Genomic DNA, 128,322 nt, shown 5'->3' with positions numbered 1-128,322 from the left:
ATACAGAAAAATTAAACTTAAATAAATAACAATAAAAAGGTATTCTAATTCATAATATTAATGCTTAAATTAAATTAAAAACTGGTGATATAATATAAATTAAAATATTAGCCATATAAGGAAAAATTATTTCTTTTCTAAATAATTTAATTGCATCACTAAAAGGCTGTAAAATTCCTAAAAAACCTACTTTATTAGGGCCTTTTCGAATTTGAATATACCCTAATAACTTACGTTCTAATAAAGTTAAAAAAGCTACTCTAACTAAAATACAAATAATTATTAAAATAAAAATTATCAAAATTAAAATTATATCAATTATTATTTGTATAAAATACTTATAAAGATTCTAAATCTAACGCACTAATCTGCCAAAATAATAATTTTATTCATTTATAAAATTTTAAATCATAAACTTGGTCCTTTCGTACTAAAATTTATTAAATTATTAAAGATAGAAACCAACCTGGCTTACACCGGTTTAAACTCAGATCATGTAAAGTTTTAATGGTCGAACAGACCAAATATTTAAGCTTCTACACCTAAATTTAACTTTAATCCAACATCGAGGTCGCAATCTTTTCTTTCGATTTGAACTCTAAAAAAAAATAACGCTGTTATCCCTAAGGTAATTTATTCTTTTAATCATAAAAATGGATCAATTTTTCATAAATTAATGGTTAAAATTAAAAAAGTTAATCTAATTTTTTTATCACCCCAATCAAATTTAACAAAAATTTTAAATTTTATAATTCTTTAAATTAAAAATCTTTTATAAATTAAACTCTATAGGGTCTTCTCGTCTTTTAAAAAAATTTAAGCTTTTTAACTTAAAAATAAAATTTTTAAATAATAAAATTTAGAAAGTTATCTTCTCATCAAACCATTCATACAAGCTTTCAATTAAAAAACTAATGATTATGCTACCTTTGCACAGTCAAAATACTGCGGCCCTTCAAATTTTATTCAGTGGGCAGGTCCTACTTTAAATTATAATCAAAAAGAGATGTTTTTATTAAACAGGTGAAAGATATTTTTGCCTAATTACTTAATTATACCTTTCGTAATTACTTATATTTTTACAAAATAATTAATACTAATTTTATCATTATTTCAATATAATTTTTATTATTAAATTTACTTTAATAAAAAAATTAAATTAATATATAAATATTTTTAATTAAATAACAAATTTTAACAAACTTCAAATAGTAAAAATTTCTAATTCTATAAATTATTAATTTATAATATTTAATTATAATAATTTAATTTTAAGCTTATCCCTAAAACTATTAAAATAAAAATTCAAAAAATTAAAAATTAAATTTTTATAATTTTTATAATGAATTAAATTCTTTTCTTAAAAAACTAGATATATTTAAAAACGAATAACATTTCATTACTATATAATTATTATAAATATTTATTAAACAATAATATTTATAACTATATAGCTCTTTTAAATTCGAGATAAATATATAAATATTAAATTTTTAATAAACCCTGATACACAAGGTACACAATATTGTTTCTTTTATAAATTTATATAATTTTCCTTTTCAGTACTATTAATCTATCATAAAATAAAATTTTTCTTAATCTAATAAAAATACTAATTATTTAATAAAATTATATATATATATATATATATATATATATATATATATTAATTAAATAAATTTTAAAATTCAATTTAAATTATTAATTATCTTCTTAATGTAAATAAGATGCTTATTCAAGCTCTAAACTGACATTCTAGAATCACTTTCCAGTAAATCTACTATGTTACGACTTATTCCATATTAGATGAAAGCGACGGGCAATATGTGCATATTTTAGTACTAAATCATTAAAAATAAAAATATTTAATTACAATCAAATCCAATTTCATAAAACTTTTAAAATATATAAATCCATAAATATAATTTAATGTAACCCATTTCTACTTTAATATAAACTTCACCTTGATCTGATTTAAATTTTTAAAAAATATCTAAATATTAATTTCTAAAAAAATATTTAACAACGACGATATAAAAGTTTCTAACTAAAGTAATTTTAATCGTGGATTATCGTTTATAGAACAGGTTCCTCTGAAAAGTAAAAATACCGCCAAATCATTTAGCTTTAAAGAACTTAACTATTAATCACTTAACTTTATAATTTACTTAATTAATAATAGGGTATCTAATCCTAGTTTATTATAATAATTTCTTAACCTCATAAAAACATAATTAAAAATATTAATAAATTAAAATTTCACCTTAAAACTTAAAATTTCTTTTTTAATTTTTAATTCTATTAATTAAAGCTAATAAATATATATTATATTTTTTGTATAACCGCTGCTGCTGGCACAAAAATTGCAAATACTAAATCTTATCACTAATTCTAAATTTTTTTAATAATTAAAAATATACACTACTAATTTATTAAATTTAAAACAATATTCATATAAATCTTGAATGAATATATATATCTAATACCATAATCAAATATCTAATTAACTAAAACCCAAAAAAGACTACATTTAGTTAAAATTTATTTCAAACAAAAAAAAATTAACTTTATTTAGAAATAATAATAATTAAATTAAATTTAAAAAATTAAATTATTAAAACTAATAATTTTAAAAACTTTATGTTAACAAATCTTTGTAACTTCCTCCCGTCAAAAACGTCCCCTTAGATAATAACCAAACCTTAAACTTTTTAACTCTAAATTAAAAAATTTTCCCCCAAGGATTTACAAGTAATACCCTTAAATTTAGTGCTACCCTACTCACTAAATCCAATACTAAACAATTTAAATTGTAACAATTCTTATTGCCGACTGTTATAGCTTTATTCAAATTTAATTTTAATAAAATAAATTTTGTAATAAACTGAAGCCTACCAAATATCAAAAATATTTTAAATTATCGGATTTAAAAAATTCTTAATAAATACAATAATTTTTAAAAAATAAATTATAATTATAAAAACTTTATGTTAACAAATCTTTGTAACTTCCTCCCGTCAAAAACGTCCCCTTAGATAATAACCAAACCTTAAACTTTTTAACTCTAAATTAAAAAATTTTCCCCCAAGGATTTACAAGTTATACCCTTAAATTTAGTGCTACCCTACTCACTAAATCCAATACTAAACAATTTAAATTGTAACAATTCTTATTGCCGACTGTTATAGCTTTATTCAAATTTAATTTTAATAAAATAAATTTTGTAATAAACTGAAGCCTACCAAATATCAAAAATATTTTAAATTATCGGATTCAAAAAATTCTTAATAAATACAATAATTTTTAAAAAATAAATTATAATTTTATTATAAAATAAAATAATCAAAAATTAAATTTTTTAAAATTCAAAATAAATTTAATTTTAAATTTATTAATTTAGTTCCCCCCGAAACTAAACATTTTCTATTTTTATTAAAATATTTAAATTAACCTATTCTAAAAATTTTCAAAATTATATAAAAATCAAATTTATGAAAAATGAAAAAAAAAATTCTTCCCCTAATCATCAAAATTTTCAAAAATCCATAAATTTTGATAAATTTTTAACAATTTTTCACAAAATTTTTAAACGAAATAACTTTATTACACTAACAAATAATTTTTTCAAAAAAAATTATTAGATAATTTCCATATCACAATTTTTAAAAATTATTTAAATTTAAATTTCTAACAAAAAAATATAGATTTTTTTTTTATGAGCGATTTCCTTTTAAGCATTTATATAAAATTTTCAAAAATTACTCGAATTTTATGAAAATCCTAAATTTTTATACATAATTTTTTTAACTATGTAATAATTAAACTTAAAATAATTATAATTTAAATCAAAATATTGACATAATAACTTTATTTTACTAACAAATCATTTTTTTACCCTTTAAGATCACTTTTTATCCAATAAATTAAAAATTATTCGAGACAACCAAAAAATAGACAAATTTAACCAAATATTTAAAAATTACATTTTTTTGTTAGATATTTTAATTTAAATTTTTTATGAAATCTTTATTAATTTTATTTTTCTAAATCTATTTTTCACGTAATTTTTAATAGATTTAGTTAAAATAAGAATAACTTCATTTTCATGATAAATACCATAATACTTTAGAAATAATATTTCTTAATGATAATTTAATTCATTAATACTCAGGTTTTTTTTTTTTTTTTCATTAATTTTGAATTTTTCATTAAAAATTAACTTTATTAATAACTAATAATTTTTAATATATTATTAATAATTATAGATTAATTATAATTTAATTCTTATATAAATAAAATGTTAATATTTTAATGTTAAATTAATTATTAATAATTTATACTCTTTATATATATATTATAAATATTATTAATATATAAAATATTTATTAATATAGAAATTCTCGAAATTCACCGTCGTTTTTATATACTGATTTACTTTATATATTCTTTCTCTTTTTTTCGGGAGTACTATTATATATCCCTTAAGATACCAATATTAAATCGGTTTTTATATATTTAAAAATGTTTATTTTAACTATTTAATTAAAATTAGCACCTAGAATATTACTAATGGTACTATCCAATGTAAGATATATTTCGCCCTTATATATAAATGATTATATATTAATAAGTAATTATTAATTATTAAATATTATAGATATATATAAATAAATTCTTTAATTAAAAAGGCATAGGGTCCAAGAGAAAAACCCTATTGAAAGACAAAATTTAAATTAATACTGCTAATAAAGTATCGATTTTAGGCCATTTTTTTTTGGCCAAATTTTGACCCAAAAAATGCAAAAAATTGCAAAATTTTGCATTTTTTTCGTTTTTTTTTGAAATTTTTCAAAAAATTTGATCTTTAAAATTGACATTATTGTCTAAAAAACAATTATAACACTTGGATATAAAAACCAATGTATGAGGAAATTCCTATTAGGGCGCCTGAAGAAAGGATCATTTTGATGAGATGAAACATGTGCAACCCACCCCTAGTTCCATCCCCGAAATTTTTGAAAAAAATGCCAAATTTCGTGAAATTTGATGAAATTTGGAAAAAATCTTCGGATTACAAAATTTTACAGGGATCGATTATTTTTTATGTGAAAAAAGGATTTATCATAAAATTTCTTTTTCCAAACTATTTTGTTAGAAAAATCAACTTTTAGAAAAAATTCTTCTTCTAGTCTAACAGAAAATTTATTTTATAGAAAATTTAAACCTTTTCTGTGAAAATAAAATTGAAAGAATAATTTTTAATTACAAAATTTTTTGATTTTTAAATATAACTCCATTTATTCAAATTTTTGTAAATTGAATTCTATTGATCCCCCCCCATAGAATTCTTAAACAAATTTATTAATAAGGTGATATTTAAAAATTTTAAAAATTTAAAAGTCAGTTTCTTAGTTATTTAAAATCAAAAACTAATAATTTTAAAAACTTAAACGTTGATTGTTGGGCTTAGCCTCAGGATTGGTTTAGAATATTGAAATTGATACTGAAGTAGGACGACCAAAATCAACTCAAATTTATCGGATTTGGTGTTGATTGTTGGACTTAGCCTCAGGATTGGTTTAGAATATTGGAATTGATACTGAAGTAGAACGACCAAAATCAACTCAAATTTATCGGATTTGGTGTTGATTGTTGGACTTAGCCTCAGGATTGGTTTAGAATGTTGAAATCGATCCTGAAGTAGGACGACCAAAATCAACTCAAATTTATCGGATTTGGTGTTGATTGTTGGACTTAGCCTCAGGATTGGTTTAGAATGTTGAAATCGATCCTGAAGTAGGACGACCAAAATCAACTCAAATTTATCGGATTTGGTGTTGATTGTTGGACTTAGCCTCAGGATTAGTTTAGAATATTGAAATTGATACTGAAGTAGGACACCAAAATCAACTCAAATTTATCGGATTTGGTGTTGATTGTTGGACTTAGCCTCAGTATTGGTTTAGAATGTTGAAATTGATACTGAAGTAGGACGACCAAAATCAACTCAAATTTATCGGATTTGGTGTTGATTGTTGGACTTAGCCTCAGGATTGGTTTAGAATATTGGAATTGATACTGAAGTAGGGCACCAAAATCAACTCAAATTTATCGGATTTGGTGTTGATTGTTGGACTTAGCCTCAGGATTGGTTTAGAATATTGGAATTGATACTGAAGTAGGACGACCAAAATCAACTCAAATTTATCGGATTTGGTGCTGATTGTTGGACTTAGCCTCAGGATTGGTTTAGAATGTTGAAATCGATCCTGAAGTAAGGCATCAAAATCAACTCAAATTTATCGGATTTGGTGTAGATTGTTGGACTTAGCCTCAGGATTGGTTTAGAATATTGAAATTGATACTGAAGTAGGGTATCAAAATCAACTCAAATTTATCGGATTTGGTATTGATTGTTGGACTTAGCCTCAGGATTGGTTTAGAATGTTGAAATTGATCCTGAAGTAGGACGACCAAAATCAACTCAAATTTATCGGATTTGGTGTTGATTGTTGGACTTAGCCTCAGGATTGGTTTAGAATGTTGAAATTGATACTGAAGTAGGACGACCAAAATCAACTCAAATTTATCGGATTTGGTGTTGATTGTTGGACTTAGCCTCAGGATTGGTTTAGAATGTTGAAATTGATCCTGAAGTAGGACGACCAAAATCAACTCAAATTTATCGGATTTGGTGTTGATTGTTGGACTTAGCCTCAGGATTAGTTTAGAATATTGAAATTGATACTGAAGTAGGACGACCAAAATCAACTCAAATTTATCGGATTTGGTGTTGATTGGACTTAACCTCAGGATTGGTTTAGAATGTTGAAATTGATCCTGAAGTAGGGCACCAAAATCAACTCAAATTTATCGGATTTGGTGTTGATTGTTGGACTTAGCCTCAGGATTAGTTTAGAATATTGAAATTGATCCTGAAGTAGGACACCAAAATCAACTCAAATTTATCGGGTTTGGTGTTGATTGTTGGACTTAGCCTCAGGATTGGTTTAGAATGTTGAAATTGATCCTGAAGTAGGACGACCAAAATCAACTCAAATTTATCGGATTTGATGTAGATTGTTGGACTTAGCCTCAGGATTAGTTTAGAATATTGAAATTGATACTGAAGTAGGGCACCAAAATCAACTCAAATTTATCGGATTTGGTGTTGATTGGACTTAGCCTCAGGATTAGTTTAGAATGTTGAAATCGATCCTGAAGTAGGACACCAAAATCAACTCAAATTTATCGGATTTGGTGTAGATTGTTGGACTTAGCCTCAGGATTGGTTTAGAATATTGAAATTGATACTGAAGTAGGACGACCAAAATCAACTCAAATTTATCGGATTTGGTGTTGATTGTTGGACTTAACCTCAGGATTGGTTTAGAATGTTGAAATCGATCCTGAAGTAGGACGACCAAAATCAACTCAAATTTATCGAATATATTTATATAAATAATCCTATTTTATAGGATTTTTTACTTTGTGAATTAATTTTTGTACAATTAAATAAATGAAAATTTTAGTTTTTATTTAAGGTTAAAATATTAAATTTTAAATTTAACTTAATAAGTTAAATTTTTAATTGTTAATTTTTTTTTGTAATTATATTCAATAAAATTAAATTATTTCTTAGAGTTTCAAAAACTCTTGTACATCTTATACTAGAATATAAAGATAAGCTAAAGAAGCTGATGGGTTCATACCCCATTTATAAAGGTATACCCCTTTTCTTTATAATTAAAACTATAAAATTAATATTTTTAATTTTAATAATAAGAGGAACTCTTATTTCTATTTCTGCTTATTCATGAATTAATATCTGGATTGGTTTAGAATTAAACCTCTTAGCTTTTATTCCTATTATAAATTTAGATAATTTTAAGTATTCTTCTGAATCCTCCTTGAAATATTTTTTAGTTCAAGTTTCTGCATCAATTCTAGTTTTATTTTCTTTTTTAAATTCATTTATTTTAATCAATTCTATCGAGCAATTAATACCTACTTCTATATTTTTGTTTAACAGAGCTATCCTTATAAAAATAGGAGCAGCCCCTTTTCACTTTTGATACCCAGAAGTCCTAGAAGGACTAAGGTGAGCTAATGCATTATTATTAATAACTTGACAAAAAATTGCCCCAATAATTTTAATTATATATAATTTTAAATTAAACCTATTCTTTATTTTGATTATTTTGATATGTATAACCTTAGGGAGTGTAAAAACATGGAACCAAACCAGATTAAAAAAAATTCTTGCCTTATCTTCCATCAACCATATTGGTTGAATATTAAGAATAATAATATTAAATCAATCCTTATGAATATTATACTTTTTAATTTATACTTTTATTTCTTTAAATATAATCTTAATTTTTAATAAATATAAAATCTTTAACATTAAAGATCTTATAAATAATATGAATTACAATAAAACTTTAAAATTCTATTTTTTTTTAAATTTCTTTTCTCTAGGAGGAATCCCCCCCTTTTTAGGATTTTTTCCTAAGTGACTAATTCTAAAAACTTTAATTGAAAATCACTTTTATTTTCTATCTTTTATAATAATTTTTATTACTTTAATTTGTATATATATTTATATACGCTTAATACTTCAATCTTTAATAATAAAATTAAATGAAAATAAAAAATTTAATTATATTAACTCTTACTATGTAATTTTTTTAAATTGAGTGAATATTTACGGATTAATCATTTTTACTGTAATTTTTAGAATTTATTAAGGATTTAAGTTAAATAAACTAGTAACCTTCAAAGTTAAAAATAGAATTATTCTAAGCCTTAGAATAATATTCACCTATAAATTTGCAATTTATAATCATAATTGAATATAAGGCTTAATAAAGGAGAAAACTCATAATTAAATTTACAATTTAACGCTTTAATTCAGCCACTTTATCGAATAAATGATTATTTTCTACTAATCATAAAGATATTGGAACATTATACTTTTTATTTGGAATATGGGCAGGAATAGTAGGAACATCGTTAAGTATTTTAATTCGGTTAGAATTAGGAACTAGAGGAAGATTAATTGGAAACGACCAAATTTATAATATAATTGTTACAGCTCATGCTTTCATTATAATTTTCTTTATAGTAATACCTATTATAATTGGGGGTTTTGGAAATTGATTAGTTCCTTTAATAATTGGAGCTCCTGATATAGCATTTCCACGATTAAATAACATAAGATTTTGACTTTTACCCCCTGCTTTAACTCTTTTAATTTTAAGAACAATCGTAGAAATAGGGGCAGGAACAGGATGAACTGTTTACCCTCCTCTTTCTTCTAATTTAACACATAATGGGCCTTCAGTAGATTTAGTGATTTTTAGTTTACATTTAGCAGGAATTTCCTCAATTTTAGGTGCAGTAAATTTCATTTCAACTATTATAAATATACGTCCATTTGGTATAATACTTGATAAAACTCCTTTATTTGTATGATCTGTTCTTATTACAGCAATTCTTTTATTACTATCACTACCAGTTCTTGCAGGAGCAATTACTATACTATTAACTGACCGAAACTTAAATTCTTCTTTTTTTGACCCAACCGGTGGGGGAGACCCAATTTTATACCAACATTTATTTTGATTTTTTGGCCATCCTGAAGTTTATATTTTAATTCTCCCAGGATTTGGTATAATTTCCCATATTATTACACAAGAAAGAGGGAAAAAAATTGCCTTTGGTTCTTTAGGAATAATTTATGCTATATTAGCTATTGGACTTCTAGGATTTGTAGTATGAGCTCATCACATATTTACAGTGGGAATAGATGTTGATACTCGAGCTTATTTTACTTCAGCTACTATAATTATTGCAGTACCCACTGGAATTAAAATTTTTTCTTGATTAGCAACTTTACATGGAATACAATTTTACTATACACCTTCAATTTTATGAACCCTGGGATTTTTATTTTTATTTACAATTGGTGGATTAACAGGAGTAATTTTAGCTAACTCTTCCATAGATATTATTCTACATGATACCTATTATGTTGTAGCTCATTTCCATTACGTTTTATCTATAGGAGCTGTATTTGCCATTATAGCAGGATTTATCCATTGATTCCCTTTAATTACAGGATTCAATCTTAACAATAAATTATTACAAATCCAATTTTTAATTATATTTATTGGGGTAAACTTAACATTTTTTCCTCAACACTTCTTAGGACTAAGAGGAATACCTCGACGATACTCTGATTATCCTGATGCTTATTACAAATGAAATAAAATTTCTTCTATTGGATCTATAATTTCCTCTCTTAGAATAATCTTTATAATCTTAATTATTTGAGAAAGATTTTATTCAATACGTTTAAGAAAATTTAATTCTAATGTACCCTCTTTAATTGAATGACTTCAACTTTCTCCCCCTAATGAACATTCTTATTCAGAAGTACCAATCTTAGCTCAAAAATTCTAATATGGCAGATTAGTGCATTGGATTTAAACCCCAATTATAAAGATTTACCTTTTTTTAGAAATAGCGACTTGAAAATCATATATATTTTTAGACAGAGCTTCATATTTACTGGAACAATTAAGATTTTTTCATGATCACGCCCTTTTGATCTTAATAATAATCACTTGTATTGTAACATACACCATAATGAGACTAACATTAAATAATTATAACCATCGTTTTATATTAGAAGGACACAATATTGAAACAATTTGAACTATCATACCAGCATTAACTTTAATTTTTATTGCTTTTCCTTCTTTAAAATTAATTTACTTAATTGATGAAATCCGTAACCCTTTAGTTACTATTAAAACTATTGGTCATCAATGATATTGAACCTATGAATATACAGATTTTAAAAATCTTGAATTTGATTCATATTTAATTAATAATAATCAACTTTTTAATTTTCGATTACTAGAAGTTGATAATCGAACTATTTTACCATATCTTTCTCATATTCGAATTCTAACTTCATCTTCTGACGTAATTCATTCTTGAACAGTTCCTTCAACAGGAGTAAAAGTCGATGCCTCCCCAGGACGATTAAATCAACTTAGATTTAATTTAAATCGAACTGGAATTTTTTTTGGTCAATGTTCAGAAATTTGTGGAGCAAACCATAGATTTATACCTATTTCTATTGAAAGAATTTCTCCCCAAAATTTCATTAAATGGGTAGAAAATTTTTCATTAGATGACTGAAAGATAAGTATTGGTCTCTTAAACCACTTTATAGTAATTAACGACTACTTCTAATGAAAAATTTAGTTAACCTATAACATTAGTTTGTCAAACTAAAATCATTCTCAGAATAATTTTTAATTCCTCAAACTATACCTATAGATTGATTTTCCTTATATATTTTTATAACACTTTTATTTATTATTTTAAACATTAAAATATTTTATTCTCATAAAAAATCTCCTTTAAAAAAATTTAAATTATTAAATAAAAAACTTTCTTGAAAATGATAATAAATCTTTTTTCTTCTTTTGATCCTTCATCTTATTTTATATTACCTTTAAATTGACTAAGAATAATTATTAGTTTTTTATTTATTCCTTCTATATTCTGACTAATTCCTAATCGATTTAACTTTTTAATTCAAAATATATTAATTACTCTACATAAAGAATTCAAAATCATTACAAAAAAAAATAATACTTTAATATTTATTGTGTTATTTTACTTCATTATAATTAATAACTTAATAGGGTTATTTCCTTACATTTTTACAGCCTCAAGTCATATAATTTTTACTCTATCCCTAGCTTTACCTTTATGGTTAAGATTTATATTAAATAGTTGAATTAGCCACACTTATCACTCATTTGCCCATCTAATGCCTCAAGGAACTCCTTCTATTTTAATACCTTTTATAGTTTGTATTGAAACAATTAGAAATATTATTCGTCCTGGAACTCTCGCTATTCGTTTATCAGCTAATATAATTGCAGGACACCTTTTATTAACTCTTTTAGGAAACACTGGTCCTATAGTAAATTTGCTTATTTTTTTAATTATTATAATTCAATTTATACTAATTTTATTAGAATCAGCAGTAGCTTTAATTCAATCTTATGTTTTTGCTATCCTTAGAACTCTTTATTCTAGAGAAAATAATTATGATAAAAAATCACCCATTTCATTTAGTAGATTATAGTCCTTGACCAATTTTAGGAGCTTTTAGAGCTATAACTGCAATAATAGGAATAATTAAATGATTCCATCTTTTTAACTCTAATTTATTTATTTTAAGAAATATAATTCTTTTACTAATTATATTTCAATGATGACGAGATGTAATTCGAGAAAGAACCTTTCAAGGAAACCACACTCTTTTAGTATCTTTTGGTTTGCGATGAGGAATAATTTTATTTATTACCTCAGAGATTTTTTTCTTTGTTAGTTTTTTTTGAAGATTTTATCATATAAGATTATCTCCTTCTATCGAACTAGGAATAGCTTGACCTCCAAAAGGAATTAATACCTTTAATCCTAATGAAATCCCATTATTAAACACTATTATTCTATTAAGATCAGGCCTAAGAGTAACTTGAGCCCACCATAGATTAATAGAAAATAATTTTAATCAAACATTTCAAAGATTAATTATTACTGTTTTTCTAGGAATATATTTTTCTTTACTACAAGGAATTGAGTATTTAGAAGCCCCATTTTCTATAGCCGATTCAGTTTATGGAAGAACATTCTTTATAGCTACAGGATTCCATGGTTTACATGTTATTATTGGTTCTATTTTTCTTTTAGTATGTTTAACTCGATTAAACTTTAATCATTTTAGAAACAATCACCATTTTGGATTTGAAGCAGCAGCATGATATTGACATTTTGTAGACGTAGTATGACTATTCCTATATATATCTATTTATTGATGAGGTAGATATCTATATAGTATAAATATTACATTTGATTTCCAATCAAAAAATCTTTTAAAAGTATAGATAATATTCTTAATTTCATCTTTAATTTTAATAATTATTAGAATTATAATAATTTTAATAATTATTGCAAATTATATCTCAATAAAAACATTTAAAGATCGAGAAAAAAGTTCTCCCTTTGAATGCGGATTTGACCCTAAAAATTCTGCACGCCTACCATTCTCAATTCACTTTTTTTTAATCGCTTTAATTTTTTTAATTTTTGATGTAGAAATTACCCTTATTATCCCTTTTATTTATAGAATAAAATATTCTAATATTATAATTATTAGCATTATATTTTTTATATTCATAGCAATCTTAATTTTAGGTTTATACCATGAATGAAAACAAGGAGCCTTAAACTGATCTTTATAGGATAATAGTTAAATTAACATTTAATTTGCATTTAAAAAATACTGTTTTTCAGTTTATCTTAAATAAGAAGCAAAATATTGCTTTTAGTTTCGACCTAAAAATTTGAATTTAAATTCCTTATTTAATTGAAACCAAAACTAGAGGTAAGTCACTGTTAATGATTCCAATGAGAAACTCTCCAATTAAAGAAATATAAAAATTTAAGCTTCTAACTTAATATATAGCAATTTGTTAATATTTCTATTTATATAGTTTATCTAAAACATTATATTTTCATTATAAAAAAAGATTAATTCTTATAAATACTTAAAAAATATTTTAATTTACCTCAATATCTTCAATATTGCGCTCTATTAAGCTATTTAAGTAGAATATATAAATCAATAACAAAATAATTCAAATTAAAAATATGATTATATAAATCTTTAAACTATTTTTAAAAATATACTGAAATAAAACAGAAATTTTTTTAAAAAATTTAAATAAACCCTGACTTCCTAAGAACTCTGATCAACCTTGATCTAAAAATTTATAATTTAGTATTCCTAAATTAATAAAAAAATAATTTATTCCAAAAGTTGAAATATAAGGCAAATTCCATATTAATACTAAAAAAATTAAAATTTTTATTAAATTAGAAAAAATTAAATTATAATTTAATTTTAATAAAGAAATCTCAAAACCTATAATTACCCCAATTATTACTATAATTAAAATTAAAATTTTCATAAAAAAAGGTAATACAACTAAATTGATATCCTTAAATATAAATCATATAAGAACCGTTCCTGAAAATAATACAATAATAAATATAAATCCTATTCTATAAACTATTTCATCTCTTAATTCTTCAGTTCTATTTATTCTAAAACCACAATAATCTGTAAATATTAAATAATTTAATAAACGCACTGTATAAGAAACTGTTAATGTTAAAGAAATTAATATAATTAAATAAATTACAATATTTAATCTTGTCATAGAATAAACCTCTATAATTAAATCTTTTGAGTAAAATCCAGAAAAAAAAGGAATACCACATAATGATAAATTTCTTACATTAAAATATATTACAGTTATAGGAGTTTTATAAACTAAACCTCCTATAAAACGAATATCTTGACATTCTCCTATTAAATGAATAAAATTACCTGCACATATAAATAATAAGGCTTTAAATAAAGCATGAATTAATAAATGAAAAAAAGCTAATTCATATAAACCTAATCTTAAAATAGTAACTATTAAACCTAACTGACTTAAAGTTGATAAAGCAATAATTTTTTTTAAATCATATTCAAAATTAGCCGCTAAACCTGAGATTAATATTGTTATCAATCCAATGAATATTAACACAAAAGAATAGTTTTCCAATAATAAATGAAATCGAATTAATAAATAAACCCCTGCTGTTACTAAAGTTGAAGAATGTACTAATGCTGAAACAGGAGTAGGAGCAGCTATAGCTGCTGGTAATCAAGCTGAAAAAGGAATTTGTGCACTTTTAGTTAAAGCAGCAATAATAATTAACAAACCTACAATTATTATTCTTTTATCCCTATAATAATAATCAATATATAATATAAAATTTCATCTTCCAAAATTTATTATCCAAGCAATAGAAATTATTAATATTGCATCTCCTACTCGATTAGATAAAGCTGTTAATATACCAGCTGAATAAGATTTTACATTTTGATAATAAATTACTAAACAATAAGAAACTAATCCTAACCCATCTCAACCCAATAAAATTGAAATTAAATTTGGACTTAAAATTATTAATAATATAGATAGAACAAATATAAAAACTAATATAATAAAACGATTAATAGATAAATCCTTAGATATATAAGATTTTCTATAAAAAATTACTATAGTAGAAATAAATAATACAAAAGAAACAAATAATAAAGATATTCAATCTAAAAGAATTAATATCTCTACTTCTATTGAATTTAAATTAAAAATTCTTCACTCAATAAAATAAACCTTTCCTGTATTAAGTAAAAATAATCTAAAACAAAAAAAAAAAAAAAAAAACCTAAGTATTAATCTAGAAAAAATTACACAAAAAGATATTACTTAAAGTTAAAGTAACTTCATTGACTCCACAAATCAATATTTTATATAAACTATTTAAGTAAAAGAAAAATAAATCTCTTTTCAATAAAATTAAATTTAAAGGAACCCAATGTATGAGTAATAAAATTAATTCTCGATAAGAAATTAATTCAAAAAAATATAATCTTCTGTAAAATTTTCCATGTTGACTAAAAGAATATAAATACAAACTATAAGAAGCTCTCAAAAAAGTTATAATTATTAATATAAATATACAAATATGAGAATAATTAATTAAACTATTAATTAACAAAATTTCTCTTAACAAATTTAAAGAAGGTGGTGCAGCTATATTTCTAATTACTAACAAAAATCACCATAAAGATAAAAAAGGTACAATATTAATTAAACCTTTATTAATAAAAATACTTCGACTAACAATACGTTCATAATTTATATTTACTAAAACAAATAATCCTGAAGAACAACAGCCATGAGCTAATATTATTATTAAAGATCCAGTAATTCCTCAAGAATTAAATGTTAATAAACCTGACAATAAAAGTCCTATATGAACAACTGAAGAATAAGCAATTAAAGATTTTATATCTCTTTGACGTAAACAACTTAAAGAAACTAAAATCCCTCCTATTAAAGATAAATTAATTAAAAAAAAATTAACCTTAACTCCTAAATATAAAAATATAGTTAAAAATCGAATAAGTCCATATCTTCCTAACTTTAATATCACTCCTGCTAATATTATAGACCCAGCAACTGAAGCTTCTACATGTGCTTTAGGCAATCATAAATGAAATAAAAATATCGGCATTTTAACTAAAAATACTATTATTATTATAAAATATAAAATAAAACTAAATAAATTTACATTAATATAAGTCAAATCTAATGTTTTAAACTTTGAATAATAAATAAAAATAAACAATATTATTGGTAAAGAAGCTATAATTGTATAAAAAAATATATATATTCCAGCTTGAATACGTTCAGGCTGATATCCTCAACCTAAAATCAAAATCAAAATTGGAATTAACCTAGCCTCAAAAAATATATAAAATAAAAATATATTTATAGAAGAAAAAGTTAATAATAAAAAAAGCAATAATAATAATAATAAAATACTAAATAACTCACTGAAATCTTTTAAATTAAAAAGTTTTTCTCTAGCTATAAATATTAAAAAAGAAATTCAAAACCTTAATAATAACAAAAAATATGATAAAAAATCTATACCTATAAAAAAATTTAATGAACTAAAAAATAAAAAAGAAATTTTTGAAAAAAATCAAATTCTTATTAAAATTAAATAATTTTTAATTAATCAAAATTTATTTATAAAACATAAAGGAATCATAAATACTAATATTATTAATATTATCATAAAATATTTAATGAATTAAAATAATCATTTCCGTAAGAACGAATTATTGACACTAATAAAGATAATCCCAAAACTCTTTCACAAACACTTATAGTTAAAAAAACTACTACAAAATAAAATTCATAACTAAAATAAGATAAGTAAAAATATATTATTATAAATAAAGTTAAAATTACTAATTCTAATCTAAGTAATGTTATTAATAAATGTTTTCGATTAATAAAAAAATTTAAAATTCTAAAAATAAACATACTTAAAAAAATTATTTCCATATTTTAATAATTTAAAAAAAATACTGGTCTTGTAAACCAGCTTTAAGATTTAATCTTTTAAAATATCAGAGGAAAACAAATATATCTTTAATCTCCAAAATTAATATTTTCTATTAAACTACCCTCTGAAATCTTAATTTTAACATTTTTAAATTTTTTGGCAATTTTTCTTACCCACCCCCTATCCTTAGGACTACTTATTTTAACTTATACAATTATAACTTGTATCATTATAGGATTAATAAGATCAAACTTTTGATTTTCATATATTTTAATATTAATTATAATTGGAGGTTTACTAATTTTATTTATTTATATAACAAGAACTGCCTCTAATGAAAAATTTAAATTTAATAAATATATTATATTTATTATAATTAGTTTATTTATAATTACTATATTTATAAATAATATAAATCTATATTTAATAAATCAAAATATTAATAATGAAATTTTACATAAAATAGATTTAATTAGAAATTTTTATTTAAATTTAAATAAATTTTTAAATTACCCAAATTCTAACATATTTTTAATTTTGGTTTTTTATTTATTAATTTCAATAATTGCAGTTGTAAAAATTACTAAAGTAAAATTTGGACCGTTACGTCAATTTAAATATGAAAATACCAATACGAAAAATTAATTCTTTAACGAAAATTATTAATAACTCTTTAATCGATCTACCTACACCTAGAAATATTTCATATTTATGGAATTTTGGATCTTTATTAGGCTTGTGTTTAATAATACAAATTATTACAGGATTATTTTTATCTATACATTATTGTGCAAACGTAGATTTAGCTTTTAATAGAGTAACTCATATTTGTCGAGACGTAAATATAGGATGGTTAATACGAACTATTCATGCAAATGGAGCCTCTTTATTTTTTATATGCTTATATTTACATATTAGGCGAGGCTTATATTTTGGTTCTTACAAACTTACAGAAACTTGAATGACAGGAACTACTATTTTATTTATATCTATAGCTACAGCCTTTTTAGGTTATGTTCTTCCCTGAGGGCAAATATCTTTTTGAGGAGCAACTGTAATTACAAATTTAGTTTCTGCAATCCCTTACCTAGGAAATTCTATCGTTATTTGACTATGAGGAGGTTTTGCTGTTGACAATGCTACATTAAACCGATTTTATTCATTTCATTTTATTTTACCTTTCATTATTTCAGCTTTAATTATAATTCATTTACTATTTTTACATAACTCTGGCTCTAGTAATCCTTTAGGATCTAATTCTAATCTAGATAAAATTAGTTTTCATCCATATTTCTCCTTTAAAGATATTTTAGGTTTTCTCATTATAATATTTTTTATTTTAAATATTATTATTCTATATCCTTATATATTAAGAGATCCTGATAATTTTATCCCAGCTAATCCTCTTTCCACCCCTCCTCATATTCAACCAGAATGATATTTTTTATTTGCTTATGCAATTCTTCGCTCTATTCCCAATAAACTTGGAGGTGTAATTGCTTTAGTAATATCAATTGCTATTCTTTATTTTATACCTTTTATTAATTTCAAAATAATAAAAAGAAACAGCTTTTATTATATTAATAAAATTATATTTTGAAATTTTATCGTTACAGTTATAATTTTAACATGAATCGGAGCTAAACCAGTTGAAGATCCTTTTATTTTCATAGGACAAATTTTTACCTTAATCTATTTCATATACTTTATATTAAACTCAATTATTTATAAAATTTGAGACTGATGAATATTTAATTAATCAATGAGCTTGAAAAGCATATATTTTGAAAATATAAGAAAGAATTTAAATTTCTATTGATTTATACAAAATTTAATTAACTATATAATTAATACTATAAATAATAATCTTAATCTAAAATTTAATATAAGTATATTCAAAGAAACAGGCAAAAAAACCTTTCAAGATAAATATATTAATTTATCATATCGATAACGAGGTAAAGTCCCTCGAACCCAAATTCATATAAAAGAAAAAAATAATAATTTTAAAAAAAATATAATAGAATAAAAATCTCCTCCTATAAAAATCAACCTTCTTATTATTCTTATAAAAATAATATTAGAATATTCAGCCATAAAAATAAAAGCAAATCCAAAACTTCTATATTCAACGTTAAATCCTGAAACTAACTCTGATTCACCCTCAGAAAAATCAAAAGGAGTTCGATTAGTTTCAGCTAATCTTGAAATAAATCATATTATTCTTAGAGGAAAATTAAATATAACAAATCAAACATATTTTTGATAAAAAATAAAATCTATTAAATTTAAAGATATAATTAACACTAAAAATGATAATAAAATTAAAAATATTCTTACTTCATAAGAAATTACTTGAGCAACTGAACGAAGCCTTCCTAATAAAGAATAAATCGAATTTGAAGATCAACCCGATAATATAATTGTATACACACTAAAACTAGAAATTACAAAAAAAAACAATACAGAAAAATTAAACTTAAATAAATAACAATAAAAAGGTATTCTAATTCATAATATTAATGCTAAAATTAGATTAAAAACTGGTGATATAATATAAATTAAAATATTAGCCATATAAGGAAAAATTATTTCTTTTCTAAATAATTTAATTGCATCACTAAAAGGCTGTAAAATTCCTAAAAAACCTACTTTATTAGGACCTTTTCGAATTTGAATATACCCTAATAACTTACGTTCTAATAAAGTTAAAAAAGCTACTCTAACTAAAATACAAATAATTATTAAAATAAAAATTATCAAAATTAAAATTATATCAATTATTATTTGTATAAAATACTTATAAAGATTCTAAATCTAACGCACTAATCTGCCAAAATAATAATTTTATTCATTTATAAAATTTTAAATCATAAACTTGGTCCTTTCGTACTAAAATTTATTAAATTATTAAAGATAGAAACCAACCTGGCTTACACCGGTTTAAACTCAGATCATGTAAAGTTTTAATGGTCGAACAGACCAAATATTTAAGCTTCTACACCTAAATTTAACTTTAATCCAACATCGAGGTCGCAATCTTTTCTTTCGATTTGAACTCTAAAAAAAAATAACGCTGTTATCCCTAAGGTAATTTATTCTTTTAATCATAAAAATGGATCAATTTTTCATAAATTAATGGTTAAAGTTAAAAAAGTTAATCTAATTTTTTTATCACCCCAATCAAATTTAATAAAAATTTTAAATTTTATAATTCTTTAAATTAAAAATCTTTTATAAATTAAACTCTATAGGGTCTTCTCGTCTTTTAAAAAAATTTAAGCTTTTTAACTTAAAAATAAAATTTTTAAATAATAAAATTTAGAAAGTTATCTTCTCATCAAACCATTCATACAAGCTTTCAATTAAAAAACTAATGATTATGCTACCTTTGCACAGTCAAAATACTGCGGCCCTTCAAATTTTATTCAGTGGGCAGGTCCTACTTTAAATTATAATCAAAAAGAGATGTTTTTATTAAACAGGTGAAAGATATTTTTGCCTAATTACTTAATTATACCTTTCGTAATTACTTATATTTTTACAAAATAATTAATACTAATTTTATCATTATTTCAATATAATTTTTATTATTAAATTTACTTTAATAAAAAAATTAAATTAATATATAAATATTTTTAATTAAATAACAAATTTTAACAAACTTCAAATAGTAAAAATTTCTAATTCTATAAATTATTAATTTATAATATTTAATTATAATAATTTAATTTTAAGCTTATCCCTAAAACTATTAAAATAAAAATTCAAAAAATTAAAAATTAAATTTTTATAATTTTTATAATGAATTAAATTCTTTTCTTAAAAAACTAGATATATTTAAAAACGAATAACATTTCATTACTATATAATTATTATAAATATTTATTAAACAATAATATTTATAACTATATAGCTCTTTTAAATTCGAGATAAATATATAAATATTAAATTTTTAATAAACCCTGATACACAAGGTACACAATATTGTTTCTTTTATAAATTTATATAATTTTCCTTTTCAGTACTATTAATCTATCATAAAATAAAATTTTTCTTAATCTAATAAAAATACTAATTATTTAATAAAATTATATATATATATATATATATATATATATATATATTAATTAAATAAATTTTAAAATTCAATTTAAATTATTAATTATCTTCTTAATGTAAATAAGATGCTTATTCAAGCTCTAAACTGACATTCTAGAATCACTTTCCAGTAAATCTACTATGTTACGACTTATTCCATATTAGATGAAAGCGACGGGCAATATGTGCATATTTTAGTACTAAATCATTAAAAATAAAAATATTTAATTACAATCAAATCCAATTTCATAAAACTTTTAAAATATATAAATCCATAAATATAATTTAATGTAACCCATTTCTACTTTAATATAAACTTCACCTTGATCTGATTTAAATTTTTAAAAAATATCTAAATATTAATTTCTAAAAAAATATTTAACAACGACGATATAAAAGTTTCTAACTAAAGTAATTTTAATCGTGGATTATCGTTTATAGAACAGGTTCCTCTGAAAAGTAAAAATACCGCCAAATCATTTAGCTTTAAAGAACTTAACTATTAATCACTTAACTTTATAATTTACTTAATTAATAATAGGGTATCTAATCCTAGTTTATTATAATAATTTCTTAACCTCATAAAAACATAATTAAAAATATTAATAAATTAAAATTTCACCTTAAAACTTAAAATTTCTTTTTTAATTTTTAATTCTATTAATTAAAGCTAATAAATATATATTATATTTTTTGTATAACCGCTGCTGCTGGCACAAAAATTGCAAATACTAAATCTTATCACTAATTCTAAATTTTTTTAATAATTAAAAATATACACTACTAATTTATTAAATTTAAAACAATATTCATATAAATCTTGAATGAATATATATATCTAATACCATAATCAAATATCTAATTAACTAAAACCCAAAAAAGACTACATTTAGTTAAAATTTATTTCAAACAAAAAAAAATTAACTTTATTTAGAAATAATAATAATTAAATTAAATTTAAAAAATTAAATTATTAAAACTAATAATTTTAAAAACTTTATGTTAACAAATCTTTGTAACTTCCTCCCGTCAAAAGCGTCCCCTTAGATAATAACCAAACCTTAAACTTTTTAACTCTAAATTAAAAAATTTTCCCCCAAGGATTTACAAGTTATACCCTTAAATTTAGTGCTACCCTACTCACTAAATCCAATACTAAACAATTTAAATTGTAACAATTCTTATTGCCGACTGTTATAGCTTTATTCAAATTTAATTTTAATAAAATAAATTTTGTAATAAACTGAAGCCTACCAAATATCAAAAATATTTTAAATTATCGGATTTAAAAAATTCTTAATAAATACAATAATTTTTAAAAAATAAATTATAATTATAAAAACTTTATGTTAACAAATCTTTGTAACTTCCTCCCGTCAAAAACGTCCCCTTAGATAATAACCAAACCTTAAACTTTTTAACTCTAAATTAAAAAATTTTCCCCCAAGGATTTACAAGTTATACCCTTAAATTTAGTGCTACCCTACTCACTAAATCCAATACTAAACAATATAAATTGTAACAATTCTTATTGCCGACTGTTATAGCTTTATTCAAATTTAATTTTAATAAAATAAATTTTGTAATAAACTGAAGCCTACCAAATATCAAAAATATTTTAAATTATCGGATTTAAAAAATTCTTAATAAATACAATAATTTTTAAAAAATAAATTATAATTATAAAAACTTTATGTTAACAAATCTTTGTAACTTCCTCCCGTCAAAAACGTCCCCTTAGATAATAACCAAACCTTAAACTTTTTAACTCTAAATTAAAAAATTTTCCCCCAAGGATTTACAAGTTATACCCTTAAATTTAGTGCTACCCTACTCACTAAATCCAATACTAAACAATATAAATTGTAACAATTCTTATTGCCGACTGTTATAGCTTTATTCAAATTTAATTTTAATAAAATAAATTTTGTAATAAACTGAAGCCTACCAAATATCAAAAATATTTTAAATTATCGGATTTAAAAAATTCTTGATAAATACAATAATTTTAAAAAAATAAATTATAATTTTATTATAAAATAAAATAATCAAAAATTAAATTTTTTAAAATTCAAAATAAATTTAAATTTAAATTTATTAATTTAGTTCCCCCCGAAACTAAACATTTTCTATTTTTATTAAAATATTTAAATTAACCTATTCTAAAAATTTTCAAAATTATATAAAAATCAAATTTATGAAAAATGAAAAAAAAAATTCCTCCCCTAATCATCAAAATTTTCAAAAATCCATAAATTTTGATAAATTTTTAACAATTTTTCACAAAATTTTTAAACGAAATAACTTTATTACACTAACAAATAATTTTTTCAAAAAAAATTATTAGATAATTTCCATATCACAATTTTTAAAAATTATTTAAATTTAAATTTCTAACAAAAAAATATAGATTTTTTTTTTATGAGCGATTTCCTTTTAAGCATTTATATAAAATTTTCAAAAATTACTCGAATTTTATGAAAATCCTAAATTTTTATACATAATTTTTTTAACTATGTAATAATTAAACTTAAAATAATTATAATTTAAATCAAAATATTGACATAATAACTTTACTTTACTAACAAATCATTTTTTTACCCTTTAAGATCACTTTTTATCCAATAAATTAAAAATTATTCGAGACAACCAAAAAATAGACAAATTTAACCAAATATTTAAAAATTACATTTTTTTGTTAGATATTTTAATTTAAATTTTTTATGAAATCTTTATTAATTTTATTTTTCTAAATCTATTTTTCACGTAATTTTTAATAGATTTAGTTAAAATAAGAATAACTTCATTTTCATGATAAATACCATAATACTTTAGAAATAATATTTCTTAATGATAATTTAATTCATTAATACTTAGGTTTTTTTTTTTTTTTTTCATTAATTTTGAATTTTTCATTAAAAATTAACTTTATTAATAACTAATAATTTTTAATATATTATTAATAATTATAGATTAATTATAATTTAATTCTTATATAAATAAAATGTTAATATTTTAATGTTAAATTAATTATTAATAATTTATACTCTTTATATATATATTATAAATATTATTAATATATAAAATATTTATTAATATAGAAATTCTCGAAATTCACCGTCGTTTTTATATACTGATTTACTTTATATATTCTTTCTCTTTTTTTCGGGAGTACTATTATATATCCCTTAAGATACCAATATTAAATCGGTTTTTATATATTTAAAAATGTTTATTTTAACTATTTAATTAAAATTAGCACCTAGAATATTACTAATGGTACTATCCAATGTAAGATATATTTCGCCCTTATATATAAATAATTATATATTAATAAGTAATTATTAATTATTAAATATTATAGATATATATAAATAAATTCTTTAATTAAAAAGGCATAGGGTCCAAGAGAAAAACCCTATTAAAAGACAAAATTTAAATTAATACTGCTAATAAAGTATCGATTTTAGGCCATTTTTTTTTGCCCAAATTTTGACCCAAAAAATGCAAAAAATTGCAAAATTTTGCATTTTTTTCGTTTTTTTTGAAATTTTTCAAAAAATTTGATCTTTAAAATTGACATTATTGTCTAAAAAACAATTATAACACTTGGATATAAAAACCGATGTATGAGGAAATTCCTATTAGGGCGCCTGAAGAAAGGGTCATTTTGATGAGATGAAACATGTGCAACCCACCCCTAGTTCCATCCCCGAAATTTTTGAAAAAAATGCCAAATTTCGTGAAATTTGATGAAATTTGGAAAAAATCTTCGGATTACAAAATTTTACAGGGATCGATTATTTTTTATGTGAAAAAAGGATTTATCATAAAATCTCTTTTTCCAAACTATTTTGTTAGAAAAATCAACTTTTAGAAAAAATTCTTCTTCTAGTCTAACAGAAAATTTATTTTATAGAAAATTTAAACCTTTTCTGTGAAAATAAAATTGAAAGAATAATTTTTAATTACAAAATTTTTTGATTTTTAAATATAAATCCATTTATTCAAATTTTTGTAAATTGAATTCTATTGATCCCCCCCCATAGAATTCTTATACAAATTTATTAATAAGGTGATATTTAAAAATTTTAAAAATTTAAAAGTCAGTTTCTTAGTTATTCAAAATCAAAAACTAATAATTTTAAAAACTTAAACGTTGATTGTTGGACTTAGCCTCAGGATTGGTTTAGAATATTGAAATTGATCCTGAAGTAGGACGACCAAAATCAACTCAAATTTATCGGATTTGGTGTTGATTGTTGGACTTAGCCTCAGGATTGGTTTAGAATGTTGAAATTGATCCTGAAGTAGGGCACCAAAATCAACTCAAATTTATCGGGTTTGGTGTTGATTGTTGGACTTAACCTCAGGATTGGTTTAGAATATTGAAATTGATCCTGAAGTAGGACGACCAAAATCAACTCAAATTTATCGGATTTGGTGCTGATTGTTGGACTTAGCCTCAGGATTAGTTTAGAATGTTGAAATTGATCCTGAAGTAGGACACCAAAATCAACTCAAATTTATCGGATTTGGTGTTGATTGTTGGACTTAGCCTCAGGGTTAGTTTAGAATGTTGAAATTGATCCTGAAGAAGGACGACCAAAATCAACTCAAATTTATCGGATTTGGTGTTGATTGTTGGACTTAGCCTCAGGATTGGTTTAGAATGTTGAAATTGATCCTGAAGTAGGGCACCAAAATCAACTCAAATTTATCGGATTTGGTGTTGATTGTTGGACTTAGCCTCAGGATTGGTTTAGAATGTTGAAATTGATCCTGAAGTAGGACGACCAAAATCAACTCAAATTTATCGGGTTTGGTGTTGATTGTTGGACTTAGCTTCAGGATTGGTTTAGAATGTTGAAATTGATCCTGAAGTAGGGCACCAAAATCAACTCAAATTTATCGGATTTGGTGCTGATTGTTGGGCTTAGCCTCAGGATTGGTTTAGAATGTTGAAATTGATCCTGAAGTAGGGCACCAAAATCAACTCAAATTTATCGGATTTGGTGCTGATTGTTGGACTTAGCCTCAGGGTTAGTTTAGAATGTTGAAATTGATCCTGAAGTAGGGCACCAAAATCAACTCAAATTTATCGGGTTTGGTGTTGATTGTTGGGCTTAGCCTCAGGATTGGTTTAGAATGTTGAAATTGATCCTGAAGTAGGGCACCAAAATCAACTCAAATTTATCGGATTTGGTGTTGATTGTTGGACTTAGCCTCAGGATTGGTTTAGAATATTGAAATTGATCCTGAAGTAGGGCACCAAAATCAACTCAAATTTATCGGATTTGGTGTTGATTGTTGGACTTAGCCTCAGGATTGGTTTAGAATGTTGAAATTGATCCTGAAGTAGGACGACCAAAATCAACTCAAATTTATCGGATTTGGTGTTGATTGTTGGACTTAGCCTCAGGATTGGTTTAGAATATTGGAATTGATCCTGAAATAGGACGACCAAAATCAACTCAAATTTATCGGATTTGATGTTGATTGTTGGGCTTAGTCTCAGGATTGGTTTAGAATGTTGAAATTGATCCTGAAGTAGGGCACCAAAATCAACTCAAATTTATCGGATTTGGTGCTGATTGTTGGGCTTAGCCTCAGGATTGGTTTAGAATGTTGAAATTGATCCTGAAGTAGGGCACCAAAATCAACTCAAATTTATCGGATTTGGTGCTGATTGTTGGACTTAGCCTCAGGATTAGTTTAGAATGTTGAAATTGATCCTGAAGTAGGGCACCAAAATCAACTCAAATTTATCGGATTTGGTGTTGATTGTTGGGCTTAGCCTCAGGATTGGTTTAGAATATTGAAATTGATCCTGAAGTAGGGCACCAAAATCAACTCAAATTTATCGGGTTTGGTGTTGATTGTTGGACTTAACCTCAGGATTGGTTTAGAATGTTGAAATTGATCCTTAAGTAGGGCACCAAAATCAACTCAAATTTATCGGATTTGGTATTGATTGTTGGGCTTAGTCTCAGGATTGGTTTAGAATGTTGAAATTGATCCTGAAGTAGGGCACCAAAATCAACTCAAATTTATCGGATTTGGTGCTGATTGTTGGACTTAGCCTCAGGATTAGTTTAGAATGTTGAAATTGATCCTGAAGTAGGACACCAAAATCAACTCAAATTTATCGGATTTGGTATTGATTGTTGGGCTTAGTCTCAGGATTGGTTTAGAATATTGGAATTGATCCTGAAGTAGGACGACCAAAATCAACTCAAATTTATCGGATTTGGTGTTGATTGTTGGACTTAGCCTCAGGATTGGTTTAGAATGTTGAAATTGATCCTGAAGTAGGGCACCAAAATCAACTCAAATTTATCGAATATATTTATATAAATAATCCTATTTTATAGGATTTTTTACTTTGTGAATTAATTTTTGTACACTTAAATTAATGAAAATTTAATAGTTTTTATTTAAGGTTAAAATATTAAATTTTAAATTTAACTTAATAAGTTAAATTTTTAATTGTTAATTTTTTTTTGTAATTATATTCAATAAAATTAAATTATTTCTTAGAGTTTCAAAAACTCTTGTACATCTTATACTAGAATATAAAGATAAGCTAAAGAAGCTGATGGGTTCATACCCCATTTATAAAGGTATACCCCTTTTCTTTATAATTAAAACTATAAAATTAATATTTTTAATTTTAATAATAAGAGGAACTCTTATTTCTATTTCTGCTTATTCATGAATTAATATCTGGATTGGTTTAGAATTAAACCTCTTAGCTTTTATTCCTATTATAAATTTAGATAATTTTAAGTATTCTTCTGAATCCTCCTTGAAATATTTTTTAGTTCAAGTTTCTGCATCAATTCTAGTTTTATTTTCTTTTTTAAATTCATTTATTTTAATCAATTCTATCGAGCAATTAATACCTACTTCTATATTTTTGTTTAACAGAGCTATCCTTATAAAAATAGGAGCAGCCCCTTTTCACTTTTGATACCCAGAAGTCCTAGAAGGACTAAGATGAGCTAATGCATTATTATTAATAACTTGACAAAAAATTGCCCCAATAATTTTAATTATATATAATTTTAAATTAAACCTATTCTTTATTTTGATTATTTTGATATGTATAACCTTAGGGAGTGTAAAAACATGGAACCAAACCAGATTAAAAAAAATTCTTGCCTTATCTTCCATTAACCATATTGGTTGAATATTAAGAATAATAATATTAAATCAATCCTTATGAATATTATACTTTTTAATTTATACTTTTATTTCTTTAAATATAATCTTAATTTTTAATAAATATAAAATCTTTAACATTAAAGATCTTATAAATAATATGAATTACAATAAAACTTTAAAATTCTATTTTTTTTTAAATTTCTTTTCTCTAGGAGGAATCCCCCCCTTTTTAGGATTTTTTCCTAAGTGACTAATTCTAAAAACTTTAATTGAAAATCACTTTTATTTTCTATCTTTTATAATAATTTTTATTACTTTAATTTGTATATATATTTATATACGCTTAATACTTCAATCTTTAATAATAAAATTAAATGAAAATAAAAAATTTAATTATATTAACTCTTACTATGTAATTTTTTTAAATTGAGTGAATATTTACGGATTAATCATTTTTACTGTAATTTTTAGAATTTATTAAGGATTTAAGTTAAATAAACTAGTAACCTTCAAAGTTAAAAATAGAATTATTCTAAGCCTTAGAATAATATTCACCTATAAATTTGCAATTTATAATCATAATTGAATATAAGGCTTAATAAAGGAGAAAACTCATAATTAAATTTACAATTTAACGCTTTAATTCAGCCACTTTATCGAATAAATGATTATTTTCTACTAATCATAAAGATATTGGAACATTATACTTTTTATTTGGAATATGGGCAGGAATAGTAGGAACATCGTTAAGTATTTTAATTCGGTTAGAATTAGGAACTAGAGGAAGATTAATTGGAAACGACCAAATTTATAATATAATTGTTACAGCTCATGCTTTCATTATAATTTTCTTTATAGTAATACCTATTATAATTGGGGGTTTTGGAAATTGATTAGTTCCTTTAATAATTGGAGCTCCTGATATAGCATTTCCACGATTAAATAACATAAGATTTTGACTTTTACCCCCTGCTTTAACTCTTTTAATTTTAAGAACAATCGTAGAAATAGGGGCAGGAACAGGATGAACTGTTTACCCTCCTCTTTCTTCTAATTTAACACATAACGGGCCTTCAGTAGATTTAGTGATTTTTAGTTTACATTTAGCAGGAATTTCCTCAATTTTAGGTGCAGTAAATTTCATTTCAACTATTATAAATATACGTCCATTTGGTATAATACTTGATAAAACTCCTTTATTTGTATGATCTGTTCTTATTACAGCAATTCTTTTATTACTATCACTACCAGTTCTTGCAGGAGCAATTACTATACTATTAACTGACCGAAACTTAAATTCTTCTTTTTTTGATCCAACCGGTGGGGGAGACCCAATTTTATACCAACATTTATTTTGATTTTTTGGCCATCCTGAAGTTTATATTTTAATTCTCCCAGGATTTGGTATAATTTCCCATATTATTACACAAGAAAGAGGGAAAAAAATTGCCTTTGGTTCTTTAGGAATAATTTATGCTATATTAGCTATTGGACTTCTAGGATTTGTAGTATGAGCTCATCACATATTTACAGTGGGAATAGATGTTGATACTCGAGCTTATTTTACTTCAGCTACTATAATTATTGCAGTACCCACTGGAATTAAAATTTTTTCTTGATTAGCAACTTTACATGGAATACAATTTTACTATACACCTTCAATTTTATGAACCCTGGGATTTTTATTTTTATTTACAATTGGTGGATTAACAGGAGTAATTTTAGCTAACTCTTCCATAGATATTATAAGGTGTGTGAATAAGTCTTTCCCGTTTTTTTCAAATTTTGAGCCTTTATTGTGAAAAAATGGTTACAAATGAATTATTGAAAGTATTGGCCATCGCTAGCTACAACTTTTCCCCATCTTTCTGGCAACATACGAATCCCGTTGCGAAAAAATTCGACCGGTTTGGCCTCTATCCAGTCATCCACCCATTTTTTGGCTTCCTCGTAGGAATGGAAGTGCTGGTCAGCCAGGCCATGCGTCATCGATCTGAAGAGATGGTAATCAGACGGAGCAATGTCTGGACTATACGGCGGGTGGGGTAGGACTTCCCATTTGAGCGTTTCTAAGTATGTTTTCACCGGCTGTGCAACATGTGGGCGAGCATTGTCATGTTGCAAAATAACTTTGTCGTGCCTGTCGGAGTATTGTGGCCGTTTTTCTCGCAGTGCGCGGCTCAAACGCATCAATTGTCGTCGAAAGACCTCGCCTGTGATCCTTTCATTCGGTTTCAGAAGCTCATAGTAAACCACACCTAGCTGGTCCCACCATATACAGAGCATGAGCTTGGCGCCATGAATATTTGGCTTGGCCGTCGATGATGATGCATGGCCGGGTAGTCCCCATGATTTTCTTCGCTTCTGATTATCGTAACGGATCCACTTTTCATCGCCAGTCACGATACGATGCAGAAAACCCTTTCTTTTATGTCGCTGAAGCAGCTGTTCGCAAGTGAAAAAACGCCGTTCGACGTCTCTCAGCTTCAGTTCGTACGGCACCCAATTTCCTTGCTTTTGGATCATTCCCATGGCTTTCAAACGCTTGGAAATGGTTGTTCGATCAACTCCCAATGCTTCAGCAAGTTCTTCTTGCGTTTGACACGAATCTTCATCAAGCAAAGTCGCCAATTCTTGATCTTCAAAGATTTGCGGCCGCCCGGAACGCTCCTTGTCTTCCACGTCGAAATCGCCACTTTTGAAGCGTCGAAACCATCCGCGAACACTTGAATCATCGACACAACCTTCTCCATAAGCTTCCTGAAGCAACCGATGCGCCTCGGCAGCAGATTTCTTCAAATTGAACCAATAAAGTGAAACTTCCCGCAAATGACGTCGACTCGGCTCAAATTTCGACATTTTCACGATTTCAAAAATTTATGATGCGAAAAAATTTCAACTAATGTGTTAGTGTGGAATTGTTGACAGATGAATAAGCTTTGATTTTGACATATGTAACCATTAAATACTCGCACAGTATTGGTGGCGCCATCTCTTACAAAAAACGGGAAAGACTTATTCACACACCTGATATTTTACATGATACCTATTATGTTGTAGCTCATTTCCATTACGTTTTATCTATAGGAGCTGTATTTGCCATTATAGCAGGATTTATCCATTGATTCCCTTTAATTACAGGATTCAATCTTAACAATAAATTATTACAAATCCAATTTTTAATTATATTTATTGGGGTAAACTTAACATTTTTTCCTCAACACTTCTTAGGACTAAGAGGAATACCTCGACGATACTCTGATTATCCTGATGCTTATTACAAATGAAATAAAATTTCTTCTATTGGATCTATAATTTCCTCTCTTAGAATAATCTTTATAATCTTAATTATTTGAGAAAGATTTTATTCAATACGTTTAAGAAAGTTTAATTCTAATGTACCCTCTTTAATTGAATGACTCCAACTTTCTCCCCCTAATGAACATTCTTATTCAGAAGTACCAATCTTAGCTCAAAAATTCTAATATGGCAGATTAGTGCATTGGATTTAAACCCCAATTATAAAGATTTACCTTTTTTTAGAAATAGCGACTTGAAAATCATATATATTTTTAGACAGAGCTTCATATTTACTGGAACAATTAAGATTTTTTCATGATCACGCCCTTTTGATCTTAATAATAATCACTTGTATTGTAACATATACCATAATGAGACTAACATTAAATAATTATAACCATCGTTTTATATTAGAAGGACACAATATTGAAACAATTTGAACTATCATACCAGCATTAACTTTAATTTTTATTGCTTTTCCTTCTTTAAAATTAATTTACTTAATTGATGAAATCCGTAACCCTTTAGTTACTATTAAAACTATTGGTCATCAATGATATTGAACCTATGAATATACAGATTTTAAAAATCTTGAATTTGATTCATATTTAATTAATAATAATCAACTTTTTAATTTTCGATTACTAGAAGTTGATAATCGAACTATTTTACCATATCTTTCTCATATTCGAATTCTAACTTCATCTTCTGACGTAATTCATTCTTGAACAGTTCCTTCAACAGGAGTAAAAGTCGATGCCTCCCCAGGGCGATTAAATCAACTTAGATTTAATTTAAATCGAACTGGAATTTTTTTTGGTCAATGTTCAGAAATTTGTGGAGCAAACCATAGATTTATACCTATTTCTATTGAAAGAATTTCTCCCCAAAATTTCATTAAATGGGTAGAAAATTTTTCATTAGATGACTGAAAGATAAGTATTGGTCTCTTAAACCACTTTATAGTAATTAACGACTACTTCTAATGAAAAATTTAGTTAACCTATAACATTAGTTTGTCAAACTAAAATCATTCTCAGAATAATTTTTAATTCCTCAAACTATACCTATGGATTGGTTTTCCTTATATATTTTTATAACACTTTTATTTATTATTTTAAACATTAAAATATTTTATTCTCATAAAAAATCTCCTTTAAAAAATTTTAAATTATTAAATAAAAAACTTTATTGAAAATGATAATAAATCTTTTTTCTTCTTTTGATCCTTCATCTTATCTTATATTACCTTTAAATTGACTAAGAATAATTATTAGTTTTTTATTTATTCCTTCTATATTCTGACTAATTCCTAATCGATTTAACTTTTTAATTCAAAATATATTAATTACTCTACATAAAGAATTCAAAATCATTACAAAAAAAAATAATACTTTAATATTTATTGTATTATTTTACTTCATTATAATTAATAACTTAATAGGGTTATTTCCTTACATTTTTACAGCCTCAAGTCATATAATTTTTACTCTATCCCTAGCTTTACCTTTATGGTTAAGATTTATATTAAATAGTTTAATTAGTCACACTTATCACTCATTTGCCCATCTAATGCCTCAAGGAACTCCTTCTATTTTAATACCTTTTATAGTATGTATTGAAACAATTAGAAATATTATTCGTCCTGGAACTCTCGCTATTCGTTTATCAGCTAATATAATTGCAGGACACCTTTTATTAACTCTTTTAGAAAACACTGGTCCTATAGTAAATTTGCTTATTTTATTAATTATTATAATTCAATTTATACTAATTTTATTAGAATCAGCAGTAGCTTTAATTCAATCTTATGTTTTTGCTATCCTTAGAACTCTTTATTCTAGAGAAAATAATTATGATAAAAAATCACCCATTTCATTTAGTAGATTATAGTCCTTGACCAATTTTAGGAGCTTTTAGAGCTATAACTGCAATAATAGGAATAATTAAATGATTCCATCTTTTTAACTCTAATTTATTTATTTTAAGAAATATAATTCTTTTACTAATTATATTTCAATGATGACGAGATGTAATTCGAGAAAGAACCTTTCAAGGAAACCACACTCTTTTAGTATCTTTTGGTTTACGATGAGGAATAATTTTATTTATTACCTCAGAGATTTTTTTCTTTGTTAGTTTTTTTTGAAGATTTTATCATATAAGATTATCTCCTTCTATCGAACTAGGAATAGCTTGACCTCCAAAAGGAATTAATACCTTTAATCCTAATGAAATCCCATTATTAAACACTATTATTCTATTAAGATCAGGCCTAAGAGTAACTTGAGCCCACCATAGATTAATAGAAAATAATTTTAATCAAACATTTCAAAGATTAATTATTACTGTTTTTCTAGGAATATATTTTTCTTTACTACAAGGAATTGAATATTTAGAAGCCCCATTTTCTATAGCCGATTCAGTTTATGGAAGAACATTCTTTATAGCTACAGGATTCCATGGTTTACATGTTATTATTGGTTCTATTTTTCTTTTAGTTTGTTTAACTCGATTAAACTTTAATCATTTTAGAAACAATCACCATTTTGGATTTGAAGCAGCAGCATGATATTGACATTTTGTAGACGTAGTATGACTATTCCTATATATATCTATTTATTGATGAGGTAGATATCTATATAGTATAAATATTACATTTGATTTCCAATCAAAAAATCTTTTAAAAGTATAGATAATATTCTTAATTTCATCTTTAATTTTAATAATTCTTAGAATTATAATAATTTTAATAATTACTGCAAATTATATCTCAATAAAAACATTTAAAGATCGAGAAAAAAGTTCTCCCTTTGAATGCGGATTTGACCCTAAAAATTCTGCACGCCTACCATTCTCAATTCACTTTTTTTTAATCGCTTTAATTTTTTTAATTTTTGATGTAGAAATTACCCTTATTATCCCTTTTATTTATAGAATAAAATATTCTAATATTATAATTATTAGCATTATATTTTTTATATTCATAGCAATCTTAATTTTAGGTTTATACCATGAATGAAAACAAGGAGCCTTAAACTGATCTTTATAGGATAATAGTTAAATTAACATTTAATTTGCATTTAAAAAATACTGTTTTTCAGTTTATCTTAAATAAGAAGCAAAATATTGCTTTTAGTTTCGACCTAAAAATTTGAATTTAAATTCCTTATTTAATTGAAACCAAACTAGAGGTAAGTCACTGTTAATGATTCCAATGAGAAACTCTCCACTTAAAGAAATATAAAAATTTAAGCTTCTAACTTAATATATAGCAATTTGTTAATATTTCTATTTATATAGTTTATCTAAAACATTATATTTTCATTATAAAAAAAGATTAATTCTTATAAATACTTAAAAAATATTTTAATTTACCTCAATATCTTCAATATTGCGCTCTATTAAGCTATTTAAGTAGAATATATAAATCAATAACAAAATAATTCAAATTAAAAATATGATTATATAAATCTTTAAACTATTTTTAAAAATATACTGAAATAAAACAGAAATTTTTTTAAAAAATTTAAATAAACCCTGACTTCCTAAGAACTCTGATCAACCCTGATCTAAAAATTTATAATTTAGTATTCCTAAATTAATAAAAAAATAATTTATTCCAAAAGTTGAAATATAAGGCAAATTCCATATTAATACTAAAAAAATTAAAATTTTTATTAAATTAGAAAAAATTAAATTATAATTTAATTTTAATAAAGAAATCTCAAAACCTATAATTACCCCAATTATTACTATAATTAAAATTAAAATTTTCATAAAAAAAGGTAATACAACTAAATTGATATCCTTAAATATAAATCATATAAGAACCGTTCCTGAAAATAATACAATAATAAATATAAATCCTATTCTATAAACTATTTCATCTCTTAATTCTTCAGTTCTATTTATTCTAAACCCACAATAATCTGTAAATATCAAATAATTTAATAAACGCACTGTATAAGAAACTGTTAATGTTAAAGAAATTAATATAATTAAATAAATTACAATATTTAATCTTATCATAGAATAAACCTCTATAATTAAATCTTTTGAGTAAAATCCAGAAAAAAAGGGAATACCACATAATGATAAATTTCTTACATTAAAATATATTACAGTTATAGGAGTTTTATAAACTAAACCTCCTATAAAACGAATATCTTGACATTCTCCTATTAAATGAATAAAATTACCTGCACATATAAATAATAAGGCTTTAAATAAAGCATGAATTAATAAATGAAAAAAAGCTAATTCATATAAACCTAATCTTAAAATAGTAACTATTAAACCTAACTGACTTAAAGTTGATAAAGCAATAATTTTTTTTAAATCATATTCAAAATTAGCTGCTAAACCTGAGATTAATATTGTTATCAATCCAATGAATATTAACACAAAAGAATAATTTTCCAATAATAAATGAAATCGAATTAATAAATAAACCCCTGCTGTTACTAAAGTTGAAGAATGTACTAATGCTGAAACAGGAGTAGGAGCAGCTATAGCTGCTGGTAATCAAGCTGAAAAAGGAATTTGTGCACTTTTAGTTAAAGCAGCAATAATAATTAACAAACCTACAATTATTATTCTTTTATCTCTATAATAATAATCAATATATAATATAAAATTTCATCTTCCAAAATTTATTATCCAAGCAATAGAAATTATTAATATTGCATCTCCTACTCGATTAGATAAAGCTGTTAATATACCAGCTGAATAAGATTTTACATTTTGATAATAAATTACTAAACAATAAGAAACTAATCCTAACCCATCTCAACCCAATAAAATTGAAATTAAATTTGGACTTGAAATTATTAATAATATAGATAGAACAAATATAAAAACTAGTATAATAAAACGATTAATAGATAAATCCTTAGATATATAAGATTTTCTATAAAAAATTACTATGGTAGAAATAAATAAAACAAAAGAAACAAATAATAAAGATATTCAATCTAAAAGAATTAATATTTCTACTTCTATTGAATTTAAATTAAAAATTCTTCACTCAATAAAATAAACCTTTCCTGTATTAAGTAAAAATAATCTAAAACAAAAAAAAAAAAAAAAAAACCTAAGTATTAATCTAGAAAAAATTACACAAAAAGATATTACTTAAAGTTAAAGTAACTTCATTGACTCCACAAATCAATATTTTATATAAACTATTTAAGTAAAAGAAAAATAAATCTCTTTTTAATAAAATTAAATTTAAAGGAACCCAATGTATGAGTAATAAAATTAATTCTCGATAAGAAATTAATTCAAAAAAATATAATCTTCTGTAAAATTTTCCATGTTGACTAAAAGAATATAAATACAAACTATAAGAAGCTCTCAAAAAAGTTATAATTATTAATATAAATATACAAATATGAGAATAATTAATTAAACTATTAATTAACAAAATTTCTCTTAACAAATTTAAAGAAGGTGGTGCAGCTATATTTCTAATTACTAACAAAAATCACCATAAAGATAAAGAAGGTACAATATTAATTAAACCTTTATTAATAAAAATACTTCGACTAACAATACGTTCATAATTTATATTTACTAAAACAAATAATCCTGAAGAACAACAGCCATGAGCTAATATTATTATTAAAGATCCAGTAATTCCTCAAGAATTAAATGTTAATAAACCTGACAATAAAAGTCCTATATGAACAACTGAAGAATAAGCAATTAAAGATTTTATATCTCTTTGACGTAAACAACTTAAAGAAACTAAAATCCCTCCTATTAAAGATAAATTAATTAAAAAAAAATTAACCTTAACTCCTAGATATATAAATATAGTTAAAAATCGAATAAGTCCATATCTTCCTAACTTTAATATCACTCCTGCTAATATTATAGACCCAGCAACTGAAGCTTCTACATGTGCTTTAGGCAATCATAAATGAAATAAAAATATCGGCATTTTAACTAAAAATACTATTATTATTATAAAATATAAAATAAAACTAAATAAATTTACATTAATATAAGTCAAATCTAATGTTTTAAACTTTGAATAATAAATAAAAATAAACAATATTATTGGTAAAGAAGCTATAATTGTATAAAAAAATATATATATTCCAGCTTGAATACGTTCAGGCTGATATCCTCAACCTAAAATCAAAATCAAAATTGGAATTAACCTAGCCTCAAAAAATATATAAAATAAAAATATATTTATAGAAGAAAAAGTTAATAATAAAAAAAGCAATAATAATAATAATAAAATACTAAATAACTCACTGAAATCTTTTAAATTAAAAAGTTTTTCTCTAGCTATAAATATTAAAAAAGAAATTCAAAACCTTAATAATAACAAAAAATATGATAAAAAATCTATACCTATAAAAAAATTTAATGAACTAAAAAATAAAAAAGAAATTTTTGAAAAAAATCAAATTCTTATTAAAATTAAATAATTTTTAATTAATCAAAATTTATTTATAAAACATAAAGGAATCATAAATACTAATATTATTAATATTATCATAAAATATTTAATGAATTAAAATAATCATTTCCATAAGAACGAATTATTGACACTAATAAAGATAATCCCAAAACTCTTTCACAAACACTTATAGTTAAAAAAACTACTACAAAATAAAATTCATAACTAAAATAAGATAAATAAAAATATATTATTATAAATAAAGTTAAAATTACTAATTCTAATCTAAGTAATGTTATTAATAAATGTTTTCGATTAATAAAAAAATTTAAAATTCTAAAAATAAACATACTTAAAAAAATTATTTCCATATTTTAATAATTTAAAAAAAATACTGGTCTTGTAAACCAGCTTTAAGATTTAATCTTTTAAAATATCAGAGGAAAACAAATATATCTTTAATCTCCAAAATTAATATTTTTTATTAAACTACCCTCTGAAATCTTAATTTTAACATTTTTAAATTTTTTGGCAATTTTTCTTACCCACCCCCTATCCTTAGGACTACTTATTTTAACTTATACAATTATAACTTGTATCATTATAGGATTAATAAGATCAAACTTTTGATTTTCATATATTTTAATATTAATTATAATTGGAGGTTTACTAATTTTATTTATTTATATAACAAGAACTGCCTCTAATGAAAAATTTAAATTTAATAAATATATTATATTTATTATAATTAGTTTATTTATAATTACTATATTTATAAATAATATAAATCTATATTTAATAAATCAAAATATTAATAATGAAATTTTACATAAAATAGATTTAATTAGAAATTTTTATTTAAATTTAAATAAATTTTTAAATTACCCAAATTCTAACATATTTTTAATTTTGATTTTTTATTTATTAATTTCAATAATTGCAGTTGTAAAAATTACTAAAGTAAAATTTGGACCGTTACGTCAATTTAAATATGAAAATACCAATACGAAAAATTAATTCTTTAACGAAAATTATTAATAACTCTTTAATCGATCTACCTACACCTAGAAATATTTCATATTTATGGAATTTTGGATCTTTATTAGGCTTGTGTTTAATAATACAAATTATTACAGGATTATTTTTATCTATACATTATTGTGCAAACGTAGATTTAGCTTTTAATAGAGTGACTCATATTTGTCGAGACGTAAATATAGGATGGTTAATACGAACTATTCATGCAAATGGAGCCTCTTTATTTTTTATATGCTTATATTTACATATTAGGCGAGGCTTATATTTTGGTTCTTACAAACTTACAGAAACTTGAATGACAGGAACTACTATTTTATTTATATCTATAGCTACAGCCTTTTTAGGTTATGTTCTTCCCTGAGGGCAAATATCTTTTTGAGGAGCAACTGTAATTACAAATTTAGTTTCTGCAATCCCTTACCTAGGAAATTCTATCGTTATTTGACTATGAGGAGGTTTTGCTGTTGACAATGCTACATTAAACCGATTTTATTCATTTCATTTTATTTTACCTTTCATTATTTCAGCTTTAATTATAATTCATTTACTATTTTTACATAACTCTGGCTCTAGTAATCCTTTAGGATCTAATTCTAATCTAGATAAAATTAGTTTTCATCCATATTTCTCCTTTAAAGATATTTTAGGTTTTCTCATTATAATATTTTTTATTTTAAATATTATTATTCTATATCCTTATATATTAAGAGATCCTGATAATTTTATCCCAGCTAATCCTCTTTCCACCCCTCCTCATATTCAACCAGAATGATATTTTTTATTTGCTTATGCAATTCTTCGCTCTATTCCCAATAAACTTGGAGGTGTAATTGCTTTAGTAATATCAATTGCTATTCTTTATTTTATACCTTTTATTAATTTCAAAATAATAAAAAGAAACAGCTTTTATTATATTAATAAAATTATATTTTGAAATTTTATCGTTACAGTTATAATTTTAACATGAATCGGAGCTAAACCAGTTGAAGATCCTTTTATTTTCATAGGACAAATTTTTACCTTAATCTATTTCATATACTTTATATTAAACTCAATTATTTATAAAATTTGAGACTGATGAATATTTAATTAATCAATGAGCTTGAAAAGCATATATTTTGAAAATATAAGAAAGAATTTAAATTTCTATTGATTTATACAAAATTTAATTAACTATATAATTAATACTATAAATAATAATCTTAATCTAAAATTTAATATAAGTATATTCAAAGAAACAGGCAAAAAAACCTTTCAAGATAAATATATTAATTTATCATATCGATAACGAGGTAAAGTCCCTCGAACCCAAATTCATATAAAAGAAAAAAATAATAATTTTAAAAAAAATATAATAGAATAAAAATCTCCTCCTATAAAAATCAACCTTCTTATTATTCTTATAAAAATAATATTAGAATATTCAGCCATAAAAATAAAAGCAAATCCAAAACTTCTATATTCAACGTTAAATCCTGAAACTAACTCTGATTCACCCTCAGAAAAATCAAAAGGAGTTCGATTAGTTTCAGCTAATCTTGAAATAAATCATATTATTCTTAGAGGAAAATTAAATATAACAAATCAAACATATTTTTGATAAAAAATAAAATCTATTAAATTTAAAGATATAATTAACACTAAAAATGATAATAAAATTAAAAATATTCTTACTTCATAAGAAATTACTTGAGCAACTGAACGAAGCCTTCCTAATAAAGAATAAATCGAATTTGAAGATCAACCCGATAATATAATTGTATACACACTAAAACTAGAAATTACAAAAAAAAACAATACAGAAAAATTAAACTTAAATAAATAACAATAAAAAGGTATTCTAATTCATAATATTAATGCTAAAATTAAATTAAAAACTGGTGATATAATATAAATTAAAATATTAGCCATATAAGGAAAAATTATTTCTTTTCTAAATAATTTAATTGCATCACTAAAAGGCTGTAAAATTCCTAAAAAACCTACTTTATTAGGACCTTTTCGAATTTGAATATACCCTAATAACTTACGTTCTAATAAAGTTAAAAAAGCTACTCTAACTAAAATACAAATAATTATTAAAATAAAAATTATCAAAATTAAAATTATATCAATTATTATTTGTATAAAATACTTATAAAGATTCTAAATCTAACGCACTAATCTGCCAAAATAATAATTTTATTCATTTATAAAATTTTAAATCATAAACTTGGTCCTTTCGTACTAAAATTTATTAAATTATTAAAGATAGAAACCAACCTGGCTTACACCGGTTTAAACTCAGATCATGTAAAGTTTTAATGGTCGAACAGACCAAATTTTTAAGCTTCTACACCTAAATTTAACTTTAATCCAACATCGAGGTCGCAATCTTTTCTTTCGATTTGAACTCTAAAAAAAAATAACGCTGTTATCCCTAAGGTAATTTATTCTTTTAATCATAAAAATGGATCAATTTTTCATAAATTAATGGTTAAAGTTAAAAAAGTTAATCTAATTTTTTTATCACCCCAAACAAATTTAATAAAAATTTTAAATTTTATAATTCTTTAAATTAAAAATCTTTTATAAATTAAACTCTATAGGGTCTTCTCGTCTTTTAAAAAAATTTAAGCTTTTTAACTTAAAAATAAAATTTTTAAATAATAAAATTTAGAAAGTTATCTTCTCATCAAACCATTCATACAAGCTTTCAATTAAAAAACTAATGATTATGCTACCTTTGCACAGTCAAAATACTGCGGCCCTTCAAATTTTATTCAGTGGGCAGGTCCTACTTTAAATTATAATCAAAAAGAGATGTTTTTATTAAACAGGTGAAAGATATTTTTGCCTAATTACTTAATTATACCTTTCGTAATTACTTATATTTTTACAAAATAATTAATACTAATTTTATCATTATTTCAATATAATTTTTATTATTAAATTTACTTTAATAAAAAAATTAAATTAATATATAAATATTTTTAATTAAATAACAAATTTTAACAAACTTCAAATAGTAAAAATTTCTAATTCTATAAATTATTAATTTATAATATTTAATTATAATAATTTAATTTTAAGCTTATCCCTAAAACTATTAAAATAAAAATTCAAAAAATTAAAAATTAAATTTTTATAATTTTTATAATGAATTAAATTCTTTTCTTAAAAAACTAGATATATTTAAAAACGAATAACGTTTCATTACTATATAATTATTATAAATATTTATTAAACAATAATATTTATAACTATATAGCTCTTTTAAATTCGAGATAAATATATAAATATTAAATTTTTAATAAACCCTGATACACAAGGTACACAATATTGTTTCTTTTATAAATTTATATAATTTTCCTTTTCAGTACTATTAATCTATCATAAAATAAAATTTTTCTTAATCTAATAAAAATACTAATTATTTAATAAAATTATATATATATATATATATATATATATATATATATATATATATATATTAATTAAATAAATTTTAAAATTCAATTTAAATTATTAATTATCTTCTTAATGTAAATAAGATGCTTATTCAAGCTCTAAACTGACATTCTAGAATCACTTTCCAGTAAATCTACTATGTTACGACTTATTCCATATTAGATGAAAGCGACGGGCAATATGTGCATATTTTAGTACTAAATCATTAAAAATAAAAATATTTAATTACAATCAAATCCAATTTCATAAAACTTTTAAAATATATAAATCCATAAATATAATTTAATGTAACCCATTTCTACTTTAATATAAACTTCACCTTGATCTGATTTAAATTTTTAAAAAATATCTAAATATTAATTTCTAAAAAAATATTTAACAACGACGATATAAAAGTTTCTAACTAAAGTAATTTTAATCGTGGATTATCGTTTATAGAACAGGTTCCTCTGAAAAGTAAAAATACCGCCAAATCATTTAGCTTTAAAGAACTTAACTATTAATCACTTAACTTTATAATTTACTTAATTAATAATAGGGTATCTAATCCTAGTTTATTATAATAATTTCTTAACCTCATAAAAACATAATTAAAAATATTAATAAATTAAAATTTCACCTTAAAACTTAAAATTTCTTTTTTAATTTTTAATTCTATTAATTAAAGCTAATAAATATATATTATATTTTTTGTATAACCGCTGCTGCTGGCACAAAAATTGCAAATACTAAATCTTATCACTAATTCTAAATTTTTTTAATAATTAAAAATATACACTACTAATTTATTAAATTTAAAACAATATTCATATAAATCTTGAATGAATATATATATCTAATACCATAATCAAATATCTAATTAACTAAAACCCAAAAAAGACTACATTTAGTTAAAATTTATTTCAAACAAAAAAAAATTAACTTTATTTAGAAATAATAATAATTAAATTAAATTTAAAAAATTAAATTATTAAAACTAATAATTTTAAAAACTTTATGTTAACAAATCTTTGTAACTTCCTCCCGTCAAAAACGTCCCATTAGATAATAACCAAACCTTAAACTTTTTAACTCTAAATTAAAAAATTTTCCCCCAAGGATTTACAAGTTATACCCTTAAATTTAGTGCTACCCTACTCACTAAATCCAATACTAAACAATTTAAATTGTAACAATTCTTATTGCCGACTGTTATAGCTTTATTCAAATTTAATTTTAATAAAATAAATTTTGTAATAAACTGAAGCCTACCAAATATTTTAAATTATCGGATTTAAAAAATTCTTAATAAATACAATAATTTTTAAAAAATAAATTATAATTATAAAAACTTTATGTTAACAAATCTTTGTAACTTCCTCCCGTCAAAAACGTCCCCTTAGATAATAACCAAACCTTAAACTTTTTAACTCTAAATTAAAAATTTTCCCCCAAGGATTTACAAGTTATACCCTTAAATTTAGTGCTACCCTACTCACTAAATCCAATACTAAACAATTTAAATTGTAACAATTCTTATTGCCGACTGTTATAGCTTTATTCAAATTTAATTTTAATAAAATAAATTTTGTAATAAACTGAAGCCTACCAAATATCAAAAATATTTTAAATTATCGGATTTAAAAAATTCTTAATAAATACAATAAATTTTAAAAAATAAATTATAATTATAAAAACTTTATGTTAACAAATCTTTGTAACTTCCTCCCGTCAAAAACGTCCCCTTAGATAATAACCAAACCTTAAACTTTTTAACTCTAAATTAAAAAATTTTCCCCCAAGGATTTACAAGTTATACCCTTAAATTTAGTGCTACCCTACTCACTAAATCCAATACTAAACAATTTAAATTGTAACAATTCTTATTGCCGACTGTTATAGCTTTATTCAAATTTAATTTTAATAAAATAAATTTTGTAATAAACTGAAGCCTACCAAATATCAAAAATATTTTAAATTATCGGATTTAAAAAATTCTTGATAAATACAATAATTTTAAAAAAATAAATTATAATTTTATTATAAAATAAAATAATCAAAAATTAAATTTTTTAAAATTCAAAATAAATTAAATTTTAAATTTATTAATTTAGTTCCCCCCGAAACTAAACATTTTCTATTTTTATTAAAATATTTAAATTAACCTATTCTAAAAATTTTCAAAATTATATAAAAATCAAATTTATGAAAAATGAAAAAAAAAATTCCTCCCCTAATCATCAAAATTTTCAAAAATCCATAAATTTTGATAAATTTTTAACAATTTTTCACAAAATTTTTAAACGAAATAACTTTATTACACTAACAAATAATTTTTTCAAAAAAAATTATTAGATAATTTCCATATCACAATTTTTAAAAATTATTTAAATTTAAATTTCTAACAAAAAAATATAGATTTTTTTTTTATGAGCGATTTCCTTTTAAGCATTTATATAAAATTTTCAAAAATTACTCGAATTTTATGAAAATCCTAAATTTTTATACATAATTTTTTTAACTATGTAATAATTAAACTTAAAATAATTATAATTTAAATCAAAATATTGACATAATAACTTTATTTTACTAACAAATCATTTTTTTACCCTTTAAGATCACTTTTTATCCAATAAATTAAAAATTATTCGAGACAACCAAAAAATAGACAAATTTAACCAAATATTTTAAAATTACATTTTTTTGTTAGATATTTTAATTTAAATTTTTTATGAAATCTTTATTAATTTTATTTTTTTAAATCTATTTTTCACGTAATTTTTAATAGATTTAGTTAAAATAAGAATAACTTCATTTTCATGATAAATACCATAATACTTTAGAAATAATATTTCTTAATGATAATTTAATTCATTAATACTTAGGTTTTTTTTTTTTTTTCCATTAATTTTGAATTTTTCATTAAAAATTAACTTTATTAATAACTAATAATTTTTAATATATTATTAATAATTATAGATTAATTATAATTTAATTCTTATATAAATAAAATATTAATATTTTAATGTTAAATTAATTATTAATAATTTATACTCTTTATATATATATTATAAATATTATTAATATATAAAATATTTATTAATATAGAAATTCTCGAAATTCACCGTCGTTTTTATATACTGATTTACTTTATATATTCTTTCTCTTTTTTTCGGGAGTACTATTATATATCCCTTAAGATACCAATATTAAATCGGTTTTTATATATTTAGAAATGTTTATTTTAACTATTTAATTAAAATTAGCACCTAGAATATTACTAATGGTACTATCCAATGTAAGATATATTTCGCCCTTATATATAAATAATTATATATTAATAAGTAATTATTAATTATTAAATATTATAGATATATATAAATAAATTCTTTAATTAAAAAGGCATAGGGTCCAAGAGAAAAACCCTATTAAAAGACAAAATTTAAATTAATACTGCTAATAAAGTATCGATTTTAGGCCATTTTTTTTTGCCCAAATTTTGACCCAAAAAATGCAAAAAATTGCAAAATTTTGCATTTTTTTCGTTTTTTTTTGAAATTTTTCAAAAAATTTGATCTTTAAAATTGACATTATTGTCTAAAAAACAATTATAACACTTGGATATAAAAACCAATGTATGAGGAAATTCCTATTAGGGCGCCTGAAGAAAGGATCATTTTGATGAGATGAAACATGTGCAACCCACCCCTAGTTCCATCCCCGAAATTTTTGAAAAAAATGCCAAATTTCGTGAAATTTGATGAAATTTGGAAAAAATCTTCGGATTACAAAATTTTACAGGGATCGATTATTTTTTATGTGAAAAAAGGATTTATCATAAAATTTCTTTTTCCAAACTATTTTGTTAGAAAAATCAACTTTTAGAAAAAATTCTTCTTCTAGTCTAACAGAAAATTTATTTTATAGAAAATTTAAACCTTTTCTGTGAAAATAAAATTGAAAGAATAATTTTTAATTACAAAATTTTTTGATTTTTAAATATAAATCCATTTATTCAAATTTTTGTAAATTGAATTCTATTGATCCCCCCCCATAGAATTCTTATACAAATTTATTAATAAGGTGATATTTAAAAATTTTAAAAATTTAAAAGTCAGTTTCTTAGTTATTCAAAATCAAAAACTAATAATTTTAAAAACTTAAACGTTGATTGTTGGACTTAGCCTCAGGATTAGTTTAGAATATTGAAATTGATACTGAAGTAGGACGACCAAAATCAACTCAAATTTATCGGATTTGGTGTTGATTGTTGGACTTAGCCTCAGGATTAGTTTAGGATGTTGGAATTGATCCTGAAGTAGAACGACCAAAATCAACTCAAATTTATCGGATTTGGTGTTGATTGTTGGACTTAGCCTCAGGATTGGTTTAGAATGTTGAAATCGATCCTGAAGTAGGACGACCAAAATCAACTCAAATTTATCGGATTTGGTGTTCATTGTTGGACTTAACCTCAGGATTGGTTTAGAATGTTGAAATTGATCCTGAAGTAGGGCACCAAAATCAACTCAAATTTATCGGATTTAGTATTGATTGTTGGACTTAGCCTCAGGATTGGTTTAGAATGTTGAAATTGATTCTGAAGTAGGGCACCAAAATCAACTCAAATTTATCGGATTTGGTGTTGATTGTTGGACTTAGCCTCAGGATTGGTTTAGAATGTTGAAATCGATCCTGAAGTAGGACGACCAAAATCAATTCAAATTTATCGGATTTGGTGTTGATTGTTGGACTTAACCTCAGGATTGGTTTAGAATGTTGAAATTGATCCTGAAGTAGGACGACCAAAATCAACTCAAATTTATCGGATTTGGTGCTGATTGTTGGACTTAGCCTCAGGATTGGTTTAGAATGTTGAAATTGATCCTGAAGTAGGGCACCAAAATCAACTCAAATTTATCGGATTTGGTGTAGATTGTTGGACTTAGCCTCAGGATTGGTTTAGAATGTTGAAATTGATCCTGAAGTAGGGCACCAAAATCAACTCAAATTTATCGGATTTGGTGTTGATTGTTGGACTTAGCCTCAGGATTGGTTTAGAATGTTGAAATTGATCCTGAAGTAGGGCACCAAAATCAACTCAAATTTATCGGATTTGGTGTTGATTGTTGGACTTAGCCTCAGGATTGGTTTAGAATATTGGAATTGATCCTGAAGTAGGACGACCAAAATCAACTCAAATTTATCGGATTTGGTGTTGATTGTTGGACTTAGCCTCAGGATTGGTTTAGAATGTTGAAATTGATCCTGAAGTAGGACGACCAAAATCAACTCAAATTTATCGGGTTTGGTATTGATTGTTGGACTTAGCCTCAGGATTGGTTTAGAATGTTGAAATTGATCCTGAAGTAGGGCACCAAAATCAACTCAAATTTATCGGGTTTGGTATTGATTGTTGGACTTAGCCTCAGGATTGGTTTAGAATGTTGAAATTGATCCTGAAGTAGGGCACCAAAATCAACTCAAATTTATCGGATTTAGTATTGATTGTTGGACTTAGCCTCAGGATTGGTTTAGAATGTTGGAATTGATCCTGAAGTAGGACACCAAAATCAACTCAAATTTATCGGATTTGGTATTGATTGTTGGACTTAGCCTCAGGATTGGTTTAGAATGTTGAAATTGATCCTGAAGTAGGACACCAAAATCAACTCAAATTTATCGGATTTGGTGTTTGTTGGACTTAGCCTCAGGATTGGTTTAGAATGTTGAAATTGATCCTGAAGTAGAACGACCAAAATCAACTCAAATTTATCGGATTTGGTGTTTGTTGGACTTAGCCTCAGGATTGGTTTAGAATGTTGAAATTGATCCTGAAGTAGAACGACCAAAATCAACTCAAATTTATCGGATTTGGTGTTTGTTGGACTTAGTCTCAGGATTGGTTTAGAATGTTGAAATTGATCCTGAAGTAGGGCACCAAAATCAACTCAAATTTATCGGATTTGGTGTTTGTTGGACTTAGCCTCAGGATTGGTTTAGAATGTTGAAATTGATCCTGAAGTAGAACGACCAAAATCAACTCAAATTTATCAGATTTGGTGTTTGTTGGACTTAGTCTCAGGATTGGTTTAGAATGTTGAAATTGATCCTGAAGTAGAACGACCAAAATCAACTCAAATTTATCGGATTTGGTGTTTGTTGGACTTAGCCTCAGGATTGGTTTAGAATGTTGAAATTGATCCTGAAGTAGAACGACCAAAATCAACTCAAATTTATCGGATTTGGTGTTTGTTGGACTTAGCCTCAGGATTGGTTTAGAATGTTGAAATTGATCCTGAAGTAGAACGACCAAAATCAACTCAAATTTATCAGATTTGGTGTTTGTTGGACTTAGTCTCAGGATTGGTTTAGAATGTTGAAATTGATCCTGAAGTAGAACGACCAAAATCAACTCAAATTTATCGGATTTGGTGTTTGTTGGACTTAGTCTCAGGATTGGTTTAGAATGTTGAAATTGATCCTGAAGTAGGGCACCAAAATCAACTCAAATTTATCGGATTTGGTGTTGATTGTTGGACTTAGCCTCAGGATTGGTTTAGAATGTTGAAATTGATCCTGAAGTAGGACGACCAAAATCAACTCAAATTTATCGAATATATTTATATAAATAATCCTATTTTATAGGATTTTTTACTTTGTGAATTAATTTTTGTACACTTAAATAAATGAAAATTTAAGTTTTTATTTAAGGTTAAAATATTAAATTTTAAATTTAACTTAATAAGTTAAATTTTTAATTGTTAATTTTTTTTTGTAATTATATTCAATAAAATTAAATTATTTCTTAGAGTTTCAAAAACTCTTGTACATCTTATACTAGAATATAAAGATAAGCTAAAGAAGCTGATGGGTTCATACCCCATTTATAAAGGTATACCCCTTTTCTTTATAATTAAAACTATAAAATTAATATTTTTAATTTTAATAATAAGAGGAACTCTTATTTCTATTTCTGCTTATTCATGAATTAATATCTGGATTGGTTTAGAATTAAACCTCTTAGCTTTTATTCCTATTATAAATTTAGATAATTTTAAGTATTCTTCTGAATCCTCCTTGAAATATTTTTTAGTTCAAGTTTCTGCATCAATTCTAGTTTTATTTTCTTTTTTAAATTCATTTATTTTAATCAATTCTATCGAGCAATTAATACCTACTTCTATATTTTTGTTTAACAGAGCTATCCTTATAAAAATAGGAGCAGCCCCTTTTCACTTTTGATACCCAGAAGTCCTAGAAGGACTAAGGTGAGCTAATGCATTATTATTAATAACTTGACAAAAAATTGCCCCAATAATTTTAATTATATATAATTTTAAATTAAACCTATTCTTTATTTTGATTATTTTGATATGTTTAACCTTAGGGAGTGTAAAAACATGGAACCAAACCAGATTAAAAAAAATTCTTGCCTTATCTTCCATCAACCATATTGGTTGAATATTAAGAATAATAATATTAAATCAATCCTTATGAATATTATACTTTTTAATTTATACTTTTATTTCTTTAAATATAATCTTAATTTTTAATAAATATAAAATCTTTAACATTAAAGATCTTATAAATAATATGAATTACAATAAAACTTTAAAATTCTATTTTTTTTTAAATTTCTTTTCTCTAGGAGGAATCCCCCCCTTTTTAGGATTTTTTCCTAAGTGACTAATTCTAAAAACTTTAATTGAAAATCACTTTTATTTTCTATCTTTTATAATAATTTTTATTACTTTAATTTGTATATATATTTATATACGCTTAATACTTCAATCTTTAATAATAAAATTAAATGAAAATAAAAAATTTAATTATATTAACTCTTACTATGTAATTTTTTTAAATTGAGTGAATATTTACGGATTAATCATTTTTACTGTAATTTTTAGAATTTATTAAGGATTTAAGTTAAATAAACTAGTAACCTTCAAAGTTAAAAATAGAATTATTCTAAGCCTTAGAATAATATTCACCTATAAATTTGCAATTTATAATCATAATTGAATATAAGGCTTAATAAAGGAGAAAACTCATAATTAAATTTACAATTTAACGCTTTAATTCAGCCACTTTATCGAATAAATGATTATTTTCTACTAATCATAAAGATATTGGAACATTATACTTTTTATTTGGAATATGGGCAGGAATAGTAGGAACATCGTTAAGTATTTTAATTCGGTTAGAATTAGGAACTAGAGGAAGATTAATTGGAAACGACCAAATTTATAATATAATTGTTACAGCTCATGCTTTCATTATAATTTTCTTTATAGTAATACCTATTATAATTGGGGGTTTTGGAAATTGATTAGTTCCTTTAATAATTGGAGCTCCTGATATAGCATTTCCACGATTAAATAACATAAGATTTTGACTTTTACCCCCTGCTTTAACTCTTTTAATTTTAAGAACAATCGTAGAAATAGGGGCAGGAACAGGATGAACTGTTTACCCTCCTCTTTCTTCTAATTTAACACATAATGGGCCTTCAGTAGATTTAGTGATTTTTAGTTTACATTTAGCAGGAATTTCCTCAATTTTAGGTGCAGTAAATTTCATTTCAACTATTATAAATATACGTCCATTTGGTATAATACTTGATAAAACTCCTTTATTTGTATGATCTGTTCTTATTACAGCAATTCTTTTATTACTATCACTACCAGTTCTTGCAGGAGCAATTACTATACTATTAACTGACCGAAACTTAAATTCTTCTTTTTTTGACCCAACCGGTGGGGGAGACCCAATTTTATACCAACATTTATTTTGATTTTTTGGCCATCCTGAAGTTTATATTTTAATTCTCCCAGGATTTGGTATAATTTCCCATATTATTACACAAGAAAGAGGGAAAAAAATTGCCTTTGGTTCTTTAGGAATAATTTATGCTATATTAGCTATTGGACTTCTAGGATTTGTAGTATGAGCTCATCACATATTTACGGTGGGAATAGATGTTGATACTCGAGCTTATTTTACTTCAGCTACTATAATTATTGCAGTACCCACTGGAATTAAAATTTTTTCTTGATTAGCAACTTTACATGGAATACAATTTTACTATACACCTTCAATTTTATGAACCCTGGGATTTTTATTTTTATTTACAATTGGTGGATTAACAGGAGTAATTTTAGCTAACTCTTCCATAGATATTATTCTACATGATACCTATTATGTTGTAGCTCATTTCCATTACGTTTTATCTATAGGAGCTGTATTTGCCATTATAGCAGGATTTATCCATTGATTCCCTTTAATTACAGGATTCAATCTTAACAATAAATTATTACAAATCCAATTTTTAATTATATTTATTGGGGTAAACTTAACATTTTTTCCTCAACACTTCTTAGGACTAAGAGGAATACCTCGACGATACTCTGATTATCCTGATGCTTATTACAAATGAAATAAAATTTCTTCTATTGGATCTATAATTTCCTCTCTTAGAATAATCTTTATAATCTTAATTATTTGAGAAAGATTTTATTCAATACGTTTAAGAAAATTTAATTCTAATGTACCCTCTTTAATTGAATGACTTCAACTTTCTCCCCCTAATGAACATTCTTATTCAGAAGTACCAATCTTAGCTCAAAAATTCTAATATGGCAGATTAGTGCATTGGATTTAAACCCCAATTATAAAGATTTACCTTTTTTTAGAAATAGCGACTTGAAAATCATATATATTTTTAGACAGAGCTTCATATTTACTGGAACAATTAAGATTTTTTCATGATCACGCCCTTTTGATCTTAATAATAATCACTTGTATTGTAACATACACCATAATGAGACTAACATTAAATAATTATAACCATCGTTTTATATTAGAAGGACACAATATTGAAACAATTTGAACTATCATACCAGCATTAACTTTAATTTTTATTGCTTTTCCTTCTTTAAAATTAATTTACTTAATTGATGAAATCCGTAACCCTTTAGTTACTATTAAAACTATTGGTCATCAATGATATTGAACCTATGAATATACAGATTTTAAAAATCTTGAATTTGATTCATATTTAATTAATAATAATCAACTTTTTAATTTTCGATTACTAGAAGTTGATAATCGAACTATTTTACCATATCTTTCTCATATTCGAATTCTAACTTCATCTTCTGACGTAATTCATTCTTGAACAGTTCCTTCAACAGGAGTAAAAGTCGATGCCTCCCCAGGACGATTAAATCAACTTAGATTTAATTTAAATCGAACTGGAATTTTTTTTGGTCAATGTTCAGAAATTTGTGGAGCAAACCATAGATTTATACCTATTTCTATTGAAAGAATTTCTCCCCAAAATTTCATTAAATGGGTAGAAAATTTTTCATTAGATGACTGAAAGATAAGTATTGGTCTCTTAAACCACTTTATAGTAATTAACGACTACTTCTAATGAAAAATTTAGTTAACCTATAACATTAGTTTGTCAAACTAAAATCATTCTCAGAATAATTTTTAATTCCTCAAACTATACCTATAGATTGGTTTTCCTTATATATTTTTATAACACTTTTATTTATTATTTTAAACATTAAAATATTTTATTCTCATAAAAAATCTCCTTTAAAAAAATTTAAATTATTAAATAAAAAACTTTCTTGAAAATGATAATAAATCTTTTTTCTTCTTTTGATCCTTCATCTTATTTTATATTACCTTTAAATTGACTAAGAATAATTATTAGTTTTTTATTTATTCCTTCTATATTCTGACTAATTCCTAATCGATTTAACTTTTTAATTCAAAATATATTAATTACTCTACATAAAGAATTCAAAATCATTACAAAAAAAAATAATACTTTAATATTTATTGTATTATTTTACTTCATTATAATTAATAACTTAATAGGGTTATTTCCTTACATTTTTACAGCCTCAAGTCATATAATTTTTACTCTATCCCTAGCTTTACCTTTATGGTTAAGATTTATATTAAATAGTTGAATTAGCCACACTTATCACTCATTTGCCCATCTAATGCCTCAAGGAACTCCTTCTATTTTAATACCTTTTATAGTATGTATTGAAACAATTAGAAATATTATTCGTCCTGGAACTCTCGCTATTCGTTTATCAGCTAATATAATTGCAGGACACCTTTTATTAACTCTTTTAGGAAACACTGGTCCTATAGTAAATTTGCTTATTTTATTAATTATTATAATTCAATTTATACTAATTTTATTAGAATCAGCAGTAGCTTTAATTCAATCTTATGTTTTTGCTATCCTTAGAACTCTTTATTCTAGAGAAAATAATTATGATAAAAAATCACCCATTTCATTTAGTAGATTATAGTCCTTGACCAATTTTAGGAGCTTTTAGAGCTATAACTGCAATAATAGGAATAATTAAATGATTCCATCTTTTTAACTCTAATTTATTTATTTTAAGAAATATAATTCTTTTACTAATTATATTTCAATGATGACGAGATGTAATTCGAGAAAGAACCTTTCAAGGAAACCACACTCTTTTAGTATCTTTTGGTTTACGATGAGGAATAATTTTATTTATTACCTCAGAGATTTTTTTCTTTGTTAGTTTTTTTTGAAGATTTTATCATATAAGATTATCTCCTTCTATCGAACTAGGAATAGCTTGACCTCCAAAAGGAATTAATACCTTTAATCCTAATGAAATCCCATTATTAAACACTATTATTCTATTAAGATCAGGCCTAAGAGTAACTTGAGCCCACCATAGATTAATAGAAAATAATTTTAATCAAACATTTCAAAGATTAATTATTACTGTTTTTCTAGGAATATATTTTTCTTTACTACAAGGAATTGAATATTTAGAAGCCCCATTTTCTATAGCCGATTCAGTTTATGGAAGAACATTCTTTATAGCTACAGGATTCCATGGTTTACATGTTATTATTGGTTCTATTTTTCTTTTAGTTTGTTTAACTCGATTAAACTTTAATCATTTTAGAAACAATCACCATTTTGGATTTGAAGCAGCAGCATGATATTGACATTTTGTAGACGTAGTATGACTATTCCTATATATATCTATTTATTGATGAGGTAGATATCTATATAGTATAAATATTACATTTGATTTCCAATCAAAAAATCTTTTAAAAGTATAGATAATATTCTTAATTTCATCTTTAATTTTAATAATTCTTAGAATTATAATAATTTTAATAATTACTGCAAATTATATCTCAATAAAAACATTTAAAGATCGAGAAAAAAGTTCTCCCTTTGAATGCGGATTTGACCCTAAAAATTCTGCACGCCTACCATTCTCAATTCACTTTTTTTTAATCGCTTTAATTTTTTTAATTTTTGATGTAGAAATTACCCTTATTATCCCTTTTATTTATAGAATAAAATATTCTAATATTATAATTATTAGCATTATATTTTTTATATTCATAGCAATCTTAATTTTAGGTTTATACCATGAATGAAAACAAGGAGCCTTAAACTGATCTTTATAGGATAATAGTTAAATTAACATTTAATTTGCATTTAAAAAATACTGTTTTTCAGTTTATCTTAAATAAGAAGCAAAATATTGCTTTTAGTTTCGACCTAAAAATTTGAATTTAAATTCCTTATTTAATTGAAACCAAACTAGAGGTAAGTCACTGTTAATGATTCCAATGAGAAACTCTCCAATTAAAGAAATATAAAAATTTAAGCTTCTAACTTAATATATAGCAATTTGTTAATATTTCTATTTATATAGTTTATCTAAAACATTATATTTTCATTATAAAAAAAGATTAATTCTTATAAATACTTAAAAAATATTTTAATTTACCTCAATATCTTCAATATTGCGCTCTATTAAGCTATTTAAGTAGAATATATAAATCAATAACAAAATAATTCAAATTAAAAATATGATTATATAAATCTTTAAACTATTTTTAAAAATATACTGAAATAAAACAGAAATTTTTTTAAAAAATTTAAATAAACCCTGACTTCCTAAGAACTCTGATCAACCCTGATCTAAAAATTTATAATTTAGTATTCCTAAATTAATAAAAAAATAATTCATTCCAAAAGTTGAAATATAAGGCAAATTCCATATTAATACTAAAAAAATTAAAATTTTTATTAAATTAGAAAAAATTAAATTATAATTTAATTTTAATAAAGAAATCTCAAAACCTATAATTACCCCAATTATTACTATAATTAAAATTAAAATTTTCATAAAAAAAGGTAATACAACTAAATTGATATCCTTAAATATAAATCATATAAGAACGGTTCCTGAAAATAATACAATAATAAATATAAATCCTATTCTATAAACTATTTCATCTCTTAATTCTTCAGTTCTATTTATTCTAAAACCACAATAATCTGTAAATATTAAATAATTTAATAAACGCACTGTATAAGAAACTGTTAATGTTAAAGAAATTAATATAATTAAATAAATTACAATATTTAATCTTGTCATAGAATAAACCTCTATAATTAAATCTTTTGAGTAAAATCCAGAAAAAAAAGGAATACCACATAATGATAAATTTCTTACATTAAAATATATTACAGTTATAGGAGTTTTATAAACTAAACCTCCTATAAAACGAATATCTTGACATTCTCCTATTAAATGAATAAAATTACCTGCACATATAAATAATAAGGCTTTAAATAAAGCATGAATTAATAAATGAAAAAAAGCTAATTCATATAAACCTAATCTTAAAATAGTAACTATTAAACCTAACTGACTTAAAGTTGATAAAGCAATAATTTTTTTTAAATCATATTCAAAATTAGCCGCTAAACCTGAGATTAATATTGTTATCAATCCAATGAATATTAACACAAAAGAATAGTTTTCCAATAATAAATGAAATCGAATTAATAAATAAACCCCTGCTGTTACTAAAGTTGAAGAATGTACTAATGCTGAAACAGGAGTAGGAGCAGCTATAGCTGCTGGTAATCAAGCTGAAAAAGGAATTTGTGCACTTTTAGTTAAAGCAGCAATAATAATTAACAAACCTACAATTATTATTCTTTTATCCCTATAATAATAATCAATATATAATATAAAATTTCATCTTCCAAAATTTATTATCCAAGCAATAGAAATTATTAATATTGCATCTCCTACTCGATTAGATAAAGCTGTTAATATACCAGCTGAATAAGATTTTACATTTTGATAATAAATTACTAAACAATAAGAAACTAATCCTAACCCATCTCAACCCAATAAAATTGAAATTAAATTTGGACTTAAAATTATTAATAATATAGATAGAACAAATATAAAAACTAGTATAATAAAACGATTAATAGATAAATCCTTAGATATATAAGATTTTCTATAAAAAATTACTATAGTAGAAATAAATAATACAAAAGAAACAAATAATAAAGATATTCAATCTAAAAGAATTAATATTTCTACTTCTATTGAATTTAAATTAAAAATTCTTCACTCAATAAAATAAACCTTTCCTGTATTAAGTAAAAATAATCTAAAACAAAAAAAAAAAAAAAAAAACCTAAGTATTAATCTAGAAAAAATTACACAAAAAGATATTACTTAAAGTTAAAGTAACTTCATTGACTCCACAAATCAATATTTTATATAAACTATTTAAGTAAAAGAAAAATAAATCTCTTTTCAATAAAATTAAATTTAAAGGAACCCAATGTATGAGTAATAAAATTAATTCTCGATAAGAAATTAATTCAAAAAAATATAATCTTCTGTAAAATTTTCCATGTTGACTAAAAGAATATAAATACAAACTATAAGAAGCTCTCAAAAAAGTTATAATTATTAATATAAATATACAAATATGAGAATAATTAATTAAACTATTAATTAACAAAATTTCTCTTAACAAATTTAAAGAAGGTGGTGCAGCTATATTTCTAATTACTAACAAAAATCACCATAAAGATAAAAAAGGTACAATATTAATTAAACCTTTATTAATAAAAATACTTCGACTAACAATACGTTCATAATTTATATTTACTAAAACAAATAATCCTGAAGAACAACAGCCATGAGCTAATATTATTATTAAAGATCCAGTAATTCCTCAAGAATTAAATGTTAATAAACCTGACAATAAAAGTCCTATATGAACAACTGAAGAATAAGCAATTAAAGATTTTATATCTCTTTGACGTAAACAACTTAAAGAAACTAAAATCCCTCCTATTAAAGATAAATTAATTAAAAAAAAATTAACCTTAACTCCTAGATATAAAAATATAGTTAAAAATCGAATAAGTCCATATCTTCCTAACTTTAATATCACTCCTGCTAATATTATAGACCCAGCAACTGAAGCTTCTACATGTGCTTTAGGCAATCATAAATGAAATAAAAATATCGGCATTTTAACTAAAAATACTATTATTATTATAAAATATAAAATAAAACTAAATAAATTTACATTAATATAAGTCAAATCTAATGTTTTAAACTTTGAATAATAAATAAAAATAAACAATATTATTGGTAAAGAAGCTATAATTGTATAAAAAAATATATATATTCCAGCTTGAATACGTTCAGGCTGATATCCTCAACCTAAAATCAAAATCAAAATTGGAATTAACCTAGCCTCAAAAAATATATAAAATAAAAATATATTTATAGAAGAAAAAGTTAATAATAAAAAAAGCAATAATAATAATAATAAAATACTAAATAACTCACTGAAATCTTTTAAATTAAAAAGTTTTTCTCTAGCTATAAATATTAAAAAAGAAATTCAAAACCTTAATAATAACAAAAAATATGATAAAAAATCTATACCTATAAAAAAATTTAATGAACTAAAAAATAAAAAAGAAATTTTTGAAAAAAATCAAATTCTTATTAAAAATAAATAATTTTTAATTAATCAAAATTTATTTATAAAACATAAAGGAATCATAAATACTAATATTATTAATATTATCATAAAATATTTAATGAATTAAAATAATCATTTCCATAAGAACGAATTATTGACACTAATAAAGATAATCCCAAAACTCTTTCACAAACACTTATAGTTAAAAAAACTACTACAAAATAAAATTCATAACTGAAATAAGATAAATAAAAATATATTATTATAAATAAAGTTAAAATTACTAATTCTAATCTAAGTAATGTTATTAATAAATGTTTTCGATTAATAAAAAAATTTAAAATTCTAAAAATAAACATACTTAAAAAAATTATTTCCATATTTTAATAATTTAAAAAAAATACTGGTCTTGTAAACCAGCTTTAAGATTTAATCTTTTAAAATATCAGAGGAAAACAAATATATCTTTAATCTCCAAAATTAATATTTTTTATTAAACTACCCTCTGAAATCTTAATTTTAACATTTTTAAATTTTTTGGCAATTTTTCTTACCCACCCCCTATCCTTAGGACTACTTATTTTAACTTATACAATTATAACTTGTATCATTATAGGATTAATAAGATCAAACTTTTGATTTTCATATATTTTAATATTAATTATAATTGGAGGTTTACTAATTTTATTTATTTATATAACAAGAACTGCCTCTAATGAAAAATTTAAATTTAATAAATATATTATATTTATTATAATTAGTTTATTTATAATTACTATATTTATAAATAATATAAATCTATATTTAATAAATCAAAATATTAATAATGAAATTTTACATAAAATAGATTTAATTAGAAATTTTTATTTAAATTTAAATAAATTTTTAAATTACCCAAATTCTAACATATTTTTAATTTTGATTTTTTATTTATTAATTTCAATAATTGCAGTTGTAAAAATTACTAAAGTAAAATTTGGACCGTTACGTCAATTTAAATATGAAAATACCAATACGAAAAATTAATTCTTTAACGAAAATTATTAACAACTCTTTAATCGATCTACCTACACCAAGAAATATTTCATATTTATGAAATTTTGGATCTTTATTAGGCTTGTGTTTAATAATACAAATTATTACAGGATTATTTTTATCTATACATTATTGTGCAAACGTAGATTTAGCTTTTAATAGAGTGACTCATATTTGTCGAGACGTAAATATAGGATGGTTAATACGAACTATTCATGCAAATGGAGCCTCTTTATTTTTTATATGTTTATATTTACATATTAGGCGAGGCTTATATTTTGGTTCTTACAAACTTACAGAAACTTGAATGACAGGAACTACTATTTTATTTATATCTATAGCTACAGCCTTTTTAGGTTATGTTCTTCCCTGAGGGCAAATATCTTTTTGAGGAGCAACTGTAATTACAAATTTAGTTTCTGCAATCCCTTACCTAGGAAATTCTATCGTTATTTGACTATGAGGAGGTTTTGCTGTTGACAATGCTACATTAAACCGATTTTATTCATTTCATTTTATTTTACCTTTCATTATTTCAGCTTTAATTATAATTCATTTACTATTTTTACATAACTCTGGCTCTAGTAATCCTTTAGGATCTAATTCTAATCTAGATAAAATTAGTTTTCATCCATATTTCTCCTTTAAAGATATTTTAGGTTTTCTCATTATAATATTTTTTATTTTAAATATTATTATTCTATATCCTTATATATTAAGAGATCCTGATAATTTTATCCCAGCTAATCCTCTTTCCACCCCTCCTCATATTCAACCAGAATGATATTTTTTATTTGCTTATGCAATTCTTCGCTCTATTCCCAATAAACTTGGAGGTGTAATTGCTTCAGTAATATCAATTGCTATTCTTTATTTTATACCTTTTATTAATTTCAAAATAATGAAAAGAAACAGCTTTTATTATATTAATAAAATTATATTTTGAAATTTTATCGTTACAGTTATAATTTTAACATGAATCGGAGCTAAACCAGTTGAAAATCCTTTTATTTTCATAGGACAAATTTTTACCTTAATCTATTTCATATACTTTATATTAAACTCAATTATTTACAAAATTTGAGACTGATGAATATTTAATTAATCAATGAGCTTGAAAAGCATATATTTTGAAAATATAAGAAAGAATTTAAATTTCTATTGATTTATACAAAATTTAATTAACTATATAATTAATACTATAAATAATAATCTTAATCTAAAATTTAATATAAGTATATTCAAAGAAACAGGCAAAAAAACCTTTCAAGATAAATATATTAATTTATCATATCGATAACGAGGTAAAGTCCCTCGAACCCAAATTCATATAAAAGAAAAAAATAATAATTTTAAAAAAAATATAATAGAATAAAAATCTCCTCCTATAAAAATCAACCTTCTTATTATTCTTATAAAAATAATATTAGAATATTCAGCCATAAAAATAAAAGCAAATCCAAAACTTCTATATTCAACGTTAAATCCTGAAACTAACTCTGATTCACCCTCAGAAAAATCAAAAGGAGTTCGATTAGTTTCAGCTAATCTTGAAATAAATCATATTATTCTTAGAGGAAAATTAAATATAACAAATCAAACATATTTTTGATAAAAAATAAAATCTATTAAATTTAAAGATATAATTAACACTAAAAATGATAATAAAATTAAAAATATTCTTACTTCATAAGAAATTACTTGAGCAACAGAACGAAGCCTTCCTAATAAAGAATAAATCGAATTTGAAGATCAACCCGATAATATAATTGTATACACACTAAAACTAGAAATTACAAAAAAAAACAATACAGAAAAATTAAACTTAAATAAATAACAATAAAAAGGTATTCTAATTCATAATATTAATGCTAAAATTAAATTAAAAACTGGTGATATAATATAAATTAAAATATTAGCCATATAAGGAAAAATTATTTCTTTTCTAAATAATTTAATTGCATCACTAAAAGGCTGTAAAATTCCTAAAAAACCTACTTTATTAGGGCCTTTTCGAATTTGAATATACCCTAATAACTTACGTTCTAATAAAGTTAAAAAAGCTACTCTAACTAAAATACAAATAATTATTAAAATAAAAATTATCAAAATTAAAATTATATCAATTATTATTTGTATAAAATACTTATAAAGATTCTAAATCTAACGCACTAATCTGCCAAAATAATAATTTTATTCATTTATAAAATTTTAAATCATAAACTTGGTCCTTTCGTACTAAAATTTATTAAATTATTAAAGATAGAAACCAACCTGGCTTACACCGGTTTAAACTCAGATCATGTAAAGTTTTAATGGTCGAACAGACCAAATATTTAAGCTTCTACACCTAAATTTAACTTTAATCCAACATCGAGGTCGCAATCTTTTCTTTCGATTTGAACTCTAAAAAAAAATAACGCTGTTATCCCTAAGGTAATTTATTCTTTTAATCATAAAAATGGATCAATTTTTCATAAATTAATGGTTAAAATTAAAAAAGTTAATCTAATTTTTTTATCACCCCAATCAAATTTAACAAAAATTTTAAATTTTATAATTCTTTAAATTAAAAATCTTTTATAAATTAAACTCTATAGGGTCTTCTCGTCTTTTAAAAAAATTTAAGCTTTTTAACTTAAAAATAAAATTTTTAAATAATAAAATTTAGAAAGTTATCTTCTCATCAAACCATTCATACAAGCTTTCAATTAAAAAACTAATGATTATGCTACCTTTGCACAGTCAAAATACTGCGGCCCTTCAAATTTTATTCAGTGGGCAGGTCCTACTTTAAATTATAATCAAAAAGAGATGTTTTTATTAAACAGGTGAAAGATATTTTTGCCTAATTACTTAATTATACCTTTCGTAATTACTTATATTTTTACAAAATAATTAATACTAATTTTATCATTATTTCAATATAATTTTTATTATTAAATTTACTTTAATAAAAAAATTAAATTAATATATAAATATTTTTAATTAAATAACAAATTTTAACAAACTTCAAATAGTAAAAATTTCTAATTCTATAAATTATTAATTTATAATATTTAATTATAATAATTTAATTTTAAGCTTATCCCTAAAACTATTAAAATAAAAATTCAAAAAATTAAAAATTAAATTTTTATAATTTTTATAATGAATTAAATTCTTTTCTTAAAAAACTAGATATATTTAAAAACGAATAACGTTTCATTACTATATAATTATTATAAATATTTATTAAACAATAATATTTATAACTATATAGCTCTTTTAAATTCGAGATAAATATATAAATATTAAATTTTTAATAAACCCTGATACACAAGGTACACAATATTGTTTCTTTTATAAATTTATATAATTTTCCTTTTCAGTACTATTAATCTATCATAAAATAAAATTTTTTTTAATCTAATAAAAATACTAATTATTTAATAAAATTATATATATATATATATATATATATATATATATATATATATATTAATTAAATAAATTTTAAAATTCAATTTAAATTATTAATTATCTTCTTAATGTAAATAAGATGCTTATTCAAGCTCTAAACTGACATTCTAGAATCACTTTCCAGTAAATCTACTATGTTACGACTTATTCCATATTAGATGAAAGCGACGGGCAATATGTGCATATTTTAGTACTAAATCATTAAAAATAAAAATATTTAATTACAATCAAATCCAATTTCATAAAACTTTTAAAATATATAAATCCATAAATATAATTTAATGTAACCCATTTCTACTTTAATATAAACTTCACCTTGATCTGATTTAAATTTTTAAAAAATATCTAAATATTAATTTCTAAAAAAATATTTAACAACGACGATATAAAAGTTTCTAACTAAAGTAATTTTAATCGTGGATTATCGTTTATAGAACAGGTTCCTCTGAAAAGTAAAAATACCGCCAAATCATTTAGCTTTAAAGAACTTAACTATTAATCACTTAACTTTATAATTTACTTAATTAATAATAGGGTATCTGATCCTAGTTTATTATAATAATTTCTTAACCTCATAAAAACATAATTAAAAATATTAATAAATTAAAATTTCACCTTAAAACTTAAAATTTCTTTTTTAATTTTTAATTCTATTAATTAAAGCTAATAAATATATATTATATTTTTTGTATAACCGCTGCTGCTGGCACAAAAATTGCAAATACTAAATCTTATCACTAATTCTAAATTTTTTTAATAATTAAAAATATACACTACTAATTTATTAAATTTAAAACAATATTCATATAAATCTTGAATGAATATATATATCTAATACCATAATCAAATATCTTATTAACTAAAACCCAAAAAAGACTACATTTAGTTAAAATTTATTTCAAACAAAAAAAAATTAACTTTATTTAGAAATAATAATAATTAAATTAAATTTAAAAAATTAAATTATTAAAACTAATAATTTTAAAAACTTTATGTTAACAAATCTTTGTAACTTCCTCCCGTCAAAAGCGTCCCCTTAGATAATAACCAAACCTTAAACTTTTTAACTCTAAATTAAAAAATTTTCCCCCAAGGATTTACAAGTTATACCCTTAAATTTAGTGCTACCCTACTCACTAAATCCAATACTAAACAATTTAAATTGTAACAATTCTTATTGCCGACTGTTATAGCTTTATTCAAATTTAATTTTAATAAAATAAATTTTGTAATAAACTGAAGCCTACCAAATATCAAAAATATTTTAAATTATCGGATTTAAAAAATTCTTAATAAATACAATAATTTTTAAAAAATAAATTATAATTATAAAAACTTTATGTTAACAAATCTTTGTAACTTCCTCCCGTCAAAAACGTCCCCTTAGATAATAACCAAACCTTAAACTTTTTAACTCTAAATTAAAAAATTTTCCCCCAAGGATTTACAAGTTATACCCTTAAATTTAGTGCTACCCTACTCACTAAATCCAATACTAAACAATATAAATTGTAACAATTCTTATTGCCGACTGTTATAGCTTTATTCAAATTTAATTTTAATAAAATAAATTTTGTAATAAACTGAAGCCTACCAAATATCAAAAATATTTTAAATTATCGGATTTAAAAAATTCTTAATAAATACAATAATTTTTAAAAAATAAATTATAATTATAAAAACTTTATGTTAACAAATCTTTGTAACTTCCTCCCGTCAAAAACGTCCCCTTAGATAATAACCAAACCTTAAACTTTTTAACTCCAAATTAAAAAATTTTCCCCCAAGGATTTACAAGTTATACCCTTAAATTTAGTGCTACCCTACTCACTAAATCCAATACTAAAACAATATAAATTGTAACAATTCTTATTGCCGACTGTTATAGCTTTATTCAAATTTAATTTTAATAAAATAAATTTTGTAATAAACTGAAGCCTACCAAATATCAAAAATATTTTAAATTATCGGATTTAAAAAATTCTTGATAAATACAATAATTTTAAAAAAATAAATTATAATTTTATTATAAAATAAAATAATCAAAAATTAAATTTTTTAAAATTCAAAATAAATTAAATTTTAAATTTATTAATTTAGTTCCCCCCGAAACTAAACATTTTCTATTTTTATTAAAATATTTAAATTAACCTATTCTAAAAATTTTCAAAATTATATAAAAATCAAATTTATGAAAAATGAAAAAAAAAATTCCTCCCCTAATCATCAAAATTTTCAAAAATCCATAAATTTTGATAAATTTTTAACAATTTTTCACAAAATTTTTAAACGAAATAACTTTATTACACTAACAAATAATTTTTTCAAAAAAAATTATTAGATAATTTCCATATCACAATTTTTAAAAATTATTTAAATTTAAATTTCTAACAAAAAAATATAGATTTTTTTTTTATGAGCGATTTCCTTTTAAGCATTTATATAAAATTTTCAAAAATTACTCGAATTTTATGAAAATCCTAAATTTTTATACATAATTTTTTTAACTATGTAATAATTAAACTTAAAATAATTATAATTTAAATCAAAATATTGACATAATAACTTTACTTTACTAACAAATCATTTTTTTACCCTTTAAGATCACTTTTTATCCAATAAATTAAAAATTATTCGAGACAACCAAAAAATAGACAAATTTAACCAAATATTTAAAAATTACATTTTTTTGTTAGATATTTTAATTTAAATTTTTTATGAAATCTTTATTAATTTTATTTTTCTAAATCTATTTTTCACGTAATTTTTAATAGATTTAGTTAAAATAAGAATAACTTCATTTTCATGATAAATACCATAATACTTTAGAAATAATATTTCTTAATGATAATTTAATTCATTAATACTTAGGTTTTTTTTTTTTTTTTTTCATTAATTTTGAATTTTTCATTAAAAATTAACTTTATTAATAACTAATAATTTTTAATATATTATTAATAATTATAGATTAATTATAATTTAATTCTTATATAAATAAAATGTTAATATTTTAATGTTAAATTAATTATTAATAATTTATACTCTTTATATATATATTATAAATATTATTAATATATAAAATATTTATTAATATAGAAATTCTCGAAATTCACCGTCGTTTTTATATACTGATTTACTTTATATATTCTTTCTCTTTTTTTCGGGAGTACTATTATATATCCCTTAAGATACCAATATTAAATCGGTTTTTATATATTTAAAAATGTTTATTTTAACTATTTAATTAAAATTAGCACCTAGAATATTACTAATGGTACTATCCAATGTAAGATATATTTCGCCCTTATATATAAATAATTATATATTAATAAGTAATTATTAATTATTAAATATTATAGATATATATAAATAAATTCTTTAATTAAAAAGGCATAGGGTCCAAGAGAAAAACCCTATTAAAAGACAAAATTTAAATTAATACTGCTAATAAAGTATCGATTTTAGGCCATTTTTTTTTGCCCAAATTTTGACCCAAAAAATGCAAAAAATTGCAAAATTTTGCATTTTTTTCGTTTTTTTTTGAAATTTTTCAAAAAATTTGATCTTTAAAATTGACATTATTGTCTAAAAAACAATTATAACACTTGGATATAAAAACCGATGTATGAGGAAATTCCTATTAGGGCGCCTGAAGAAAGGGTCATTTTGATGAGATGAAACATGTGCAACCCACCCCTAGTTCCATCCCCGAAATTTTTGAAAAAAATGCCAAATTTCGTGAAATTTGATGAAATTTGGAAAAAATCTTCGGATTACAAAATTTTACAGGGATCGATTATTTTTTATGTGAAAAAAGGATTTATCATAAAATCTCTTTTTCCAAACTATTTTGTTAGAAAAATCAACTTTTAGAAAAAATTCTTCTTCTAGTCTAACAGAAAATTTATTTTATAGAAAATTTAAACCTTTTCTGTGAAAATAAAATTGAAAGAATAATTTTTAATTACAAAATTTTTTGATTTTTAAATATAAATCCATTTATTCAAATTTTTGTAAATTGAATTCTATTGATCCCCCCCATAGAATTCTTATACAAATTTATTAATGAGGTGATATTTAAAAATTTTAAAAATTTAAAAGTCAGTTTCTTAGTTATTCAAAATCAAAAACTAATAATTTTAAAAACTTAAACGTTGATTGTTGGACTTAGCCTCAGGATTGGTTTAGAATATTGAAATTGATCCTGAAGTAGGACGACCAAAATCAACTCAAATTTATCGGATTTGGTGTTGATCGTTGGACTTAGCCTCAGGATTGGTTTAGAATGTTGAAATTGATCCTGAAGTAGGGCACCAAAATCAACTCAAATTTATCGGGTTTGGTGTTGATTGTTGGGCTTAGCCTCAGGATTGGTTTAGAATATTGAAATTGATCCTGAAGTAGGACGACCAAAATCAACTCAAATTTATCGGATTTGGTGCTGATTGTTGGACTTAGCCTCAGGATTAGTTTAGAATGTTGAAATTGATCCTGAAGTAGGGCACCAAAATCAACTCAAATTTATCGGATTTGGTGTTGATTGTTGGACTTAGCCTCAGGATTGGTTTAGAATATTGGAATTGATCCTGAAGAAGGACGACCAAAATCAACTCAAATTTATCGGGTTTGGTGTTGATTGTTGGACTTAGCCTCAGGATTAGTTTAGAATGTTGAAATTGATCCTGAAGTAGGGCACCAAAATCAACTCAAATTTATCGGATTTGGTGTTGATTGTTGGACTTAGTCTCAGGATTGGTTTAGAATGTTGAAATTGATCCTGAAGTAGGACGACCAAAATCAACTCAAATTTATCGGGTTTGGTGTTGATTGTTGGACTTAGCCTCAGGATTGGTTTAGAATGTTGAAATTGATCCTGAAGTAGGGCACCAAAATCAACTCAAATTTATCGGATTTGGTGTTGATTGTTGGGCTTAGCCCCAGGATTGGTTTAGAATGTTGAAATTGATCCTGAAGTAGGGCACCAAAATCAACTCAAATTTATCGGATTTGGTGCTGATTGTTGGACTTAGCCTCAGGGTTAGTTTAGAATGTTGAAATTGATCCTGAAGTAGGACGACCAAAATCAACTCAAATTTATCGGGTTTGGTGTTGATTGTTGGGCTTAGCCTCAGGATTGGTTTAGAATGTTGAAATTGATCCTGAAGTAGGGCACCAAAATCAACTCAAATTTATCGGATTTGGTGTTGATTGTTGGACTTAGCCTCAGGATTGGTTTAGAATATTGAAATTGATCCTGAAGTAGGGCACCAAAATCAACTCAAATTTATCGGATTTGGTGTTGATTGTTGGACTTAGCCTCAGGATTAGTTTAGAATGTTGAAATTGATCCTGAAGTAGGACACCAAAATCAACTCAAATTTATCGGATTTGGTGTTGATTGTTGGACTTAGCCTCAGGATTGGTTTAGAATGTTGAAATTGATCCTGAAGTAGGGCACCAAAATCAACTCAAATTTATCGGATTTGGTGCTGATTGTTGGGCTTAGCCTCAGGATTGGTTTAGAATGTTGAAATTGATCCTGAAGTAGGGCACCAAAATCAACTCAAATTTATCGGATTTAGTGCTGATTGTTGGACTTAGCCTCAGGATTAGTTTAGAATGTTGAAATTGATCCTGAAGTAGGGCACCAAAATCAACTCAAATTTATCGGATTTGGTGTTGATTGTTGGACTTAGCCTCAGGATTGGTTTAGAATATTGGAATTGATCCTGAAGTAGGGCACCAAAATCAACTCAAATTTATCGGGTTTGGTGTTGATTGTTGGACTTAGCCTCAGGATTAGTTTAGAATGTTGAAATTGATCCTGAAGTAGGGCACCAAAATCAACTCAAATTTATCGGGTTTGGTGTTGATTGTTGGGCTTAGTCTCAGGATTGGTTTAGAATATTGGAATTGATCCTGAAGTAGGACGACCAAAATCAACTCAAATTTATCGGATTTGGTGCTGATTGTTGGACTTAGCCTCAGGATTAGTTTAGAATGTTGAAATTGATCCTGAAGTAGGACGACCAAAATCAACTCAAATTTATCGAATATATTTATATAAATAATCCTATTTTATAGGATTTTTTACTTTGTGAATTAATTTTTGTACACTTAAATTAATGAAAATTTAATAGTTTTTATTTAAGGTTAAAATATTAAATTTTAAATTTAACTAAATAAGTTAAATTTTTAATTGTTAATTTTTTTTTGTAATTATATTCAATAAAATTAAATTATTTCTTAGAGTTTCAAAAACTCTTGTACATCTTATACTAGAATATAAAGATAAGCTAAAGAAGCTGATGGGTTCATACCCCATTTATAAAGGTATACCCCTTTTCTTTATAATTAAAACTATAAAATTTATATTTTTAATTTTAATAATAAGAGGAACTCTTATTTCTATTTCTGCTTATTCATGAATTAATATCTGGATTGGTTTAGAATTAAACCTCTTAGCTTTTATTCCTATTATAAATTTAGATAATTTTAAGTATTCTTCTGAATCCTCCTTGAAATATTTTTTAGTTCAAGTTTCTGCATCAATTCTAGTTTTATTTTCTTTTTTAAATTCATTTATTTTAATCAATTCTATCGAGCAATTAATACCTACTTCTATATTTTTGTTTAACAGAGCTATCCTTATAAAAATAGGAGCAGCCCCTTTTCACTTTTGATACCCAGAAGTCCTAGAAGGACTAAGGTGAGCTAATGCATTATTATTAATAACTTGACAAAAAATTGCCCCAATAATTTTAATTATATATAATTTTAAATTAAACCTATTCTTTATTTTGATTATTTTGATATGTATAACCTTAGGGAGTGTAAAAACATGGAACCAAACCAGATTAAAAAAAATTCTTGCCTTATCTTCCATTAACCATATTGGTTGAATATTAAGAATAATAATATTAAATCAATCCTTATGAATATTATACTTTTTAATTTATACTTTTATTTCTTTAAATATAATCTTAATTTTTAATAAATATAAAATCTTTAACATTAAAGATCTTATAAATAATATGAATTACAATAAAACTTTAAAATTCTATTTTTTTTTAAATTTCTTTTCTCTAGGAGGAATCCCCCCCTTTTTAGGATTTTTTCCTAAGTGACTAATTCTAAAAACTTTAATTGAAAATCACTTTTATTTTCTATCTTTTATAATAATTTTTATTACTTTAATTTGTATATATATTTATATACGCTTAATACTTCAATCTTTAATAATAAAATTAAATGAAAATAAAAAATTTAATTATATTAACTCTTACTATGTAATTTTTTTAAATTGAGTGAATATTTACGGATTAATCATTTTTACTGTAATTTTTAGAATTTATTAAGGATTTAAGTTAAATAAACTAGTAACCTTCAAAGTTAAAAATAGAATTATTCTAAGCCTTAGAATAATATTCACCTATAAATTTGCAATTTATAATCATAATTGAATATAAGGCTTAATAAAGGAGAAAACTCATAATTAAATTTACAATTTAACGCTTTAATTCAGCCACTTTATCGAATAAATGATTATTTTCTACTAATCATAAAGATATTGGAACATTATACTTTTTATTTGGAATATGGGCAGGAATAGTAGGAACATCGTTAAGTATTTTAATTCGGTTAGAATTAGGAACTAGAGGAAGATTAATTGGAAACGACCAAATTTATAATATAATTGTTACAGCTCATGCTTTCATTATAATTTTCTTTATAGTAATACCTATTATAATTGGGGGTTTTGGAAATTGATTAGTTCCTTTAATAATTGGAGCTCCTGATATAGCATTTCCACGATTAAATAACATAAGATTTTGACTTTTACCCCCTGCTTTAACTCTTTTAATTTTAAGAACAATCGTAGAAATAGGGGCAGGAACAGGATGAACTGTTTACCCTCCTCTTTCTTCTAATTTAACACATAACGGGCCTTCAGTAGATTTAGTGATTTTTAGTTTACATTTAGCAGGAATTTCCTCAATTTTAGGTGCAGTAAATTTCATTTCAACTATTATAAATATACGTCCATTTGGTATAATACTTGATAAAACTCCTTTATTTGTATGATCTGTTCTTATTACAGCAATTCTTTTATTACTATCACTACCAGTTCTTGCAGGAGCAATTACTATACTATTAACTGACCGAAACTTAAATTCTTCTTTTTTTGATCCAACCGGAGGGGGAGACCCAATTTTATACCAACATTTATTTTGATTTTTTGGCCATCCTGAAGTTTATATTTTAATTCTCCCAGGATTTGGTATAATTTCCCATATTATTACACAAGAAAGAGGGAAAAAAATTGCCTTTGGTTCTTTAGGAATAATTTATGCTATATTAGCTATTGGACTTCTAGGATTTGTAGTATGAGCTCATCACATATTTACAGTGGGAATAGATGTTGATACTCGAGCTTATTTTACTTCAGCTACTATAATTATTGCAGTACCCACTGGAATTAAAATTTTTTCTTGATTAGCAACTTTACATGGAATACAATTTTACTATACACCTTCAATTTTATGAACCCTGGGATTTTTATTTTTATTTACAATTGGTGGATTAACAGGAGTAATTTTAGCTAACTCTTCCATAGATATTATTTTACATGATACCTATTATGTTGTAGCTCATTTCCATTACGTTTTATCTATAGGAGCTGTATTTGCCATTATAGCAGGATTTATCCATTGATTCCCTTTAATTACAGGATTCAATCTTAACAATAAATTATTACAAATCCAATTTTTAATTATATTTATTGGGGTAAACTTAACATTTTTTCCTCAACACTTCTTAGGACTAAGAGGAATACCTCGACGATACTCTGATTATCCTGATGCTTATTACAAATGAAATAAAATTTCTTCTATTGGATCTATAATTTCCTCTCTTAGAATAATCTTTATAATCTTAATTATTTGAGAAAGATTTTATTCAATACGTTTAAGAAAGTTTAATTCTAATGTACCCTCTTTAATTGAATGACTCCAACTTTCTCCCCCTAATGAACATTCTTATTCAGAAGTACCAATCTTAGCTCAAAAATTCTAATATGGCAGATTAGTGCATTGGATTTAAACCCCAATTATAAAGATTTACCTTTTTTTAGAAATAGCGACTTGAAAATCATATATATTTTTAGACAGAGCTTCATATTTACTGGAACAATTAAGATTTTTTCATGATCACGCCCTTTTGATCTTAATAATAATCACTTGTATTGTAACATATACCATAATGAGACTAACATTAAATGAAATTAACAATGAGTACAATATCTAGTACAATATCCAAACGAGTAATATCATATGATATTAATTATTTATCTGGTTATCTAATGTATCAGCAATATAATTGCCATCAACATAAACCATTGTCAGACAGAAGGTCTCCCCGCCAATACGTAGGAATCATAATCGAAAGTAACCCAAGGAGAATGATGTCATCAAGGGAGGATAGCGATATACCGGTTTCACCCTTATTAGGGATCATCAGTACCGCATAATCCTACCCAAGATGACAATCAAACGAAATAGCAGGCATCTTATTGAACGCTGGCAGTCGCTAGTCAGTATGAATTACTGAAGAGCGCCACCCAGCGGACAAATAACCTAACTACCTCCTCCATGAGTACCTCGAAAAAAGCAGAATCCCACGTCAACAAGGAAAATCTTCCGTTTTTCAGCCTAAGCGACATTCATATTGAAAAATAACAAAATAAAACGGCTGTTATTTGGATATAATTGATGAAATTAACAATGAGTACAATATCTAGTACAATATCCAAACGAGTAATATCATATGATATTAATTATTTATCTGGTTATCTAATGTATCAGCAATATAATTGCCATCAACATAAACCATTGTCAGACAGAAGGTCTCCCCGCCAATACGTAGGAATCATAATCGAAAGTAACCCAAGGAGAATGATGTCATCAAGGGAGGATAGCGATATACCGGTTTCACCCTTATTAGGGATCATCAGTACCGCATAATCCTACCCAAGATGACAAGATATTGTACTCATTGTTAATTTCATCAATTATATCCAAATAACAGCCGTTTTATTTTGTTATTTTTCAATATGAATGTCGCTTAGGCTGAAAAACGGAAGATTTTCCTTGTTGACGTGGGATTCTGCTTTTTCGAGGTACTCATGGAGGAGGTAGTTAGGTTATTTGTCCGCTGGGTGGCGCTCTTCAGTAATTCATACTGACTAGCGACTGCCAGCGTTCAATAAGATGCCTGCTATTTCGTTTGATTGTCATCTTGGGTAGGATTATGCGGTACTGATGATCCCTAATAAGGGTGAAACCGGTATATCGCTATCCTCCCTTGATGACATCATTCTCCTTGGGTTACTTTCGATTATGATTCCTACGTATTGGCGGGGAGACCTTCTGTCTGACAATGGTTTATGTTGATGGCAATTATATTGCTGATACATTAGATAACCAGATAAATAATTAATATCATATGATATTACTCGTTTGGATATTGTACTAGATATTGTACTCATTGTTAATTTCATCAATTATATCCAAATAACAGCCGTTTTATTTTGTAACATTAAATAATTATAACCATCGTTTTATATTAGAAGGACACAATATTGAAACAATTTGAACTATCATACCAGCATTAACTTTAATTTTTATTGCTTTTCCTTCTTTAAAATTAATTTACTTAATTGATGAAATCCGTAACCCTTTAGTTACTATTAAAACTATTGGTCATCAATGATATTGAACCTATGAATATACAGATTTTAAAAATCTTGAATTTGATTCATATTTAATTAATAATAATCAACTTTTTAATTTTCGATTACTAGAAGTTGATAATCGAACTATTTTACCATATCTTTCTCATATTCGAATTCTAACTTCATCTTCTGACGTAATTCATTCTTGAACAGTTCCTTCAACAGGAGTAAAAGTCGATGCCTCCCCAGGGCGATTAAATCAACTTAGATTTAATTTAAATCGAACTGGAATTTTTTTTGGTCAATGTTCAGAAATTTGTGGAGCAAACCATAGATTTATACCTATTTCTATTGAAAGAATTTCTCCCCAAAATTTCATTAAATGGGTAGAAAATTTTTCATTAGATGACTGAAAGATAAGTATTGGTCTCTTAAACCACTTTATAGTAATTAACGACTACTTCTAATGAAAAATTTAGTTAACCTATAACATTAGTTTGTCAAACTAAAATCATTCTCAGAATAATTTTTAATTCCTCAAACTATACCTATGGATTGGTTTTCCTTATATATTTTTATAACACTTTTATTTATTATTTTAAACATTAAAATATTTTATTCTCATAAAAAATCTCCTTTAAAAAATTTTAAATTATTAAATAAAAAACTTTCTTGAAAATGATAATAAATCTTTTTTCTTCTTTTGATCCTTCATCTTATTTTATATTACCTTTAAATTGACTAAGAATAATTATTAGTTTTTTATTTATTCCTTCTATATTCTGACTAATTCCTAATCGATTTAACTTTTTAATTCAAAATATATTAATTACTCTACATAAAGAATTCAAAATCATTACAAAAAAAAATAATACTTTAATATTTATTGTATTATTTTACTTCATTATAATTAATAACTTAATAGGGTTATTTCCTTACATTTTTACAGCCTCAAGTCATATAATTTTTACTCTATCCCTAGCTTTACCTTTATGGTTAAGATTTATATTAAATAGTTGAATTAGTCACACTTATCACTCATTTGCCCATCTAATGCCTCAAGGAACTCCTTCTATTTTAATACCTTTTATAGTATGTATTGAAACAATTAGAAATATTATTCGTCCTGGAACTCTCGCTATTCGTTTATCAGCTAATATAATTGCAGGACACCTTTTATTAACTCTTTTAGGAAACACTGGTCCTATAGTAAATTTGCTTATTTTATTAATTATTATAATTCAATTTATACTAATTTTATTAGAATCAGCAGTAGCTTTAATTCAATCTTATGTTTTTGCTATCCTTAGAACTCTTTATTCTAGAGAAAATAATTATGATAAAAAATCACCCATTTCATTTAGTAGATTATAGTCCTTGACCAATTTTAGGAGCTTTTAGAGCTATAACTGCAATAATAGGAATAATTAAATGATTCCATCTTTTTAACTCTAATTTATTTATTTTAAGAAATATAATTCTTTTACTAATTATATTTCAATGATGACGAGATGTAATTCGAGAAAGAACCTTTCAAGGAAACCACACTCTTTTAGTATCTTTTGGTTTACGATGAGGAATAATTTTATTTATTACCTCAGAGATTTTTTTCTTTGTTAGTTTTTTTTGAAGATTTTATCATATAAGATTATCTCCTTCTATCGAACTAGGAATAGCTTGACCTCCAAAAGGAATTAATACCTTTAATCCTAATGAAATCCCATTATTAAACACTATTATTCTATTAAGATCAGGCCTAAGAGTAACTTGAGCCCACCATAGATTAATAGAAAATAATTTTAATCAAACATTTCAAAGATTAATTATTACTGTTTTTCTAGGAATATATTTTTCTTTACTACAAGGAATTGAATATTTAGAAGCCCCATTTTCTATAGCCGATTCAGTTTATGGAAGAACATTCTTTATAGCTACAGGATTCCATGGTTTACATGTTATTATTGGTTCTATTTTTCTTTTAGTTTGTTTAACTCGATTAAACTTTAATCATTTTAGAAACAATCACCATTTTGGATTTGAAGCAGCAGCATGATATTGACATTTTGTAGACGTAGTATGACTATTCCTATATATATCTATTTATTGATGAGGTAGATATCTATATAGTATAAATATTACATTTGATTTCCAATCAAAAAATCTTTTAAAAGTATAGATAATATTCTTAATTTCATCTTTAATTTTAATAATTCTTAGAATTATAATAATTTTAATAATTACTGCAAATTATATCTCAATAAAAACATTTAAAGATCGAGAAAAAAGTTCTCCCTTTGAATGCGGATTTGACCCTAAAAATTCTGCACGCCTACCATTCTCAATTCACTTTTTTTTAATCGCTTTAATTTTTTTAATTTTTGATGTAGAAATTACCCTTATTATCCCTTTTATTTATAGAATAAAATATTCTAATATTATAATTATTAGCATTATATTTTTTATATTCATAGCAATCTTAATTTTAGGTTTATACCATGAATGAAAACAAGGAGCCTTAAACTGATCTTTATAGGATAATAGTTAAATTAACATTTAATTTGCATTTAAAAAATACTGTTTTTCAGTTTATCTTAAATAAGAAGCAAAATATTGCTTTTAGTTTCGACCTAAAAATTTGAATTTAAATTCCTTATTTAATTGAAACCAAACTAGAGGTAAGTCACTGTTAATGATTCCAATGAGAAACTCTCCAATTGAAGAAATATAAAAATTTAAGCTTCTAACTTAATATATAGCAATTTGTTAATATTTCTATTTATATAGTTTATCTAAAACATTATATTTTCATTATAAAAAAAGATTAATTCTTATAAATACTTAAAAAATATTTTAATTTACCTCAATATCTTCAATATTGCGCTCTATTAAGCTATTTAAGTAGAATATATAAATCAATAACAAAATAATTCAAATTAAAAATATGATTATATAAATCTTTAAACTATTTTTAAAAATATACTGAAATAAAACAGAAATTTTTTTAAAAAATTTAAATAAACCCTGACTTCCTAAGAACTCTGATCAACCCTGATCTAAAAATTTATAATTTAGTATTCCTAAATTAATAAAAAAATAATTTATTCCAAAAGTTGAAATATAAGGCAAATTCCATATTAATACTAAAAAAATTAAAATTTTTATTAAATTAGAAAAAATTAAATTATAATTTAATTTTAATAAAGAAATCTCAAAACCTATAATTACCCCAATTATTACTATAATTAAAATTAAAATTTTCATAAAAAAAGGTAATACAACTAAATTGATATCCTTAAATATAAATCATATAAGAACCGTTCCTGAAAATAATACAATAATAAATATAAATCCTATTCTATAAACTATTTCATCTCTTAATTCTTCAGTTCTATTTATTCTAAACCCACAATAATCTGTAAATATTAAATAATTTAATAAACGCACTGTATAAGAAACTGTTAATGTTAAAGAAATTAATATGATTAAATAAATTACAATATTTAATCTTATCATAGAATAAACCTCTATAATTAAATCTTTTGAGTAAAATCCAGAAAAAAAGGGAATACCACATAATGATAAATTTCTTACATTAAAATATATTACAGTTATAGGAGTTTTATAAACTAAACCTCCTATAAAACGAATATCTTGACATTCTCCTATTAAATGAATAAAATTACCTGCACATATAAATAATAAGGCTTTAAATAAAGCATGAATTAATAAATGAAAAAAAGCTAATTCATATAAACCTAATCTTAAAATAGTAACTATTAAACCTAACTGACTTAAAGTTGATAAAGCAATAATTTTTTTTAAATCATATTCAAAATTAGCTGCTAAACCTGAGATTAATATTGTTATCAATCCAATGAATATTAACACAAAAGAATAATTTTCCAATAATAAATGAAATCGAATTAATAAATAAACCCCTGCTGTTACTAAAGTTGAAGAATGTACTAATGCTGAAACAGGAGTAGGAGCAGCTATAGCTGCTGGTAATCAAGCTGAAAAAGGAATTTGTGCACTTTTAGTTAAAGCAGCAATAATAATTAACAAACCTACAATTATTATTCTTTTATCTCTATAATAATAATCAATATATAATATAAAATTTCATCTTCCAAAATTTATTATCCAAGCAATAGAAATTATTAATATTGCATCTCCTACTCGATTAGATAAAGCTGTTAATATACCAGCTGAATAAGATTTTACATTTTGATAATAAATTACTAAACAATAAGAAACTAATCCTAACCCATCTCAACCCAATAAAATTGAAATTAAATTTGGACTTAAAATTATTAATAATATAGATAGAACAAATATAAAAACTAGTATAATAAAACGATTAATAGATAAATCCTTAGATATATAAGATTTTCTATAAAAAATTACTATGGTAGAAATAAATAAAACAAAAGAAACAAATAATAAAGATATTCAATCTAAAAGAATTAATATTTCTACTTCTATTGAATTTAAATTAAAAATTCTTCACTCAATAAAATAAACCTTTCCTGTATTAAGTAAAAATAATCTAAAACAAAAAAAAAAAAAAAAAAACCTAAGTATTAATCTAGAAAAAATTACACAAAAAGATATTACTTAAAGTTAAAGTAACTTCATTGACTCCACAAATCAATATTTTATATAAACTATTTAAGTAAAAGAAAAATAAATCTCTTTTTAATAAAATTAAATTTAAAGGAACCCAATGTATGAGTAATAAAATTAATTCTCGATAAGAAATTAATTCAAAAAAATATAATCTTCTGTAAAATTTTCCATGTTGACTAAAAGAATATAAATACAAACTATAAGAAGCTCTCAAAAAAGTTATAATTATTAATATAAATATACAAATATGAGAATAATTAATTAAACTATTAATTAACAAAATTTCTCTTAACAAATTTAAAGAAGGTGGTGCAGCTATATTTCTAATTACTAACTAAAATCACCATAAAGATAAAAAAGGTACAATATTAATTGAACCTTTATTAATAAAAATACTTCGACTAACAATACGTTCATAATTTATATTTACTAAAACAAATAATCCTGAAGAACAACAGCCATGAGCTAATATTATTATTAAAGATCCAGTAATTCCTCAAGAATTAAATGTTAATAAACCTGACAATAAAAGTCCTATATGAACAACTGAAGAATAAGCAATTAAAGATTTTATATCTCTTTGACGTAAACAACTTAAAGAAACTAAAATCCCTCCTATTAAAGATAAATTAATTAAAAAAAAATTAACCTTAACTCCTAGATATATAAATATAGTTAAAAATCGAATAAGTCCATATCTTCCTAACTTTAATATCACTCCTGCTAATATTATAGACCCAGCAACTGAAGCTTCTACATGTGCTTTAGGCAATCATAAATGAAATAAAAATATCGGCATTTTAACTAAAAATACTATTATTATTATAAAATATAAAATAAAACTAAATAAATTTACATTAATATAAGTCAAATCTAATGTTTTAAACTTTGAATAATAAATAAAAATAAACAATATTATTGGTAAAGAAGCTATAATTGTATAAAAAAATATATATATTCCAGCTTGAATACGTTCAGGCTGATATCCTCAACCTAAAATCAAAATCAAAATTGGAATTAACCTAGCCTCAAAAAATATATAAAATAAAAATATATTTATAGAAGAAAAAGTTAATAATAAAAAAAGCAATAATAATAATAATAAAATACTAAATAACTCACTGAAATCTTTTAAATTAAAAAGTTTTTCTCTAGCTATAAATATTAAAAAAGAAATTCAAAACCTTAATAATAACAAAAAATATGATAAAAAATCTATACCTATAAAAAAATTTAATGAACTAAAAAATAAAAAAGAAATTTTTGAAAAAAATCAAATTCTTATTAAAATTAAATAATTTTTAATTAATCAAAATTTATTTATAAAACATAAAGGAATCATAAATACTAATATTATTAATATTATCATAAAATATTTAATGAATTAAAATAATCATTTCCATAAGAACGAATTATTGACACTAATAAAGATAATCCCAAAACTCTTTCACAAACACTTATAGTTAAAAAAACTACTACAAAATAAAATTCATAACTAAAATAAGATAAATAAAAATATATTATTATAAATAAAGTTAAAATTACTAATTCTAATCTAAGTAATGTTATTAATAAATGTTTTCGATTAATAAAAAAATTTAAAATTCTAAAAATAAACATACTTAAAAAAATTATTTCCATATTTTAATAATTTAAAAAAAATACTGGTCTTGTAAACCAGCTTTAAGATTTAATCTTTTAAAATATCAGAGGAAAACAAATATATCTTTAATCTCCAAAATTAATATTTTTTATTAAACTACCCTCTGAAATCTTAATTTTAACATTTTTAAATTTTTTGGCAATTTTTCTTACCCACCCCCTATCCTTAGGACTACTTATTTTAACTTATACAATTATAACTTGTATCATTATAGGATTAATAAGATCAAACTTTTGATTTTCATATATTTTAATATTAATTATAATTGGAGGTTTACTAATTTTATTTATTTATATAACAAGAACTGCCTCTAATGAAAAATTTAAATTTAATAAATATATTATATTTATTATAATTAGTTTATTTATAATTACTATATTTATAAATAATATAAATCTATATTTAATAAATCAAAATATTAATAATGAAATTTTACATAAAATAGATTTAATTAGAAATTTTTATTTAAATTTAAATAAATTTTTAAATTACCCAAATTCTAACATATTTTTAATTTTGATTTTTTATTTATTAATTTCAATAATTGCAGTTGTAAAAATTACTAAAGTAAAATTTGGACCGTTACGTCAATTTAAATATGAAAATACCAATACGAAAAATTAATTCTTTAACGAAAATTATTAACAACTCTTTAATCGATCTACCTACACCAAGAAATATTTCATATTTATGAAATTTTGGATCTTTATTAGGCTTGTGTTTAATAATACAAATTATTACAGGATTATTTTTATCTATACATTATTGTGCAAACGTAGATTTAGCTTTTAATAGAGTGACTCATATTTGTCGAGACGTAAATATAGGATGGTTAATACGAACTATTCATGCAAATGGAGCCTCTTTATTTTTTATATGTTTATATTTACATATTAGGCGAGGCTTATATTTTGGTTCTTACAAACTTACAGAAACTTGAATGACAGGAACTACTATTTTATTTATATCTATAGCTACAGCCTTTTTAGGTTATGTTCTTCCCTGAGGGCAAATATCTTTTTGAGGAGCAACTGTAATTACAAATTTAGTTTCTGCAATCCCTTACCTAGGAAATTCTATCGTTATTTGACTATGAGGAGGTTTTGCTGTTGACAATGCTACATTAAACCGATTTTATTCATTTCATTTTATTTTACCTTTCATTATTTCAGCTTTAATTATAATTCATTTACTATTTTTACATAACTCTGGCTCTAGTAATCCTTTAGGATCTAATTCTAATCTAGATAAAATTAGTTTTCATCCATATTTCTCCTTTAAAGATATTTTAGGTTTTCTCATTATAATATTTTTTATTTTAAATATTATTATTCTATATCCTTATATATTAAGAGATCCTGATAATTTTATCCCAGCTAATCCTCTTTCCACCCCTCCTCATATTCAACCAGAATGATATTTTTTATTTGCTTATGCAATTCTTCGCTCTATTCCCAATAAACTTGGAGGTGTAATTGCTTTAGTAATATCAATTGCTATTCTTTATTTTATACCTTTTATTAATTTCAAAATAATGAAAAGAAACAGCTTTTATTATATTAATAAAATTATATTTTGAAATTTTATCGTTACAGTTATAATTTTAACATGAATCGGAGCTAAACCAGTTGAAAATCCTTTTATTTTCATAGGACAAATTTTTACCTTAATCTATTTCATATACTTTATATTAAACTCAATTATTTACAAAATTTGAGACTGATGAATATTTAATTAATCAATGAGCTTGAAAAGCATATATTTTGAAAATATAAGAAAGAATTTAAATTTCTATTGATTTATACAAAATTTAATTAACTATATAATTAATACTATAAATAATAATCTTAATCTAAAATTTAATATAAGCATATTCAAAGAAACAGGCAAAAAAACCTTTCAAGATAAATATATTAATTTATCATATCGATAACGAGGTAAAGTCCCTCGAACCCAAATTCATATAAAAGAAAAAAATAATAATTTTAAAAAAAATATAATAGAATAAAAATCTCCTCCTATAAAAATCAACCTTCTTATTATTCTTATAAAAATAATATTAGAATATTCAGCCATAAAAATAAAAGCAAATCCAAAACTTCTATATTCAACGTTAAATCCTGAAACTAACTCTGATTCACCCTCAGAAAAATCAAAAGGAGTTCGATTAGTTTCAGCTAATCTTGAAATAAATCATATTATTCTTAGAGGAAAATTAAATATAACAAATCAAACATATTTTTGATAAAAAATAAAATCTATTAAATTTAAAGATATAATTAACACTAAAAATGATAATAAAATTAAAAATATTCTTACTTCATAAGAAATTACTTGAGCAACAGAACGAAGCCTTCCTAATAAAGAATAAATCGAATTTGAAGATCAACCCGATAATATAATTGTATACACACTAAAACTAGAAATTACAAAAAAAAACAATACAGAAAAATTAAACTTAAATAAATAACAATAAAAAGGTATTCTAATTCATAATATTAATGCTAAAATTAAATTAAAAACTGGTGATATAATATAAATTAAAATATTAGCCATATAAGGAAAAATTATTTCTTTTCTAAATAATTTAATTGCATCACTAAAAGGCTGTAAAATTCCTAAAAAACCTACTTTATTAGGGCCTTTTCGAATTTGAATATACCCTAATAACTTACGTTCTAATAAAGTTAAAAAAGCTACTCTAACTAAAATACAAATAATTATTAAAATAAAAATTATCAAAATTAAAATTATATCAATTATTATTTGTATAAAATACTTATAAAGATTCTAAATCTAACGCACTAATCTGCCAAAATAATAATTTTATTCATTTATAAAATTTTAAATCATAAACTTGGTCCTTTCGTACTAAAATTTATTAAATTATTAAAGATAGAAACCAACCTGGCTTACACCGGTTTAAACTCAGATCATGTAAAGTTTTAATGGTCGAACAGACCAAATATTTAAGCTTCTACACCTAAATTTAACTTTAATCCAACATCGAGGTCGCAATCTTTTCTTTCGATTTGAACTCTAAAAAAAAATAACGCTGTTATCCCTAAGGTAATTTATTCTTTTAATCATAAAAATGGATCAATTTTTCATAAATTAATGGTTAAAATTAAAAAAGTTAATCTAATTTTTTTATCACCCCAATCAAATTTAACAAAAATTTTAAATTTTATAATTCTTTAAATTAAAAATCTTTTATAAATTAAACTCTATAGGGTCTTCTCGTCTTTTAAAAAAATTTAAGCTTTTTAACTTAAAAATAAAATTTTTAAATAATAAAATTTAGAAAGTTATCTTCTCATCAAACCATTCATACAAGCTTTCAATTAAAAAACTAATGATTATGCTACCTTTGCACAGTCAAAATACTGCGGCCCTTCAAATTTTATTCAGTGGGCAGGTCCTACTTTAAATTATAATCAAAAAGAGATGTTTTTATTAAACAGGTGAAAGATATTTTTGCCTAATTACTTAATTATACCTTTCGTAATTACTTATATTTTTACAAAATAATTAATACTAATTTTATCATTATTTCAATATAATTTTTATTATTAAATTTACTTTAATAAAAAAATTAAATTAATATATAAATATTTTTAATTAAATAACAAATTTTAACAAACTTCAAATAGTAAAAATTTCTAATTCTATAAATTATTAATTTATAATATTTAATTATAATAATTTAATTTTAAGCTTATCCCTAAAACTATTAAAATAAAAATTCAAAAAATTAAAAATTAAATTTTTATAATTTTTATAATGAATTAAATTCTTTTCTTAAAAAACTAGATATATTTAAAAACGAATAACGTTTCATTACTATATAATTATTATAAATATTTATTAAACAATAATATTTATAACTGTATAGCTCTTTTAAATTCGAGATAAATATATAAATATTAAATTTTTAATAAACCCTGATACACAAGGTACACAATATTGTTTCTTTTATAAATTTATATAATTTTCCTTTTCAGTACTATTAATCTATCATAAAATAAAATTTTTCTTAATCTAATAAAAATACTAATTATTTAATAAAATTATATATATATATATATATATATATATATATATATATATTAATTAAATAAATTTTAAAATTCAATTTAAATTATTTATTATCTTCTTAATGTAAATAAGATGCTTATTCAAGCTCTAAACTGACATTCTAGAATCACTTTCCAGTAAATCTACTATGTTACGACTTATTCCATATTAGATGAAAGCGACGGGCAATATGTGCATATTTTAGTACTAAATCATTAAAAATAAAAATATTTAATTACAATCAAATCCAATTTCATAAAACTTTTAAAATATATAAATCCATAAATATAATTTAATGTAACCCATTTCTACTTTAATATAAACTTCACCTTGATCTGATTTAAATTTTTAAAAAATATCTAAATATTAATTTCTAAAAAAATATTTAACAACGACGATATAAAAGTTTCTAACTAAAGTAATTTTAATCGTGGATTATCGTTTATAGAACAGGTTCCTCTGAAAAGTAAAAATACCGCCAAATCATTTAGCTTTAAAGAACTTAACTATTAATCACTTAACTTTATAATTTACTTAATTAATAATAGGGTATCTAATCCTAGTTTATTATAATAATTTCTTAACCTCAAAAAAACATAATTAAAAATATTAATAAATTAAAATTTCACCTTAAAACTTAAAATTTCTTTTTTAATTTTTAATTCTATTAATTAAAGCTAATAAATATATATTATATTTTTTGTATAACCGCTGCTGCTGGCACAAAAATTGCAAATACTAAATCTTATCACTAATTCTAAATTTTTTTAATAATTAAAAATATACACTACTAATTTATTAAATTTAAAACAATATTCATATAAATCTTGAATGAATATATATATCTAATACCATAATCAAATATCTAATTAACTAAAACCCAAAAAAGACTACATTTAGTTAAAATTTATTTCAAACAAAAAAAAATTAACTTTATTTAGAAATAATAATAATTAAATTAAATTTAAAAAATTAAATTATTAAAACTAATAATTTTAAAAACTTTATGTTAACAAATCTTTGTAACTTCCTCCCGTCAAAAGCGTCCCCTTAGATAATAACCAAACCTTAAACTTTTTAACTCTAAATTAAAAAATTTTCCCCCAAGGATTTACAAGTTATACCCTTAAATTTAGTGCTACCCTACTCACTAAATCCAATACTAAACAATTTAAATTGTAACAATTCTTATTGCCGACTGTTATAGCTTTATTCAAATTTAATTTTAATAAAATAAATTTTGTAATAAACTGAAGCCTACCAAATATCAAAAATATTTTAAATTATCGGATTTGAAAAATTCTTAATAAATACAATAATTTTTAAAAAATAAATTATAATTATAAAAACTTTATGTTAACAAATCTTTGTAACTTCCTCCCGTCAAAAACGTCCCCTTAGATAATAACCAAACCTTAAACTTTTTAACTCTAAATTAAAAAATTTTCCCCCAAGGATTTACAAGTTATACCCTTAAATTTAGTGCTACCCTACTCACTAAATCCAATACTAAACAATATAAATTGTAACAATTCTTATTGCCGACTGTTATAGCTTTATTCAAATTTAATTTTAATGAAATAAATTTTGTAATAAACTGAAGCCTACCAAATATCAAAAATATTTTAAATTATCGGATTTAAAAAATTCTTAATAAATACAATAATTTTTAAAAAATAAATTATAATTATAAAAACTTTATGTTAACAAATCTTTGTAACTTCCTCCCGTCAAAAACGTCCCCTTAGATAATAACCAAACCTTAAACTTTTTAACTCTAAATTAAAAAATTTTCCCCCAAGGATTTACAAGTTATACCCTTAAATTTAGTGCTACCCTACTCACTAAATCCAATACTAAACAATATAAATTGTAACAATTCTTATTGCCGACTGTTATAGCTTTATTCAAATTTAATTTTAATAAAATAAATTTTGTAATAAACTGAAGCCTACCAAATATCAAAAATATTTTAAATTATCGGATTTAAAAAATTCTTGATAAATACAATAATTTTAAAAAAATAAATTATAATTTTATTATAAAATAAAATAATCAAAAATTAAATTTTTTAAAATTCAAAATAAATTTAAATTTAAATTTATTAATTTAGTTCCCCCCGAAACTAAACATTTTCTATTTTTATTAAAATATTTAAATTAACCTATTCTAAAAATTTTCAAAATTATATAAAAATCAAATTTATGAAAAATGAAAAAAAAAATTCCTCCCCTAATCATCAAAATTTTCAAAAATCCATAAATTTTGATAAATTTTTAACAATTTTTCACAAAATTTTTAAACGAAATAACTTTATTACACTAACAAATAATTTTTTCAAAAAAAATTATTAGATAATTTCCATATCACAATTTTTAAAAATTATTTAAATTTAAATTTCTAACAAAAAAATATAGATTTTTTTTTTATGAGCGATTTCCTTTTAAGCATTTATATAAAATTTTCAAAAATTACTCGAATTTTATGAAAATCCTAAATTTTCATACATAATTTTTTTAACTATGTAATAATTAAACTTAAAATAATTATAATTTAAATCAAAATATTGACATAATAACTTTACTTTACTAACAAATCATTTTTTTACCCTTTAAGATCACTTTTTATCCAATAAATTAAAAATTATTCGAGACAACCAAAAAATAGACAAATTTAACCAAATATTTAAAAATTACATTTTTTTGTTAGATATTTTAATTTAAATTTTTTATGAAATCTTTATTAATTTTATTTTTCTAAATCTATTTTTCACGTAATTTTTAATAGATTTAGTTAAAATAAGAATAACTTCATCTTCATGATAAATACCATAATACTTTAGAAATAATATTTCTTAATGATAATTTAATTCATTAATACTTAGGTTTTTTTTTTTTTTTTTTCATTAATTTTGAATTTTTCATTAAAAATTAACTTTATTAATAACTAATAATTTTTAATATATTATTAATAATTATAGATTAATTATAATTTAATTCTTATATAAATAAAATGTTAATATTTTAATGTTAAATTAATTATTAATAATTTATACTCTTTATATATATATTATAAATATTATTAATATATAAAATATTTATTAATATAGAAATTCTCGAAATTCACCTTCGTTTTTATATACTGATTTACTTTATATATTCTTTCTCTTTTTTTCGGGAGTACTATTATATATCCCTTAAGATACCAATATTAAATCGGTTTTTATATATTTAAAAATGTTTATTTTAACTATTTAATTAAAATTAGCACCTAGAATATTACTAATGGTACTATCCAATGTAAGATATATTTCGCCCTTATATATAAATAATTATATATTAATAAGTAATTATTAATTATTAAATATTATAGATATATATAAATAAATTCTTTAATTAAAAAGGCATAGGGTCCAAGAGAAAAACCCTATTAAAAGACAAAATTTAAATTAATACTGCTAATAAAGTATCGATTTTAGGCCATTTTTTTTTGCCCAAATTTTGACCCAAAAAATGCAAAAAATTGCAAAATTTTGCATTTTTTTCGTTTTTTTTTGAAATTTTTCAAAAAATTTGATCTTTAAAATTGACATTATTGTCTAAAAAACAATTATAACACTTGGATATAAAAACCGATGTATGAGGAAGTTCCTATTAGGGCGCCTGAAGAAAGGGTCATTTTGATGAGATGAAACATGTGCAACCCACCCCTAGTTCCATCCCCGAAATTTTTGAAAAAAATGCCAAATTTCGTGAAATTTGATGAAATTTGGAAAAAATCTTCGGATTACAAAATTTTACAGGGATCGATTATTTTTTATGTGAAAAAAGGATTTATCATAAAATCTCTTTTTCCAAACTATTTTGTTAGAAAAATCAACTTTTAGAAAAAATTCTTCTTCTAGTCTAACAGAAAATTTATTTTATAGAAAATTTAAACCTTTTCTGTGAAAATAAAATTGAAAGAATAATTTTTAATTACAAAATTTTTTGATTTTTAAATATAAATCCATTTATTCAAATTTTTGTAAATTGAATTCTATTGATCCCCCCCCATAGAATTCTTATACAAATTTATTAATAAGGTGATATTTAAAAATTTTAAAAATTTAAAAGTCAGTTTCTTAGTTATTCAAAATCAAAAACTAATAATTTTAAAAACTTAAACGTTGATTGTTGGACTTAGCCTCAGGATTGGTTTAGAATATTGAAATTGATCCTGAAGTAGGACGACCAAAATCAACTCAAATTTATCGGATTTGGTGTTGATTGTTGGACTTAGCCTCAGGATTGGTTTAGAATGTTGAAATTGATCCTGAAGTAGGGCACCAAAATCAACTCAAATTTATCGGGTTTGGTGTTGATTGTTGGACTTAACCTCAGGATTGGTTTAGAATGTTAAATTGATCCTGAAGTAGGACGACCAAAATCAACTCAAATTTATCGGATTTGGTGCTGATTGTTGGACTTAGCCTCAGGATTAGTTTAGAATGTTGAAATTGATCCTGAAGTAGGGCACCAAAATCAACTCAAATTTATCGGATTTGGTGTTGATTGTTGGACTTAGCCTCAGGATTGGTTTAGAATGTTGAAATTGATCCTGAAGTAGGACACCAAAATCAACTCAAATTTATCGGATTTGGTATTGATTGTTGGGCTTAGCCTCAGGATTGGTTTAGAATGTTGAAATTGATCCTGAAGTAGGGCACCAAAATCAACTCAAATTTATCGGATTTGGTATTGATTGTTGGGCTTAGCCTCAGGATTGGTTTAGAATATTGGAATTGATCCTGAAGAAGGGCACCAAAATCAACTCAAATTTATCGGATTTGGTGCTGATTGTTGGACTTAGCCTCAGGGTTAGTTTAGAATGTTGAAATTGATCCTGAAGTAGGACGACCAAAATCAACTCAAATTTATCGGATTTGGTGTTGATTGTTGGGCTTAGCCTCAGGATTGGTTTAGAATGTTGAAATTGATCCTGAAGTAGGGCACCAAAATCAACTCAAATTTATCGGATTTGGTATTGATTGTTGGGCTTAGCCTCAGGATTGGTTTAGAATATTGGAATTGATCCTGAAATAGGACGACCAAAATCAACTCAAATTTATCGGATTTGATGTTGATTGTTGGGCTTAGTCTCAGGATTGGTTTAGAATGTTGAAATTGATCCTGAAGTAGGGCACCAAAATCAACTCAAATTTATCGGATTTGGTGCTGATTGTTGGACTTAGCCTCAGGATTGGTTTAGAATGTTGAAATTGATCCTGAAGTAGGGCACCAAAATCAACTCAAATTTATCGGATTTGGTGCTGATTGTTGGACTTAGCCTCAGGATTAGTTTAGAATGTTGAAATTGATCCTGAAGTAGGGCACCAAAATCAACTCAAATTTATCGGATTTGGTGTTGATTGTTGGACTTAGCCTCAGGATTGGTTTAGAATGTTGAAATTGATCCTGAAGTAGGGCACCAAAATCAACTCAAATTTATCGGATTTGGTATTGATTGTTGGGCTTAGTCTCAGGATTGGTTTAGAATGTTGAAATTGATCCTGAAGTAGGGCACCAAAATCAACTCAAATTTATCGGATTTGGTATTGATTGTTGGGCTTAGTCTCAGGATTGGTTTAGAATATTGGAATTGATCCTGAAGTAGGACGACTAAAATCAACTCAAATTTATCGGGTTTGGTGTTGATTGTTGGACTTAGCCTCAGGATTGGTTTAGAATGTTGAAATTGATCCTGAAGTAGGACGACCAAAGTCAACTCAAATTTATCGAATATATTTATATAAATAATCCTATTTTATAGGATTTTTTACTTTGTGAATTAATTTTTGTACACTTAAATTAATGAAAATTTAATAGTTTTTATTTAAGGTTAAAATATTAAATTTTAAATTTAACTTAATAAGTTAAATTTTTAATTGTTAATTTTTTTTTGTAATTATATTCAATAAAATTAAATTATTTCTTAGAGTTTCAAAAACTCTTGTACATCTTATACTAGAATATAAAGATAAGCTAAAGAAGCTGATGGGTTCATACCCCATTTATAAAGGTATACCCCTTTTCTTTATAATTAAAACTATAAAATTAATATTTTTAATTTTAATAATAAGAGGAACTCTTATTTCTATTTCTGCTTATTCATGAATTAATATCTGGATTGGTTTAGAATTGAACCTCTTAGCTTTTATTCCTATTATAAATTTAGATAATTTTAAGTATTCTTCTGAATCCTCCTTGAAATATTTTTTAGTTCAAGTTTCTGCATCAATTCTAGTTTTATTTTCTTTTTTAAATTCATTTATTTTAATCAATTCTATCGAGCAAATAATACCTACTTCTATATTTTTGTTTAACAGAGCTATCCTTATAAAAATAGGAGCAGCCCCTTTTCACTTTTGATACCCAGAAGTCCTAGAAGGACTAAGATGAGCTAATGCATTATTATTAATAACTTGACAAAAAATTGCCCCAATAATTTTAATTATATATAATTTTAAATTAAACCTATTCTTTATTTTGATTATTTTGATATGTATAACCTTAGGGAGTGTAAAAACATGGAACCAAACCAGATTAAAAAAAATTCTTGCCTTATCTTCCATTAACCATATTGGTTGAATATTAAGAATAATAATATTAAATCAATCCTTATGAATATTATACTTTTTAATTTATACTTTTATTTCTTTAAATATAATCTTAATTTTTAATAAATTTAAAATCTTTAACATTAAAGATCTTATAAATAATATGAATTACAATAAAACTTTAAAATTCTATTTTTTTTTAAATTTCTTTTCTCTAGGAGGAATCCCCCCCTTTTTAGGATTTTTTCCTAAGTGACTAATTCTAAAAACTTTAATTGAAAATCACTTTTATTTTCTATCTTTTATAATAATTTTTATTACTTTAATTTGTATATATATTTATATACGCTTAATACTTCAATCTTTAATAATAAAATTAAATGAAAATAAAAAATTTAATTATATTAACTCTTACTATGTAATTTTTTTAAATTGAGTGAATATTTACGGATTAATCATTTTTACTGTAATTTTTAGAATTTATTAAGGATTTAAGTTAAATAAACTAGTAACCTTCAAAGTTAAAAATAGAATTATTCTAAGCCTTAGAATAATATTCACCTATAAATTTGCAATTTATAATCATAATTGAATATAAGGCTTAATAAAGGAGAAAACTCATAATTAAATTTACAATTTAACGCTTTAATTCAGCCACTTTATCGAATAAATGATTATTTTCTACTAATCATAAAGATATTGGAACATTATACTTTTTATTTGGAATATGGGCAGGAATAGTAGGAACATCGTTAAGTATTTTAATTCGGTTAGAATTAGGAACTAGAGGAAGATTAATTGGAAACGACCAAATTTATAATATAATTGTTACAGCTCATGCTTTCATTATAATTTTCTTTATAGTAATACCTATTATAATTGGGGGTTTTGGAAATTGATTAGTTCCTTTAATAATTGGAGCTCCTGATATAGCATTTCCACGATTAAATAACATAAGATTTTGACTTTTACCCCCTGCTTTAACTCTTTTAATTTTAAGAACAATCGTAGAAATAGGGGCAGGAACAGGATGAACTGTTTACCCTCCTCTTTCTTCTAATTTAACACATAACGGGCCTTCAGTAGATTTAGTGATTTTTAGTTTACATTTAGCAGGAATTTCCTCAATTTTAGGTGCAGTAAATTTCATTTCAACTATTATAAATATACGTCCATTTGGTATAATACTTGATAAAACTCCTTTATTTGTATGATCTGTTCTTATTACAGCAATTCTTTTATTACTATCACTACCAGTTCTTGCAGGAGCAATTACTATACTATTAACTGACCGAAACTTAAATTCTTCTTTTTTTGATCCAACCGGTGGGGGAGACCCAATTTTATACCAACATTTATTTTGATTTTTTGGCCATCCTGAAGTTTATATTTTAATTCTCCCAGGATTTGGTATAATTTCCCATATTATTACACAAGAAAGAGGGAAAAAAATTGCCTTTGGTTCTTTAGGAATAATTTATGCTATATTAGCTATTGGACTTCTAGGATTTGTAGTATGAGCTCATCACATATTTACAGTGGGAATAGATGTTGATACTCGAGCTTATTTTACTTCAGCTACTATAATTATTGCAGTACCCACTGGAATTAAAATTTTTTCTTGATTAGCAACTTTACATGGAATACAATTTTACTATACACCTTCAATTTTATGAACCCTGGGATTTTTATTTTTATTTACAATTGGTGGATTAACAGGAGTAATTTTAGCTAACTCTTCCATAGATATTATTTTACATGATACCTATTATGTTGTAGCTCATTTCCATTACGTTTTATCTATAGGAGCTGTATTTGCCATTATAGCAGGATTTATCCATTGATTCCCTTTAATTACAGGATTCAATCTTAACAATAAATTATTACAAATCCAATTTTTAATTATATTTATTGGGGTAAACTTAACATTTTTTCCTCAACACTTCTTAGGACTAAGAGGAATACCTCGACGATACTCTGATTACCCTGATGCTTATTACAAATGAAATAAAATTTCTTCTATTGGATCTATAATTTCCTCTCTTAGAATAATCTTTATAATCTTAATTATTTGAGAAAGATTTTATTCAATACGTTTAAGAAAGTTTAATTCTAATGTACCCTCTTTAATTGAATGACTCCAACTTTCTCCCCCTAATGAACATTCTTATTCAGAAGTACCAATCTTAGCTCAAAAATTCTAATATGGCAGATTAGTGCATTGGATTTAAACCCCAATTATAAAGATTTACCTTTTTTTAGAAATAGCGACTTGAAAATCATATATATTTTTAGACAGAGCTTCATATTTACTGGAACAATTAAGATTTTTTCATGATCACGCCCTTTTAATCTTAATAATAATCACTTGTATTGTAACATATACCATAATGAGACTAACATTAAATAATTATAACCATCGTTTTATATTAGAAGGACACAATATTGAAACAATTTGAACTATCATACCAGCATTAACTTTAATTTTTATTGCTTTTCCTTCTTTAAAATTAATTTACTTAATTGATGAAATCCGTAACCCTTTAGTTACTATTAAAACTATTGGTCATCAATGATATTGAACCTATGAATATACAGATTTTAAAAATCTTGAATTTGATTCATATTTAATTAATAATAATCAACTTTTTAATTTTCGATTACTAGAAGTTGATAATCGAACTATTTTACCATATCTTTCTCATATTCGAATTCTAACTTCATCTTCTGACGTAATTCATTCTTGAACAGTTCCTTCAACAGGAGTAAAAGTCGATGCCTCCCCAGGGCGATTAAATCAACTTAGATTTAATTTAAATCAAACTGGAATTTTTTTTGGTCAATGTTCAGAAATTTGTGGAGCAAACCATAGATTTATACCTATTTCTATTGAAAGAATTTCTCCCCAAAATTTCATTAAATGGGTAGAAAATTTTTCATTAGATGACTGAAAGATAAGTATTGGTCTCTTAAACCACTTTATAGTAATTAACGACTACTTCTAATGAAAAATTTAGTTAACCTATAACATTAGTTTGTCAAACTAAAATCATTCTCAGAATAATTTTTAATTCCTCAAACTATACCTATGGATTGGTTTTCCTTATATATTTTTATAACACTTTTATTTATTATTTTAAACATTAAAATATTTTATTCTCATAAAAAATCTCCTTTAAAAAATTTTAAATTATTAAATAAAAAACTTTCTTGAAAATGATAATAAATCTTTTTTCTTCTTTTGATCCTTCATCTTATTTTATATTACCTTTAAATTGACTAAGAATAATTATTAGTTTTTTATTTATTCCTTCTATATTCTGACTAATTCCTAATCGATTTAACTTTTTAATTCAAAATATATTAATTACTCTACATAAAGAATTCAAAATCATTACAAAAAAAAATAATACTTTAATATTTATTGTATTATTTTACTTCATTATAATTAATAACTTAATAGGGTTATTTCCTTACATTTTTACAGCCTCAAGTCATATAATTTTTACTCTATCCCTAGCTTTACCTTTATGGTTAAGATTTATATTAAATAGTTGAATTAGTCACACTTATCACTCATTTGCCCATCTAATGCCTCAAGGAACTCCTTCTATTTTAATACCTTTTATAGTATGTATTGAAACAATTAGAAATATTATTCGTCCTGGAACTCTCGCTATTCGTTTATCAGCTAATATAATTGCAGGACACCTTTTATTAACTCTTTTAGGAAACACTGGTCCTATAGTAAATTTGCTTATTTTATTAATTATTATAATTCAATTTATACTAATTTTATTAGAATCAGCAGTAGCTTTAATTCAATCTTATGTTTTTGCTATCCTTAGAACTCTTTATTCTAGAGAAAATAATTATGATAAAAAATCACCCATTTCATTTAGTAGATTATAGTCCTTGACCAATTTTAGGAGCTTTTAGAGCTATAACTGCAATAATAGGAATAATTAAATGATTCCATCTTTTTAACTCTAATTTATTTATTTTAAGAAATATAATTCTTTTACTAATTATATTTCAATGATGACGAGATGTAATTCGAGAAAGAACCTTTCAAGGAAACCACACTCTTTTAGTATCTTTTGGTTTACGATGAGGAATAATTTTATTTATTACCTCAGAGATTTTTTTCTTTGTTAGTTTTTTTTGAAGATTTTATCATATAAGATTATCTCCTTCTATCGAACTAGGAATAGCTTGACCTCCAAAAGGAATTAATACCTTTAATCCTAATGAAATCCCATTATTAAACACTATTATTCTATTAAGATCAGGCCTAAGAGTAACTTGAGCCCACCATAGATTAATAGAAAATAATTTTAATCAAACATTTCAAAGATTAATTATTACTGTTTTTCTAGGAATATATTTTTCTTTACTACAAGGAATTGAATATTTAGAAGCCCCATTTTCTATAGCCGATTCAGTTTATGGAAGAACATTCTTTATAGCTACAGGATTCCATGGTTTACATGTTATTATTGGTTCTATTTTTCTTTTAGTTTGTTTAACTCGATTAAACTTTAATCATTTTAGAAACAATCACCATTTTGGATTTGAAGCAGCAGCATGATATTGACATTTTGTAGACGTAGTATGACTATTCCTATATATATCTATTTATTGATGAGGTAGATATCTATATAGTATAAATATTACATTTGATTTCCAATCAAAAAATCTTTTAAAAGTATAGATAATATTCTTAATTTCATCTTTAATTTTAATAATTCTTAGAATTATAATAATTTTAATAATTACTGCAAATTATATCTCAATAAAAACATTTAAAGATCGAGAAAAAAGTTCTCCCTTTGAATGCGGATTTGACCCTAAAAATTCTGCACGCCTACCATTCTCAATTCACTTTTTTTTAATCGCTTTAATTTTTTTAATTTTTGATGTAGAAATTACCCTTATTATCCCTTTTATTTATAGAATAAAATATTCTAATATTATAATTATTAGCATTATATTTTTTATATTCATAGCAATCTTAATTTTAGGTTTATACCATGAATGAAAACAAGGAGCCTTAAACTGATCTTTATAGGATAATAGTTAAATTAACATTTAATTTGCATTTAAAAAATACTGTTTTTCAGTTTATCTTAAATAAGAAGCAAAATATTGCTTTTAGTTTCGACCTAAAAATTTGAATTTAAATTCCTTATTTAATTGAAACCAAACTAGAGGTAAGTCACTGTTAATGATTCCAATGAGAAACTCTCCAATTAAAGAAATATAAAAATTCAAGCTTCTAACTTAATATATAGCAATTTGTTAATATTTCTATTTATATAGTTTATCTAAAACATTATATTTTCATTATAAAAAAAGATTAATTCTTATAAATACTTAAAAAATATTTTAATTTACCTCAATATCTTCAATATTGCGCTCTATTAAGCTATTTAAGTAGAATATATAAATCAATAACAAAATAATTCAAATTAAAAATATGATTATATAAATCTTTAAACTATTTTTAAAAATATACTGAAATAAAACAGAAATTTTTTTAAAAAATTTAAATAAACCCTGACTTCCTAAGAACTCTGATCAACCCTGATCTAAAAATTTATAATTTAGTATTCCTAAATTAATAAAAAAATAATTTATTCCAAAAGTTGAAATATAAGGCAAATTCCATATTAATACTAAAAAAATTAAAATTTTTATTAAATTAGAAAAAATTAAATTATAATTTAATTTTAATAAAGAAATCTCAAAACCTATAATTACCCCAATTATTACTATAATTAAAATTAAAATTTTCATAAAAAAAGGTAATACAACTAAATTGATATCCTTAAATATAAATCATATAAGAACCGTTCCTGAAAATAATACAATAATAAATATAAATCCTATTCTATAAACTATTTCATCTCTTAATTCTTCAGTTCTATTTATTCTAAACCCACAATAATCTGTAAATATTAAATAATTTAATAAACGCACTGTATAAGAAACTGTTAATGTTAAAGAAATTAATATGATTAAATAAATTACAATATTTAATCTTATCATAGAATAAACCTCTATAATTAAATCTTTTGAGTAAAATCCAGAAAAAAAGGGAATACCACATAATGATAAATTTCTTACATTAAAATATATTACAGTTATAGGAGTTTTATAAACTAAACCTCCTATAAAACGAATATCTTGACATTCTCCTATTAAATGAATAAAATTACCTGCACATATAAATAATAAGGCTTTAAATAAAGCATGAATTAATAAATGAAAAAAAGCTAATTCATATAAACCTAATCTTAAAATAGTAACTATTAAACCTAACTGACTTAAAGTTGATAAAGCAATAATTTTTTTTAAATCATATTCAAAATTAGCTGCTAAACCTGAGATTAATATTGTTATCAATCCAATGAATATTAACACAAAAGAATAATTTTCCAATAATAAATGAAATCGAATTAATAAATAAACCCCTGCTGTTACTAAAGTTGAAGAATGTACTAATGCTGAAACAGGAGTAGGAGCAGCTATAGCTGCTGGTAATCAAGCTGAAAAAGGAATTTGTGCACTTTTAGTTAAAGCAGCAATAATAATTAACAAACCTACAATTATTATTCTTTTATCTCTATAATAATAATCAATATATAATATAAAATTTCATCTTCCAAAATTTATTATCCAAGCAATAGAAATTATTAATATTGCATCTCCTACTGGATTAGATAAAGCTGTTAATATACCAGCTGAATAAGATTTTACATTTTGATAATAAATTACTAAACAATAAGAAACTAATCCTAACCCATCTCAACCCAATAAAATTGAAATTAAATTTGGACTTAAAATTATTAATAATATAGATAGAACAAATATAAAAACTAGTATAATAAAACGATTAATAGATAAATCCTTAGATATATAAGATTTTCTATAAAAAATTACTATGGTAGAAATAAATAAAACAAAAGAAACAAATAATAAAGATATTCAATCTAAAAGAATTAATATTTCTACTTCTATTGAATTTAAATTAAAAATTCTTCACTCAATAAAATAAACCTTTCCTGTATTAAGTAAAAATAATCTAAAACAAAAAAAAAAAAAAACCTAAGTATTAATCTAGAAAAAATTACACAAAAAGATATTACTTAAAGTTAAAGTAACTTCATTGACTCCACAAATCAATATTTTATATAAACTATTTAAGTAAAAGAAAAATAAATCTCTTTTTAATAAAATTAAATTTAAAGGAACCCAATGTATGAGTAATAAAATTAATTCTCGATAAGAAATTAATTCAAAAAAATATAATCTTCTGTGAAATTTTCCATGTTGACTAAAAGAATATAAATACAAACTATAAGAAGCTCTCAAAAAAGTTATAATTATTAATATAAATATACAAATATGAGAATAATTAATTAAACTATTAATTAACAAAATTTCTCTTAACAAATTTAAAGAAGGTGGTGCAGCTATATTTCTAATTACTAACAAAAATCACCATAAAGATAAAAAAGGTACAATATTAATTAAACCTTTATTAATAAAAATACTTCGACTAACAATACGTTCATAATTTATATTTACTAAAACAAATAATCCTGAAGAACAACAGCCATGAGCTAATATTATTATTAAAGATCCAGTAATTCCTCAAGAATTAAATGTTAATAAACCTGACAATAAAAGTCCTATATGAACAACTGAAGAATAAGCAATTAAAGATTTTATATCTCTTTGACGTAAACAACTTAAAGAAACTAAAATCCCTCCTATTAAAGATAAATTAATTAAAAAAAAATTAACCTTAACTCCTAGATATATAAATATAGTTAAAAATCGAATAAGTCCATATCTTCCTAACTTTAATATCACTCCTGCTAATATTATAGACCCAGCAACTGAAGCTTCTACATGTGCTTTAGGCAATCATAAATGAAATAAAAATATCGGCATTTTAACTAAAAATACTATTATTATTATAAAATATAAAATAAAACTAAATAAATTTACATTAATATAAGTCAAATCTAATGTTTTAAACTTTGAATAATAAATAAAAATAAACAATATTATTGGTAAAGAAGCTATAATTGTATAAAAAAATATATATATTCCAGCTTGAATACGTTCAGGCTGATATCCTCAACCTAAAATCAAAATCAAAATTGGAATTAACCTAGCCTCAAAAAATATATAAAATAAAAATATATTTATAGAAGAAAAAGTTAATAATAAAAAAAGCAATAATAATAATAATAAAATACTAAATAACTCACTGAAATCTTTTAAATTAAAAAGTTTTTCTCTAGCTATAAATATTAAAAAAGAAATTCAAAACCTTAATAATAACAAAAAATATGATAAAAAATCTATACCTATAAAAAAATTTAATGAACTAAAAAATAAAAAAGAAATTTTTGAAAAAAATCAAATTCTTATTAAAATTAAATAATTTTTAATTAATCAAAATTTATTTATAAAACATAAAGGAATCATAAATACTAATATTATTAATATTATCATAAAATATTTAATGAATTAAAATAATCATTTCCATAAGAACGAATTATTGACACTAATAAAGATAATCCCAAAACTCTTTCACAAACACTTATAGTTAAAAAAACTACTACAAAATAAAATTCATAACTAAAATAAGATAAATAAAAATATATTATTATAAATAAAGTTAAAATTACTAATTCTAATCTAAGTAATGTTATTAATAAATGTTTTCGATTAATAAAAAAATTTAAAATTCTAAAAATAAACATACTTAAAAAAATTATTTCCATATTTTAATAATTTAAAAAAAATACTGGTCTTGTAAACCAGCTTTAAGATTTAATCTTTTAAAATATCAGAGGAAAACAAATATATCTTTAATCTCCAAAATTAATATTTTTTATTAAACTACCCTCTGAAATCTTAATTTTAACATTTTTAAATTTTTTGGCAATTTTTCTTACCCACCCCCTATCCTTAGGACTACTTATTTTAACTTATACAATTATAACTTGTATCATTATAGGATTAATAAGATCAAACTTTTGATTTTCATATATTTTAATATTAATTATAATTGGAGGTTTACTAATTTTATTTATTTATATAACAAGAACTGCCTCTAATGAAAAATTTAAATTTAATAAATATATTATATTTATTATAATTAGTTTATTTATAATTACTATATTTATAAATAATATAAATCTATATTTAATAAATCAAAATATTAATAATGAAATTTTACATAAAATAGATTTAATTAGAAATTTTTATTTAAATTTAAATAAATTTTTAAATTACCCAAATTCTAACATATTTTTAATTTTGATTTTTTATTTATTAATTTCAATAATTGCAGTTGTAAAAATTACTAAAGTAAAATTTGGACCGTTACGTCAATTTAAGTATGAAAATACCAATACGAAAAATTAATTCTTTAACGAAAATTATTAACAACTCTTTAATCGATCTACCTACACCAAGAAATATTTCATATTTATGAAATTTTGGATCTTTATTAGGCTTGTGTTTAATAATACAAATTATTACAGGATTATTTTTATCTATACATTATTGTGCAAACGTAGATTTAGCTTTTAATAGAGTGACTCATATTTGTCGAGACGTAAATATAGGATGGTTAATACGAACTATTCATGCAAATGGAGCCTCTTTATTTTTTATATGTTTATATTTACATATTAGGCGAGGCTTATATTTTGGTTCTTACAAACTTACAGAAACTTGAATGACAGGAACTACTATTTTATTTATATCTATAGCTACAGCCTTTTTAGGTTATGTTCTTCCCTGAGGGCAAATATCTTTTTGAGGAGCAACTGTAATTACAAATTTAGTTTCTGCAATCCCTTACCTAGGAAATTCTATCGTTATTTGACTATGAGGAGGTTTTGCTGTTGACAATGCTACATTAAACCGATTTTATTCATTTCATTTTATTTTACCTTTCATTATTTCAGCTTTAATTATAATTCATTTACTATTTTTACATAACTCTGGCTCTAGTAATCCTTTAGGATCTAATTCTAATCTAGATAAAATTAGTTTTCATCCATATTTCTCCTTTAAAGATATTTTAGGTTTTCTCATTATAATATTTTTTATTTTAAATATTATTATTCTATATCCTTATATATTAAGAGATCCTGATAATTTTATCCCAGCTAATCCTCTTTCCACCCCTCCTCATATTCAACCAGAATGATATTTTTTATTTGCTTATGCAATTCTTCGCTCTATTCCCAATAAACTTGGAGGTGTAATTGCTTTAGTAATATCAATTGCTATTCTTTATTTTATACCTTTTATTAATTTCAAAATAATGAAAAGAAACAGCTTTTATTATATTAATAAAATTATATTTTGAAATTTTATCGTTACAGTTATAATTTTAACATGAATCGGAGCTAAACCAGTTGAAAATCCTTTTATTTTCATAGGACAAATTTTTACCTTAATCTATTTCATATACTTTATATTAAACTCAATTATTTACAAAATTTGAGACTGATGAATATTTAATTAATCAATGAGCTTGAAAAGCATATATTTTGAAAATATAAGAAAGAATTTAAATTTCTATTGATTTATACAAAATTTAATTAACTATATAATTAATACTATAAATAATAATCTTAATCTAAAATTTAATATAAGTATATTCAAAGAAACAGGCAAAAAAACCTTTCAAGATAAATATATTAATTTATCATATCGATAACGAGGTAAAGTCCCTCGAACCCAAATTCATATAAAAGAAAAAAATAATAATTTTAAAAAAAATATAATAGAATAAAAATCTCCTCCTATAAAAATCAACCTTCTTATTATTCTTATAAAAATAATATTAGAATATTCAGCCATAAAAATAAAAGCAAATCCAAAACTTCTATATTCAACGTTAAATCCTGAAACTAACTCTGATTCACCCTCAGAAAAATCAAAAGGAGTTCGATTAGTTTCAGCTAATCTTGAAATAAATCATATTATTCTTAGAGGAAAATTAAATATAACAAATCAAACATATTTTTGATAAAAAATAAAATCTATTAAATTTAAAGATATAATTAACACTAAAAATGATAATAAAATTAAAAATATTCTTACTTCATAAGAAATTACTTGAGCAACAGAACGAAGCCTTCCTAATAAAGAATAAATCGAATTTGAAGATCAACCCGATAATATAATTGTATACACACTAAAACTAGAAATTACAAAAAAAAACAATACAGAAAAATTAAACTTAAATAAATAACAATAAAAAGGTATTCTAATTCATAATATTAATGCTAAAATTAAATTAAAAACTGGTGATATAATATAAATTAAAATATTAGCCATATAAGGAAAAATTATTTCTTTTCTAAATAATTTAATTGCATCACTAAAAGGCTGTAAAATTCCTAAAAAACCTACTTTATTAGGGCCTTTTCGAATTTGAATATACCCTAATAACTTACGTTCTAATAAAGTTAAAAAAGCTACTCTAACTAAAATACAAATAATTATTAAAATAAAAATTATCAAAATTAAAATTATATCAATTATTATTTGTATAAAATACTTATAAAGATTCTAAATCTAACGCACTAATCTGCCAAAATAATAATTTTATTCATTTATAAAATTTTAAATCATAAACTTGGTCCTTTCGTACTAAAATTTATTAAATTATTAAAGATAGAAACCAACCTGGCTTACACCGGTTTAAACTCAGATCATGTAAAGTTTTAATGGTCGAACAGACCAAATATTTAAGCTTCTACACCTAAATTTAACTTTAATCCAACATCGAGGTCGCAATCTTTTCTTTCGATTTGAACTCTAAAAAAAAATAACGCTGTTATCCCTAAGGTAATTTATTCTTTTAATCATAAAAATGGATCAATTTTTCATAAATTAATGGTTAAAATTAAAAAAGTTAATCTAATTTTTTTATCACCCCAATCAAATTTAACAAAAATTTTAAATTTTATAATTCTTTAAATTAAAAATCTTTTATAAATTAAACTCTATAGGGTCTTCTCGTCTTTTAAAAAAATTTAAGCTTTTTAACTTAAAAATAAAATTTTTAAATAATAAAATTTAGAAAGTTATCTTCTCATCAAACCATTCATACAAGCTTTCAATTAAAAAACTAATGATTATGCTACCTTTGCACAGTCAAAATACTGCGGCCCTTCAAATTTTATTCAGTGGGCAGGTCCTACTTTAAATTATAATCAAAAAGAGATGTTTTTATTAAACAGGTGAAAGATATTTTTGCCTAATTACTTAATTATACCTTTCGTAATTACTTATATTTTTACAAAATAATTAATACTAATTTTATCATTATTTCAATATAATTTTTATTATTAAATTTACTTTAATAAAAAAATTAAATTAATATATAAATATTTTTAATTAAATAACAAATTTTAACAAACTTCAAATAGTAAAAATTTCTAATTCTATAAATTATTAATTTATAATATTTAATTATAATAATTTAATTTTAAGCTTATCCCTAAAACTATTAAAATAAAAATTCAAAAAATTAAAAATTAAATTTTTATAATTTTTATAATGAATTAAATTCTATTCTTAAAAAACTAGATATATTTAAAAACGAATAACGTTTCATTACTATATAATTATTATAAATATTTATTAAACAATAATATTTATAACTATATAGCTCTTTTAAATTCGAGATAAATATATAAATATTAAATTTTTAATAAACCCTGATACACAAGGTACACAATATTGTTTCTTTTATAAATTTATATAATTTTCCTTTTCAGTACTATTAATCTATCATAAAATAAAATTTTTCTTAATCTAATAAAAATACTAATTATTTAATAAAATTATATATATATATATATATATATATATATATATATATATATATTAATTAAATAAATTTTAAAATTCAATTTAAATTATTTATTATCTTCTTAATGTAAATAAGATGCTTATTCAAGCTCTAAACTGACATTCTAGAATCACTTTCCAGTAAATCTACTATGTTACGACTTATTCCATATTAGATGAAAGCGACGGGCAATATGTGCATATTTTAGTACTAAATCATTAAAAATAAAAATATTTAATTACAATCAAATCCAATTTCATAAAACTTTTAAAATATATAAATCCATAAATATAATTTAATGTAACCCATTTCTACTTTAATATAAACTTCACCTTGATCTGATTTAAATTTTTAAAAAATATCTAAATATTAATTTCTAAAAAAATATTTAACAACGACGATATAAAAGTTTCTAACTAAAGTAATTTTAATCGTGGATTATCGTTTATAGAACAGGTTCCTCTGAAAAGTAAAAATACCGCCAAATCATTTAGCTTTAAAGAACTTAACTATTAATCACTTAACTTTATAATTTACTTAATTAATAATAGGGTATCTAATCCTAGTTTATTATAATAATTTCTTAACCTCATAAAAACATAATTAAAAATATTAATAAATTAAAATTTCACCTTAAAACTTAAAATTTCTTTTTTAATTTTTAATTCTATTAATTAAAGCTAATAAATATATATTATATTTTTTGTATAACCGCTGCTGCTGGCACAAAAATTGCAAATACTAAATCTTATCACTAATTCTAAATTTTTTTAATAATTAAAAATATACACTACTAATTTATTAAATTTAAAACAATATTCATATAAATCTTGAATGAATATATATATCTAATACCATAATCAAATATCTAATTAACTAAAACCCAAAAAAGACTACATTTAGTTAAAATTTATTTCAAACAAAAAAAAATTAACTTTATTTAGAAATAATAATAATTAAATTAAATTTAAAAAATTAAATTATTAAAACTAATAATTTTAAAGACTTTATGTTAACAAATCTTTGTAACTTCCTCCCGTCAAAAGCGTCCCCTTAGATAATAACCAAACCTTAAACTTTTTAACTCTAAATTAAAAAATTTTCCCCCAAGGATTTACAAGTTATACCCTTAAATTTAGTGCTACCCTACTCACTAAATCCAATACTAAACAATATAAATTGTAACAATTCTTATTGCCGACTGTTATAGCTTTATTCAAATTTAATTTTAATAAAATAAATTTTGTAATAAACTGAAGCCTACCAAATATCAAAAATATTTTAAATTATCGGATTTAAAAAATTCTTAATAAATACAATAATTTTTAAAAAATAAATTATAATTATAAAAACTTTATGTTAACAAATCTTTGTAACTTCCTCCCGTCAAAAACGTCCCCTTAGATAATAACCAAACCTTAAACTTTTTAACTCTAAATTAAAAAATTTTCCCCCAAGGATTTACAAGTTATACCCTTAAATTTAGTGCTACCCTACTCACTAAATCCAATACTAAACAATATAAATTGTAACAATTCTTATTGCCGACTGTTATAGCTTTATTCAAATTTAATTTTAATAAAATAAATTTTGTAATAAACTGAAGCCTACCAAATATCAAAAATATTTTAAATTATCGGATTTAAAAAATTCTTGATAAATACAATAATTTTTAAAAAATAAATTATAATTATAAAAACTTTATGTTAACAAATCTTTGTAACTTCCTCCCGTCAAAAACGTCCCCTTAGATAATAACCAAACCTTAAACTTTTTAACTCTAAATTAAAAAATTTTCCCCCAAGGATTTACAAGTTATACCCTCAAATTTAGTGCTACCCTACTCACTAAATCCAATACTAAACAATATAAATTGTAACAATTCTTATTGCCGACTGTTATAGCTTTATTCAAATTTAATTTTAATAAAATAAATTTTGTAATAAACTGAAGCCTACCAAATATCAAAAATATTTTAAATTATCGGATTTAAAAAATTCTTGATAAATACAATAATTTAAAAAAAATAAATTATAATTTTATTATAAAATAAAATAATCAAAAATTAAATTTTTTAAAATTCAAAATAAATTTAAATTTAAATTTATTAATTTAGTTCCCCCCGAAACTAAACATTTTCTATTTTTATTAAAATATTTAAATTAACCTATTCTAAAAATTTTCAAAATTATATAAAAATCAAATTTATGAAAAATGAAAAAAAAAATTCCTCCCCTAATCATCAAAATTTTCAAAAATCCATAAATTTTGATAAATTTTTAACAATTTTTCACAAAATTTTTAAACGAAATAACTTTATTACACTAACAAATAATTTTTTCAAAAAAAATTATTAGATAATTTCCATATCACAATTTTTAAAAATTATTTAAATTTAAATTTCTAACAAAAAAATATAGATTTTTTTTTTATGAGCGATTTCCTTTTAAGCATTTATATAAAATTTTCAAAAATTACTCGAATTTTATGAAAATCCTAAATTTTTATACATAATTTTTTTAACTATGTAATAATTAAACTTAAAATAATTATAATTTAAATCAAAATATTGACATAATAACTTTACTTTACTAACAAATCATTTTTTTACCCTTTAAGATCACTTTTTATCCAATAAATTAAAAATTATTCGAGACAACCAAAAAATAGACAAATTTAACCAAATATTTAAAAATTACATTTTTTTGTTAGATATTTTAATTTAAATTTTTTATGAAATCTTTATTAATTTTATTTTTCTAAATCTATTTTTCACGTAATTTTTAATAGATTTAGTTAAAATAAGAATAACTTCATTTTCATGATAAATACCATAATACTTTAGAAATAATATTTCTTAATGATAATTTAATTCATTAATACTTAGGTTTTTTTTTTTTTTTTTTATTTATTTTGAATTTTTCATTAAAAATTAACTTTATTAATAACTAATAATTTTTAATATATTATTAATAATTATAGATTAATTATAATTTAATTCTTATATAAATAAAATGTTAATATTTTAATGTTAAATTAATTATTAATAATTTATACTCTTTATATATATATTATAAATATTATTAATATATAAAATATTTATTAATATGGAAATTCTCGAAATTCACCGTCGTTTTTATATACTGATTTACTTTATATATTCTTTCTCTTTTTTTCGGGAGTACTATTATATATCCCTTAAGATACCAATATTAAATCGGTTTTTATATATTTAAAAATGTTTATTTTAACTATTTAATTAAAATTAGCACCTAGAATATTACTAATGGTACTATCCAATGTAAGATATATTTCGCCCTTATATATAAATAATTATATATTAATAAGTAATTATTAATTATTAAATATTATAGATATATATAAATAAATTCTTTAATTAAAAAGGCATAGGGTCCAAGAGAAAAACCCTATTAAAAGACAAAATTTAAATTAATACTGCTAATAAAGTATCGATTTTAGGCCATTTTTTTTTGCCCAAATTTTGACCCAAAAAATGCAAAAAATTGCAAAATTTTGCATTTTTTTCGTTTTTTTTTTGAAATTTTTCAAAAAATTTGATCTTTAAAATTGACATTATTGTCTAAAAAACAATTATAACACTTGGATATAAAAACCGATGTATGAGGAAATTCCTATTAGGGCGCCTGAAGAAAGGGTCATTTTGATGAGATGAAACAAGTGCAACCCACCCCTAGTTCCATCCCCGAAATTTTTGAAAAAAATGCCAAATTTCGTGAAATTTGATGAAATTTGGAAAAAATCTTCGGATTACAAAATTTTACAGGGATCGATTATTTTTTATGTGAAAAAAGGATTTATCATAAAATCTCTTTTTCCAAACTATTTTGTTAGAAAAATCAACTTTTAGAAAAAATTCTTCTTCTAGTCTAACAGAAAATTTATTTTATAGAAAATTTAAACCTTTTCTGTGAAAATAAAATTGAAAGAATAATTTTTAATTACAAAATTTTTTGATTTTTAAATATAAATCCATTTATTCAAATTTTTGTAAATTGAATTCTATTGATCCCCCCCCATAGAATTCTTATACAAATTTATTAATAAGGTGATATTTAAAAATTTTAAAAATTTAAAAGTCAGTTTCTTAGTTATTCAAAATCAAAAACTAATAATTTTAAAAACTTAAACGTTGATTGTTGGACTTAGCCTCAGGATTGGTTTAGAATATTGAAATTGATCCTGAAGTAGGACGACCAAAATCAACTCAAATTTATCGGATTTGGTGTTGATTGTTGGACTTAGCCTCAGGATTGGTTTAGAATGTTGAAATTGATCCTGAAGTAGGGCACCAAAATCAACTCAAATTTATCGGGTTTGGTGTTGATTGTTGGACTTAACCTCAGGATTGGTTTAGAATATTGAAATTGATCCTGAAGTAGGACGACCAAAATCAACTCAAATTTATCGGATTTGGTGCTGATTGTTGGACTTAGCCTCAGGATTAGTTTAGAATGTTGAAATTGATCCTGAAGTAGGACACCAAAATCAACTCAAATTTATCGGATTTGGTGTTGATTGTTGGACTTAGCCTCAGGGTTAGTTTAGAATGTTGAAATTGATCCTGAAGAAGGACGACCAAAATCAACTCAAATTTATCGGATTTGGTGTTGATTGTTGGACTTAGCCTCAGGATTGGTTTAGAATGTTGAAATTGATCCTGAAGTAGGGCACCAAAATCAACTCAAATTTATCGGATTTGGTGTTGATTGTTGGACTTAGCCTCAGGATTGGTTTAGAATGTTGAAATTGATCCTGAAGTAGGACGACCAAAATCAACTCAAATTTGTCGGGTTTGGTGTTGATTGTTGGACTTAGCTTCAGGATTGGTTTAGAATGTTGAAATTGATCCTGAAGTAGGGCACCAAAATCAACTCAAATTTATCGGATTTGGTGCTGATTGTTGGGCTTAGCCTCAGGATTGGTTTAGAATGTTGAAATTGATCCTGAAGTAGGGCACCAAAAACAACTCAAATTTATCGGATTTGGTGCTGATTGTTGGACTTAGCCTCAGGGTTAGTTTAGAATGTTGAAATTGATCCTGAAGTAGGGCACCAAAATCAACTCAAATTTATCGGGTTTGGTGTTGATTGTTGGGCTTAGCCTCAGGATTGGTTTAGAATGTTGAAATTGATCCTGAAGTAGGGCACCAAAATCAACTCAAATTTATCGGATTTGGTGTTGATTGTTGGACTTAGCCTCAGGATTGGTTTAGAATATTGAAATTGATCCTGAAATAGGACGACCAAAATCAACTCAAATTTATCGGGTTTGGTGTTGATTGTTGGGCTTAGTCTCAGGATTGGTTTAGAATGTTGAAATTGATCCTGAAGTAGGGCACCAAAATCAACTCAAATTTATCGGATTTGGTGCTGATTGTTGGGCTTAGCCTCAGGATTAGTTTAGAATGTTGAAATTGATCCTGAAGTAGGGCACCAAAATCAACTCAAATTTATCGGATTTGGTGCTGATTGTTGGACTTAGCCTCAGGATTAGTTTAGAATGTTGAAATTGATCCTGAAGTAGGGCACCAAAATCAACTCAAATTTATCGGATTTGGTGTTGATTGTTGGGCTTAGCCTCAGGATTGGTTTAGAATATTGGAATTGATCCTTAAGTAGGGCACCAAAATCAACTCAAATTTATCGGATTTGGTATTGATTGTTGGGCTTAGTCTCAGGATTGGTTTAGAATGTTGAAATTGATCCTGAAGTAGGGCACCAAAATCAACTCAAATTTATCGGATTTGGTATTGATTGTTGGGCTTAGTCTCAGGATTGGTTTAGAATATTGGAATTGATCCTGAAGTAGGGCACCAAAATCAACTCAAATTTATCGGGTTTGGTGTTGATTGTTGGACTTAGCCTCAGGATTGGTTTAGAATTACAATAAAACTTTAAAATTCTATTTTTTTTTAAATTTCTTTTCTCTAGGAGGAATCCCCCCCTTTTTAGGATTTTTTCCTAAGTGACTAATTCTAAAAACTTTAATTGAAAATCACTTTTATTTTCTATCTTTTATAATAATTTTTATTACTTTAATTTGTATATATATTTATATACGCTTAATACTTCAATCTTTAATAATAAAATTAAATGAAAATAAAAAATTTAATTATATTAACTCTTACTATGTAATTTTTTTAAATTGAGTGAATATTTACGGATTAATCATTTTTACTGTAATTTTTAGAATTTATTAAGGATTTAAGTTAAATAAACTAGTAACCTTCAAAGTTAAAAATAGAATTATTCTAAGCCTTAGAATAATATTCACCTATAAATTTGCAATTTATAATCATAATTGAATATAAGGCTTAATAAAGGAGAAAACTCATAATTAAATTTACAATTTAACGCTTTAATTCAGCCACTTTATCGAATAAATGATTATTTTCTACTAATCATAAAGATATTGGAACATTATACTTTTTATTTGGAATATGGGCAGGAATAGTAGGAACATCGTTAAGTATTTTAATTCGGTTAGAATTAGGAACTAGAGGAAGATTAATTGGAAACGACCAAATTTATAATATAATTGTTACAGCTCATGCTTTCATTATGATTTTCTTTATAGTAATACCTATTATAATTGGGGGTTTTGGAAATTGATTAGTTCCTTTAATAATTGGAGCTCCTGATATAGCATTTCCACGATTAAATAACATAAGATTTTGACTTTTACCCCCTGCTTTAACTCTTTTAATTTTAAGAACAATCGTAGAAATAGGGGCAGGAACAGGATGAACTGTTTACCCTCCTCTTTCTTCTAATTTAACACATAACGGGCCTTCAGTAGATTTAGTGATTTTTAGTTTACATTTAGCAGGAATTTCCTCAATTTTAGGTGCAGTAAATTTCATTTCAACTATTATAAATATACGTCCATTTGGTATAATACTTGATAAAACTCCTTTATTTGTATGATCTGTTCTTATTACAGCAATTCTTTTATTACTATCACTACCAGTTCTTGCAGGAGCAATTACTATACTATTAACTGACCGAAACTTAAATTCTTCTTTTTTTGATCCAACCGGTGGGGGAGACCCAATTTTATACCAACATTTATTTTGATTTTTTGGCCATCCTGAAGTTTATATTTTAATTCTCCCAGGATTTGGTATAATTTCCCATATTATTACACAAGAAAGAGGGAAAAAAATTGCCTTTGGTTCTTTAGGAATAATTTATGCTATATTAGCTATTGGACTTCTAGGATTTGTAGTATGAGCTCATCACATATTTACAGTGGGAATAGATGTTGATACTCGAGCTTATTTTACTTCAGCTACTATAATTATTGCAGTACCCACTGGAATTAAAATTTTTTCTTGATTAGCAACTTTACATGGAATACAATTTTACTATACACCTTCAATTTTATGAACCCTGGGATTTTTATTTTTATTTACAATTGGTGGATTAACAGGAGTAATTTTAGCTAACTCTTCCATAGATATTATTTTACATGATACCTATTATGTTGTAGCTCATTTCCATTACGTTTTATCTATAGGAGCTGTATTTGCCATTATAGCAGGATTTATCCATTGATTCCCTTTAATTACAGGATTCAATCTTAACAATAAATTATTACAAATCCAATTTTTAATTATATTTATTGGGGTAAACTTAACATTTTTTCCTCAACACTTCTTAGGACTAAGAGGAATACCTCGACGATACTCTGATTATCCTGATGCTTATTACAAATGAAATAAAATTTCTTCTATTGGATCTATAATTTCCTCTCTTAGAATAATCTTTATAATCTTAATTATTTGAGAAAGATTTTATTCAATACGTTTAAGAAAGTTTAATTCTAATGTACCCTCTTTAATTGAATGACTCCAACTTTCTCCCCCTAATGAACATTCTTATTCAGAAGTACCAATCTTAGCTCAAAAATTCTAATATGGCAGATTAGTGCATTGGATTTAAACCCCAATTATAAAGATTTACCTTTTTTTAGAAATAGCGACTTGAAAATCATATATATTTTTAGACAGAGCTTCATATTTACTGGAACAATTAAGATTTTTTCATGATCACGCCCTTTTGATCTTAATAATAATCACTTGTATTGTAACATATACCATAATGAGACTAACATTAAATAATTATAACCATCGTTTTATATTAGAAGGACACAATATTGAAACAATTTGAACTATCATACCAGCATTAACTTTAATTTTTATTGCTTTTCCTTCTTTAAAATTAATTTACTTAATTGATGAAATCCGTAACCCTTTAGTTACTATTAAAACTATTGGTCATCAATGATATTGAACCTATGAATATACAGATTTTAAAAATCTTGAATTTGATTCATATTTAATTAATAATAATCAACTTTTTAATTTTCGATTACTAGAAGTTGATAATCGAACTATTTTACCATATCTTTCTCATATTCGAATTCTAACTTCATCTTCTGACGTAATTCATTCTTGAACAGTTCCTTCAACAGGAGTAAAAGTCGATGCCTCCCCAGGGCGATTAAATCAACTTAGATTTAATTTAAATCGAACTGGAATTTTTTTTGGTCAATGTTCAGAAATTTGTGGAGCAAACCATAGATTTATACCTATTTCTATTGAAAGAATTTCTCCCCAAAATTTCATTAAATGGGTAGAAAATTTTTCATTAGATGACTGAAAGATAAGTATTGGTCTCTTAAACCACTTTATAGTAATTAACGACTACTTCTAATGAAAAATTTAGTTAACCTATAACATTAGTTTGTCAAACTAAAATCATTCTCAGAATAATTTTTAATTCCTCAAACTATACCTATGGATTGGTTTTCCTTATATATTTTTATAACACTTTTATTTATTATTTTAAACATTAAAATATTTTATTCTCATAAAAAATCTCCTTTAAAAAATTTTAAATTATTAAATAAAAAACTTTCTTGAAAATGATAATAAATCTTTTTTCTTCTTTTGATCCTTCATCTTATTTTATATTACCTTTAAATTGACTAAGAATAATTATTAGTTTTTTATTTATTCCTTCTATATTCTGACTAATTCCTAATCGATTTAACTTTTTAATTCAAAATATATTAATTACTCTACATAAAGAATTCAAAATCATTACAAAAAAAAATAATACTTTAATATTTATTGTATTATTTTACTTCATTATAATTAATAACTTAATAGGGTTATTTCCTTACATTTTTACAGCCTCAAGTCATATAATTTTTACTCTATCCCTAGCTTTACCTTTATGGTTAAGATTTATATTAAATAGTTGAATTAGTCACACTTATCACTCATTTGCCCATCTAATGCCTCAAGGAACTCCTTCTATTTTAATACCTTTTATAGTATGTATTGAAACAATTAGAAATATTATTCGTCCTGGAACTCTCGCTATTCGTTTATCAGCTAATATAATTGCAGGACACCTTTTATTAACTCTTTTAGGAAACACTGGTCCTATAGTAAATTTGCTTATTTTATTAATTATTATAATTCAATTTATACTAATTTTATTAGAATCAGCAGTAGCTTTAATTCAATCTTATGTTTTTGCTATCCTTAGAACTCTTTATTCTAGAGAAAATAATTATGATAAAAAATCACCCATTTCATTTAGTAGATTATAGTCCTTGACCAATTTTAGGAGCTTTTAGAGCTATAACTGCAATAATAGGAATAATTAAATGATTCCATCTTTTTAACTCTAATTTATTTATTTTAAGAAATATAATTCTTTTACTAATTATATTTCAATGATGACGAGATGTAATTCGAGAAAGAACCTTTCAAGGAAACCACACTCTTTTAGTATCTTTTGGTTTACGATGAGGAATAATTTTATTTATTACCTCAGAGATTTTTTTCTTTGTTAGTTTTTTTTGAAGATTTTATCATATAAGATTATCTCCTTCTATCGAACTAGGAATAGCTTGACCTCCAAAAGGAATTAATACCTTTAATCCTAATGAAATCCCATTATTAAACACTATTATTCTATTAAGATCAGGCCTAAGAGTAACTTGAGCCCACCATAGATTAATAGAAAATAATTTTAATCAAACATTTCAAAGATTAATTATTACTGTTTTTCTAGGAATATATTTTTCTTTACTACAAGGAATTGAATATTTAGAAGCCCCATTTTCTATAGCCGATTCAGTTTATGGAAGAACATTCTTTATAGCTACAGGATTCCATGGTTTACATGTTATTATTGGTTCTATTTTTCTTTTAGTTTGTTTAACTCGATTAAACTTTAATCATTTTAGAAACAATCACCATTTTGGATTTGAAGCAGCAGCATGATATTGACATTTTGTAGACGTAGTATGACTATTCCTATATATATCTATTTATTGATGAGGTAGATATCTATATAGTATAAATATTACATTTGATTTCCAATCAAAAAATCTTTTAAAAGTATAGATAATATTCTTAATTTCATCTTTAATTTTAATAATTCTTAGAATTATAATAATTTTAATAATTACTGCAAATTATATCTCAATAAAAACATTTAAAGATCGAGAAAAAAGTTCTCCCTTTGAATGCGGATTTGACCCTAAAAATTCTGCACGCCTACCATTCTCAATTCACTTTTTTTTAATCGCTTTAATTTTTTTAATTTTTGATGTAGAAATTACCCTTATTATCCCTTTTATTTATAGAATAAAATATTCTAATATTATAATTATTAGCATTATATTTTTTATATTCATAGCAATCTTAATTTTAGGTTTATACCATGAATGAAAACAAGGAGCCTTAAACTGATCTTTATAGGATAATAGTTAAATTAACATTTAATTTGCATTTAAAAAATACTGTTTTTCAGTTTATCTTAAATAAGAAGCAAAATATTGCTTTTAGTTTCGACCTAAAAATTTGAATTTAAATTCCTTATTTAATTGAAACCAAACTAGAGGTAAGTCACTGTTAATGATTCCAATGAGAAACTCTCCAATTAAAGAAATATAAAAATTTAAGCTTCTAACTTAATATATAGCAATTTGTTAATATTTCTATTTATATAGTTTATCTAAAACATTATATTTTCATTATAAAAAAAGATTAATTCTTATAAATACTTAAAAAATATTTTAATTTACCTCAATATCTTCAATATTGCGCTCTATTAAGCTATTTAAGTAGAATATATAAATCAATAACAAAATAATTCAAATTAAAAATATGATTATATAAATCTTTAAACTATTTTTAAAAATATACTGAAATAAAACAGAAATTTTTTTAAAAAATTTAAATAAACCCTGACTTCCTAAGAACTCTGATCAACCCTGATCTAAAAATTTATAATTTAGTATTCCTAAATTAATAAAAAAATAATTTATTCCAAAAGTTGAAATATAAGGCAAATTCCATATTAATACTAAAAAAATTAAAATTTTTATTAAATTAGAAAAAATTAAATTATAATTTAATTTTAATAAAGAAATCTCAAAACCTATAATTACCCCAATTATTACTATAATTAAAATTAAAATTTTCATAAAAAAAGGTAATACAACTAAATTGATATCCTTAAATATAAATCATATAAGAACCGTTCCTGAAAATAATACAATAATAAATATAAATCCTATTCTATAAACTATTTCATCTCTTAATTCTTCAGTTCTATTTATTCTAAACCCACAATAATCTGTAAATATTAAATAATTTAATAAACGCACTGTATAAGAAACTGTTAATGTTAAAGAAATTAATATGATTAAATAAATTACAATATTTAATCTTATCATAGAATAAACCTCTATAATTAAATCTTTTGAGTAAAATCCAGAAAAAAAGGGAATACCACATAATGATAAATTTCTTACATTAAAATATATTACAGTTATAGGAGTTTTATAAACTAAACCTCCTATAAAACGAATATCTTGACATTCTCCTATTAAATGAATAAAATTACCTGCACATATAAATAATAAGGCTTTAAATAAAGCATGAATTAATAAATGAAAAAAAGCTAATTCATATAAACCTAATCTTAAAATAGTAACTATTAAACCTAACTGACTTAAAGTTGATAAAGCAATAATTTTTTTTAAATCATATTCAAAATTAGCTGCTAAACCTGAGATTAATATTGTTATCAATCCAATGAATATTAACACAAAAGAATAATTTTCCAATAATAAATGAAATCGAATTAATAAATAAACCCCTGCTGTTACTAAAGTTGAAGAATGTACTAATGCTGAAACAGGAGTAGGAGCAGCTATAGCTGCTGGTAATCAAGCTGAAAAAGGAATTTGTGCACTTTTAGTTAAAGCAGCAATAATAATTAACAAACCTACAATTATTATTCTTTTATCTCTATAATAATAATCAATATATAATATAAAATTTCATCTTCCAAAATTTATTATCCAAGCAATAGAAATTATTAATATTGCATCTCCTACTCGATTAGATAAAGCTGTTAATATACCAGCTGAATAAGATTTTACATTTTGATAATAAATTACTAAACAATAAGAAACTAATCCTAACCCATCTCAACCCAATAAAATTGAAATTAAATTTGGACTTAAAATTATTAATAATATAGATAGAACAAATATAAAAACTAGTATAATAAAACGATTAATAGATAAATCCTTAGATATATAAGATTTTCTATAAAAAATTACTATGGTAGAAATAAATAAAACAAAAGAAACAAATAATAAAGATATTCAATCTAAAAGAATTAATATTTCTACTTCTATTGAATTTAAATTAAAAATTCTTCACTCAATAAAATAAACCTTTCCTGTATTAAGTAAAAATAATCTAAAACAAAAAAAAAAAAAAAAAAACCTAAGTATTAATCTAGAAAAAATTACACAAAAAGATATTACTTAAAGTTAAAGTAACTTCATTGACTCCACAAATCAATATTTTATATAAACTATTTAAGTAAAAGAAAAATAAATCTCTTTTTAATAAAATTAAATTTAAAGGAACCCAATGTATGAGTAATAAAATTAATTCTCGATAAGAAATTAATTCAAAAAAATATAATCTTCTGTAAAATTTTCCATGTTGACTAAAAGAATATAAATACAAACTATAAGAAGCTCTCAAAAAAGTTATAATTATTAATATAAATATACAAATATGAGAATAATTAATTAAACTATTAATTAACAAAATTTCTCTTAACAAATTTAAAGAAGGTGGTGCAGCTATATTTCTAATTACTAACTAAAATCACCATAAAGATAAAAAAGGTACAATATTAATTGAACCTTTATTAATAAAAATACTTCGACTAACAATACGTTCATAATTTATATTTACTAAAACAAATAATCCTGAAGAACAACAGCCATGAGCTAATATTATTATTAAAGATCCAGTAATTCCTCAAGAATTAAATGTTAATAAACCTGACAATAAAAGTCCTATATGAACAACTGAAGAATAAGCAATTAAAGATTTTATATCTCTTTGACGTAAACAACTTAAAGAAACTAAAATCCCTCCTATTAAAGATAAATTAATTAAAAAAAAATTAACCTTAACTCCTAGATATATAAATATAGTTAAAAATCGAATAAGTCCATATCTTCCTAACTTTAATATCACTCCTGCTAATATTATAGACCCAGCAACTGAAGCTTCTACATGTGCTTTAGGCAATCATAAATGAAATAAAAATATCGGCATTTTAACTAAAAATACTATTATTATTATAAAATATAAAATAAAACTAAATAAATTTACATTAATATAAGTCAAATCTAATGTTTTAAACTTTGAATAATAAATAAAAATAAACAATATTATTGGTAAAGAAGCTATAATTGTATAAAAAAATATATATATTCCAGCTTGAATACGTTCAGGCTGATATCCTCAACCTAAAATCAAAATCAAAATTGGAATTAACCTAGCCTCAAAAAATATATAAAATAAAAATATATTTATAGAAGAAAAAGTTAATAATAAAAAAAGCAATAATAATAATAATAAAATACTAAATAACTCACTGAAATCTTTTAAATTAAAAAGTTTTTCTCTAGCTATAAATATTAAAAAAGAAATTCAAAACCTTAATAATAACAAAAAATATGATAAAAAATCTATACCTATAAAAAAATTTAATGAACTAAAAAATAAAAAAGAAATTTTTGAAAAAAATCAAATTCTTATTAAAATTAAATAATTTTTAATTAATCAAAATTTATTTATAAAACATAAAGGAATCATAAATACTAATATTATTAATATTATCATAAAATATTTAATGAATTAAAATAATCATTTCCATAAGAACGAATTATTGACACTAATAAAGATAATCCCAAAACTCTTTCACAAACACTTATAGTTAAAAAAACTACTACAAAATAAAATTCATAACTAAAATAAGATAAATAAAAATATATTATTATAAATAAAGTTAAAATTACTAATTCTAATCTAAGTAATGTTATTAATAAATGTTTTCGATTAATAAAAAAATTTAAAATTCTAAAAATAAACATACTTAAAAAAATTATTTCCATATTTTAATAATTTAAAAAAAATACTGGTCTTGTAAACCAGCTTTAAGATTTAATCTTTTAAAATATCAGAGGAAAACAAATATATCTTTAATCTCCAAAATTAATATTTTTTATTAAACTACCCTCTGAAATCTTAATTTTAACATTTTTAAATTTTTTGGCAATTTTTCTTACCCACCCCCTATCCTTAGGACTACTTATTTTAACTTATACAATTATAACTTGTATCATTATAGGATTAATAAGATCAAACTTTTGATTTTCATATATTTTAATATTAATTATAATTGGAGGTTTACTAATTTTATTTATTTATATAACAAGAACTGCCTCTAATGAAAAATTTAAATTTAATAAATATATTATATTTATTATAATTAGTTTATTTATAATTACTATATTTATAAATAATATAAATCTATATTTAATAAATCAAAATATTAATAATGAAATTTTACATAAAATAGATTTAATTAGAAATTTTTATTTAAATTTAAATAAATTTTTAAATTACCCAAATTCTAACATATTTTTAATTTTGATTTTTTATTTATTAATTTCAATAATTGCAGTTGTAAAAATTACTAAAGTAAAATTTGGACCGTTACGTCAATTTAAATATGAAAATACCAATACGAAAAATTAATTCTTTAACGAAAATTATTAACAACTCTTTAATCGATCTACCTACACCAAGAAATATTTCATATTTATGAAATTTTGGATCTTTATTAGGCTTGTGTTTAATAATACAAATTATTACAGGATTATTTTTATCTATACATTATTGTGCAAACGTAGATTTAGCTTTTAATAGAGTGACTCATATTTGTCGAGACGTAAATATAGGATGGTTAATACGAACTATTCATGCAAATGGAGCCTCTTTATTTTTTATATGTTTATATTTACATATTAGGCGAGGCTTATATTTTGGTTCTTACAAACTTACAGAAACTTGAATGACAGGAACTACTATTTTATTTATATCTATAGCTACAGCCTTTTTAGGTTATGTTCTTCCCTGAGGGCAAATATCTTTTTGAGGAGCAACTGTAATTACAAATTTAGTTTCTGCAATCCCTTACCTAGGAAATTCTATCGTTATTTGACTATGAGGAGGTTTTGCTGTTGACAATGCTACATTAAACCGATTTTATTCATTTCATTTTATTTTACCTTTCATTATTTCAGCTTTAATTATAATTCATTTACTATTTTTACATAACTCTGGCTCTAGTAATCCTTTAGGATCTAATTCTAATCTAGATAAAATTAGTTTTCATCCATATTTCTCCTTCAAAGATATTTTAGGTTTTCTCATTATAATATTTTTTATTTTAAATATTATTATTCTATATCCTTATATATTAAGAGATCCTGATAATTTTATCCCAGCTAATCCTCTTTCCACCCCTCCTCATATTCAACCAGAATGATATTTTTTATTTGCTTATGCAATTCTTCGCTCTATTCCCAATAAACTTGGAGGTGTAATTGCTTTAGTAATATCAATTGCTATTCTTTATTTTATACCTTTTATTAATTTCAAAATAATGAAAAGAAACAGCTTTTATTATATTAATAAAATTATATTTTGAAATTTTATCGTTACAGTTATAATTTTAACATGAATCGGAGCTAAACCAGTTGAAAATCCTTTTATTTTCATAGGACAAATTTTTACCTTAATCTATTTCATATACTTTATATTAAACTCAATTATTTACAAAATTTGAGACTGATGAATATTTAATTAATCAATGAGCTTGAAAAGCATATATTTTGAAAATATAAGAAAGAATTTAAATTTCTATTGATTTATACAAAATTTAATTAACTATATAATTAATACTATAAATAATAATCTTAATCTAAAATTTAATATAAGTATATTCAAAGAAACAGGCAAAAAAACCTTTCAAGATAAATATATTAATTTATCATATCGATAACGAGGTAAAGTCCCTCGAACCCAAATTCATATAAAAGAAAAAAATAATAATTTTAAAAAAAATATAATAGAATAAAAATCTCCTCCTATAAAAATCAACCTTCTTATTATTCTTATAAAAATAATATTAGAATATTCAGCCATAAAAATAAAAGCAAATCCAAAACTTCTATATTCAACGTTAAATCCTGAAACTAACTCTGATTCACCCTCAGAAAAATCAAAAGGAGTTCGATTAGTTTCAGCTAATCTTGAAATAAATCATATTATTCTTAGAGGAAAATTAAATATAACAAATCAAACATATTTTTGATAAAAAATAAAATCTATTAAATTTAAAGATATAATTAACACTAAAAATGATAATAAAATTAAAAATATTCTTACTTCATAAGAAATTACTTGAGCAACAGAACGAAGCCTTCCTAATAAAGAATAAATCGAATTTGAAGATCAACCCGATAATATAATTGTATACACACTAAAACTAGAAATTACAAAAAAAAACAATACAGAAAAATTAAACTTAAATAAATAACAATAAAAAGGTATTCTAATTCATAATATTAATGCTAAAATTAAATTAAAAACTGGTGATATAATATAAATTAAAATATTAGCCATATAAGGAAAAATTATTTCTTTTCTAAATAATTTAATTGCATCACTAAAAGGCTGTAAAATTCCTAAAAAACCTACTTTATTAGGGCCTTTTCGAATTTGAATATACCCTAATAACTTACGTTCTAATAAAGTTAAAAAAGCTACTCTAACTAAAATACAAATAATTATTAAAATAAAAATTATCAAAATTAAAATTATATCAATTATTATTTGTATAAAATACTTATAAAGATTCTAAATCTAACGCACTAATCTGCCAAAATAATAATTTTATTCATTTATAAAATTTTAAATCATAAACTTGGTCCTTTCGTACTAAAATTTATTAAATTATTAAAGATAGAAACCAACCTGGCTTACACCGGTTTAAACTCAGATCATGTAAAGTTTTAATGGTCGAACAGACCAAATATTTAAGCTTCTACACCTAAATTTAACTTTAATCCAACATCGAGGTCGCAATCTTTTCTTTCGATTTGAACTCTAAAAAAAAATAACGCTGTTATCCCTAAGGTAATTTATTCTTTTAATCATAAAAATGGATCAATTTTTCATAAATTAATGGTTAAAATTAAAAAAGTTAATCTAATTTTTTTATCACCCCAATCAAATTTAACAAAAATTTTAAATTTTATAATTCTTTAAATTAAAAATCTTTTATAAATTAAACTCTATAGGGTCTTCTCGTCTTTTAAAAAAATTTAAGCTTTTTAACTTAAAAATAAAATTTTTAAATAATAAAATTTAGAAAGTTATCTTCTCATCAAACCATTCATACAAGCTTTCAATTAAAAAACTAATGATTATGCTACCTTTGCACAGTCAAAATACTGCGGCCCTTCAAATTTTATTCAGTGGGCAGGTCCTACTTTAAATTATAATCAAAAAGAGATGTTTTTATTAAACAGGTGAAAGATATTTTTGCCTAATTACTTAATTATACCTTTCGTAATTACTTATATTTTTACAAAATAATTAATACTAATTTTATCATTATTTCAATATAATTTTTATTATTAAATTTACTTTAATAAAAAAATTAAATTAATATATAAATATTTTTAATTAAATAACAAATTTTAACAAACTTCAAATAGTAAAAATTTCTAATTCTATAAATTATTAATTTATAATATTTAATTATAATAATTTAATTTTAAGCTTATCCCTAAAACTATTAAAATAAAAATTCAAAAAATTAAAAATTAAATTTTTATAATTTTTATAATGAATTAAATTCTTTTCTTAAAAAACTAGATATATTTAAAAACGAATAACGTTTCATTACTATATAATTATTATAAATATTTATTAAACAATAATATTTATAACTATATAGCTCTTTTAAATTCGAGATAAATATATAAATATTAAATTTTTAATAAACCCTGATACACAAGGTACACAATATTGTTTCTTTTATAAATTTATATAATTTTCCTTTTCAGTACTATTAATCTATCATAAAATAAAATTTTTTTTAATCTAATAAAAATACTAATTATTTAATAAAATTATATATATATATATATATATATATATATATATATATATATATATATATATATATATATATATTAATTAAATAAATTTTAAAATTCAATTTAAATTATTAATTATCTTCTTAATGTAAATAAGATGCTTATTCAAGCTCTAAACTGACATTCTAGAATCACTTTCCAGTAAATCTACTATGTTACGACTTATTCCATATTAGATGAAAGCGACGGGCAATATGTGCATATTTTAGTACTAAATCATTAAAAATAAAAATATTTAATTACAATCAAATCCAATTTCATAAAACTTTTAAAATATATAAATCCATAAATATAATTTAATGTAACCCATTTCTACTTTAATATAAACTTCACCTTGATCTGATTTAAATTTTTAAAAAATATCTAAATATTAATTTCTAAAAAAATATTTAACAACGACGATATAAAAGTTTCTAACTAAAGTAATTTTAATCGTGGATTATCGTTTATAGAACAGGTTCCTCTGAAAAGTAAAAATACCGCCAAATCATTTAGCTTTAAAGAACTTAACTATTAATCACTTAACTTTATAATTTACTTAATTAATAATAGGGTATCTAATCCTAGTTTATTATAATAATTTCTTAACCTCATAAAAACATAATTAAAAATATTAATAAATTAAAATTTCACCTTAAAACTTAAAATTTCTTTTTTAATTTTTAATTCTATTAATTAAAGCTAATAAATATATATTATATTTTTTGTATAACCGCTGCTGCTGGCACAAAAATTGCAAATACTAAATCTTATCACTAATTCTAAATTTTTTTAATAATTAAAAATATACACTACTAATTTATTAAATTTAAAACAATATTCATATAAATCTTGAATGAATATATATATCTAATACCATAATCAAATATCTAATTAACTAAAACCCAAAAAAGACTACATTTAGTTAAAATTTATTTCAAACAAAAAAAAATTAACTTTATTTAGAAATAATAATAATTAAATTAAATTTAAAAAATTAAATTATTAAAACTAATAATTTTAAAAACTTTATGTTAACAAATCTTTGTAACTTCCTCCCGTCAAAAGCGTCCCCTTAGATAATAACCAAACCTTAAACTTTTTAACTCTAAATTAAAAAATTTTCCCCCAAGGATTTACAAGTTATACCCTTAAATTTAGTGCTACCCTACTCACTAAATCCAATACTAAACAATTTAAATTGTAACAATTCTTATTGCCGACTGTTATAGCTTTATTCAAATTTAATTTTAATAAAATAAATTTTGTAATAAACTGAAGCCTACCAAATATCAAAAATATTTTAAATTATCGGATTTAAAAAATTCTTAATAAATACAATAATTTTTAAAAAATAAATTATAATTATAAAAACTTTATGTTAACAAATCTTTGTAACTTCCTCCCGTCAAAAACGTCCCCTTAGATAATAACCAAACCTTAAACTTTTTAACTCTAAATTAAAAAATTTTCCCCCAAGGATTTACAAGTTATACCCTTAAATTTAGTGCTACCCTACTCACTAAATCCAATACTAAACAATATAAATTGTAACAATTCTTATTGCCGACTGTTATAGCTTTATTCAAATTTAATTTTAATAAAATAAATTTTGTAATAAACTGAAGCCTACCAAATATCAAAAATATTTTAAATTATCGGATTTAAAAAATTCTTAATAAATACAATAATTTTTAAAAAATAAATTATAATTATAAAAACTTTATGTTAACAAATCTTTGTAACTTCCTCCCGTCAAAAACGTCCCCTTAGATAATAACCAAACCTTAAACTTTTTAACTCTAAATTAAAAAATTTTCCCCCAAGGATTTACAAGTTATACCCTTAAATTTAGTGCTACCCTACTCACTAAATCCAATACTAAACAATATAAATTGTAACAATTCTTATTGCCGACTGTTATAGCTTTATTCAAATTTAATTTTAATAAAATAAATTTTGTAATAAACTGAAGCCTACCAAATATCAAAAATATTTTAAATTATCGGATTTAAAAAATTCTTGATAAATACAATAATTTTAAAAAAATAAATTATAATTTTATTATAAAATAAAATAATCAAAAATTAAATTTTTTAAAATTCAAAATAAATTTAAATTTAAATTTATTAATTTAGTTCCCCCCGAAACTAAACATTTTCTATTTTTATTAAAATATTTAAATTAACCTATTCTAAAAATTTTCAAAATTATATAAAAATCAAATTTATGAAAAATGAAAAAAAAAATTCCTCCCCTAATCATCAAAATTTTCAAAAATCCATAAATTTTGATAAATTTTTAACAATTTTTCACAAAATTTTTAAACGAAATAACTTTATTACACTAACAAATAATTTTTTCAAAAAAAATTATTAGATAATTTCCATATCACAATTTTTAAAAATTATTTAAATTTAAATTTCTAACAAAAAAATATAGATTTTTTTTTTATGAGCGATTTCCTTTTAAGCATTTATATAAAATTTTCAAAAATTACTCGAATTTTATGAAAATCCTAAATTTTTATACATAATTTTTTTAACTATGTAATAATTAAACTTAAAATAATTATAATTTAAATCAAAATATTGACATAATAACTTTACTTTACTAACAAATCATTTTTTTACCCTTTAAGATCACTTTTTATCCAATAAATTAAAAATTATTCGAGACAACCAAAAAATAGACAAATTTAACCAAATATTTAAAAATTACATTTTTTTGTTAGATATTTTAATTTAAATTTTTTATGAAATCTTTATTAATTTTATTTTTCTAAATCTATTTTTCACGTAATTTTTAATAGATTTAGTTAAAATAAGAATAACTTCATTTTCATGATAAATACCATAATACTTTAGAAATAATATTTCTTAATGATAATTTAATTCATTAATACTTAGGTTTTTTTTTTTTTTTTCATTAATTTTGAATTTTTCATTAAAAATTAACTTTATTAATAACTAATAATTTTTAATATATTATTAATAATTATAGATTAATTATAATTTAATTCTTATATAAATAAAATGTTAATATTTTAATGTTAAATTAATTATTAATAATTTATACTCTTTATATATATATTATAAATATTATTAATATATAAAATATTTATTAATATAGAAATTCTCGAAATTCACCGTCGTTTTTATATACTGATTTACTTTATATATTCTTTCTCTTTTTTTCGGGAGTACTATTATATATCCCTTAAGATACCAATATTAAATCGGTTTTTATATATTTAAAAATCTTTATTTTAACTATTTAATTAAAATTAGCACCTAGAATATTACTAATGGTACTATCCAATGTAAGATATATTTCGCCCTTATATATAAATAATTATATATTAATAAGTAATTATTAATTATTAAATATTATAGATATATATAAATAAATTCTTTAATTAAAAAGGCATAGGGTCCAAGAGAAAAACCCTATTAAAAGACAAAATTTAAATTAATACTGCTAATAAAGTATCGATTTTAGGCCATTTTTTTTTGCCCAAATTTTGACCCAAAAAATGCAAAAAATTGCAAAATTTTGCATTTTTTTCGTTTTTTTTTGAAATTTTTCAAAAAATTTGATCTTTAAAATTGACATTATTGTCTAAAAAACAATTATAACACTTGGATATAAAAACCGATGTATGAGGAAATTCCTATTAGGGCGCCTGAAGAAAGGGTCATTTTGATGAGATGAAACATGTGCAACCCACCCCTAGTTCCATCCCCGAAATTTTTGAAAAAAATGCCAAATTTCGTGAAATTTGATGAAATTTGGAAAAAATCTTCGGATTACAAAATTTTACAGGGATCGATTATTTTTTATGTGAAAAAAGGATTTATCATAAAATCTCTTTTTCCAAACTATTTTGTTAGAAAAATCAACTTTTAGAAAAAATTCTTCTTCTAGTCTAACAGAAAATTTATTTTATTGAAAATTTAAACCTTTTCTGTGAAAATAAAATTGAAAGAATAATTTTTAATTACAAAATTTTTTGATTTTTAAATATAAATCCATTTATTCAAATTTTTGTAAATTGAATTCTATTGATCCCCCCCCATAGAATTCTTATACAAATTTATTAATAAGGTGATATTTAAAAATTTTAAAAATTTAAAAGTCAGTTTCTTAGTTATTCAAAATCAAAAACTAATAATTTTAAAAACTTAAACGTTGATTGTTGGACTTAGCCTCAGGATTGGTTTAGAATATTGAAATTGATCCTGAAGTAGGACGACCAAAATCAACTCAAATTTATCGGATTTGGTGTTGATTGTTGGACTTAGCCTCAGGATTGGTTTAGAATGTTGAAATTGATCCTGAAGTAGGGCACCAAAATCAACTCAAATTTATCGGGTTTGGTGTTGATTGTTGGACTTAACCTCAGGATTGGTTTAGAATATTGAAATTGATCCTGAAGTAGGACGACCAAAATCAACTCAAATTTATCGGATTTGGTGTTGATTGTTGGACTTAGCCTCAGGATTGGTTTAGAATATTGGAATTGATCCTGAAATAGGACGACCAAAATCAACTCAAATTTATCGGATTTGATGTTGATTGTTGGGCTTAGTCTCAGGATTGGTTTAGAATGTTGAAATTGATCCTGAAGTAGGGCACCAAAATCAACTCAAATTTATCGGATTTGGTGCTGATTGTTGGGCTTAGCCTCAGGATTGGTTTAGAATGTTGAAATTGATCCTGAAGTAGGGCACCAAAATCAACTCAAATTTATCGGATTTGGTGCTGATTGTTGGACTTAGCCTCAGGATTAGTTTAGAATGTTGAAATTGATCCTGAAGTAGGGCACCAAAATCAACTCAAATTTATCGGATTTGGTGTTGATTGTTGGGCTTAGCCTCAGGATTGGTTTAGAATATTGAAATTGATCCTGAAGTAGGGCACCAAAATCAACTCAAATTTATCGGGTTTGGTGTTGATTGTTGGACTTAACCTCAGGATTGGTTTAGAATGTTGAAATTGATCCTTAAGTAGGGCACCAAAATCAACTCAAATTTATCGGATTTGGTATTGATTGTTGGGCTTAGTCTCAGGATTGGTTTTGAATGTTGAAATTGATCCTGAAGTAGGGCACCAAAATCAACTCAAATTTATCGGATTTGGTGCTGATTGTTGGACTTAGCCTCAGGATTAGTTTAGAATGTTGAAATTGATCCTGAAGTAGGACACCAAAATCAACTCAAATTTATCGGATTTGGTATTGATTGTTGGGCTTAGTCTCAGGATTGGTTTAGAATATTGGAATTGATCCTGAAGTAGGACGACCAAAATCAACTCAAATTTATCGGATTTGGTGTTGATTGTTGGACTTAGCCTCAGGATTGGTTTAGAATGTTGAAATTGATCCTGAAGTAGGGCACCAAAATCAACTCAAATTTATCGAATATATTTATATAAATAATCCTATTTTATAGGATTTTTTACTTTGTGAATTAATTTTTGTACACTTAAATTAATGAAAATTTAATAGTTTTTATTTAAGGTTAAAATATTAAATTTTAAATTTAACTTAATAAGTTAAATTTTTAATTGTTAATTTTTTTTTGTAATTATATTCAATAAAATTAAATTATTTCTTAGAGTTTCAAAAACTCTTGTACATCTTATACTAGAATATAAAGATAAGCTAAAGAAGCTGATGGGTTCATACCCCATTTATAAAGGTATACCCCTTTTCTTTATAATTAAAACTATAAAATTAATATTTTTAATTTTAATAATAAGAGGAACTCTTATTTCTATTTCTGCTTATTCATGAATTAATATCTGGATTGGTTTAGAATTAAACCTCTTAGCTTTTATTCCTATTATAAATTTAGATAATTTTAAGTATTCTTCTGAATCCTCCTTGAAATATTTTTTAGTTCAAGTTTCTGCATCAATTCTAGTTTTATTTTCTTTTTTAAATTCATTTATTTTAATCAATTCTATCGAGCAATTAATACCTACTTCTATATTTTTGTTTAACAGAGCTATCCTTATAAAAATAGGAGCAGCCCCTTTTCACTTTTGATACCCAGAAGTCCTAGAAGGACTTAGATGAGCTAATGCATTATTATTAATAACTTGACAAAAAATTGCCCCAATAATTTTAATTATATATAATTTTAAATTAAACCTATTCTTTATTTTGATT

General features: G+C 23.1%; 18 pseudogenes; 12 read left to right on the top strand and 6 right to left on the bottom strand.

The window, feature by feature from the left end:
* The first annotated feature begins 10,513 nt into the window (after positions 1 to 10,513).
* Positions 10,514 to 12,919, top strand: LOC123685834 (annotated as a pseudogene).
* On the bottom strand, positions 12,648 to 15,341 carry LOC123685832 (annotated as a pseudogene).
* A 2,336-nt stretch (positions 15,342 to 17,677) lies between these two features.
* LOC123685835 lies at positions 17,678 to 18,832 on the top strand (annotated as a pseudogene).
* Positions 18,833 to 31,380: 12,548 nt separating this feature from the next.
* LOC123685833 lies at positions 31,381 to 32,634 on the top strand (annotated as a pseudogene).
* A 2,425-nt stretch (positions 32,635 to 35,059) lies between these two features.
* On the bottom strand, positions 35,060 to 36,699 carry LOC123685831 (annotated as a pseudogene).
* A 2,336-nt stretch (positions 36,700 to 39,035) lies between these two features.
* On the top strand, positions 39,036 to 40,190 carry LOC123685830 (annotated as a pseudogene).
* Positions 40,191 to 52,209: 12,019 nt separating this feature from the next.
* LOC123685829 lies at positions 52,210 to 55,029 on the top strand (annotated as a pseudogene).
* Positions 55,030 to 55,396: 367 nt separating this feature from the next.
* LOC123685828 lies at positions 55,397 to 57,036 on the bottom strand (annotated as a pseudogene).
* Positions 57,037 to 59,372: 2,336 nt separating this feature from the next.
* On the top strand, positions 59,373 to 61,027 carry LOC123685827 (annotated as a pseudogene).
* Positions 61,028 to 70,482: 9,455 nt separating this feature from the next.
* LOC123686637 lies at positions 70,483 to 76,148 on the top strand (annotated as a pseudogene).
* A 367-nt stretch (positions 76,149 to 76,515) lies between these two features.
* Positions 76,516 to 78,155, bottom strand: LOC123685825 (annotated as a pseudogene).
* Positions 78,156 to 80,491: 2,336 nt separating this feature from the next.
* Positions 80,492 to 81,444, top strand: LOC123685824 (annotated as a pseudogene).
* A 9,866-nt stretch (positions 81,445 to 91,310) lies between these two features.
* LOC123686636 lies at positions 91,311 to 95,653 on the top strand (annotated as a pseudogene).
* A 367-nt stretch (positions 95,654 to 96,020) lies between these two features.
* Positions 96,021 to 97,660, bottom strand: LOC123685823 (annotated as a pseudogene).
* Positions 97,661 to 100,007: 2,347 nt separating this feature from the next.
* LOC123685822 lies at positions 100,008 to 100,945 on the top strand (annotated as a pseudogene).
* An 8,946-nt stretch (positions 100,946 to 109,891) lies between these two features.
* LOC123685821 lies at positions 109,892 to 114,311 on the top strand (annotated as a pseudogene).
* Positions 114,312 to 114,678: 367 nt separating this feature from the next.
* LOC123685820 lies at positions 114,679 to 116,318 on the bottom strand (annotated as a pseudogene).
* Positions 116,319 to 118,654: 2,336 nt separating this feature from the next.
* LOC123685819 lies at positions 118,655 to 119,607 on the top strand (annotated as a pseudogene).
* Positions 119,608 to 128,322: the final 8,715 nt, after the last annotated feature.

This window comes from Harmonia axyridis, chromosome X, assembly GCF_914767665.1.
Source record: "Harmonia axyridis chromosome X, icHarAxyr1.1, whole genome shotgun sequence".
Classification (NCBI taxonomy): domain Eukaryota; kingdom Metazoa; phylum Arthropoda; class Insecta; order Coleoptera; family Coccinellidae; genus Harmonia; species Harmonia axyridis.
Note: the sequence above shows the minus strand (reverse complement) of the source record. Positions and strands in the feature narration are given on the sequence as shown.